Genomic DNA, 122134 nt, shown 5'->3' on the forward strand with positions numbered 1-122134 from the left:
ATATTGAGAGGTTAAACAAACTTGAACAACAGGAATTCTGCAGATGCTGGAAATTCAAGCAACATACATCAAAGTTGCTGGTGAACGCAGCAGGCCAAGCAGCATCTGTAGGAAGAGGCGCAGTCGATGTTTCAGGCCGAGACCCTTCGTCAGGACTTGGGTTGTTTTCTCTGAAGTGGCAGAGGCTGAGAGAAAATCTGATAGAGGTTTATAAGATTATGAGAGGCATAGATAGAGCGGAGAGACAGTATCTTTTTCCAAGGGTTGAAATGTCTACTATGAAAGGGCATGCATTTAAGGTGAGAGGGAGTAATTTCAAAAGAGATGTGAGGAGCAAGTCTTTTTAGAGAATGGTGGGTGCCTTGTATGTATTGTCTGGTGTGATGGTAGAGGCAAAAGCTGTTTGAATAGGCACATCAATGTGAGACGTGGAAGGATATGGAGCCTTATTCTGCATTCAGATGCCTACCACTTTTTAAAAAAGGAGGGAGAGAGAAACCGGGGAATTATAGACCGGTTAGCCTAACGTCGGTGGTGGGGAAACTGCTGGAGTCAGTTATCAAAGATGTGATAACAGCACATTTAGAAAGCGGTGAAATCATTGGACAAAGTCAGCATGGATTTGTGAAAGGAAAATCATGTCTGACGAATCTCATAGAATTTTTGAGGATGTAACTAGTACAGTGGATAGGGGAGAACCAGTGGATGTGGTATATTTGGATTTTCAAAAGGCTTTTGACAAGGTCCCACACAGGAGATTAGTGTGCAAACTTAAAGCACACGGTATTGGGGGTAAGGTATTGATGTGGATGGAGAATTGGTTAGCAGACAAGAAGCAAAGAGTGGGAATAAATGGGACCTTTTCAGCATGGCAGGCAGTGACTAGTGGGGTACCGCAAGGCTCAGTGCTGGGACCCCAGTTGTTTACAATATATATTAATGACTTGGATGAGGGAATTAAATGCAGCATCTCCAAGTTTGCGGATGACACGAAGCTGGGTGGCAGTGTTAGCTGTGAGGAGGATGCTAAGAGGATGCAGAGTGACTTGGATAGGTTGGGTGAGTTGGAAAATTCATGGCAGATGCAATTTAATGTGGATAAATGTGAAGTTATCTACTTTGGTGGCAAAAATAGGAAAACAGATTATTATCTGAATGGTGGCCGATTAGGAAAAGGAGAGGTGCAACGAGACCTGGGTGTCATTATACACCAGTCATTGAAAGTGGGCATGCAGGTACAGCAGGCGGTGAAAAAGGCGAATGGTATGCTGGCATTTATAGCGAGAGGATTCGAGTACAGGAGCAGGGAGGTACTACTGCAGTTGTACAAGGCCTTGGTGAAACCACACCTGGAGTATTGTGTGCAGTTTTGGTCCCCTAATCTGAGGAAAGACATCCTTGCCATAGAGGGAGTACAAAGAAGGTTCACCAGATTGATTCCTGGGATGGCAGGACTTTCATATGAAGAAAGACTGGATGAACTGGGCTTGTACTCGTTGGAATTTAGAAGATTGAGGGGGGATCTGATTGAAACGTATAAAATCCTAAAGGGATTGGACAGGCTAGATGCAGGAAGATTGTTCCCAATGTTGGGGAAGTCCAGAACAAGGGGTCACAGTTTGAGGATAAAGGGGAAGCCTTTTAGGACCGAGATTAGGAAAAACTTCTTCACACAGAGAGTGGTGAATGTGTGGAATTCTCTGCCACAGGGAACAGTTGAGGCCAGTTCATTGGCTATATTTAAGAGGGAGTTAGATATGGCCCTTGTGGCTACGGGGATCAGGGGGTATGGAGGGAAGGCTGGGGCGGGGTTCTGAGTTGGATGATCAGCCATGATCATAATAAATGGCGGTGCAGGCTCGAAGGGCTAATTGGCCTACTCCTGCACCTATTTTCTATGTTTCTATGTTTTTAGGACTGAGATTAGGAAAAACTTCTTCACACAGAGAGTGGTGAATCTGTGGAATTCTCTGCCACAGGAAACAGTTGAGGCCAGTTTATTGGCTATATTTAAGAGGGAGTTAGATATGGCCCTTGTGGCTAAGGGGATCACGGGGGGATGGAGGGAAGGCTGGTGCAGGGTTCTGAGTTGGATGATCAGCCATGATCATAATAAATGGCGGTGCAGGCTCGAAGGGCTGAATGGCCTACTCCTGCACCTATTTTCTATCTTTCTATGTTTACATGTCCTTCCACATTCCTCACATTCACTAACCCACCCAGCTACATTTTCTTCCAGCTCATTTACAGTGCCTATAAAAAGTATTCACCCTCCTTGGAAGTTTTCATGTTTTATTGTTTTACAACATTGAATCACTTCTTCAGCAGTTTGATCAGGGCATGACTGCGCAAGTGCATGGACGTCAGCCAGTGAGAATGGCGAGAAGAGTTTAAAAAGAAGACCGCTTTATAGAGCGAGTGAAAGAGCAGAGGGAGACAGAGTAGGAAGGCTTTGGCTCAATGGGCTTCAGTGATAACAGGTCAAGGTGAGATAGGTTACAGACAGGAAGTATGTGTGTGTGAGGCCGGTGTCCTGTGCTCAGTGTCAGATGTGGGAAATCTGCGAGACTCCCAGCCTCCCAGACGGCCACATCTGTGCCAGGTGCGTCGAGCTGCAGCTCTTTAGGGACAGGGTTAGAGAACTGGAGATGCAGCTCGATGACCTTTGTCTGATCAGGGAAAGTGAGGAGGTGATAGAGAGGAGCTATAGGCAGGTAGTCACACCAGGGCCTCGGAAGACAAATAAGTGAGTAACAGTCAGGAGAGGGAAGGACAGGAGTCAGAAGCTAGAGTGTACCCCTGTGGCTGTCCCCTTAACAATAAGTACTCCTGTTTGAGTACTGTTGCGGGGGATGGCCTACCTGGGGGAAGCAACAGTGGCCGCCCCACTGGCACAGAGTCTGGCCCTGTGGTTCAGAAGGGTAGAGAAAGGAAGAGGATGGCAGCAGTGATAGGGGACTCTATAGTTAGGGGGTCAGACAGGCAATTCAGTGGACATAGGTAAGAAACATGGGTGGTAGTTTGCCTCCCAGGTGCCAGGGTCCGCGATGTTTCTGATCACATCCACGATATCCTGAAGTAGGAAGGAGAACAGCCAGAGGTCATGGTACATATTGGTATCAATGACATAGATAGGAAAAGGGAGGAGTTCCTGAAAACAGACTACAAGGAGTTAGGAAAGAAGCTGAGAAGCAAGACCTCAAAGGTAGTAATCTCTGGATTACTGCCTGTGCCACATGACAGTGAGTATAAGAATAGAGTGAGGTGGAGGATAAATGTGTGGCTAAGGGATTGGAGCAGGGGCAGGGATGCAGAATTCTGGATCATTGGGACCCCTTTTGGGGCAGGTGTGACCTGGACAAAAAGGATGGGTTGCACTTGAATCCCAGGGGGGACCAATATCCTGGCAGGGAGTTTGCTAGGACTATTGGGAAGAGTTTAAACTAGGATTGCTGGAGGGTTGGAACCGAACTGAAGTGACGAAGGAAGAGGTGGTTGGCTCACAAATAGAGAAAGTCTGGAGACAGTGCGAGAGGGAGAGTAGACAGGTTATAGAGGAGGGACGCACTCAGACCGATGGTTTGGGATGTGTCTATTTTAATGCAAGAAGTGTTATGAACAAAGTGGATGAGCTTAGAGCGCAGATCAGTACTTGGAGCTATGATGTTGTGGCCATTACAGAGACTTGGATGGCTCGGGGGCAGGAATGGTTACTTCTAGTGCCAGGCTTTAGATGTTTCAGAAAGAACAGGGAGGGAGGCAAAAGAGGTGGGGGCATGGCACTATTGATCAGAAAATAGTGTCACGGCTGCAGAAATGGATGCAGCTCTATAAAACTCTGGTTAGGCCACACTTGGAGTACTGTGTCCAGTTCTGGTCGTCTCACTATGGGAAGGATGTGGAAGCATTGGAAAGGGTACAGAGGAGATTTACTAGGATGTGGCCTGGTTTAGAGAGTACGGGTTATGATCAGAGATTAAGGGAACTAGGGCTTTACTCTTTGGAGAGAAGGAGGAAGAGAGGAGACATGATAGAGGTATACAAGATTTTAAGAGGAGTAGATATAGTGGATAGCTAGCATCTCTTCCCCAGGGCACCACTGCTTAGTACAAGAGGGCATGGCTTTAAGGTAAGGGGTGGGAAGTTCAAGGGGGATATTAGAGGAAGGTTTTTTACTCAGAGAGTGGTTGGTGTGTGGAATGCATTGCCTGAGTCAGTGGTGGAGGCAGATAAACTAGTGAAATTTAAGAGACCAGACAGGTATATGGAGGAATTTAAGGTGGGGGGTTATATGAGAGGCAGGGTCTGAGGCTCGGCACAACATTGTGGGCTGAAGAGCCTGTACTGTGCTGTACTATTCCATGTTCTATATGTTCTAAGACATGGAGGGATTGTCTACGGAGTCTCTGTGGGTGGAATTTAGGAACAGGAAGGGATCAATAATTCTACTGAGTGTTTTTTATAGACCACCCAATGGTAACAAGGACATCAGGAGCAGATAGGGAGACAGATTCTGGAAAGGTGTAATAACAACAGGGTTCTTGAGGTGGGAGATTTTAATTTCCCAAATATCAATTGGCATGTCCCGACAGTGAGGGGTTTAGATAGGGTGGAGTTTGTTAGGTGTGTTCAAGAAGGTTTCTTGACACAATATATAGAAAAGCCTACAAGAGGAGAGGCTGTACTTGATCTGGTATTGGGAAATGAACCTGGTCAGGTGTCAGATCTCTCAGTGGGAGAGAATTTTGGAGATAGTGATCACAATTCAATCTCCTTCACCATAGCATTGGAGAGGGTTAGCAACAGACAAGTTAGGAAAGCATTTAATTGGAGTAAGGGGAAATATGAGGCTATCAGGCAAGAACTTGGAAGCATAAATTGGGAACAGATGTTCTCAGGGAAATGTATGGAAGAATTGTAGCAAATGTTCAGGGGATATTTGCGTGGAGTTCTGCACAGGTATGTTCCAATGAGATAGAGAAAGGATGGTAGGGTACAGGAACCATGGTGTACAAAGGCTGTTTGTAAGTCTAGTAAAGAAGAAAAGCTTACAAAAGGTTCAAAAAATTAGGTAATGATAGAAATCTGGAAGATTATAAGGCCATCAGGAAGGAGTTTAAGAATGAAATTAGGAGAGCCAGAAGGGGCCATGAGAAGGCCTTGGTAGACAAGGCATTCTACAAGTATGTGAAGAGCAAGAGGTGAAGGAGCAAGAGAATAGGACCAATCAAGTGTGACAGTGGAAAAGTGTGTATGGAACCAGAGGAAATAGCAGAGGTACTTAATGAGTACCTTGCTTCAGTATTCACTATGGAAAAGGATCTTGGCAAGGAATGACTTGCAGAGGACTGAAAAGCTTGAGCATGTAGATATTAAGAAAGAGGATGTGCTGGAGCTTTCGGAAAGCATCAAGTTGGATGAGTCACCGGGACTGGTTGAGATGTACCCCAGGCTACTGTGGGAGGTGAGGAAGGAGATTGCTGAGCCTCTGGCGATAATCTTTACATCATCAATGGGGACGGGAGAGGTTCCAGAGGATTGGGTAGTTGCGGATGTTGTTCCATTATTCAAGAAAGGGAATAGAGATAGCCCAGGAAATTATAGACCAGTGAGTCTTACTTCAATGGTTGGTAAGTTGATGGAGAAGATCCTGAGAGGCATAATATGATTAGGAATAGTCAGCATGGCTTTGTCAAAGGCAGGTCGTGCATTACCAGCCTGATTGAATTTTTTGAGGATGTGACTAAACACATAGATGATGGTAGAGCAGTAGATGTAGTGTGTATGGATTTCTTCAAGGCATTTGACAAGGTACCCTGTGCAGGGCTTATTAAAAAAGTAAGGAGGATGGGATCCAAGGGGACATTACTTTGTGGATCCAGAAATGGCTTGCACACAGAAGGCAAAGAGTGGTTGTAGACGGGTCATATTCTGCATGGAAGTTGGTCACCAGTGGTGTGCCTCAGGGATCTATTCTGGGACCCCTACTCTTCGTGATTTTTATAAATGACCTGGATGAGGAAGTGGAGGGATGGGTTTGTAAATTTGCTGATGACACAAAGGTTGGAGGTGTGGATAGTGCAGAGGGCTGTCAGAGGTTACAGCGGGACATTGATAGAATGCAAAACTGGGCTGAGAGGTGGCAGATGGAGTTCAGCCCAGGTAAGTGTGAGGTGGTTCATTTTGGCAGGTCAAATATGATGACAAAATATAGTATTAATGGTAAGACTCTTGGCAGTGTGGAGGATCAGAGGGATCTTGGAGTTCATAGGACATTCAAAGCTGCTATGCAGGTTGACTCTGTGGTCAAGAAAGCATATGGTGCATTGGCCTTCATCAACCATGGGATTGAGTTTAGCAGCCGAGAGGTAATGTTGCAGCTATATCGGACCCTGGTCAGACCCCACTTGGAGTATTGTGCTCAGTTCTGGTCACCTCACTATAGGAAGAATGTGGAAACCATAGAAAGGGTGCAGAGGAGATTTACAAGGATGTTGCCTGGATTAGGGAGCATGCCTTATGAGAATAGGTTGCGTGAACTCAGCCTTTTTTCCTTGGTGCGATGGAGAATGAGAGGTGACCTGATAGAGGTGTATAAGATTGATGAGAGGCATTGGTTGTGTGGATAGTCGGAGGCTTTTTCCCAGGGCTGAAATGGCTAACACGAGAGGGCACAGTTTTAAGGTGCTTGGAAGTAGGTACAGAGATGTCAGGGGTAAGTTTTTTATGCAGAGAGTGGTGAGTGCGTAGAATAGGCTGCCAGCGGTGGTGGTGGAGGCAGATACGATAGGGTCTTTTAAGAGACTCCTGGACAAGTACATGGAGCTTAGAAAAATAGAGGGCTATGGGTCGCCTAGGTAATTTCTAAGGTAAGGACATGTTTGGCACAGCTTTGTGGGTTGAAGGGCCTGTATTGTGCTGTAGGTTTTCTATGTTTCACAGTGGATTTAATTTGGCTTTTTTGACACTGATGAGCAGAAAAAAACTTGTTAGTGTCAAAGTGAAAACAAATCTCTACAAAGTGACCTAAATTAATGGCAAATATAAATCACAAAATAAGTGATTGCATATATATTCACCCCCCCCCCACCTTTAATACGACACACCAAATCATCACTGTTGCAGTCAATAGGTTTTAGAAGTCACATAATTAATTAAATGGAGACAACAGCAAACAACAGGAATTCTGCAGATGCTGGAAATTCAAGCAACACACATCAAAGTTGCTGGTGAACACAGCAGGCCAGGCAGCATCTCTAGGAAGAGGTACAGTCGATGTTTCAGGCTGAGACCTTTCTTCAGGACTAACTAAAGGAAGAGTGAGTAAGAGTAATTAAATGGAGATCTGTTTTTGGAGACCTGCATGTAGGTGTTTCAATTGATTGTAGTAAAAGTACATTTGTATCTGGTAGGTCTAACTGCTGTCAGTATTCCGGCAAAAACTACACCATGAAGACAAAAGAATACTCCATGCAACTCTGCAAAAAGGTTATTGAAAAGCACAAGTCAGGAGATGGATGCAAGAAAATTTCCAAAATCACTGAATATCCCTTGGAGTACAGTTAAGTCAATCATCAAGAAATGGAAGGAATATGGCACAGCTGTAAATCTGCCTAGAGCAGGCTGTCCTCAAAAACTGAGTGACCATGCAAGAAGTGGACTAGTGAGGGAGGCCACCAAGAGACCTGTGTCATCTCTGGAGGAGTTACAAGCTTCAGTGTCTGAGATGTGAAAGATCGTGCATACAACAACTGCTGCCCGGGTGCTTCACCGATCACAGCTTTATGGGAGACTGGCAAAGAGAAAGCTACTGTTGAAAAAACTCCTGAAATCTCAGCCAGAGTTTGCCGGAGGTATGTGGGAGACTCTGAAGTCAGCTGGAAGGTAGTTCTGCAGTCTGTTGAAATCAAAATTGAGCTTTTTGGTCATCAGACTAAATGCTATGTTTGGCATAAGCCAAAGCACTGCACATCATCAAAAACACACCAACCCTACAGTGAAGCATGGTGGTGGCTGCATCATGCTGTGAGGATGTTTCACTGCAGCAGGCCTTGGAAGGCTTGTGAAGGTAGAGGGTAAAATGAATGCAGCAAATGACAGGGAAATCCTGGAGAAAAACATGATGCAGTCTTCAAGGAACTGCGACTTGGAAGATTTGTTTTCCAGCAAGACAATGACCCCAAGCATAAAGCCAAAGCTACACAGGAATGGCTTAAAAACAACAAAGATAATGTCTGGGAGAGGCCAAGTTAGAGTCCAGACCTCAATCCAATTGAGAATTTGTAGCTGGACTTGAAAAGGGCTGTTCACTCATGATCCCCATGCAATCTGACAGAGCTTGAGCAGTTTTGTAAAGAAGAATGGAGAAACATTGCAGTGTCCAGATGTGCAAAGCTGATACAAACCCATCCACACAGACTCAAGGTTGTAATTGCTGCCAAAAGTGCATCTACTAAATTGTGACTTGAAGGGGGTGAATACTTATGCAATCAATTATTTTGTGTTTTATATTTATTATTAATTTAGATCACTTTGTAGAGATATAACCACGTTTTCACTTTGACATAAAAGACTCTTTCCCGTTGATCAGTGTCAAAAAAGCCAGATTAAATCCACTGTGATTCAGCTTTATAAAACAATAAACCATGCAAACTTCCTGGGGGGGTGGTGAATACTATTTTTATAGGCATTGTATATACATCATAAACATCAGAATTCCCAGTACAGATCCCTTTGGAACACCACAAATCACAGACCTCCAGACAGAATAAGTCCCTTTAATTACTATCCTCTGTCTTATAACCACATAACAATTACAGCACGGAAACAGGACAGCTCGGCCCTTCTAGTCCATGTCGAACTCTTACTCTCACCTAGTCTCACCGACCTGCACTCAGCCCATAACCCTCCATTCCTTTCCTGTCCATATAGCTGTCCAATTTAACTTTAGACGACAACATCGAACCTGCCTCAACCACTTCTGCTGGAAGCTTGTTCCACGCAGCTACCACTCTCTGAGTAAAGAAGTTCCCCTTCATGTTACCCCTAAACTCTTGCCCTTTAACTCTCAACTCATGTCCTCTTGTTTGAATCTCCCCTACTCTCAATGGAAAAAGCCTATCCACGTCAACTCTATCTATCCCCCTCATAATTTTAAATACCTCTATCAACTCCGCACACTACCTTCTACGTTCCAAAGAATAAAGACCCAACTTGTTCAACCTTTCTCTGTAACTTAGGTGATGAAACCCAGGTAACATTCTAGTAAATCTTCTCTGTACTCTCTCTATTTTGTTAACATCTTTCCTATAATTTGGTGACCAAAAGTGTACACAATACTCCAAATTTGGCCTCACCAATGCCTTGTACAATTTCAGCATTACATCCCAACTCCTATACTCAGTGCTCTGATTTATAAAGGCCAGCGTACCGAAAGCTTTCTTCTTCACCACCCTATTCACATGAGATTCCACCTTCAGGGAACTATGCACCATTATTCCTAGATCCCTCTGTTCTACTGCATTCTTCAATGCCCTACCATTTACCATGTATGTCCTATTTTGATTAGTCCTACCAAAATGTAGCACCTCACATTTATCAGCATTAAACTCCATCTGCCATCTTTCAGCCCACTCTTCTAACTGGCCTAAATCTCTCTGCAAGCTTTGAAAACCTACTTCATTATCCACAGCTCCACCTATCTTAGTATCATCTGCATACTTACTCATCCAATTTACCACCCTGTCATCCAGATCATTAATGTATATGACAAACAATATTGGACCCAGTACAGATCCCCGAGGCACACCACTAGTCACCGGCCTCCAATCTGACAAACAGTTATCCACCACTCCTCTCTGGCGTCTCCCACCCAGCCACTGCCGAATCCATTTTACTACTTCAATATTAATACCTAACGATTGAACCTTCCTAACCAACCTTCCGTGTGGAACCTTGTCAAAGGCCTTACTGAAGTCCATATAGACAACATCCACCGCTTTACCCTCATCAACTTTCCTAATAACCTCTTCAAAAAATTCAATAAGATTTGTCAAACATGGCCTTCCACAAACAAATCCATATTGACTATTCCTAATCAGACCCTGTCTATCCAGATAATTATATATACCATCTCTAAGAATACTTCCCATCAATTTACCCACCACTGACGTCAAACTCACAGGCTGATAATTGCTAGGTTTACTCTTAGAACCCTTTTTAAACAACGGAACAACATGAGCAATATGCCAATCCTCCGGCACCATCCCCGTTTCTAATGACATTTGAAATATTTCTGTCAGAGCCCCTATTTCCACACTAACTTCCCTCAAGGTCCTAGGGAATATCCTGTCAGGACCCGGAGACTTATCCGCTTTTACTTTATATATTCCTTAAAAGCGCCAGTACTTCCTCTTCTTTAATCATCATAGTTTCCATAACTTCCCTACCTGTTTCCCTTATCTTACACAATTCAATATCCTTCTCCTTAGTGAATACCGAAGAAAAGAAATTGTTCAGAATCTCCCCCGTCTCTTTTGACTCCACACATAGCTGTCCACTCTGATTCTCTAAGGGACCAATTTTATCCCTCACTATCCTTTTGCTATTAATATAACTGTAGAAACCCTTGGGATTTATTTTCACCTTACTTGCCAAAGCAACCTCATATCTTCTTTTGGCTTTTCTAATTTCTTTCTTAAGATTCTTTACATTCTTTATATTCCTCAAGCACCTCAGTTACTCCATGCTGCCTATATTTACTGTAGATATCTCTCTTTTTCCGAACCAAGTTTCCAATATTCCTTGAAAACCATGGCTCTCTCAAACTTTTAACCTTTCCTTTCAATCTAACAGGAACATAAAGATTCTATACCCTCAGAATTTCACCTTTAAATGACCTCCATTTCTCTATTACATCCTTCCCATAAAACAAATTGTCCCAATCCACACCTTCTAAATCCTTTTGCACCTCCTCAAAATTAGCCTTTCTCCAATCAAAAATCTCAACCCTGGGTCCAAACCTATCCTTTTCCATAATTATATTGAAACTGTGATCACTGGACCCGAAGCGCTCCCCAACACAAACCTCCATCACCTGACCTATCTCATTCCCTAACAGGAGATCCAACACTGCCCCTTCTCTAGTTGGTACCTCTATGTATTGCTGCAAAAAACTATCCTGCACACGTTTTACAAACTCCAAACCATGTAGTCCTTTTACAGTATGGGCTTCCCAGTCTATGTGTGGAAAATTAAAATCTCCCACAATCACAACCTTGTGCTTACTACAAATATCTGCTTTCTCCTTACAAATTTGCTCCTCCAATTCTTGCTCCCCATTTGATGGTCTATAATACACCCCCGTAAGTGTTACACGTTTCCCATTCCTCAATTCCACCCAAATAGCCTACCTAGATGAGCCCTCTAATCTATCCTGCCAAAGCACCACTGTAATATTTTCTCTGACAAGTAAAGCAACACCTCCCCCTTCTTGTCCCTCCGATTCTATCACACCTGGAGCAATTAAATCCGGGAATATTTAGTTGCCAATCACACCCCTCCTCCAACCATGTTTCACTAATAGCTACCACACCATACTTCCAGGTATCAATCCATGCTTTAAGCTCATCGACCTTTCTTATAATGCTCCTAGCATTAAAATAAGTGTATTTAAGAAATTTTCCACCTCTTACTCTCTGTTTATCACTAACCATGCAAACAACTTTATTATTTTCTTCTTCTTCCTTCTCCCCTACATCTGTTCCTACACTTTGTTTCTCCTCCCCCCTTGTATCTATTTTACAAACCCCATTTCCAGAAAAGTTGGGATATTTTCCAAAATGCAATAAAAACAAAAATCTGTGATATGTTAATTCACGTGAACCTTTATTTAACTGACAAAAGTACAAAGAAAAGATTTTCAATAGTTTTACTGACCAACTTAATTGTATTTTGTAAATATACACAAATTTAGAATTTGATGGCTGCAACACACTCAACAAAAGTTGGGACAGAGTTAAAATAAGATTGAAAAGTGCACAGAATATTCAAGTAACACCGGTTTGGAAGACTCCACATTAAGCAAGCTAATTGGTAGCAGGTGAGGTATCATGACTGGGTATAAAAGTAGCATCGGGAGTACTTCGGAAAACCATTGTCACTCAACACAGTCTGTTGCTGCATCCAGAAATGCAACTTGAAACTGTATTACGCAAGGAGGAAGCCATACATCAATTCTATGCAGAAACACCGGTGAGTTCTCTGGGCCCAAGCTCATCTCAGATGGACCGAAAGACTGTGGAACTGTGTGCTGTGGTCAGATGAGTCCACATTTCAGCCAGTTTTCGGAAAAAGCGGGCTTCGAGTTCTCCGTGTCAAAGATGAAAACGACCATCCAGATTGTTATCAGCGAGAGGTGCAAGGGCCAGCATCTGTGATGGTATGGGGGTGCATCAGTGCCCAAGGCATGGGTGAGTTGCATGTATGTGAAGGTACCATTGACTCTGAGGCGTATATTAGGATTTTAGAGAGACATATGTTGCCATCAAGGCGACGTCTCTTCCTGGGACGTCCATGCTTATTTCAGCAGGACAATGTCAGACCACATTCTGCACGGGCTACAACAGCGTGGCTTTGTAGACAAAGAGTGCGTGTGCTTGACTGGCCTGCTGCCAGTCCAGATCTATCTCCTATTGAAGATGTATGGCATATCCTGAAGAGGAGAATCAGACAACGGAGACCACGGACTGCTGAGCAGCTGAGGTCTTATATCAAGCAAGAATGGACAAAATTTCCAATTGCAAATGTACTACAATTAGTATCCTCAGTTCTAAAACGATTAAAAAGTGTTATTAAAAGGAAAGGTGATGTAACACAATGGTAAACATGCCTCTGTCCCAACTTTTGTTGAGCGTGTTGCAGCCATCAAATTCTAAATTTGTGTATGTTTACAAAATACAATTAAGTTGGTCAGTAAAACTATTGAAAATCTTTTCTTGCAACACACATCAAAGTTGCTGGTGAATGCAGCAGGCCAGGCAGCATCTCTAGGAAGAGGTACAGTCGACGTTTCAGCCGAGATCTTTTCTTTGTACTTTTGTCAGTTAAATAAAGGTTCATGTGAATGAACATATCACTGATTTTTGTTTTTATTGCATTTTGGAAAATATCCCAACTTTTCTGGAAATGGGGTTTGTAAATCCACTGGAGCCTCTCTAGCAAACCTACCTGCAAGAATATTTGTCCCCCTCCAGTTCGGATGTAAACCGTCCCGCCGGAATAGGTCCCACCTTCCCTGGAAAACTGCCCAACTATCTATAAATCTGAAGCCCGCCCTCCCTCCCGCACCATGTCTTCAGCCACGTGTTGATCTGCACTATCTTATACCATTTCTAATCCTGCCTGCACATGGTACTGGTAGCAATCCTGAGATTGCTATCCTGGAGGTCCTGTCCTTTAACTTGGCACCGAACTCCCTAAACTCACCTTTCAGGACCTCCTCACTCTTCCTATCCACGTCATTGGTCCCTACATGGACCACAACATCCAGCTGCTCACTCTCCCTCTTAAGAATACCGAGAACTCGATCCAAGATAGCGCAGACCTTGGTACCAGGGAGGCAACAGACCATCCAGGATTCTTGATCTCTTCCACAGAACCTCTTATCTGTCACCATTGTCTTCTGTGGGCAAGCCAGTTCTGAATCCAAATGGCCAACTCATCACCATGGATCCTATGCAATTAATCTTCTGGGTGAGCCTCCCATGAGAGACCTTGTCAAATGCTTTACTAAAATCCTAAATTTTGGATTAGCCTCCTTAGTAGAGCAGAAAAATCAGTAATAATTTCCACTACGCTAAATGATTAATGTGAGAGGACATCAACCTGATTTTGCTGTCTTCATAGTCAGATATCAATGCACAATGTTCAAATCTGAAGTGAAGAATTGCAAATTAAACAAAAGGTACTAGTGGAATCAAACTAGATATAGTCACCATTTCCAAGACTCAATGCAAGAATGTTTTAAGTAAAGCAAGCCTCTTTATTGCAACAGATAGAAAGTAAGTTGACACAATTACAAACTACACAAACATAGACAAGGCAAACTTAGCAGCATTTATTTTAAATTGTTTTGAATTCTACAATTAATTTAATGAGAAAGCATTAAACTCTATAATATGCAAACAATATTTGCTTCAATGGATGGGTTAAGAGTTAATATCAGTTTTACTTCTGGCCATTCCCCCCCCCCCTTCACTTTTAATTTCTGTATTCATAGAACAGAATTCTAAACTTCCATCACAGAAATGGCCTCAAAAGTCCACTATTCTCTCCCGAGTTTTATAATCCTATGATTATGGCAATAAATAAATACACAAATTCTAGACCCAGTATTCTGTGATTATGTAAGTAGCTGGTTCATATTTTACTAGGTCCTTGCCCAGGCCATTTCCAGTGAGGTAACCCTTTAGGATTTGGTTCAGATGAGATATACAACACTATGCAGAAGTTGGATGTGGGACAGATAATTTGATAAAATGCTATAAAACACTAGTTGGGCAGCATTTTTGATTTTAATTGAGTTTAGTATAGTTTTCTTTTACAAAATAGTTTTAAACAGTCTAAAATATAATACAACCCTCACACTTGTCAAATTTTATGGGTTTTTTTGTGGGAATCAAATGATAAACACTACTACATCTTAACTAAATCAAACCTGACACCTGCTTGGAATAATATTAGTGTATACATATTCCAAAAGACTGAGCAGAATCGTGCTTTAGGGAGTCATATCAATTCTAGTTATATGACATTTGATTTCATTCATCTTCACCTTTCTTGTTATTTGGTCAAATGTTTGTTTGGTGGTTGATGGATTGAAAATATTAATAACCAATAATCCCTAGCTTTTGTCAAGATCTAACATTAAGAGCACACAAGTTTAAAGCTGGTTAGTATCTTCTTACAGAATTGTGCAAACATGCACTATTACGAACAGGCTGCTGTAATCTAGGGTTGGATCGAGGTCCCAGGAATGTGTCCACAAGGGATTCTTTTCCAAAATGAATGTGGCACATTACTTGAGGCCAATAACCTCTTAGTTATAGCAAAATAAAACCAAAGTTCAAATATATTCACAGTTCATTAAATATTTCAAGACTGATTATAGTATCTACCTTTCTTAGAATGTATGTACAATTCAGCATCAGTTGCCAAAGTTAGTTTTAAAGAAATATATTTGAAAATTACATTTTAAAAATCTTTCTACAATTCATTGTCACACACACCAATGTCAGAAGTATACCCTATGTTCTGAGGATAGCCAAAGATTGTGGACTGTCAAAAAAACATGGGAAGCAAGTCACAAGTTACAGGAATTTACAGAGATGGCCATTCAATCTACCATTTCTACCTTGGCCAGCAATGATCCACTGCCCATCAGGTCATGCTTCAAGTGCTCTTCCAGGAAACTTCTAACAGTGGTGATGGGGGGGGCAGGGGGTGTAAGAAGTGTGCTTCCACCACCTTGTAGGCAGCAAGTTCCACACCCGCTAATTTGCCTGGAATGACATTTTCCAACATTCTCTCCCCCCGCCCCCAATTCTTTGACCACATGGTTATTTTTATCTAGATATACAGCATGGTAACAGGCCCTTCTGGCCCGAGTCCACACTGCCCAGTTAAACACGTGACCAAACCTGCTAATCAGTGTGCCTTTGGCAATGTGGGAGGAAACTGAGGCACCCAGAAGAAATACACACAGTGATGTAGAGAATGTACAAACTCCTTAGTCAGCAGTGGAATTAAACCCCAATCACTGGTGTTGTAATAGCATTATGCTAAACACTACACTACTATGTTGCCCCAGGGAATCTATGTCCTCTTGTACAGCACACTGCCAAGCAAAACAAATCCTTCTTATTCATCCTTGTTTAGGTATCTCATAACTTTGTACATCTCCCACAGATCTCTCCTGACTTTATTCCAAAGTGAGGAACTTCTCAACTATAATTCTGTAATCTGGTAAATAACTACAGACAATACCATGCTGCCAGAGCCTAACTAGAGTTTTATACAATTCTGATATAACCTCTACTTTTATATTCCATGCATCAGCTGGTAACATGCACAATATATGCCCCAAGTCAACCAACTACAGCCTTGAGCTGTCTTCCTCACCGTCAATCACAACCTTAGCCAACCTTAGCATCAATTGCAAATGTTAAATCATAATTTTTATCTTTCAATCAGCAATTATTAATGTATTATCCCAAAAAACTAAGCAAGAAAATTGTACAGAGCTCCGCAGAAATGCACGGCACACTGTTTTCCTATGGACAAAATGTTTTAACCTAACTTTCACTTTCCCACCAGATATCATAAGCTCTCAATTTCCTAACAACTTGCCACACAGGACTTTGGCAAATGACTTACTAAAAATCTATGTAGACTACATTCAAATGTTCTACCTTCATTGACCCTCCTTATCACATCTTCATAAATTATCATTCAGTTCTTCAAACATAACCCAACTCCTCTATACTAGCTGTCCTTTATTAATCTATACATTCCTAATCTGAATTATATTGGTATTTTCCAATAATTTGACAATGATTCCCTTGAATTTGCTAGACCACAAGACCCTGGAGAAGAATTAGGCCATTTGGCCCACTGAATCTGCTCCACCATTCCATCATGGCTGATTCATCATCCCCCTCAACCCAACTCTCCTGTCTTCTTTCTGTAACCTTTCACACCCTTACTAATCAAGAACCTATCAATGTCCATTTTAAATATACCCAGTGACTTGGTCTCCAAAGCCATCTGTGGCAATGAATTCCATAGATTCATCAACCTCTGGCTAAAGAAATTCCTCTTCATGCTCAGACCATCTATTTCTCCTTTAAAACCAATGCTATCACATTATCAGTCTTCCAGACATCCATCACCATGCCCAGAGCAGAGGACTGAACCAGTGCTAAAGAAATGTCCCAAAGCTGAAATGTCACTGTTTGAAAAAGCATTAAAGGAATTTCCAGAATATGCTGCTGAAAAATTTATGTGTGATTACCTTGTCAATAAACCCAGCGGGTAATTTGACCATGAGAGCATCAACCATTCCATGTACTCGTACTTTAACAGGACTTACAGAATAACAATTCCAAGTGGGAACCCTAAGCCAATTTCCTCCTTTCTAATAGATGAGCACCAAGTTCAACTTGGTTCTGCCAGAAAACTTAGAATTTAAACCTGCTCTATACAGGGCATAGAGCAATTACAGGACAAGCAATAAGGTGTCTAGTTGTCTCAAAATATTGCTTTCCCACATTCTAGGTTAAAGTCACAATTGAACCCACAAGTGAAAGCAATGCCTGCATTATATGCTCAGCAAATTCATTCCCAATATTCCCTTTGAAAGACATTTGGTCTCTTGTGAGAAGCAGGCAACATAATTTTATTATTTACTGGTGCTAACATACACACAGCTTTGGTTAATCATTATAGTTTTGCCTCTTAAAAGCTGTGATCAGAGTTGCTTGACATACAAATTAAGCTTTTAAAATGGATTTCATTAGTATTTACTCTTTAAAGTTGATGACCTTTCTGTTTTCAATTTCAGTACAGTATACTAACTTCACCTTAATTTACCAAACTGTGTTCAAATCCATTCATAATGACACGGTCAGACTTTGGTTTATTCAGATGCAAGAGAAAAAACTTGGTGTAGTATGCTGATTTATCATGAGTAAAACACAAAAGAATAGTAGATGGATCACCTAACTCAGTACTAAGACAATTTAAGTCGAAGAAGGAACTGCTGATTACCCAGGTGTAGTTCTGTCACGATATAAAAGATGAGTGGATTAAATAAGTGTATCTATTTGAATGAACTCAATCTTAATAGATATGGTGCATTACATCCATCATAGGATCTTGTCATAGTCTTTATACTTGGTTAAATACTACAATGCTTTACAGTCACCACGGACAAATGGATCTTTGCCAAGCTATTATAAAGCATTATGACAGTACTTGGTTTATATTACTATACATGCATCTCCTGCTTGCACCTCATCTTCCCTCTTCTCAGTAATCTCCTCAACTCTCTTTCACAGTCTGAGCAGCATCTAGCTCACTGATAACAAAACCATTGCAATTTCCTTTCAACAGCTTAAATATTAGAGGCAAAAGTTTAGTTATAATTTGCATTAATTAAATCTCTTTTGTTGTGTGTGGGTTTATCACCCCTTTTAAAACCATCTCTGCAGTGTTTCTGAAAACACCACCCAGCACAGGCAGTTGGGTGATGCTCTTGGGAGTTGTAACTGTTTTGATTTTTAACTTTTAAAATCTAATGCACATGCAACAACTGATAGAGGAGTCAAAAGGTTAAATTTTAAGTCACAAAAGTTTTTAAAACATTATCTGAAAGTTTTGGGATGTTTCTTGTATCTTGTAGTTTGTCAATTCTGTGTTAACTCCTTACCAATGAGCAAAGCAATTTCCTGCTGATCCTGATTCATTTGTCTGTACAGACACAAGACCTAATTCTTCACGGAAAACCCACACCCTCATGCAAAAATTTTAAATGTAAAACATACACTTGTTACATGATTTGGTCTCAAAAAGATTAATAGCTATTAATATCTTCCTAAAACACAATATCTGCCACATCTGATGAACCATATAGAAAAATATTTTTACCTTTGTTTCTCCTTATCACACATTATCTAAAAATCACAGTTTTCCAATTCATCACCAAACTAGAATTAAATAAAACTTGCTTGAAATTAAATAAAAATTCTTAATCACTTACACTTGGACAGCAAAGTACCAAAACCGCTCATTTTCTCCTGAACAACTACTTTCTATTACAAAGGTCACATTGATTTGAATAAAGTAAAATACAAAATATCAACACCACCAACATGGACATCTTGCAAATTTAATCATTTCAAGCCCAAACATTTATTTTATTGCAAGAACATTAATTCAGCTTGCCAGAGTGGGGATAATTTCACAAGCCCGATCTATTACACTGACAATTTAACCCTAATCTCCTGAGGTCAATGCAAGATGTACAGTGTACCCTTTAAACAAGGGATATCTGCTGTCACTTATTACATTAAACCACTGATGGCAGATTAAACAGGGCTTTTTGCAGTCAGTAGAATATAGTCAACACACTTACTCAAGGACTCAAATTAAATTTAGAAACAAAGTGAAAAGGCCATAAAGCAAAATGCATCATTGTCAGAAGCTTGGAATGCAATGACTATATATCCAAGTCAAAGTAACAACAAATTTAAATATATGAAAACTCTGCTTGGAACTTGAGACCGTTTCTTTTCAAGCACTTCCATCTCCAGTCCTCATTTTGCGTGCTTCAATCATTTGCTTTGTGGCTCTTTTTCGATCACTTGCCAGGCCAAGCCAACACATGAAATCAATAAAGCACGTTGTCAGGTTCAGCCGAAATCCAAACTCACTTGTTGAGTAGTCAAATGGAAATGTATGGTGATAGTTGTGGAATCCTTCCCCTGTAGGTAGGAAATACAGCAAGTTTATTATTAATCCAAAATATTCTCCATAACCACTTTCAGTGCTGTAACATGCAACAAGGGCTGATACAGTATCTGACTGGATATCCTGTTTTATGTTGTTTTATTATTCCCTATTCCCTTCACCTACCAGTACCTTCATAGCCAGTACTCCTCTCCACCATCAACCTGTCCACCCAACATATTTATCAGGCAGAATTTCTGCAATTATTGCAGACACAAGGAAATCTGCAGTCGCTGAAAATTCAAGCAACACACACAAAATGCTGGTGGAACGCAGCAGGCCAGGCAGCATCTAGAGGAAGAGGTACAGTTGACGTTTCAGGCCGGGACCCTTCGTCAGGACTAACTGAAAGAAGAGATAGTAAGAGATTTGAAAGTAGGAGGGAGAGGGGGAGATCCGAAATGACAGGAGAAGACAGGAGGGGAGGGGTGGATCTAAGAGCTGGAAAGTTGATTGGCAAAAAGGATACCAGACTGGAGAAGGGAGAGGATCATGGGATGGGAAGCCTGGGGAGAGAGAGAGAAGGGGGCCCGGAGGGTGGAGAGCAGGCAAGGAGTTGTAGTGAGAGGGACAGAGGGAGAAAAGAAAGAAAGAGAGAGAGAACGAGAGAGAGAGAGAGAGAGAGAGAGAGAGAGAGAGAGAGAGAGAGAGAGAGAGAGAGAGAGAGAGAGAGAGAGAGAGAGAGAGAGAGAGAGAGAGAGAGAGAGAGAGAGATTAAATAAATAAGGGATGAGGTGTGAAGGGGAGGAGCGGCATTAACGGAAGTTTGAGAAGTCAGTGTTCATGCCATCAGGTTGGAGGCTACCCAGACGGAATATAAGGTGTTGTTCCTCCAACCTGAGTGTGGCTTCATCTTTACAGTAGAGGAGGCCGTGGATAGACATATCAGAATGGGAATGGGATGTGGAATTAAAATGTGTGGCCACAGGGAGATCCTGCTTCCTCTGGCGGACAGAGCGTAGGTGTTCAGCAAAACGATCTCCCAGCCTGCGTCAGGTCTCGCTAATATATAGAAGGCCACATTGGGAGCACCGGACACAGTATATCACCCTAGCCGACTCACAGGTGAAGTGTTGCCTCACCTGGAAGGACTGTTTGGGGCCCTGAATGGTGGTAAGGGAGGAAGTGTAAGGGCATGTGTAGCACTTGTTCCACTTACAAGGATAAGCGCCAGGAGGGAGATCAGTGGGAAGGGATGGAGGGGACGAATGGACAAGGGAGTCACGTAGGGAGCGATCGCTGCGGAGAGCAGAAGGGGGGGAGGGAAAGATGTGCTTGGTGGTGGGATCCCGTTGGAGGTGGCAGAGGTTACGGAGAATTATATGTTGGACCCAGAGGCTGGTGGGGTGGAATCCTTTGTTTGATTAGGCCACGTTGCCCAGTTTGGCTTTTCAGAATAGATTACAATTTGCTATTTTAAAATACGAGGAACAACTTTTTTTTGTATTGTAACACTGCAGCCACCTAGAAAAACATCTCACATTATCATCCAAATGCATCTACATTAGAAGCTACTGACACAAGTAAACTGTAATGGATACAGGACATCAAGAATGTAGCACCCTTAACACAGGGAAAAGTCCCAAAGCACTCCATAGATGCATTATCTAACAAGATTTGACAATCACATGAGGGCAAATGGTGAAAGGATATGTTTTAAAGAATGTCTTAAAGGAAAAAAAAAGACAGAAAGCAATTTAGGATGGGAATTCCAGAGTAGTTTGACAGCTGAAGACACTCATATTAGTGGTGGAAGAATTAAAATCAAGAATGTGGGTCAAATGAAAATTTGAGATTTGCCAGTGTCTCAACATGGAGGAAACAATGTGCACAGGGAGTCAATGGAGGGTTTGAATCAAGTACAAGAATGCTGATTAACTAGGAGAACATATGGATCAGTAAGAAGGTGTGGGATGGATCAATGGGACTTCGGACAAGGGAGTAGATAGTTCTGGATGACCTCCAACGTGGGTAAATTAAGTGAGAATAGCCAGACAGCATTAAAAGTTTAGCAGCTTGGAAACCTAGCAAGAGCCAATATCTTTGGTCTTTGCAAATCTTCAGAGGCAATTTCTTCTAATTCAGTACTGAGATAACTGATAACAGTGCAACAATGTCCTTACACGTCTGGAGAAGGATGAAACATAGAAACAGAAAAACTACAGCACAATACAGGTCCTTCAGCCCACAATGCTGTGCTGAACAGATACTTACTTTAGAAATTACCTAGGGTTACCCATAGCCCTCTATTTTTCTAAACTCCATGTACCTATCCAGGAGTCTCTTAAAAGACCCTATTGTATCCGCCTCCACCACCGTCACCGGCAGCCCATTCCACGCACTCACCATTCTCTGTGTAAAAGACATACCCCTGACATCTCCTCTATACCTTCTTCTCTCTCTCTGTCTTGTTTTATGGCAGTTGGCACCCAACTAATGGTGCATTACTGCCACCTTCTGCTCCGGAGTGTGCAATAGACTTACATTCTAAATCCCTTCACCCAATACACTAGGACTGGTAAGCCCCGGGGCCTGACAGAATATTCCCCAGGCTGCTCCACAAAGCGAGGGAAGAAATTGCTGAGCTAGGATCTCAGCAATCCTCTGGCTAGGATCTTTATGTCCTCGTTGTCTACAGGAATGGTACCGGAGGATTGAAGGGAGGCGAATGTTGTCCCCTTGTTCAAAAAAAGGTAGTAGGGATAGTCCAGGTAATTATAGACTAGTGAGCCTAACACCTGTGGTGGGAAAGCTGTTGGAAAAGATTCTTAGAGATAGGATCTCTGGGCATTTAGAGAATCATGGTCTGATCAGGGACAGTCAGCATGGCTTTGTGAAGGCAGATCATGTCTAATAAGCCTGATAGAGTTCTTTGAGGAGGTGACCAGGCATATAGATGAGGGTAGTGCAGTGGATGTGATCTATATGGATTTTAGTAAGGTATTTGACAAGGTTCCACACAGTAGGCTTATTCAGAAAGTCAGAAGGCATGGGATCCAGGGAAGTTTGGCCAGGTGGATTCAGAATTGGCTTGCCTGCAGAAGGCAGAGGGTCGTGGTGGAGGGAGTACATTCAGATTGGAGGGTTGTGACGAGTGGTGTCCCACAAGGATCATTTCTGGGACCTCTACTTTTCGAGATTTTTATTAACGACCTGGATATGGGGGTAGAAGGGTGGGTTAGCAAGTTTGCAGATGACACAAAGGTTGGTGGTGTTGTAGATAGTGTAGAGGATTGTCAAAAATTGCAGAGAGACAGGTAGATAGGGTAGTTAAGAAAGCTTATGGGGTGTTAGCTTTCATAAGTCGAGGGATAGAGTTTGAGTCGCGAGGTAATGATGCAGCTCTATAAAACTCTGGTTAGGCCACACTTGGAGTACTGTGTCCAGTTCTGATCGCCTCACTATAGGAAGGATGTGGAAGCATTGGAAAGGGTACAGAGGAGATTTACGAGGATGCTGCCTGGTTTAGAGAGTATGGATTATGATCAGAGATTAAGGGAGCTAGGGCTTTACTCTTTGGAGAGAAGGAGGGTGAGAGGAGACATGGTAGAGGTATACAAGATATTAAGAGGAATAGATAGAGTGGATAGCCAGCGCCTCTTCCCCAGGGCACCACTGCTCGATACAAGGGGACATGGCTTTAAGGTAAGAGGTGGGAAGTTCAAGGGGGATATTAGAGTAAGTTTTTTTACTCAGAGAGTGGTTGGTGCGTGGAATGCACTGCCTGAGTCAGTGGTGGAGGCAGATACACTAGAGAAGTTTAAGGGACTACTAGACAGGTATATGGAGGAATTTAAGGTGGGGGGTTATATGGGAGGCAGGGGGTCAGCACAACAATGTGGGCCGAAGTGCCTGTACTGTGTAGTACTATTCTATGTTCTATCTCACACACACACCCTAACCTACACTTTATCCTCGCAAACAACAGGAATTCTGCAGATGCTGGAAATTCAAGCAACCACATCAAAGTTGCTGGTGAACGCAGCATCTCTAGGAAGAGGTGCAGTCCATGTTTCAGGCCAAGACCCTTCGTCAGGACAGAACTTTATCAGGACTTTATCCTCCCCTCTTTGGGCATCCTAGTACCCTATTTCTGCTTATCCGTCATATCCTATAAAAAAAAATCTGTACCCCTAACCTGTGCTCTCTTACCCATGCCCAGCAACCCTTTTAATGCAAATTCCTGCACCCCTAATTCTCATCTCTCTCTGTATCCCATGCTTCCTGCAACTCAGAACTACACGTTCTACTGACTCCTCTTCCTGACATTCCTCTCACAATCCTGTCTGGTGTTTCCCTATCATTTTCAATGTTTTGTTTAATGCACAGCACCCCAGCCTTAACCTAGTCCACAGAGTTTCCTCTCTTCTGTATCCACTACCTACCCTAGTACCTGCAACATTTTTTTTGTATTTGATATGTGTACCTACTTCCAAGCATCTTAAAACTGTGCCCTCTCGTGTTAGCCATTTCAGTCCTTGGGAAAAGCCTCTGACTATCCACACGATCAATGCCTCTCATTACCTTATACACCTCTATCAGGTCACCTCTCATCCTCCGTCGCTCCAAGGAGAAAAGGCCAAGTTCACCCAACCTATTCTCATAAGGCATGCTCCCCAATCTAGGCAACATCCTTGTAAATCTCCTCTGCACCCTTTCTACAGTTTCCTTCCTGTAGCGAGGTGACCAGAACTGAGCACAGTACTCCAAGTGGGATCTGACCAGGGTCCTATACAGCTGTAATATTACCTCTCTGCTCTTAAACTCAATCCCACGGTTGATGAAGGCCAATGCACCGTATGCTTCTTGACAACAGAGTCAACCCACACAGCAGCTTTGAGTGTTCTATGGACTCGAATCCCAAGATCCCTCTGATCCTCCACACCGCCAAGAATCTTACCATTAATACTGTATTCTGCCATCATTTGACATACAAAAATGAACCACCTCCCACTTATCTGGGTTGAACTCCATCTGTCACTTCTGAACCCAGTTTTGCATCCCATTGATGTCCCGCTGTAAGCTCTGACAGCCCTCCACAATATCCACAACACACCCAACCTTTGTGTCATCAGCAAATTTACTAACCCATCCCTCCACTTCCTCATCAAGGTCATTTATAAAAATCACGAACAGAAGGGGTCGCAGATCAGATCCCTAAGGCACACCACTGGTGACTGACCTCCATGTAGAATATGACCCCTCTACAACCACTCTTTGCCTTCTGTGGGCAAGCCAGTTCTGGATTCACAAAGCAATGTCCCCTTGGATCCCATGCCTCCTTATTTTCTCAATAAGCCTTGCATGGGGTACCTTATCAAATGCCTTGCTGAAATCCATACTCACAACATCTACTGCTCTACCTTCATCAACGTGTTTAGTCACATCCTCAAAAAATTCAATCAGGTTCGTAAGGCACGACCTGCCCTTGACAAAGCCTTGCTGACTATTCCTTATCATATTTTGCCTCTCCAAATGTTCACAAATCCTGCCTCTCAGGATCTTTTCCAACAACCTACCAACCACTGAAGTAAGACTCACTGGTCTATAATTTCCTGGGCAATCTCTACTCCCTTTCTTGAATAAGGGAACAACATCTCCAATCCTCCAATCCTCCAGAACCTCCCCTGTCTCTATTGATGATTCAAAGAACATTGTCAGAGGCTCAGCAATCTCCTCCCACACCTCCCAGGGTAGCCTGGGGTACATCTCGTCCAGTCCCGGAGACTTATCAAACTTGATGCTTTCCAAAAGCTCCAGCACATCCACTTTCTTAATTTCTATACGTTCAAGCTTTTCAATCCATTGTAAGTCATCCCTACAATCGCCAAGATCCTTTTCCGTAGCGAATACTGAAGCAAGGTAATCATTAAGTACCTCAGCTATCTCCTCCAGTTCCATACACACTTTTCCACTGTCACACTTGATTGGTCCAATTCTCTTATGTCTTATCCTCTTGCTCTTCACATACTTGTAGAATGCCTTGGGGTTTTCCTTAATCCTGTCCGCCAAAGGCTTCATATTGCCCCTTCTGGCTCTTCTAATTTCATTCTTAAGCTCCTTCCTCCTAGCCTTATAATCTTCTAGATCTCTATAATTACCTAGCTTTCTGAACCTTTCATAAGCTTTTCTTTTCTTCTTGACTAGATTTTCAACAGCCTTTGTACACCATGGTTCCTGTACCCTACCATCCTTTCCGTGATATTGGAAAGTACCTATGCAGAACACCACACAAATATCCCCTGAACATTTGCCACATTTCTGCCATACATGTCCCTGAGAACATCTGTTCCCAATTTCTGCTTCCAAGTTGCTGTCTGATAGCTTCATATTGTCCCTTACTCCGATAAATGCTTTCCTAACTTGTCTGTTCCTATCCCTCTCCAATGCTATGATAAAGGAAATAGAATTGTGATCACTATCAAAATGCTCTTCCACTGAGAGACCTGGCACCTCACTGGGTGCATTTCCCAATACCAGATCAAGTACAGCCTCTCCTCTTGTAGGCTTATCTACATTGTGTCAGGAAACCTTCCTGAACACACTTAACAAACCCCACCCCATCTAAACCCCTTGCGCTAAGGAGATGTCAATCAATATTTGCGAAATTAAAATCTCCCACTACGACAAGCCTGTTATTATTACTCCTTTCCAGAATCTGTCTCCCTGTCTGCTCCTGATGTCCCTGTTACTATTGGGTGGTCTATAAAGAAAACACCCAGCAAAGTTATTGACTCCTTCCTATTTCCAACTTCCACCCACAGAGAACTCAGTAGGCAATCACTCTGTGACTTCCTCCTTTTCTGCAGCTGTGACACTATCTCTGATCAGCAGGTGCCAAGCCCCCACCTCTTTTGCCTCCTTCCCTGTCCTTTCTAAAACATCTAAAGTTGGCATTTCTGCCCGAGCCATCCAAGTCTCTGTAATGGCCACAACATCATAGCTCCAAGAACTGATCCATGCTCTAAGCTCGTCCACTTTGTTCATGATGCTTCTTGCATTAAAATAGACACATCCCAAACCATCGGTCTGAGCGTAACCCTTCTTTGTCACCTGCCTATCTGCCCTTCTCACACCATCTCCCAGCTTTCTCTATTTGTGAGCCAACAGCCCCTTCCTCCATCTCTTCAGTTCAGTTCCCAATCCCCAGCAATTCTAGTTTAAGCTCTCCCCAATAGCCTTAGCAAACCTTCCCGCCAGGATATTGGTCCCCCTGGGATTCAAGTTCAACCCATCCTTTTTGTACAGGTCACGCCTGCCCCAAGAGGGGTCCCATGATCCAGAATTCTGCATCCCTGCCCCCTGCTCCAATCCCGCAGCCACACATTTATCCTCCACCTCACTCTATTCCTATTCTCACTGTCGCGTGGCACAGGCAGTATTCCCACGATTACTACCTTTGAGGTCCTGCTTCTCAACTTCCTTCCTAACTCCCTGTAGTCTCTTTTCAGGACCTCCTCCCTTTTCCTACCCATGTCATTGGTACCAATATGTACCATGACCTCTGGCTGTTCTCCTTCCTACTTCAGGATATCGTGGATGTGATCAGAAACATCCCGGACCCTGGCACCTGGGAGGCAAACTACCATCCGTTTTTCTTTCCTGCATCCACAGAATCGCCTGGTAACCCCTTAACTATGGAGTCCCCTATTACTGCTGCCCTCTTCCTTTCCCTACCCTTCTGAGCCACAGGGCCAGACTCTGTGCCAGTGGTGCGGCCACTGTTGTTTCACCCAGGTAGGCCATCCACCCCAACAGTACTCAAACAGGAGTACTTATTGTTAAAGGGCACAGCCACAGGGGTACACTCTAGAATCTGACTCCTGCCCTTCCCTCTCCTGTTACCCACTTATCTGTCTCCCGAGGCCTTAGTGTGACTACTTGCCTATAGCTCCTATCTATCACCTCCTCACTCTCCCTAACAAATGACCCAAAGCCTCACCACTCTGCCTCAGATCACCCCATCGATGACCACTCCACTAGGCAGTGTCTCCCTGCTATAGTATTTAACTCACGAATGGTGCTCTGGTTATAGCCGCTGATTGGCCACGTACAATGGACAATGCTCTCGAAACTCCCTTTTTAAACAGCCACTTATTAAATAATACTTATGTGAGAATGCTGTTCTTGGACTACAGTTCAGCATTCAACACCATAATTCCCTCCAGGCTCCACAGGAAGCTCAAAGACCTCTACCTTGACCCTGTCTTGTGCAGCTGATCCTGGGCTTCCTGTCAAATCGCCAGCAGGTGGTAAGAGTGGGCTCCCTCATCTCTGTCCCTCTGATGCTCAACACAGGAGCCCCTTAGGGCTGTGTACTAAATCTCCTCCTTTACTCCCTGTATACCCATGACTGTGTCGCCACCCACAGCTCCAATCTGCTAATTAAATCTGCCAACAACACTACATTGATCGGCCTAATCTCAAATGAGGTGATCTACAGGGAAGAAGTCATCTCTCTGACACAGTGGTGTCAAAAAAACCTCTTCCTCAATGTTGCAAAAACAAAGGAGCTAATTGTCGATTACAGGAGGAGTGGAGACAGGCTAACCCCTATTGACATCAATAGATCTGGGGTTGAGAGGGTAAACACCTTCAAGTTCCTCGGCATCCACATCACCAAGGACCTCACGTGGTCTGCACACACCAGCTGTGTGGTAAAAAAGGCACAACAGCGCCTCTTTCACCTCAGACGGTTGAGGAAGTTTGGCATGGGCCCCCAAATCCTAAGAGCTTTCTACAGGGGCACAGTTGAGAGCATCCTGACTGGCTGCATCACTGCTTGGTATGGGAACTGTACTTCCCTTAATTGTAGGACTCTGCAGAGAGTGGTACAGACAGCCCAGCGCATCTGTAGTTGTGAACTTTCCATGATTCAGGACATTTACAAAGACAGGTGTGGGAAAAGGGCCCATAGGATCATTGGGGACCTGAGTCACCCCAAACACAATATATTCCAGCTGCTACCATCCAGGAAACGGTACCGCAGCATAAAAGCTAGGACCAACAGGCTCCGGGACAGCTCCTTCCACCAGGCTATCAGACTGATTAACTCACGCAGATTTGAGTGTATTTCTATGTTACACTGACTGTTCTACTTATTATAAATTACTATGATTGCACATTACACATTTAGACAGAGACGTAATGTTAAGATTTTTATTCCTCATGTATGTGAAGGATGTAAGAAATAAAGTGAATTCAATTCAATTCAATGAGGGATAGAAAGAATGTGAGATAAAACTTTTTTTCTCCAGCCCATTCGTGGAAACTAACAAAGCATTTTTCCACATTACTGATGAGCAGGACAAGTTGGAGGAAGCCAAGGAAAGATCCAGTACCACGAGTTTTCAGAGGTGACTCTTTGGCTGTGACCTAAAGACAAGAATGGAAAATGCTGAATGTGGACTTTATCTGTAGACCAGTGGTGCAGAGGTACAGGAGAAGGATAGAAACATAGAAACATAGAAAATAGGTGCAGGAGTAGGCCATTCGGCCCTTCGAGCCTGCACCGCCATTTATTATGATCATGGCTGATCATCCAACTCAGAACCCAGCCTTCCCTCCATACCCCCTGACCCCTGTAGCCACAAGGGCCATATCTAACTTCCTTTTAAACATAGCTAATGAACTGGCCTCAACAGTTTGCTGTGGCAGAGAATTCCACAGATTCACCACTCTCTGTGTGAAGAAGTTTTTCCTAACCTCGGTCCTAAAAGGCTTCCCCTCTATCCTCAAACTGTGACCCCTCGTTCTAGACCTCCCCAACATCGGGAACAATCTTCCCGCATCTAGCCTGTCCAATCCCTTTAGGATCTTATACGTTTCAATCAGATCCCCCCTCAATCTTCTAAATTCCAACGAGTACAAGCCCAGTTCATCCAGTCTTTCTTCATATGAAAGACCTGCCATCCCAGGAATCAATCTGGTGAACCTTCTTTGTACTCCCTCTATGGCAAGGATGTCTTTCCTCAGATTAGGGGACCAAAACTGCACACAATACTCCAGGTGTGGTCTCACCAAGGCCTTGTACAACTGCAGTAGTACCTCCCTGCTCCTGTACTCGAATCCTCTCGCTATAAATGCCAGCATACCGTTCGCCTTTTTCACCGCCTGCTGTACCTGCATGCCCACTTTCAATGACTGGTGTATAATGACACCCAGGTCTCGTTGCACCTCCCCTTTTCCTAATCGGCCACCATTCAGATAATAATCTGTTTTCCTATTTTTGCCACCAAAGTGGATAACTTCACATTTATCCACATTAAATTGCATCTGCCATGAGTTTGCCCACTCACCCAACCTATCCAAGTCACCCTGCATCCTCTTAGCATCCTCCTCACTGCTAACACTGCCACCCAGCTTCGTGTCATCCGCAAACTTGGAGATGCTGCATTTAATTCCCTCATCCAAGTCATTAATATATATTGTAAACAACTGGGGTCCCAGCACTGAGCCTTGCGGTACCCCACTAGTCACCGCCTGCCATTCTGAAAAGGTCCCGTTTATTCCCACTCTTTGCTTCCTGTCTGCTAACCAATTCTCCACCCACACCAATACCTTACCCCCAATACCGTGTGCTTTAAGTTTGCACACTAATCTCCTGTGTGGGACCTTGTCAAAAGCCTTTTGAAAATCCAAATATACCACATCCACTGGTTCTCCCCTATCCACTCTACTAGTTACATCCTCAAAAAATTCTATGAGATTCGTCAGACATGATTTTCCTTTCACAAATCCATGCTGACTTTGTCCGATCATTTCACCGCTTTCCAAATGTGCTGTTATCACATCCTTGATAACTGACTCCAGCAGTTTCCCCACCACCGACGTTAGGCTAACTGGCCTATAATTCCCCGGTTTCTCTCTCCCTCCTTTTTTAAAAAGTGGGGTTACATTAGCCACCCTCCAATCCTCAGGAACTAGTCCAGAATCTAACGAGTTTTGAAAAATTATCACTAATGCATCCACTATTTCTTGGGCCACTTCCTTAAGCACTCTGGGATGCAGACCATCTGGCCCTGGGGATTTATCTGCCTTCAATCCCTTCAATTTACCTAACACCACTTCCCTACTAACATGTATTTCGCTCAGTTCCTCCATCTCACTGGACCCTCTGTCCCTTACTATTTCTGGAAGATTATTTATGTCCTCCTTAGTGAAGACAGAACCAAAGTAATTATTCAATTGGTCTGCCATGTCCTTGCTCCCCATAATCAATTCACCTGTTTCTGTTTGCAGGGGACCTACATTTGTCTTTATCAGTCTTTTCCTTTTTACATATCTATAAAAGCTTTTACAGTCCGTTTTTATGTTCTCTGCCAGTTTTCTCTGATAATCTTTTTTCCCCTTCCTAATTAAGCCCTTTGTCCTCCTCTGCTGAACTCTGAATTTCTCCCAGTCCTCAGGTGAGCCACTTTCTCTGGCTAATTTGTATGCTACTTCTTTGGAATTGATACTATCCCTAATTTCTCTTGTCAGCCACGGGTGCACTACCTTCCTTGATTTATTCTTTTGCCAAACTGGGATGAACAATTGTTGTAGTTCATCCATGCAACCTTTAAGTGCCTGCCATTGCATATCCACCGTCAATCCTTGAAGTGTCATTTGCCAGTCTATCTTAGCTAATTCACGTCTCATACCTTCAAAGTTACCCCTCTTTAAGTTCAGAACCTTTGTTTCTGAATTAACTACGTCACTCTCCATGTTAATGAAGAATTCCACCATATTATGGTCACTCTTACCCAAGGGGCCTCTCACGACAAGATCGCTAATTAACCCTTCCTCATTGCTCAAAACCCAGTCCAGAATAGCCTGCTCTCTAGTCGGTTCCTCGACATGTTGGTTCAAAAAACCATCCCGCATACATTCCAAGAAATCCTCTTCCTCAGCACCTTTACCAATTTGGTTCACCCAGTCTACATGTAGATTGAAGTCACCCATTATAACTGCTGTTCCTTTATTGCACACATTTCTAATTTCTAGTCAAGTGTGCCAAATACTGCAGGTAGGAGGAAATAGTGCTGGAGGAATTTTAATGAAATGCTAGAGCAATAAATCTTATGCTTGGGTACAAATAGGATTAATTATTTGCTTTATATTATTTTCTCTCTCTAAATGGTGACAATCTATTTGGGTGTGGCTAGATCGGCAATCATTATTCTTGGTTACAAAGGTGAAGTGCACTACGACTGGAAACCACATAAAAGCTAAACCTGCACATAATTTTTGTTCATTTTTTAAAGAAATGGTCCATCAAAAATGACACCCCAAACCAAAGGGTTTCTAGTTCTGGGTATCATCATTTCAAATATTGTACATAAACTGCTGAACATCAGACACGGGAAAAAGAACAGCAAACAGCTGCTTGAGCATCCGATGTGGCTCTTGGGCCTCTCAACAGGGTAGAAGCAGTGGTTGCACATCATAACACTGTTTTAGAGATTTCCACACAGTGCTCATTTTTTGAATGATATGGGCACCACAAAATGAGGAGCAGATCATAGTTGGAATACACCAAGGCACCAGATTCTATTTGGGGGGGGGGGGGAAGAAGGGACAAAATTTAAACTCTGAACATGCAGTAAAAGGTATTCTCTCTTCTGACCACCCATTACAGGAAGGATGTGGAGATTTACCAGGATGCTGCCTGAATTAGAGGGCATGAGCCATAAGGAGAGATTGGACACACTTGGGTTGTTTTCTCTGGAGCATCAGGGGCAGAGGGGAGATCTGATAGCAGTAAATAGAATTATGAGACGTGTGGATAGGGTAGATGGTGATAATCTTTTTGCTCAGAGTACATGCAGAAACCTGAAGACACACACATGTTTAATGAACAGCTCCTTCCCCTCTGCCATCAGATTTCTGAACAGACAATGAACCAAAACATGAACACTACCTCACTATTTTTGCAAAACTTATTTTTTAAATACATACAGTACCATGCAAAAGTCCTAGGCACATATCTAGGGTGCCCAAGACTTTTTCCAGAGTGCTGTAGTAAGTTTATGTATTTTACTCTACTGCTGCCTCCAAAAAAAAATTTCATGACATATGTGAGTGATGATAAACCTGATTCTGATAAGAGTCTCTATTGTGGACTGAGAGTGGGATGGGGGCAGAGAGAGGGGAATCGTGGCTGGAAAAAAAGGAACGGAGTGGGAAGCACCAGAGAGAGACATTCTGTGATGATCAATACACCAATTGTTTGGAATCAAATGACCTTGCCTGGTGTCTCAAGGCTGGGTGTGTCTGCACCTGCGCCATTGGCACTCTTTCTCTGCCACCTGTCCCACACCCCTCCTGCGGCGCTCCATCGTCACCATTCCCAACATCCTTTGCCTCCAGCAGATTTACAAGCTCACCCTCTGCTCCATGTTGACAAATACAGTGCTGTACAAAAGTCTTAGGCACCCTTGCTATACATACACTATGGGCCTAAGACTTTTGCACAGTACTGTTTTTCTTATTGTAATTTAGTTTTTTTAAAAAAAATGAATGGCACTGTACTGCTGCCACAAAACAGGGAAATATCAAATACTTGAGAACATGAATAACAGGGAAGGAGAAAACATTTAAAGGAAACGTGCCGGTAAGTTTCTTTTAAATATAGTGTTACATGACTGCAAAAGGCTGCTGGTGGTAATGATGAAAACAAATATGATAATGAGTCTAATTAAGAGGCAATTAGACACATTAATATGCAAGAAATGGACAGATAGATCACGTACAGGCTGATGAAATTTAGTTTAACTCTCTATTGTGCTTAGCACTGACATCGTAGGCTGATAAGCCTGTTCCATGTTCTAAGTAGATTTCACTAACAAAAAAAAAGTACATGCCAGCAATTTCAGGATGCTGCAGCAAGGTAAAGAGATTAGAACCCCCATTAAAGTCCAAGGTGAGGGCATATAAGTACTGTAGTAATTAATATAAAGAATGGGGAAATTAATACAGTAGGAGAAAAGCTGTGGGGATTGCAAATTATTTTACAATCAAAATGGGAAATGAAATATGTTATGCATGTATAAAGGAGGAATTATCATGGGGTGGTAAACTGGATGAGTAAGTATGCAGATGATACTAAGATAGGTGGAGTTGTGGATAATGAAGTAGGTTTTCAAAGCTTGCAGAGAGATTTAGGCCAGTTAGAAGAGTGGGCTGAAAGATGGCAGATGGAGTTTAATGCTGATAAATGTGAGGTGCTACATTTTGGTAGGACTAATCAAAATAGGACATACATGGTAAATGATAGGGCATTGAAGAATGCAGTAGAACAGAGGGATCTAGGAATAATGGTGCATAGTTCCCTGAAGGTGGAATCTCATGTGGATAGGTTGGTGAAGAAGAAAGCTTTCGGTATGCTGGCCTTTATAAATCAGAGCACTGAGTATAGGAGTTGGGATGTAATGCTGAAATTGTACAAGGCATTGGTGAGGCCAAATTTGGAGTATTGTGTACACTTTTGGTCACCGAATTATAGGAAAGATGTCAACAAAATAGAGAGAGTACAGAGAAGATTTACTAGAATGTTACCTGGGTTTCATCACCTAAGTTACAGAGAAAGGTTGAACAAGTTAGGTCTTTATTCTTTGGAACATAGAAGGTTGAGGGCAGACTTGATAGAGGTATTTAAAATTATGAGGGGGATAGATAGAGTTGACATGGATAGGCTTTTTCCATTGAGAGTGGGGGAGATTCAAGCAAGAGGACATGAGTTGAGAGTTAAAGGGCAAGAGTTTAGGGGTAACATGAGGGTGACCTTCTTTACTCAGAGTGGTAGCTGCGTGGAACAAGCTTCCAGCAGAAGTGGTTGAGGCAGGTTCAATGTTGTCATTTATAGTTAAATTGGATAGCTATATGGACAGGAAAGAAATGGAGGGTTATGGGCTGACTGCAGGTCAGTGGGACTAGGTGAGAGTAAGAGTTTGACACGGACTAGAAGGGCCGAGATGGCCTGTTTCCATGCTGTAATTGTTATATGGTTATTAGGTGGGTCCTGAAGAGGACTGTTACTTTGTAGACAATGATCCGAGAATGGTGCAGGAATTTGATAAGTATTTAAAGTTGGTCTTTACTAAAGAGAAGATATCAAGAGTTGAATCCTGAAGTGAGGGTCCTCAGACATCATTGCTAAGATACCGTTCCAAGTTACTCTCCAAGTACCAACTTGCTGGTGAGAACCCTGGAGAGATTGTGGGATCACAACTGAGCACAATGACAGATGATCATAAAAACCCAAGGAAATATTCAGTATCTATCAAGGATGATAATTTGAGTCAGCCAGTGGTGCAGTGGAATCCACACCGGACTTCGAGGTGAGTGGTCCCAGTCAAACAAGATAGGCTTCTGGCACGCTTTCCACCAAGTCGAGCTGACAACTCCGCCTTGTAAAGAAACAGCAAGGTTGCCACCCGATACGCCACATGGTTTGGAGAGGAACACAAACAGATCAAGGATGATTCCATGCTGCAGTACTGGACAACCACCATTACAATCTGCAGGTGTAAAAAAAACAACTTACTCATGATTGTACTTGATAAAAGATTTGATTCTTTTGGGAAAGCATATTTAATAATGGGCAGGCCTGATACAGGGTCTGGACCCGAAATGTCAACAATTCCACCCCTCCCCCCCCCACATATATGTTGCTCAGTCTGCTGAGTGTCTCCAACAGTGTTTCTTTTGTTTCAGATTCCAACATTTGCTGTCTCTTGTGTCTCTATAGTAGATAGAATATTCATGAATTGTAGGGAAGTCTCCTACTAGCTTACTTTTTTCACTTCTAAAATTCTGTAAATAGGATATTACTTCAAGTATAGTACGAGGAGCAGATAGTAAACTTAAAAATTGAAAAGCAACTTTTCTAGAATGAGTGATGTTAGGTCACGCTATCTTATTAAGTTCTATTGAGGCTGCATCACTACATATCAGAGACTTGGATGCAGGGGTAGAACAAATGGTGTCAAAATTTCACAATACCAAGCAGCTTTTTCATTACAAATTGTGAATTATACTTCTCAGGGCCTTAATAATGTGGCATAATGAGCCACCACAGCCAGAAGTGTCTGACATTTATAAAAGTAGCTCGCAAGGCAATGAGAATAAACAAAATAACCGAGAAGGTAGAGATTCAAATGACACCTCAGGCTGATGAGCAAGTTTTATGGCCTTTTGAATGTTATTCATATTAATATCACAATATACTTTTAATCAGCATTAAGTACCATACAGTGTTCAGTACCATAACAAACTTCAATGAATTAGCAAATGTCAGGGGAACAGAAGAACCAGGGACCCAGTGAGCAAGACACCAAACCATTGGGATCTACGAATGGCCAAGTCAGAGGTTTAGTGTAATTGCACTGAGTAGCATGTTTCGATGTTGTTTTTTTTTCTCCAGTCAGTTAGCAGATATACATGAAGAACTGCTTTGTTGCCCAGGTGTGCTTACCATCAGCCTCCATGGAAATAAACACCGTTGATGCTAATGTTGCATGCAAACTATTGTGTAGGTGTCAGCAGAGCTCCTAGACAACCTGTAAGTGAACAGGTGATGAAGATAGATCTACCATGACACATCCAATTTTGGATTATAAACAAGGTCAGGTCACTCGACAGCTTTGCATCCCCAACTGAAGTATTTGATTTTACCACCTCTGTTGGTGCAGTTCAGGCCCTACTAGCTGACTGGGACACAGTCAGCTAATAACTTCAGGAGGCATAAAGAGAAGGCAAGATGGTAACTCAATTACATCACTAAAACGATAATGCTTGCATCAAATGTGAAAGGAGTTCTACCCAGAGTTGCAGTTAACCCCCGTTGCTGTCAAATTCTTGAAAACAACCAAGTTGGTACCAACCTGGACCGGTTTTCCTACTCACCAAGTGCTCCAAAAGTAACAAATCTGTTTTCTCTAGGACTGATGTTCTTGTCATAGGGTCTGTTTCCATACATGTGGGCAGCACTATTTACCAGCCATGTGACATTCAGAGAGATGGTATATCGAAGAATGGAAGCCAGAAAGTATGAATTCCAGAGACTCTCCCCCCAGAAGTACCAGGGGATAATAGTTGGCATTAAGAAACACATGATTAAAACTGACGTCCTGTAATACCTACAAAAGAGAACAAAACTTAATTACACAGTTACCAAAACAAACCTCATGAAAAAAGCAGGACAATCTGTATGACTATCCATGGAAAACAAAATCATATGCAGTATAACATCTACACAAACAGTTTCTGTTCTGCATTAACAAGAATGTGATTTAACAGGACAATTCAGCAAACGGTTTTATGATGAACATCAGATGATTTTGTGCCACTTTGGCAACATCTGCACATATTCAAATATTATACAGAAGTACTTTAATGTTTAACAGACGTGGACTCCTGGCCCTGTGGTTCAGAAGGGTAGGGAACTGAAGAGGATGGTAGCGGTAATAGGGGGCTCTATAGTCAGGGGGACAGATAGGTGATTCTGTGGACATAAAAAGGAAACACGGATGATAGTTTGCCTCCCAGGTGCCAGGGTCTGCGATGTTTCTGGACAGGTCCACAATATCCTGAAAAGGGAGGGCTAGCAGCCAGAAATTGTGGTACATATTGGTACCAACGACATAGGAAGAAAATAGGAGGAGGTCCTGAAAATAGAATACAGGGAGTTAGGAAGGAAGCTGAGAAGCAGGATCTCAAAAGGTAGTACAGTGAGGATAGGAATAGAATGAGGTGGCAGATAAATGTGTGGCCGAAGAACTGGATCGGGGGAAGAAATTCAGATTTCTAGATAATTGGGACCTCTTCTGGTGCAGGTGGGAGCTGTACAAAGGGGATGAATCTGAATCTTGATTCATGAGGGGGAATCTGAGGGGGACCAATATCCTTGTACACTGGTTTACCAGAGCTGTTGGGAGTGGTTTAAATAAATAGCAGGGGGAAGGGAACCAGTATGATAGAGCTGAGGATGAGCCAGCAGGTTTACAAGTAGATGATGGATGTAACATGACTGGGTACAAATGTAGACCGAGCAAACAATTAAGTTGTACCACAGAGGCAAAATTCAAAAGGGCAAAGAATGCAGGACTGAAGGTGTTGTATTTAAATGCACATAGTATTCGGAATAAGGTGGATGAATTCATGGTGCAATTAGAGATTGATTGGTATGATGTTGTGGGCATCACTGAGTGGTGGCTGAAAGGAGGTCATAGTTGGAGCTTAACATCAAAGGATATACTTTGTATCAAAAGGACAGGCAGTGATGGTGTGGCTCTGTTGGTGAGAGATGAAATTACACCTTTATAAAGAGGTGACATAGGGTCAGAGAACGTTGAATCTTTGTGGGTGGAGTTAAGAAACTGCAAATGTAAAAAAAAACATTACGAGAATCATATATAGGCCTCCAGATAGTAGCAGAGATGTGGGGTTGAGATTGCAAAGGGAACCTGGAAAAGGCATGTAATAAGGGTAATGACACAATTGTAATGAGGGACTTTAGGAAAACCAGGTTGGTGTCAGATTGCAAGAGAGGGAATTTATTGAATGCCTACGAGATGGCTTTTTAGAGCAGCTTAAGAACATAACAACACAAGAAATTGGAGCAGGAGTAGGCCATCCGACCAATTGAGTCTACTCCGCCATTCAATAAGATCATGGCTGATCTGACCATGGACTCATCTCCACCTACCTGCCTTTTTCCCTTAACCCTTAATTCCCCTACTATGCAAAAATCTATCCAACCTTGTCTTAAATATATTTATTGAGGTAGCCTCCACTGCTTCATTGGCAGAGAATTCCACAGATTCACCACTCTTTGAGAAAAGCAGTGCCTCCTCATCTCCGTCCTAAATGTACTCCCCTGAATCTTGAGGCTATATCCTGTAGTTCTGATCTCACATTCCTGCCTCTACCTTATCTATCCCTTTCACAATTTTATATATTTCTGTAAGATCTCCTCTCATTCTTCTGAATTCCAGTGAGTACAGTCCCAGGTGACTCAAACTCACTTCATAGTCTAACCCTCTCATCTCAGGAATCAGCCTGGTGAACCTCCTCTGCACCACCTCCAAAGCCAGTATATCCTTCCTCAAGTAAGGAGACCAGAACTGCACGCAATACTCCAGATGTGGCCTCACCAGTACCCTGTACAGTTGCAGCATAACCCCCTTGCTCTTAAATTCAATCCCTCTAGCAATGAAGGCCAACATCCCATTTGCCTGCTGCACCTGCAAACCACCTTTTGCGATTCATGCACAAGTACCCCCAAGTCTTTCTGCACAGCAGCATGCTGCAATAATTTACCATTTAAATAATCTGATCTTCCATTTTTCCATACAAAGTGCATGACCTCACATTTACCAACATTGTATTCCATCTACCAGACCGTTGCCCAACCTATCTATATTTCTCCGCAGACTCTCCAAATTCTATGCACAATTTGCTTTTCCACTCAATTTAATGCCATCAACAAACCTAGATACACTACACCCGGCCCCCTCTTCCCGATCGTTAATGTATACCGTGAACAGTTACGGGCCCAGCACCGACCCCTGCGGCACACCATTCACCACTGATTGCCAACCAGAGTAACACCCATGTATCCCAACTCTCTGCTTTCTATTGGTTAACCAATCCTCTATCCATGCTAATACCTCATCCCCAGCTCTATGCATCCTTATCTTATGAACAAGTCTTTTATGTGGCACCTGATAGAATGCCTTCTGGAAATCCAAATAAAGAACAGCCATCTGTTTCCCTCCATCCACTCTGTTCATTACATCCTAAAAGAACTCCAGTAAGTTTGTCAAACAGGACCGGCCGGCTTTTGCTGAATCCATGCGTGCGTCTGCATGATGGATCCATTTCTTTCCGGATGCCTCACTATTTCTTCTTTAATGATAGCTTCAGGCATTTTCTCCAACTACAGATGTTAAACTGGCCTATAGTTACCTGCCTTTTGCCTACATCTTGCTGTAACCCTCGGCCAGCACGTGTTCATCTAGCCGAACTGAGAAATCTCGTTTGTGTGGATGCTGCGTGACGCGTTGCCCATTTACAAATCCACACCGCAAAATATCCGACAGTACACAATATGCGATTAAATGATAGATCTTTATCATTCTTAATTTGACTATATGGTTAGTAAAGAAACAAAAGAAAGGGCCCATTCCCATGAAACAGTCTATTGCGCATCATTGGAGCTCATTGTTCATTCATTTGTTCCCATTGATCTCCAAGCCCTCGGACCCTTGCCCCGCAGTCCACTCCATCCGGTGGTCTTCCGCCTTTCTCCATTCGCATCCTTTCTCTCCATCGCTCCCCAACAAAAAACTGCGAAAAACCCGGCTCCCAGACACACAAGAAAGAACATTTCTCCCATTGGATAGCCCCTGCATTCCAAAGCCCCGTTATCTCTAGTTATAAGCCAAACATTGCTGCCACAGAGAAACCATTACCTTAGCAGTGGAACATTACACAGAAGCCATTACATTAGCCTTAGCAGTGAAACCTTACAGCATGTTACACTCTCCCCCCACCAAACTTAGTCATGTCCTCATGACGTTGAGATAATTCACCAACCCTTCCTGCAAAACACAAAGCCCAATCCAGGTGTACAAGGCAATGACATAGCTGCCAAAAACAGTAGGGGTCACACTCTGTTCCCCTGGTGTTACATAGCCCAGCCTATCCGGTGGTCTCCTAATTGTCTGAGACCTCTGCACCCCCTCATCTAACTCAATGGGAGAAGGGGCGGGAGTCTCTCCCTCAATCAATGGGGAGTTAGCGAAAGGCAGCATGTACCACAGAACCCGAGGAACAAGTGCAGAGCGCTCACAGTCTGAGGTCTTGGCCAAGTGGTAACTGCCTCTATGTCTGCTGTCAACTTTCTCCCTTTTTCCTATAGTTTCTCCCCGGCTTGTCTCACAGGAACACTGGACATTACTGTCACTGGGAACAGGTGCACCGGGGAAACCCCTCGAGGTCTTCCGGAGCGTCCACTAAGAGTGCCTCGCCCTCAGGCACTCCGGGAAAGTTGGGGGTCCCCATCATTCTCGTTACTTCCCCGGGCCGTACCACCATTGGCTTCGACTGAGTGAACTACACAGGCCCTCATCTAAATTCAGTATCTGACCCAATGCAGCCATGCACTTTCTCAAAGGCAGCTCGAAACACTGGGTGCATGGACAATGTTCCCAGAAAGCTCTCACCAGCCTCCTCCTTGCAGGCCCCCATGAGCCTCCTCACAAGAGGGGTGTTGGTGCCCACCTGAATTTAAACGCTGCCCTTCTGGCACATGGACGGGCCATGGCCCCGCCTCACCTGGGGCACTGGTAGATGCTGGCAGTCCCAGTCAGCAGTAGTCTGAACTAAAACAAGGTCTGAGCCCACCACTTTATCAAACTCCGCGCTACAATTTCACCTTTGCCAACAGCTTTAACACTACTCAAAAATCGAACTAACAATTCACTTGGGGTACGAATATCCACCCCACTCAACATGCACACATTAGTTACCGGTAACCCCACGGAGGTGCACCAACGCTCCACCCCAACAGCATCCATACCAGCACAGATTTAAACACAATCACGCAGCATCCAACGGAATCGATCCCAAACGTAGCCCCCACAATTGTAACCCTCAGGCTCGGCCAACACATACTCATCTAGGGGAAAACAACTTCTGGCCCTGCCAAACTGAGAAATCTCATTTGTGTGGAAGCTGCGTGATGCATTGCCCGGTTACAAATCTGCACTGCAAAATATCAAACAGTACACAATATGTCGTTAAACAATAGATCTTTATCATTCTTAATTTGACTATATGGCTAGTAAAGAAACAAAATAAAAGGGCCCATTCACATGAAACAGTCTATTGTGCATCGTTGGAGCTCATTGTTTGTTCATTTGTTGCCGTCAACCTCCAAGCATAGCCGGCCCTCAGACCCTCGCTCCTCAGTCCACTCCATCCAGTGATCTTCCGACGCTCTCCATCACTTCCCAATGAAAGACCGCGAAAAATCCGGCTTCCAGACACACAAGAAAGAACAACATTTCTCCCATTGGATAGCCTCTGCATTCCAAAGCCACGGTATCTCTAGTCATAACCCAAACATTACTGCTACAGAGAAACCATAACCTTAGCAGTGGATCATTACACAGAAAAGCATTACATTAGCCTTAGCAGTGAAACCTAACAGCATGTTACACTTCTTTGAACAGGGGCGTGATAATTCACCTTTCTTCAATCTGCCGGGATCTGCCTAGAGTCCAGAAAATTTTGGTAAATTATCACCAAAGCCTCTACTATAACTTCTGCCTACTCAGGGAAAGGCTATCTTAGATTGGATGTTATGTAATAACCCAGATCTTATTAGGAAGCTTAACGTAAAAGAACCCTCAGGAGGCAGTGATCATAATATGATTGAATTCATACTGCAATTTGAGAGGGAGAAGCATAACTCGTATGTATCTGTATCATAATAGAATAAAGGGAATTACAGAGCCATGAGAGAAGGAGCCTGTCCAGAGGATCCAGAGCAGAGATGGCTGAAATTTCTGGGAATAGTTCACAAGACACTGGATAGATATGTCCCACAGAGGAAGTAGTTCTTAAAAGGAAGGGGTAGGCAACCGTGGCCGACAAAGGAAGTTAAGGACTGCATAAAAGCCAAGGAAATGGCACATAAAGGTGGCAAAAGTGAATGGGAAGTTGGATGATTGGGAAGCTTTTAAAATCCAACAAAAGGCAACTAAAAAAGATACAAGAAGGGAAAAGATAAAATATGAGGGTAGACTAGCCAATAATATAAAGCGGGATACCAAAAGTTCTCTCAGTCATTTAAGGAGTAAAAGGGAGATGAGAGTTAATATTGGACCACTGGAAAATGATGCTGGTGAGGTAGTAATGGGGGACAAAGAAATAGTAGATGAACTTAATGGGTACTTTCCATCTGTCTTCACTGTGGAAGCCACTAGCAGTGTGCCAGAGGTCCATGAGTGTCAGGGAGCAGGAGTGAGTGCCATTGCTATTACAAAGGAAAAAGTGCTAGGCAAACTCAAAAGTCTTAAGGTAGATAAGTCACCTGGACCAGATGAACTACATCCTAGAGTCCTGACAGAGGTTGCTGAAGAGATAATAGATGCATTGATCATGATCTTTCAAGAATCACTTGGTTCTGGCATAGTCCTGGAGGACTGGAAGATTGCAAATGTCACTCCACTCTAAGAAGGGAGGAAAGCAAAAGAAAAGAATTTGTAGGCCAGTTAGCCTAACCTCAGTGATCGGGGAAGTGTTGGAGTCTATTATTAAGGATGAGGTTTTGAGGTACTTGGAGTCTAATGATAAAGTCAGCATGGTTTCTGTAAAGGCAAATCTCGCCTGAAAAATCTGTTAAGAGTTCTTTGAGGCAGTAACAAGTAGGGTGAACAAAGGAGAGTTAGTGGATGTCATTTACTTGGATTTTACACATGAGGCTGCTTAACAAGATAACATCCTATGGTGTTACAGGAAAGATACTGGCACGAATAGCAGAATGGCTGACAGGCAGGGGGCAGTGAGTAGGAATAAAAGGGGCCTTTTTTGGTTGGCTGCCGCTGACTAGTGGTGTTCCTCAGGGGTTAGCATTGGGACCACTACTTTTCACATTTTGTCAATGATTTAGTTAATGGAATTGATGGCTTTGTGGCAAGTAGGTAGTGCTAAGGAAACAATGTGATTGCAGCAGGACTTAGGCAAATTGGAAGTATGGGCAAAAAAAATGGCAGATAGAATACAGCATTGGGAAATGAATGATAATGCATTTTGGTAAAAGAAATAATAGCGCGGACTATTATCTAAATGGGGAGAAATTTCAAACATCAGAGGTGCAGAGGGACTTGGGAATCCTCATGCAAGACTCCCAGAAGGTTAATTTACAGGTTGAGTCCGTGGTAAAGGAGGCAAATTTAATGTTGGCATTTATTTCAAGGGGAATAGAATATAAAAGCATGGAGACAATGCTGAGGCTTTATAAACACTAGTCAGGCTGCACTTGGAATACTGTCAACAGTTTTGGCCCCATATCTCAGAAAGGATGTGTTGTCATTGGAGAGAGTCCAGAGAAGGTTCATGAGGATTATTCTGGGAATGAAGGGGTTAACATACAAGGAGCTTTTGGCAGCTTTGGGCCTATACTGACTGCTGGAATTTAGAAGAATGTGTGTGTGAGTGGGGGAGGGGGGGAATCTCATTGAAACCTACTGAATGTTGAAAGGACTGGATAAGGTAGATGTGGAGAGGATGTTTCCCTTGGTGGGGACATCCAGAAATAGAGGGCACAGCCTCAAAATTGAGGGGGTGACCCTTCTGAAAACAGGTAAGAAGAAATTCTTTTAGCCAGAGAGAAGTAAATCTGTAGAACGCTCTGCCAGAGAATGCGGTGCAGGCCAAGTCTATGTGTAAATTAAGGCGGAAGTTGATCATTTCCTGATCAGCCAGGGCACCAAAGGATATAGCGAGAAGGCAGGTGTATGGGGTTGAGTGGGATCCGGGATCAGCCATGACTGAACGGCGGAGCAGACTCAATGGGCTGAATGGCCTAATTCTGCTCCTATGTCTTATGGACTCCAGAGTTGGAACACCCAAGTAAATAATACAGTTTAAGCAGAAATCCAAGAATCCCATAGTTTTAGAGATTGTCTGTGTAAAACAAGGTTTCTTCCAATATTCCACCAAAACTCTGAGGCTCATTGTGAGGACCCTCTAATGCAAATTCCAGACTAACTTCTTCCATAAATTGATAATGGACAAGGTACAAACAATTGATTAATGAGGTCAAACAGGAAACTCTACAGGATTCAGTAAAGAAGCACGTATATTTACGATCTGAAAGGACGAAAAAGCAATTAAGATTGAATTAACGGGGCAATTTTAAATTTGAGCAATAGTATCAAAACTGCTGTCTACTGTATATCGTTACATTTTGCCTTCTACTGCAGTGCAGAGGAAAGAGAAAAAAAAGGTGGATCCACAAGAGGAAGACTTTAGAATATCAAACATTTCATATCAATTCTTGAACTTCTATTACAGTTGAAGCTAGCAACAGTGTAAATTCATTGCCAAATGACCACTTCCTGTAACTCAAATAGGCTTTTGTTGTGTTCGTTATTGCATAGTAAAGTTAATTTTCCTATGGTTCATTTTCTGCAATCTAATCAATAGAATATCCATCATCATACTGTATGATTTTTCCCCTTCATGAACACATGCTTACACACAATAGAGAATTTTCTTGTGTATACTTTCCTTTTTTTTTCTTTATGAAAGCACTGACTTTCCTTTACAGCCCTAATGACTGCTGCGGAACACTGAATCATGCCCAGCTCCATTAACATCCAACTACTGAAGCCACAGTATGACTGTAGGACCCTGACCAATTTTGCCTGAGAGGTACTGAAATCTGACCTGAACAAATATTTTAGCATAGACAAGAATCATATTTAGAATCTTTGGAGTTTGTACATCTTTACACCATCCTATGTGACCATATCTGGGCACCAGTCAATCCCTTACCCTACCTTAAAAGTGTACAGTAAAACTTTAGCAGACAAACCCCATGAATTCTAGAAATAAATTGCACATCATTAAGGCTGCTTTTAAATTTGTTGGAGTCGGATAAAGAGCTAAATGCCAGCATATATTATTAAAGATGAAAACTATTGCGAGTGCTGGCATACTATTCATCACAGGAACCATCACATTTAAACTTGATCACATCTTTGGCAGATATCCACATTTGAATAGATGGTCATTAAATAATACTTGGCAGCTGGAATCCTGGCTGGCTGTATTTTTTTTTGTTAAGTCAAGGGCACAAAAACCAATTCTGATATTCCCAACCAAGAACAGACTGAGATTTGAAACTGCATGACTATTACCATTGCCAGGCAATGCCTTATCAAGGTCATTTTAAACCTTGAAGGTGAACTTTCAATATTTAGAGCTTCCCATCTCTGGTCTGTGGTTTCAGTTTAAAATACCAACAGTGTTACATATTTAATACCACTTTTCACAATGCAACACAATGTCAACTTGAGGATCTTTAAAAATCCAAGCTAGGAATTGTGAAAAGTAACATGCAGAAAGACAAAATGCAATGGAAGTCTTTTAATATGATTCAAGTAGAACTTGCATTCTTAAAGTAACCAACTCATTAAAAATTAACAGGAACCTTGACAGAATTTTCACTGCACATCCAAAGGAATGTCTTAGTATTTTGGAACACAGGACCATGAGCAATTTAAATAATCAATTCTTTCTTATTAATGAGTCAAGTCAGTCTCAAAAGATAAAGGGAATAAATATAAAATGTGAGGTCTGTTTATTAACGCCCTTGTGATTTTAGTTCAGATGAAATGATTCAACATCCATAATTTGAAAGACATTTGAAATTTAAAGAAATTAGAAAATAATTTGGAAGCAGATGCAACTACTCAATATTTTCTTCACTAATAACTGGCAAGATAAACACATGCTTAAATCTACATATGTAAATCCTTTAGATAGATACATATTTTTTCTCTGCAAATGGTGAGTAACAAAAAAACTACAGTACGAGTTTGACACAAGTGTAATTGATGATGAACTGGAAGCATGACTGTAAAAAGGAAGATCACAGCTGTATTTTTATTATTTCTCATAATTGGAGAAATTACAATAAGTCAGAAATAGAAAGGACAATTTTAACTCTGAGCAATGGTGTCAGATTTACTGCCCATTGTACACCAACCCCATTTTATACCAGCCTCCAACCTTATGTCATCTCTGGCAGCTACAGTTAAAACTGGTAACAGTATAAATATAGCAGTTAAATGATTGACCTCCCCCCACCCCACCTCTGCCAATGACTGATTTGATCTTTTGGATTCTCTGCACCATTGTGAGAAGTGGGCAGTGAATATTCTACCAACTACTGTGAACAATGTCACTACCAGTCAGGGTAAATTTATCTACCCATCAGACCTGTTACATGCTAAGGTCCAGCATGTGACTGGTGTTTGCTGCTCCGCCACTTAAGTTTATGTAAAAGGTACCTAATGCTTTCATGCTGGATAACTACGTTTCTAGGGGACATGTAACATCTCACATTTGTTTTCCAATCTGAATCAAGCTACTTATCCCCAACAAGGGTGCAAAAAAGCAAAATACGCCTGAATTGCCAAAGACGAACATTACTCAATATTTCATTTGAAATGTGGATATTAGATGAGGATGGAATTAGAAAAGCAAAAGAAACCTCTAGTGTTGGAAAATCTAAATAAAGACAGCATGGTGGAAATACTCAGATCAGGCAGCACCTGTAAGGAAAAAAAGAGTTAACATGTCAGTTGATGGGCAAATTAAGCCTTGTTTTGAAGTTGTCCCATCTCAGAGCCTATCAATGGTCAAAGATTACATATGAACAAGTAGGCAAGCTGTCTGGCAGGAAGGCAATGTCTCAGGACAGTCCCAATTGCAGATCATTCAACCAAGAGACAGGGCAAACAGATGAAAGGTGGTGTTTTAACGAACACATAAGAATTGGGCAATTAAAGAATGAAGAAGTCTGCTGTTGCTCCCATTAGAGATAGGGTGAAGATTGGTTCCACAGGTCTGCATTAGCACTTTGTTACATGATACCCAAAATAAAAGAAAAAAATTCCTTAATGCTAATGAGGATCATAGAGCACGCGTTTGATCACTTCCAAGCACAGGAGACGCTAGTCATGATTTTGAGCACTGCTCTGACGGGCATGTACACAATTCAGCAAACACTGCAGAGTTTCCAGAATAAATAAATAAGCATCTTTTCTCTTTTTTTTCCTAAAGGGAATAATTTAATGATCTTTTTATTGCAGAGTAATGCAAATAGCTGATTTAAATTTGTAATACTGTAGAAATAAAAGAAATCCAGTTATTCCCATGTCAGAATTGCTGACATTTTCAGCTAACATAGACAGGAAATCCGATTCTGAAATGACACAGTATGTTAAAAAAAAATTCAGCTTCATTATCACCGAGATATTTGTAAGATACAGTCACTCAGGCTCATCACTCCACATCCACAAGGAATGATACCAGTAATATTAATCAGTGCTCAATGCAGGAGATGGAACCTGAGTAAGTGTATTTATCAGTTGAGTTGTAAATAGCTCAGACTGCCCACTGTAAACTGCAAACATTGGCATGAACACTTATTTTTTTAAGAAGTTTGTAATTCAACTTACACATTGTTACTCAAATAGGAATACCAAAAACTCTACCACTAACAACATACGTTCCCCGTTTCTGAGGGAAGGAGAAAATCGCAAGTAATCATAAATGGTAAGACATTTACTCAGCTCTGCACTGAACTTTGGGACTTTCCTCTGTGGACTTCAGTTCAGAAACGCTATTTACTTGTGGTTACTGTTTGCATGATGCTATGTTTTCATTGCACGTTGGGTGTATGACTGTTTTTTTAATGGGTTATTTTATTCTTTTTTTAAAAATGGGTTCTTTTTTTTTATGGGCATGATGTGGTTTTTATTCCCTGCACATTGGGTGTTAAACAGTCTTTTTTCTCTCTCTCAAGGTTGTATAATGTACACATACTTTGATAAAAAATATACTCTGAACTTAAAAATAGTTTGAAATCTCCATAATCCCCGGACACCAGGTTACAGTTATGATTGCTTGAGTAAAATCTCTTTAAAAGGTAAAAAAAAATAATCTTCAATATTTATTATTAGCAGAGCAAGTATTACAATATATTCCCCATGTTTTCCCTCACTCCTCCAGTGCTTACTTTCTCTGGAACACAACAACAGGATCAGCAAGGAGGTCACTGACATCCAGCTTCTTTCCTTTTTCTGCCACGTCCGGGTGCTTACGAACAAACAGCCAGCCAATATGAGAAAAGAAGAACCCACGAGTGGCATTGTGAGGGTCGGCATTGGATTCCGAGTATTTGTGATGTACCCGGTGATCCCGAGACCACTCGTAGATGTCATTCTAAGGAAACACACAAAAACAAAATAAAGAAAAGACTCAGCCATTTTTTAGAGTAATTCTAAAAAAACCTTGCTTTCAGCTCACAGGAAGATTCAGCATTTCACATGATAATTATCATAAATCTGTCAGAGTGCTCATTAATAATAAAGTGATTAAATCCCCTCTGAACCAAGTATCAGGTTGGTCAGAATCATAGCTCTGCACATCAAACACTTTCGACCTTATATTAATTTAACTGGGTCACTCTGTAATTCATAGCCATAGTAATTCAGTTTTGTACCTCCGGAAAGCATAGCCAAATTAGTAGACTGGGATACTTAATTATCATTGTTCATATGTGTTCAAAAAAGGCTTGGAAAGGTATAAAGAAATATCCTTACCAAATCATCTATTGTATGGTATTCTGTTTCATTTTGTAAGTTCAAAATGTGGGTCTAACTTCATGTTTACTTTAAGTGAGGCACACCCATATCATGTGGTACATGATGACATATGCAATTCACATATTTATACATGTAACTCAATGAATTATTAAATGAAGAATTTTTTATATATACACACACACACACACACACACACAAAAGTTTGCTCAAATAATACTGAACTAAGTCTTTGGGGTACTGCAAGTCACTGTCTTTATTGCTTTGCTGCACGCTCGAGCGCTTGGTGGAAGACACCGAGGGCTCAGGTTTTTTTTAACGTGGGGGAGGGCGGGTCATTGCCTTGCTGCTGCTTCTGCGTGGGAGGGGGAGCTGGGGGGGGCTTTGGGATTCTAAAGTTTAACTGTCATTCATTCTTTGGGGCACTCCTGTTTTCATGGATGCATGCAAAGAAAAAGAATTTCAGGATGTATATTGTATACGTTTCTCTGACATTAAATGTACCTATTGAAATACACAACACTCCTCCCTGCTTAGCTATAAACTTCAAATCAATAGAGAATACATCTCAATTATATACACTGTATACTATATAATACAACTTCTATACAGCTATCCATACCCTAGTAATATCTTAAATGGTCCCATTCAAGTCTAAAGATTTAATCACGGTGGAAAATTTCTTACTGTTGTGAGATCATGCCTTTCCTGACAAGGGGGTTCACTCTGCTTGGCAGGTGACACATGGGGCTGTGAAACAATGTCAGGTTCTGGGGCCTCTTCCGTGGTGGTTGTAGGAGTAGACTCTGAGAATGCAGGAACTGGTTCTGACAGAGGTAACCACTTCTCTTTTCTAACAATTGACTCTACTCTCCCCAAATGACTGATGTGTCTGATATCATCTGGAGATGACACAATCTCCACTGTGTAGGAGAGTGATCCAGTTCTGTCCTTTATCTTTCCAAGTACCCACTTTTGATCACGTCTTCAGTCTCTTGGCAGGACTGCTTGATTAGGAGTGAAGCACTGAACCTCCTTGTTTGGGGAGCCTTCAGTTTGTCCCAGCTGTTTGTCTTGCATACCCCTTCTGAGATTGGGTTTGAGGAGATCCAAGCAGGAGTGCAAGGGACAACCCAGGAACAGCATGGCTGGTGAGTTAACAACAGGAATTCTGCAGATGCTGGAAATTCAAGCAACACACATCAAAGTTGCTGGTGAACGCAGCAGGCCAGGAAGCATCTCTAGGAAGAGATGCAGTCGACGTTTCAGGCCGAGACCCTTCGTCAGGACTAACTGAAGGAAGAGTGAGTAAAGGATTTGAAAGTTGGAGGGGGAGGGGGAGATCCAAAATGATAGGAGAAGACAGGAGGGGGAGGGATGGAGCCAAGAGCTGGACAGGTGATAGGCAAAAGGGATAAGAGAGGATCATGGGACAGGAGGTCCGGGAAGAAAGGCAAGGGCGGGTGGGGGGGGGGGACCCAGAGGATGTCAGAATGGGAATGGGATGTGGAATTAAAATGTGTGGCCACTGGGAGATCCTGCTTTCTCTGGTGGACAGAGCATAGATGTTCAGCAAAGCGGTCTCCCAGTCTGCGTCGGGTCTCGCCAATATATAAAAGGCCACATCGGGAGCACCGAACGCAGTATATCACCCCAGCCAACTCACAGGTGAAGTGTTGCCTCACCTGGAAGGACTGTTTGGGGCCCTGAATGGTGGTAAGGGAGGAAGTGTAAGGCTGGTGAGTTGTTGGTCGTGCAGTGTGCTGCATTGCGATGAACAAGGAGGAAGTTGGCGAGCTTCTGATTCATTGTCAGTGTAGTGTGTTCTGCTGACATTGATCGAAGTGTGTTTTTTATATGTTGGACAAAACTTTCTGTTAAGCCAGTTGCAACTGGGTGGCAGAGTGCAGATGTAATATGTCTTATTCCATTCATTTTTAGGAATGACTGAAACTGTTCTGCCATAAACTGTGGTCTATTATCTCTGACTAAGTGTTCTGGAACACCAGACCTTGAGAAGAGGCTTCTCAACACATCAACAGGGTGTAAGGCTGAGGTGGAGGCTATTGGGAACACTTAGGAGTCTTGACGAAGGGTCTCGGCCTGAAACGTCGACTGTACCTCTTCCTAGAGATGCTGCCTGGCCTGCTGCGTTCACCAGCAACTTTGATGTGTGTTGTTGGGAACACTTCTGGCCACTTTGTAGCTGCATCCACTACTCAAGAACTCAGTGCCCATGAATGGTCTGGCAAAATCCATATGAACCTGCTCCATCTGCTGATCTATCCCAGGCCACCAGACAAAGCTTCAAGCCAACACTTTCATTTTGACCACACCTAGATGACCAGCATGTAGCTCCTCCTACACTTTAGCTCTCAGCTTGGATGATACAACAACTCTCAATCCACGCACAAGGCAACCCCCATCAAGGGCAAGTTCATCTCAACGCTGATAAACATAGGGAAACTGGAATTATTGCTGCACATTCCAGCCATTTTGGATGGTCATGTACACCTAAGACAGTGTGGGGTCTTTCCTGGTTTCCCTTTGGATCATCTCTGCCATAATAGAGAGACTTTCAATCTGCATTAGTGAGGAGTGTCCTTTTTTGTAAATTTTTCTGGTATTTCCTTTTCCAAGGATAAACAGGACAATCTGCCATCATTTCCATGATCTTGTATTCAATCTTGCAATTGTGCCTTCCAAGAAACAGAGTCCATCTCTACATTCACACAAGTGTGATCCCAAAGAACTGTAATCTTACCATGGCCATCATTACCTGAAGGCTGCCCAATAACTGGCCCTAAAGACTGACTAATTATTACACCCTCTGGAAGCAATGACATCCCTAGAATTTTATACAAGAACTGTACATTTGTACCCAGGCACATCCCATCCCAGCATAACACAAATTCAAATCGCTCTTCCTCCTTTGTTTGCCCCACATTACACCAAGAAAAGTTCCAAGTATTGACATCACTGTTGACACATTTGTCTGCTGTAATGGCTAGAGCAAGACCGAACATAGCCACAGTCATGATTAATTCCACTGCAACAAAATACATTTTCTTCATCTCAGGTTAAATGAAATCTTGGGTTTAAAGGTTTACACTTTCATTTGGTGTTTCCAGGGCACTTAGTGCTCCCTGTTATCCCCATAGATCATGGTACCAATGGGTCATTGGGACTTTGTCAAATGGTGCAAGCTGAATCATCTGCAGCTCAACATCAGTAAGACAAAGGAGATGTTGATGGACTTTAGGAAGATTGCTCCCTGTCAATATTGATGGTGGGAACATGGATGTGGCAAGGACCTACAAGTAGCTGAGGGTGCACCTGGATGACAGACTTGAGTGGAGCACCAACACAGAGGCTGTGTACAAGAAGGAGCAGAGTCGCCTCTACTTCCTGAGGAGACTGAGGTCCTTTCCTTCACGTTCTACCAGTCTGTTGCCGCCAGTACAATCTCCTATGCAGTGGTGTGCTGAGGCAATGGCATCAACACGGGTGATGCCAAGCAGAACAAAGAACCCTACGGAAAATCCTGGCAATTTTAGACAATGTTCCTCACCCTCCGCCTGCACCTTAGCTGAATAGAGGAGCACTTTTAGTAATAGATCAAGACAACTGCCCTGCTCCAAAGAGCACAATATGAAGTCAGTCTTACCTTTGGCCATTAGGCTCTATAATGACTCAACCTATAGCTGGGGAAGTGATGACCCCCTCCTGTTAGACTGTTTGAGGCAACTTTTTTTAAAAATTCTTTCTTACTTCTCACCTAATATTTGTATATTTGATCTGTTCACTTGTAATGCTACTGTGACACTGTAATTTCTTTTGGGATCAATAAAGTACCTATTCCCCCCTTTGGAACCACAAATTTCACAAAGGACCACTCAGTCTTTAGTAAGCACTCCCTTGTGCTCTTTGTATATTTCTGACCCTGCTCCTTCTATCAGTTAGTACTTATTTATTTTTCTTCTCCCAAATCCATAACCTTAACCTGTTGCTCCTTCTGTCTTCCAACATGGCCAATCTGCAACTGCTCTGTCCATTTACAACACCTTGTTTTACATACTTGTTTGCCTTTTTATTCCTGCTTGGAATATTTTTCAGTGAGCTTTTGGGTATTCTTTCACCCTCACGTATATCCCACAGTTCGTTCTCCTCTCCTTCTGGAGAGAAACCATCTACAAGATAGAGATTTTCCTTTGTGCTTTTTACTTTATCCAATCTCTCCATCTCCTCCTTTTTGTTTTGATATAAATGGTCCCCTGGGATCATTGCTGTCATATCCTGATACCCATGTGGTTCTCTAGTACAATATACAAGGAGGCAGATACTTTAATACACTTTACGACTACATCAAGTTATTGATCAAGTTATTTTAATTTCGAGCATCCAGCAGCAGATAGACACTGTAAATGTGTGCTTTAAGATGGTGAAGGAGTTAATGCTGAACTGCTTTTTGGACCAGCCCACTATTTAAATTGAACTTTCATTTGTAGTTTACGTGACAAACATATGATTACATCAAAATTATTTTCCAAAGAAACTCAATCTCAAAATCAATGTCAGAAGTCTTGAGCAACATCTTTCATGTTCTGTAAAAAGAAAGCATTCGTGTTAGTAAAAACAACTTTTAGGATTGCGACCCAAATATTCCAATTTCCAAACGTTAATTTCAAATTCCCAATTTCCATGCCCACAATAACTAATTTCTCCAAATGCAGATTTTCATCTGAAATCCAGGCACCTCATATCCAGAATAGAGCAGCACAGATTTCCATCACCTTAACCTGGATTCCACATGACTAGTGTCTCTCTAAAACCAATTATATGGAAAACAAATAAAGAAACACAAACCAAAAACACACACAAGACGAAACAAAAATCCATGCTTGAACTTTTGCAAGTAAATTCCCACTGAGAAAAACTTTGACGCATCTTTCAAAGAACAATACATGATGATCTAGATGATGCTGAGGAAAGATTATAATGTGTTTGCACTCCATTTTGACAGAAACATAGCAACACACTGGGGGAACAAATGAGCACTTTTAGAATACAATATTGTCTGTTATGGGTAGTAACAGAGTGCACCCAATAGATGAGTAAGCAAATCTCTCCTAATTGCTTAGAACAGCTTCCTAGGAAAATCCACAGCCAGCTACGTCCTAATATCCTCAGCAATATCCCTCAACTGCTGTACCTGAATGGGGTAGTGTACGTTATATTCTGTTTTTGGTATCGTGAGCTGGCTCCTTCCTCTCTGATAGTAACTAGGGTGGCCATTCTTGCTGACAGTAGCATCAGCAGTGGATTCTCAGCAGGATGGTCCCACCGCTGTCTGTAAGGAGTTTGCATGTTCTCCCCACGACCACGTGGGTTTCCTCCGGGTGCTCCCATTTCCTCCCAGTCTAAAAGCATACCGGTAGGTACGTTAATTGGTCATTGTAAATCATCGCATGATTAGCCTAGGATTAAACTGGAGGTTGCTGGGCGGTGCAGCTCGAAGGGCTGGAAGGGTCAATTCCACGCCATATCGCAATAGATATATAAATAAATAAAATGACCGTATCTGGTTGCCTCATCTGTTACATCACTCCAATCTATAATTTCCAAATTCACCTTCCTGCCCCCATTCAGATCCAAAAGCACAATTTTTCCCTCTCAGAGCAGCAAGTTGGCTCTGCAACTTCTGTCTGCCTTAGACACATTGACCATCCGTGTTACTTTTCTTTTCATGTACTAATTTCTATATCACATTCATTGTAGTCTTTAAATCACCGCACTGTGTCCTTAATCACGCCACTTTTTTTCTTGGCTACTTGAGCTTCTTCCTCTTGTTTACTCTTTAACTACTTTCTCACACTTCAACTGAAACTGGTTCATATCCATCAAATCCATACTTCTCTGCCCATGTAAATTTGGATTAGTAACAGCTAACCACCCAGCCCCAGATCCCTCTGTACCTCACCGGTGTAGTCCATTCGAGTTCCCTGCTGACTCAACACAAAGATTTATCTTCAAGCCCACTCACAGGGACGCCAATTCTGTTACACGGATTTAGCCTCAACGATGATGATCAGTTAGGCACAGAGAGAATCTCTGTTTACCAACCAGTACCTTTATTACCTCAGTTCCCAAACACTTGAATTTACACAACTGAATACCTGTGTGCATACCGACTAGGTTTACCTGACCCTCCATAAACAACCAAAGAAGAGAAAACGTAATAACCGGGAAAAGGAGTCTACACTGGCTAGGTATACTTCTTATTCCAAATGCAATCTCAATATTTCCAAAGTGGGGCCATTCACTTCTGTGAAAGTTGGTCTCCACAGAGTTGTCACAGCCTGAGCTCCTGAAATCCTCCATTCTCATTCTTTTTCTTTTTAGATCAGTCAATAATGTTTCAAACTGACTGGCTCAGGGTCATCTGATTGACCTGTGTCTGCTTCTTATTGGATCTGGCACAAGGCTAAAAACAGTATTACCTTATGGTCCAATCCCCTAGCCTTGTTCCTTGGGTGATTTATTTTGTTCTGTCCAACTCAGACTGGTCTAAACCAATCACAAGACTCCCATTTTACATATAAACAGTTTTTTATTTCAGAATAGTCTCAGGTTTAGTAGATCATTAGCAGAAACTCCTTGTGTCCACATTCAATTGCTCTGATTAAACTATCCTTGAGCAAGAACCAGTTCAAACAATTCACAAAATGATGGCTGCAAGGACAGTCTCACAAAATTGTTGCCTTTATTACTGCAATCACATGATAAGAACAAAGACTTTTGCTTTATCTACGTCCATCGCCCTTATCTCATTCCTGTTCACAGATTTGTAGATTGTTGTGTTTTCTGGATAACAATATACTTAAGGGATTAAGTCCCCACAGGGAATATGGTCCATGTCAACTATGGTTGAGATCTTCAATGTTTAAAAAGTAATAAACCTGCAGAAAGACGATTTTAGAATTCAAGAAACTGAAGGAAAGTTGATTGAAAGTAAACCAGCAAGAGACAAAAACAGCTTGTAATTTTTTCCAGATATAAATAGAAACGATGATTGAACGTAAACATGGCTTCAATTTGAAGAGTAATTGGAACAAGAAATACGGAAGTGACAGAGGTCAGCAAATAGCTTACATCATACATTTTCACTGAAAGCATTAAAGCTATTCTGGAAATGCTGGGGAATCAGAAGAGTTAATAACACTGAGACCTTAAAGGTATCTCCTCGACCAAATAAACTACAGCCTACAATTTAACTGAGGTGCAAAATAGCAGAAGTATTGGTTTTCATTTTGCTCAATTCTCTATATTTTAGAATGACCTCTACAGATTTTAAAGTATCAAATATGATTTTTAAGGTTGAGGTACATGAGGAGCAGCATGAAAGAGAAGCAAATTAAGCCCGTAGTCTGAAAAGAAAAGAAAGTAAATGGCTAGATTCTATGAAGATTATGGCATAAAGACTTAAGTCTTGATATGATGGACAACAGGAGCAAATTAATAGGTATTGATGAAAATGAAATTGTGTTTGTAAAATCCATTAAAGGTTTATAATAGGATAGATAAGAGGAAATAAAGCATTAGGTTTAATAAGAAATTTTCAAAAAGCATTTTACTAGCTATGGCTCAATAGGTTAGGAAATAAAGAAATGGATTAGATGCACTGGCATGGATTTGAGAGTAATTTTTGGACAAAAAGTGTACTAATATACAGGATTTTTGTGGGTTGGCATATTGCAAATAGTGGAACACAGCAAGGATTAGTTAATTAAAATGTGTCAATGATTTAGATGACAGGACCAAATGCAACTTTTCCAACTGTCTTATAAAATTAAACTGAGCAGGAAACAACCTCCAGAATGATGTAGTTGGGTTAAATGAGTGATCAAGAGCATAGTATGATAGGGGATAATGTGGGCCTATATGAAGCTGCCCATGTTGGAAGGAAAATAAAAATAAAATATGTATGTTTTTCTAATTATGAGAATCCAAAGGACTCACAAGTTAATAAGCAAATATAGGAGGCAAAGCAGAAAGTTAGTGTGGTGCTAGCATTATAATATGATTGAGTTAGAGAGTAAAATTACTAAAATTATAAGACCTTGGAAAGTTCACAACTGGAATAAAATGTAAAATTTTGATCTCCTTCTCCAAGGAAGAATCTAATTGTATTGTAGGGAACTTGATAATGCACATTTATGAGAAAGGGATAGTGTGGTCTTAATTAATCATAAGAATTTTGAGCAATGGGATAAGATTGTTGCTGGAAAAGTGTTGTTGTCCTTAACTAGAACTAATTGTCAAAGACTAAGAATATTCAGGACAGAGGAGAAATTTCCTTGGTCAACTGGTTATGATTTTCTTTTGGAATACCTGCTCCCAGATGACTATATTTGGGTGTTAAGTATATTCAAAGTAAAATAGATGATAATTTCCGTGATAATCAAGAAACATAGAGAAATTGGATTAATGAATGAAGGTGGCATTCAGAGTCATAGTACTATATCATTATAGTACATTAGCAGCGGACCAATCAATTCAAAGAGAGACAGCGCTTTGCACAGGTCTGGGAGAAAAGTTTTAAAAAGGAGCGTTTCGCAGGGCTCGGCACACTAGCGGCGGATCAATCGATTCGAAAAGAGAGTGAGCTTCGCACAGATCGGGGAGAATTGCACAGACTCAGTAGCTCATCATCTTCTCAAGGACACTGAGAAAGCTCTGAAATAAAAGAGAGACACTGTCTAGCGAGCAGTAGTCCGAGTAGTGCAAGTCACAGTAACAGGGCTTTGGCGAGGGCGGGCCTAGGCAAGGTACATTACTTTTTTCCCCCCCTCCAACAAAAGTAGTGGATATGACTGCAAAGTCAGTTTTCTGTTCTGGGTGTCAGATGTGGGATGTCCAGGAGACTTCCAGCCTACCTGATGGCCACATCTGTGCCAGGTGCATTGAGCTGAAGCTCCTTAGAGACAGAATTAGGGAACTAGAGCTGCAGCTCAATGACCTTCAGCTTGTTAGGGTAAGTGAGGCGGTGATAGATAGGAGCTATAGGCAAGTAGTCACACCGGGGCCTCAGAAGACAGATAAGTGGGTAACAGTCAGGATAGGGAAGGGCAAGAGTCAGATACTAGAGAGTACCCCTGCGGCTGACCCCTTAACAATAAGTACTCCTGCTTGAGTACTGTTGGGGGAGGTGGAGACCTACCTGGGGGAAGCAGCAGTGGCTGTGCTTCTGGCACAGAGTCTGGCCTTGTGGCTCAGAAGGGTAGAGAAAGGAAGAGGATGGCAGCAGTGATAGGGAACTCTATAGTTAGGGGGTCAGACAGGCGATTCTGTGGACGCAGGAAAGAAAAACGGATGGTAGTTTGCCTCCCAGGTGCCAGGGTCCGCGATGTTTCTGATCGCGTCCACAATATCCTGAAGTGAGAAGGAGAACAGCCAGAGGTCGTGGTACATATTGGTGCCAACAACATAGGTAGGAAAAGGGAGGAGGCCCTGAAAAGACACTACAGGGAGTTAAAAAGTTGAGAAGCAAGACCTCAAAGGTAATAATCTCAGGATTACTGCCTGTGCCACATGACAGTGAGTATAGGAATAGAATGAGGTGGAGGACAAATGCATGGCTGAGGGATTGGAGCAGGGGGCAGGGATTCAGGTTTCTGGACCTCTTCTGGGACAGGTGTGACTTGTAAAAAAAAGGACGAGTTGCACTTGAATCTGAGGGGGACCAATATCCTGGCAGGGAGGTTTGCTAATGCTATTGGGGAGGGTTTAAACTAGATCTGCAGTGGGGGTGTGAACCGAAGTGAAGAGGCAGTGAATGGAGAGGTTGGAGCACAAGTAGAGACAGCTTGTAGGAAGTTTGAGGAAAGATGTACCGAGGGGATGTCAGGGGTAAGTTTTTGACACAGAGTGTGTGCAATGCACTGCCAGTGGCAGTGGTGGAAGCAGAAACAGTAGGATCTTTTAAAAGCCTCTTAGATAGATACATGGAGCTTAGAAAAACAGAGGGTTATGCACTAGGGAAATTCTAGGCAGTCTCTAGAGTAGGTTACATGGTCGGCACAACATGCGGGTTGAAGGACCTGTAATGTGCTGTAGATTTCTGTGCTCTATGTCCATAGTAACAAACCCTCTGGCCCATCTAGTCCATGCTGACCTGAGCTTCTGCCTAATTCCACCGACCTGCACAATCTCCCTAGATGAGAGGAACTTAATGTACCTATCCAAACCTCTCTTCAGTGTTACCATTGAACCTTATCTACCACTCTACTGGCAGCTTGTTCCACACTCACACCACATTCTGAGTGAAGAATTTCCCCTTCATATTCCCCTTAAATGTTTCATCTTTGATCTTAAACCAATGTTGCCGAGGGGAAAAAGCCTGTATGCATTCAGCCCATCTATATCTGCTCAATTTTGTATGCCTCCAAGTTCTCACCTCATTCTCCTGTATTCCAGGAAATAAATTCATAACATATTCAACCTTCCCCTTAAACAACTCAGATTCTCAAGTCTCAGCTACACGCTTGTAAATTTTCTCTGCACCCTTTCAAGCTTATTGTAGGCAGGTGACCAGAACTGCACGCAATACAGTACTCTATATTTTGCAACACAAACATCTTGTACAACTTCAACGTAACATCTCAACTCCTTTACTTAATGTCCTAATTTATGAAGGCCAATGTGCCAAAAGTTCTCTCTATGACCCTAACTACTTGTGATGCCACTTCAAGGAATTATGGATCTATATTCCCTAGTCCTATTGCTCTACTGCATACCCCATTCCCCTACCGTTCGATATGCATTCATTGGTTTGTCCCCCAAAGTGCAACACCTCACATTTGTCTACATTAAATTCCACCTGTTATTTCTCAGCTCATTTTCCAGCTGGTCAAGATCACACTTCAAACTATGACAGCCTTCCTCACTGTTCACTATGCCCCCAATCTTGGTGTCATCCACAAATTTGCTGATCCAGTTTATTACATTATCTAATTTAGTATAGATTATAAACAACAACAGACCAATCAATTCCAGCAGCACTTCAGTAGTCACAGGCTTCCAGTCAGAGAGACAACCATCTACTACCACTCTTGACTTCTCCTACTGAGCTAATGTTGAATCCAAATGCCTAGTTCATCCTGACAGCCAAGCAACTTAACCTTCTGGACCAGTCTTTCACGCATGACTTTGTCAGAGGTCTTGCTAAGGTCCATGTAAACATTATCCTCCATCTTTCCTTCTTCTTGGCAAACTCCTTGAAAAACTCTAAGGTACCATGCACAAAGCCATGTTGACTATCCCTAACCAGGCTCTGTCTATCCAAATACTTATACATCCTGTCCCTTAGAATACATTTCAATAATGTACTATACCCACCGGTTTGCAATTTCCTGGCTTACTCTTTCAGCCCTTCTTGAACAACAGAACAACATTAGCTATCCCCCAGCACCTCATCAGTGACTAAGGACAGCTTAAATGTCCCTGCCAGGCCCCCCACAATCGAGGTGGAAGTTCAGTCATAGCTTACATAATAGCAGAGAAGTTCAGTGGCTCAGCCAAGCTACTTCTGCTCCTAGTTAAGTTCTTGTTGAGGGAAAGCTGATTTCTTCATACAATGTTTTCAGATGCTTCATTTTTAAAGAGGCCAAGTTACATTATAGTAGCTAGAACCTAAACAATCATTTGTCAGTGGAAATGAAACAAACATTTCAAAAGGCTGTAAGAAAAGAAGAACTGCCTGTTACATTCTGTCTCAGATCTGAAGCCATTCTGGGTCAACACACACACAGACACACACACACACAAAGAGCGAGAAGTTTAAAGATACTTCGTTCCCAAGCAACAATGTCTTTCATTGTTAGAAAATCTTAGTAAGAATCAGGCCTTACTATAGAACAAAAGGCAAACCTATGCTGTTGGGATTTCTATTCTACTTTAATCATGTAAATCTCAAGAATATTTCCCTTGACTGCGTAACACTCTATAAGGTTTCACTGCTAATGTAATGGTTTCTCTGTCGCAGCAGTGTTTGGGTTATGACTAAAGATAACAGGGGCTTTGGAATGTGTGCCATCCAATGAGGGGAGCATTGTTTCTTTCTTGTGTGTCTGAGAGGAGGTATTCATGTTCTTTTGTCGGCGAGAGATGAAGAAAGAAGACGTGAGAGGAGAGAGCTGGTAGATCGCAGGGCAGAACGAACTTGGAGTGAGGGTCCGGGAGTCGATGACGATCAGAGGAAGTTGACAGAAAACCATGAGCTCCAACGTGCACAATAGACTGTTCCATTAAAATGGGCCCTTTCTCTTTTTGTTTTCTTTACTAACCCTATTGTCAAATTAAGAATTATAAAGCTCAATTGTTTAATTGCATATGGTGTACTGTCTGATATTTCATGGTACTGAGTTTTAACAGGGGAACACCTCACGCAGCATCCACACAAACGTGATTTCACCAGTTTGGTGGGGGTGGAGACAGTCTTTCCCTGGACTAATACAGCTGGCCGAACCTGGGAGTTACAATTGTGGGGGCCTATCCAGGATTGATTTTGTTAGATGCTGTGTGATTGCCCTGAACGTTGAACCAGTGGGTTGTGTGTTTAAGTCTGTGCTGGTATGGACGCTGCCAGGGTGGAGCAGTGGTGTGCCTCCATAGGGTTACCGGTAACTAATGCGTGCCTGTTGAGTACTTTTAAGTATTGTTCAAAGTTACAATTGCAGGGTGGAGGTTTGATAAAATGACAGGCAGAGACCCCATTTTACTGCAGACTAGCGCTGACGTAATGGTGGTGGAGCTGCCCAGTACTATCAGTGCTCCAGGTGAGGTGGGGCCGTGGACTGTCCATACTGTCAGGGAGGAAGACAGTGTAGCGGAGTGGGCCAAATTACAAGTCGAGTTTCCCGTAGCTGGGGGCAGAGACTTCAAAAACAGGGTTCCATCGTTTCTGAGGAGTGAAGGGAAGGAGTGGTCAGATTTGGAATGCCTAATTGGTCCCCGTCCCCAGTGAAGAGTGAGAATTCTGAGTTGGCATCAGCCCTTCCCTCTCTGGTGAATATGTGGCCCAGTGCACAGGCAGAGGGTCCCCATCGGAAGCTAAGAGTATTCTCTGGAATAACACCCACCCTCGAGGGGGAACAGGAGTATGAGACTTGGGCGAAGCTGACCTCTCAGCTGCTAGATGAGTGGCAGTGCTCTGATGACACCAGTCCACCAGTTTACTGTAGCCTGACTGCTCTGAAGACAAACCAGTTACCAGAACTGAGTTCTGGGGAAGTGGCAGCTGCTCAGCGAGATGACCTGGGTATCAGTACCATTTGGTTAGTGGTCAAAAAGGGAGACATGGCTCAGGTGGAGAAAACGAAACACGCTGTAGTGCCTCCATTACTGAGAGAGTGGCCCAGATTGGAGATGAGGAACCAGATCCTATACTGGGTCACGTCACCCCCGGCTTTCTCAGCTGTTCCTGCCCAAGAAGTATCGGAGGATTGTGTTGAAGTCACTTCATGATGATTCTGGACATTTGGGAGTTGAAAAGACCTATGGATTGCTCAGAGACCAGTTCTACTGGCCCTTAATGAAGCCAGAGGTTGAAGAATACTGAAAGTCATGCATTTGATGCATATAGAAGACGACGCTGCCAACGCAGGCAGCTCTCGTCTCACTTGCAGAGTACAGGGCCCCCGGACCTGGTGTGTCTGGATTTCCTGTCAATAGAGCCAGATCTCAGCAACATGGTGAATGTCTTAGTCATCACAAGATATGCGCAGGCTTTCCCTATCAGGGACCAGAAGGCGTCCACAATGGCCAAAGTGTTATGGAAAAGTATTTCATTTATTATGGCCTCCCCAGTTGGATACATAGTGATCAGGGACAGGATTTTGAGAGTAGGCTCATCCATGAGTTACTGAGCATGCTTGGAGTCAAGAAGTCGAGGACTACTCCCCATCATCCGCAGGGTGATCTCCAGCCCGAGAGGTTTAATTGGACCTTGTCAGACATTCTCGGAACCTTGGAGATCAGCAAGAAGAGCAAGTGGAGTCAACGTACTGGACGTCTGGTCCACTGCTACAACTATACCCGAAATGAAGCTACTGGGTACTCGCCATATTATCTGCTGTTTGGGCGCAAGGCGAGGTTGTCCATTGACCTTTGTTTTAGGACTGCCGAGGATGACCTACCACCGAAGACTCGTCTGAAGTATGTGTCTGATATGAGAAGGGAGATGAAAAAGGCTTATGAATTAGCTGAGCTCATGGCTGCCAAGCAGAATCAAGGAAATAAGAGGAGGTATGATCAAAAGGTTAGGTTCCTTACAGTCCAAACTGAGAACTTGCCACTCACTGGGAAGAATACAGTTGAAGAAAAATTATCCAGGATAGAGCACCTCAGAACTTTCATTTAGCTTAAGGTGCTGATGCAATTAAAGACACACAAGGATTTTTCTGCACTTAGGCTATCTTGTTTCAGGGCAATCTTTTGAAGTTATCTGAACAGCACCAATTTCTGCTTCCTTTTACTCAAGTAATTGCAACACTCTAGCACCAAAATCAATACATGGTTCTGAATTTAAACAGCCTTCAGCTCCAGGACAGCCCATCTTTTAACCTGTTGTCCTATTAAAGAGTGCTGGCTATTTTTGAATCTATATACTACTAAAATTCTCATGCTCTGCAAACTCCAATTAGCCCTAACGGTGCATTACAGCGGCACTTTTTTTTTTGACTAAATGAACTTAAAATGTGCTAACTTACAGAATGTATGCAAAGTTCAGGGTTATATATTCGTATAAAATTGCTCACTCGTCAATCAACAGGCCCCGCTTTCCACAACGCGAGCCAATTCCAGCTTTAATGGAAACCGCAACACAACACCACGACGCATGTGCACGGCTAGCCTCAGCAGCGCCTCACGACGCTCACAGCAGCGACACCAACTGCAGCAAAAGGGCAGGGCTATCACATCCATTTAGGAGAGCACCAACCACATCTTCAAGATAAATCAGCATCCTGGAGGCTTTGGTGTTACTGCTTCGTACCTTCTATCAAGCATTAGGGTAAAAAAAATATGGACAGCCTAATTATGCAGCGTGGAAAGAGGAGGACGACCTTATGGTCAAGAGATGATGCCAAACGTTGTCGGGAAGTGGCAAGGAGAGGGAAAGAACAAGAATCAGATGAGGTCAGAGCCACACGACTCCAGGATCAAAGAATCAGGACAAAAAAGATGAGAGAAGAAGAGACAGAGGAGGAGAGGTATGCACATCTCCAAAATGACAACAACAGGCACAGAAAGAGGAGAGAAGAAGAATCGGATCTGGCCAGGGCCACGCGACTCCAGGATCAGAGAGAAAGAACAAATGGTAGAAGAGATGGCTCCAGTAACTGGCGACTTTGCGTGTGCTCTCCCGAGCAAACTGCCCTCTCCACTATCCTATACCCAAGAAACCCTTCTAAAGCTCCAATCTAGCAAGTTCAAGATCAACAACACCCTGGCGAAGCTACTGACCCAGCTGGAGACCACCGTGCCAGAATTGCTTCTTAAACTCCGGACCGCACCTGGACCCGACCAGCGAGGCCCACCACGTTCCCGGAGACTTGCAGTCTGCTACCGTGCTGGAGCGCTTGGAGACACGGCCCATTCCGACCAGCACCTCTCTGGAGTAGATGACCACACAGAAGTGATGGCGGAAACCTCAAGGTGCCCCAGACGCTTCCCCAGAGCGACCACTGTAAAGCCTCGTTGGTAGCCATCCACAGCTGCCAGTTGGTAGCCATCCACAGTGAGGCCTCCGCCGCCGACCTCGGAAATCGAGCCCGAGGCTCAGCTGGAGCGGAGGCCTCCGCAACCGTGACTCGGCCTAAGGATTTGCTTCGCAAGGAGCCCAGCCATCCAGGATTAAGTGTCGGCTTCGGGGCCCGACCCAATTGACAGCCCGGGCCCCCGGCAGCTGGAAGTGGCAGCAGAGCCTCCTCTGTCACTCAGCCCAACCTGGAGCGCCCAACGATGCGACCAGCCGATCAATCCCCACGGGATGCGTCCACCAACCTCAAAGAGCTGACAACAACACACTGCATCGATGGAAACCTGGAAAGATGCACTACTTATCGAGGAAGCGTGGGAAAAGAGCAGGGCTGCTGGTCAGATTGAAGCTGAGGGGCTTCAGGGTCCCTATGCCCACCATCCTACTAGCTAATGTGCAAGCCATAGAGAACATGGTGGATGATCTTAATGGGAGACTCACCTACTGCAGGGAGATGCAGAACTGCTGTGTATTCTGTTTCACCGAGACCTGGCTCTACCCTGCCAACCCCAACTGTGCCATCCAACCAGAGGGATTTTCCATCCATCGGATGGACCGCACGGCGTCTTCGGGCAAGACGAGGGGAGATGGTGTCTGCCTACTGATCAACACTGCGTGGTGCTTGGACACAGTGGCACTGACAAGCTCCTGCAGCCCAGTCCTGGAACACCTGTCGGTGAAGTGTCGTCCCCACTATCTGCCATGGGAATTCACCTCGGTCATACTGACAGCGGTCTACATTCCCCCCCAGGTGGACGTGGAGTGTGCTCTGAACATACTGTATGCCAACATCAGTGAACTTGAGACCAAGTATCCGGAGGCTTTGGTCATTACAGCCGGGGACTTTTACCAGGTCAACCTCAGAAAGGCGCTGCCAAAGTTATACCAACATGTCTCCTGCCCCACTAGAGGCCCGAATATACTTGACCACTGCTACACTGCAGTCAAGGATGCCTACCATTCCGTCCCACGACCTCACTTCGGAAAATCGGACCATCAGGCCGTACTCCTCCTCCCGGCTTACAAACAGAAACTGAAACAGGAGGTCACAGTGTCAAAAGTAGTGTTGCGTTGGACGGAGGAAACGGATGAGGTCCTCCGTGACTGCTTTGAATCGGTGGACTGGTTGGTATTCAAGGACTCGGCAGCTAACCTCGATGAGTATGCCTCAGCTGTCACGGACTTTATTTGGAAATGCACGGAGGACTGTGTGTCTCGCAAGATGATCCAGGTATTCCCCAACCGGAAACTTTGGATGAATTATGAGGTCAAGTCCCTTTTAAAGGCTAGAGCTGCGGCTTTTAGGTCCAGGGATACCAGTCACTACACGGAATCCAGGCATGAACTCCAGAAAGCCATTAAGGGCGCCAAGAGGCAATATTGAGCCAAGTTGGAAGCCCAGGCTAACCAAAGGGATGCCAGTAGACTATGGCAGGGTCTAAATGAGATCACTGGGCGCAAAGAAAAGGCTGGAAATATCAATAACTGTGGTGCTTCTCTTCCTAACAAACTTAACGTATTCTACGCAAGATTCGAACAGAAGAGGAGCATTCCGCTCCCTCCGGATAAACCGGACCTGGTGGCATCGAGATTCATCATCACCGAGGAGGACGTTAGAAGGGCCTTCCTGAAGATAAATCCAAGGAAGGCAACGGGCCCAGATGGCGTCCCAGGACGGGTTCTCTGGGCCTGTGAAAGTGAGCTAGCTAGAATGTTTGCTGACATCTTCAACTGCTCCTTGCTTCAATCTAAGATCCCCTCGTGTTTTAAGAAGGCAACAATAAGCCCAGTGCTGAAGAAGAGCAAGGTGGCATGCCTGAATAACTATCAACCTGTGGCTCTGACATCAATTGCTATGAAGTGCTTTGAGCGATTGGTTATGGCACACATCAATCACAGCCTACCGGTCAACCTCAACGCTTTGCAATTCACCTACCGGAGCAACAGGTCAACAGCAGATGCCATCTCTCTGGCTCTACATTCCTCCTTAGAACATCTGGAGAATAAAGACGCATACGTAAGGCTCCCTTTCATTGACTACAGCTCTGCCTTTAATACCATCATTCCAAATAAACTGATTCCTAAGCTCCGGAACCTGGGCCTCAGCACTCAGATCTGCAGCTGGATCTTCAACTTCCTCACAGACAGGAACCAGGCTGTAAAAATAGGGGACAAGCTCTCCTCTGCAATCAATCTGAGCACCGATGCCCCACAAAGCTGTGTACTCAGCCCCCTGCTGTACTCACTGTACACCCATGATTGTGTAGCCAAGTTTCCATCAAACTCAATATGTAAGTTTGCTGATGACACAACAATTGTAGGCCATATCTCGGGTATTATGAGTTTGAGTACAGAGAGGAAATTAAGAATCTGGTGGCATGGTGCAAAGACAATAACCTATCCCTCAACGTCAGCAAGACCAAGGAATTGGTTGTTGACCTCAGAAGGAGTAGCAGACCGCATAACCCAATTTACATCAGTGGTGCGCAAGTGGAACAGGTCAAAAGCTTTAAGTTCCTCGAGGTCAATATCACAAATGACCTGACTTGGTCCAACCAAGCAGAGTTCACTGCCAAGAAGGCCCACCAGCGCCTTTACTTCCTGAGAAAACTAAAGAAATTTAGCCTGTCCCCTAAAACTCTCACTAATTTTTATAGATGCACCATAGAAAACATTCTTCTAGGGTGCATCACAACCTGGTATGGAAGTTGTCCTGTCCAAGACCGAAAGAAGCTGCAGAAGATCGTGAACACGGCACAGCATATCACACAAACCAATCTTCCGTCCTTGGACTCAGTTTACACCACACGCTGTCGGAGCAGTGCTGCCAGGATAATCAAGGACACGACCCACCCAGTCAGCACACTTTTCGTCCCTCTTCCCTCTGGGAGAAGGCTCAGGAGCTTGAAGACTCATACGGTCAGATTTGGGAACAGCTTCTTTCCAACTGTGATGAGACTGCTGAACGGATCCTGACCCAGATCTGGGCCGTACCCTCCAAATATCCGGACCTGCCTCTCGGTTTTTTTGCACTACCTTACTTTCCATTTTTCTATTTTCTATTTATGATTTATAATTTAAGTTTTTAATATTTACTAATTTTACTATTTTAAATATTTTTAATATTTAATATTTGTAATCCAGGGAGTGGGAATCGCAGAATCAAATTTCGCTGTGATGATTGTTAGTTCTAGTATCAATTGTTTGGCGACAATAAAGTATAAAGTATAAAGTATAAAGATGAAGAAACAAAAGATGAAAGAGCTACGCGTCTCCAGAATGACAACAACTGCCGATGAAGTCGCTGTCATTATACTGAACAGCACCGAACCTGAAACAAGATCATGGCATCTCATCATTTCAATGAGGAACTTGGATCCACCAAGGCTTTGCAATGGAACGCGAATGATGGTGGAAGAACTGCATGACAATCTCATCGTAGCAAAGATAAACATTGGTGCGTTCAAAAATGACATTGTCATGATCCCAAGAATTACTCTCAGTTTATCAAAAGGGGAAGATGTCCCTCTTCAGTGGAGCCAGATCCCGATACAGTCACGCTTTGCTATGACTATACATAAGGCGCAAGGCCAAACCGGTATTCCAGCATGGTCAGCTGTATCTGGCTTTAAGCCGGGGAAAAGGAAATGAAAACGTTAGAGTATTCTTGAAGGGTGGCAGATCAACCAGAAATGTTGTCATCAAAAGTGTCCTTCGTTAAACGAGGAGGAGCTATATTTGTCTTGCTATGCGCCTTTCTTCTTTAATAAACTAAGTTTTTCTTCTTTAATTTCCATAGCACATCACATCAGACTGCACTAACTTTCTCTCAAAGGGTGCCCCAACAGGTCACCGGGTTGTCTATTAATTAATTGACTGAAATCCAATACCAAACAAATCTGGTTCCAAAACAGATTTTCTTGTTTTTTTTTCCTGTTTATTCAAGCAACTCAAACCTAGTTTCCTATTTAACCAGAAAGCTGCAGCTACTATAGTGTATTGGACCAATTCAAAGCAAGGGCAAGGGAATTCCTCAATGGAGCCACAAGCCTCACCTTAAACTTGTCTCTTGTTGGGATGTCTTTACAGATTAATTTACAATTACATATTATACTCACATCAATGTTGCACATTAGATAGATTACGTCTTCTGTGTCAGAATATAATTTCAATAACACAGCTGCATAGTACTGCACCTAAAACTGTGAAGAATGTCATCTCAAATATTTCTGTACAATAAACATAAAAGGGCAATTCAGTTTTAATGTCATAAACAGTGTTAGGCCTTCAGCAGAATTAGTTTTATGAGGTTTTTCTGGTAACCATTCCAAATCAAACATTTCCTCATAATAGATCTGTGTGATTTTTAATAACAAGATTAGTTACAGTACGAAATAGGCCCTTCTGGTCCTTCGAGCTGCCCTGTCCAGCAACCCTCGACAACCCTGATTTAACCCTAACCTAACCACAGGCCATTACAATGGCCAATTAACCCATCGGTGCGTCTCTGGACTGTGGGAGAAAACCACACATTACACTGGGAGGACATACAGAGATTCCTTACAGAGGAAACATTACACTGGGAGGACGTACAGAGATTCCTTACAGAGGAAACATTACACTGGCAGGACGTAGAGATTCCTTACAGAGGAAATATTACACTGGGAGGACGTACAGAGATTCCTTACAGAGGAAACATTACACTGGCAGGACATAGAGATTCCTTACAGGGGAAACATTACACTGGGAGGACATACAGAGATTCCTTACAGAGGAAACATTACACTGGCAGGACATACAGAGATTCCTTACAGAGGAAACATTACACTGGCAGGACGTACAGAGATTCCATACAGAGGAAACATTACACTGGCAGGACGTACAGAGATTCCTTACAAAGGAAACATTACACTGGGAGGACGTAGAGATTCCTTACAGAGGAAATATTACACTGGGAGGACGTACAGAGATTCCTTACAGAGGAAACATTACACTGGCAGGACATACAGAGATTCCTTACAGAGGAAACATTACACTGGGAGGACATACAGATATTCCTTACAGAGGAAACATTACACTGGGAGGACATACAGAGATTCCTTACAGAGGACAGCAGGATTAAAGTCTGAAATCCGAAGCCCCAAGCCATAATAGTGTTGCACCAATCACTACCCTACCATGGAGCCCAACTTGTTGGTTTATTACCATGAGCTGGGTGGGAATCTGGTTGGAACAGTTGAAACCCATTACAATCAGATAAATTGGAGATTTTTTTATCTCAAGCAACTACAGAATGTGAAAAAGGATGACATAAATTGGTTTGAAAAGTTTCAGTAAAGCCAGCTTTAAATAGTGTATATAACTGCTAAAAATGTCTTGCAGTATAATATCTTGAAGGACATGGGTACATGTATGGGAATGCCATATTCTGCAGGTTCTGCTCTAAGTCACATACAATTCTGACTTGGAAATATTTTGCAGGTTCAAAATCCTGGAATCCCTAACCAAAAGCACTGTGCAAGCTCACTAGGAAGACTGCAGTAATTCAAGAAGATATTTTACCACCACTTTGTCAAGGGCAATACCCAGATCTTTAAAATGAATTATAAAGACAGATTTTTAACAATGCACATTATTCCAGCAATACACAATAGACACTATTATTACAACTTCTCAAGGTGTTCGGCTTTCCAGTTTATGAATGATATTTTTAACAATTAGGGAATTCTAAAAACTAAGAAATTTTGAACTAATTTTATTGGTGGTTCATTAAATTTCACTTCACAACCTTTCACACAAATTATGCATTTCAAATATCTCATTTTATTACAAGGTCACTGTTTATGAGAAACAGTGGACTTTTTATTAAAACAGCCAAATTATACCAAGTGCATTACCCTTCAGGGATGAAATGAATATAGTTCTATTACAAAGACCTGCTACTAAATAACACAGCATATTATTTACGAACCCTAGAATGAAACCTAGTTTGTCATAAAAAGATTGCAGTGGTACTGTGCTGCAGTTTCATTAATATAAACTTCCCTTGAGCCAGTGTTTGCCAATTTTTTTTTCTTTTTTGCAGCAGAAGTCATTAATTTCCAACTTGGGCATGTAAAAGCACCTAGTCATTGTGAAAGAGAGACACAAGAGATTGCAAATGCTGGAATCTGGAACAAAACAAATTTCTGGAGAAATTCAGGAGGTCGGACAGCATCTGTGGAAGCAGTGGAATGGTCTCTGTTTTGGGCCAAGACCATGCATCAGGGCACCGAATGCCAAAGCATTACCCCACAGTAAAGGAGCAAGAATTCAAATGACAAGTCATTCTAATTTGCTCTTTCAACTGCCAGAACCACAGAGTGTACCTCACCGACAAATGCAAATCCATTGTTTATTCAAGAAACCCCAGTTTAATTTATTTTTCACTTTTCAATAAAGTAATCCAGAAAAAAAAGACAGAATTCCTCATTTGAAGGCACAGGACCTCACCTTGATATCCTCTCGAGATGAAGTGTCTTGGAGATACGTTAGAGCTTATTTATGCCTGGATATGATCATTTCAATTGCGAACCCACTTATCACTTCACCTGGAGTCCTGCAAAAAGCTATTTCATCCAAATTCCGTCTGGGTAGCCTCCAACCTGATGGCATGAACACTGACTTCTCTAACTTCCGTTAATGCCCCACCTCCCCCTCATACCCCATCCGTTATTGCCCATCCTCTGGGCTTCCCCCTCCCCCTTTCTTTCTCCCTAGGCCTCCCCTCCCATGATCCTCTCATCCCTTTTGCCAATCACCTGTCCAGCTCTTGGTTCCACTCCTCCCCCTCCTGTCTTCTCCTATCATTTTGGATCTCCCCCTCCCACTTTCAAATCTCTTACTAGCTCTTCTTTCAGTTCGTCCTGACGAAGGGTCTCGGCCCGAAACGTCGAATGTACCTCTTCCTATGGATGCTGCCTGGCCTGCTGCGTTCACCAGCAACTTTTGTGTGTGTTGCTCATCCAAATGTAGCCATTGTTTGAGGAAGCATTCCAAAAGTTATGTCAGAGCCAAGACTCACTATAGTGGCAGAACTACTATGGAAAGTTAAGGGTAGTGCATGTTTTGTTACCTACTAGTGTGAAGGAGGCACATTGCCATGGACACGGCACCACAAGTCCCACCAATCCCTCAATCACAGCCACAGTTACTTATCAATTACACAGAAAAGGGCAGCACCTAGTAGATGAACTCAGGAAACCCACTTCACATCTATAGAGGCAAAGGAAGGACAGAGACATGTCAAGGTCTAGAGGGCAGAGAGGATTAGCCCAAAACTCACTTTAGTAAATTGAAATGCCTTATGTTATTGAATGAAATTAGTTAAACAGAAAAAAAATAGAAATACAAAATGACTGAGACATAATGAAAAAACATGTAGGTAGGAAAGGTGAAACAAATTAGCTTTACAGCACAGGAATAACAATTTGATCTAACTGGTTTATGCTCTAAAATTCAGCTTTACTTGCTATCATTTTATCCTTTAGTTTCCTCTCTCACAAACTTAGTAGTAGTAGTAGTCGTCATACTTTATTGATCCCAGGGGAAATTGGTTTTCGTTACAGTTGCACCATAAATAATAAATAGTAATAGAACCATAAATAGTTAAATAGTAATATGTAAATTATGCCAGTAAATTATGAAATAAGTCCAGGACCAGCCTATTGGCTCAGGATGTCTGACCCTCCAAGGGAGGAGTTGTAAAGTTTGATGGCCACAGGCAGGAATGACTTCCTATGACACTCTGTGTTGCATCTCAGTGGAATGAGTCTCTGGCTGAATGTACTCCTGTGCCCATCCAGTACATTATGTAGTGGACGGAAGACATTGACCAAGATGGCATGCAACTTAGACAGCATCCTCTTTTCAGACACCACCCTCAGAGAGTCCAGTTCCATCCCCACAACATCACTGGCCTTACGAATGAGTTTGGTGATTCTGTTGGTATCTGCTACCCTCAGCTTGCTGCCCCAGCACACAACAGCAAACATGATAGCACTGGCCACCACAGACTCTTAGAACATCCTCAGAATCGTCCGGCAGATGTTAAATGACCTCAGTTTCCTCAGGAAATAGAGACGGCTCTGACCCTTCTTGTAGACAGCTTCAGTGTTCTTTGACCAGTCCAGTTTATTATCAATTCGTATCCCCTGGTATTTGTAATCCTCCACCATGTCCACACTGACCCCCTGGATGGAAACAGGGGTCACCGGTACCTTAGCTCTCCTCAGGTCTACCACCAACTCCTTAGTCTTTTTCACATTAAGCTGCAGTTAATTCTGCTCACACCATGTGACAAAGTTTCCTACCATAGCCCTGTACCCAACCTCATCTCCCTTGCTGATGCATCCAACTATGGCAGAGTCATCTGAAAACTTCTGAAGATGACAAGACTCTGTGCAGTAGTTGAAGTCGGAGGTGTAAATGGTGAAGAGAAAGGGAGACAAGACAGTACCCTGTGGAGCCCCAGCATTGCAAGCACACGTACCGTGGTCTGCCAGTCAGGTAATCAAGAATTCATGATACCAGGGAAGCATCCACCAGCATCGCTGTCAGCTTCTCCCCTAGCAGAGCAGGGCGGATGGTGTTGAACGCACTGGAGAAGTCAAAAAACATGACCGTCACAGTGCTCGCTGGCTTGTCCAGGTGGGCGTAGACACGGTTCAGCAGGTAGACGATGGCATCCTCAACTCCTAGTCGGCGCTGGTAGGCAAACTGGAGGGGATCTAAGTGTGGCCTGACCATAGGCCGGAGCAACTCCAGAACAAGTCTCTCCGGGGTCTTCATGATGTGGGAGATCAATGCCATCAGTCTGTAGTCATTGAGGCCGCTGGGGCACAGCGTCTTCGGCACAGGGACGAGGCAGGACGTCTTCCACAGCTCAGGAACCCTCCGGAGCCTCAGGCTCATGTTGAATACATGGCGAAGTACTCCACATAGCTGAGGGACACAGGCTTTGAGCACTCTGGTACTGACACCATCCGGTCCTGCAGCCTTGCTTGGGTTGAGACGTTTCAGCTGTCTTCTCACTTGTTCAGCCGTGAAGCACACCATGGTGGTTTCGTGTGGGGGAGGGGTATAGTCATGAGAGCGTGGGGGGGGGGGACTGTGAGGAGGGGTAGGAGGGGAGAGTGGAATATGTGTTGGTTGGGGGCCGACAACAGATGGCTCATGTGGGGAATGGGCAGGGGTCACAATGTCAAATCTGTTAAAGAACAGGTTAAGTTCATTGGTCCTGTCCACATTGCCTTCAGCTCCTCTGTTGCTAGTTTGCCGAAACCCAGTGATGGTCCTCATCCCCCTCCAGACCTCACTCATGTTGTTCTGCTGGAGTTTCCACTCAAGCTTCCTCCTGTCTCCCTAAATATACCAAAGCCTCAACTATTTTTGGTTCAGCATGCTCATCTTGGGCAAGGAAGTTTCTCCTGAATGCCCCACTTGATTGATAATCACCATTTATAACTGAACTTATTTTGGAGAAATCGTCAAATTAGAATAAATGGGTATGAAAGACAGAATGACAGATCCATCAAAACAACTAATTTCACATAAGTAAAAAGACAATATAAATGCAATACACCTTAAAAAGATCGTATTCAGTAAATGACATATTCAAATATGCTCCATCATATCTTGACTTATTTAAAAATAAACTACTGCCACAATTGTCATTAAAAAGAAACAGTCAAGAAAGCTTAAAAACATTCGCATAGTTTTCCTAATAAAACCAACCCTAAAATTTCAGAAAGCATGGAAGTGGAATTACTGATAACCCATTTATGATTTACTGGACTACTTCCAAAATTCAGGCTATTTTAAACATTAGGAGTAGGCATTCTTGACACATGTAGGGCAATTAATTTACAGGATAGCGTAGAGAACAAAGTTCACTGCAGTACTTTACTGCAGGATCTAGAGGATCTCCCAAACCATCATGAATGATGATTTACAAACAAAAATGCTATTATACTACTGATTTTTCTTTTGGAAAAACTGGCCTTTACCTGCACAAGTAATCAAAATACAAGAAATAGGTCAACTGTCTTCTCATAACTGCTCCGCCATTAATAGGGTAATGGCCAAACTAAACACAGCCAACATTATTTTCCACCTTCTCTCCCCCACACTCATAACTGTGAGCCTCCACCTGCAATACATTCAATAAATTCACCTCCACACTTTTCTTAGTTAAGCATCAGCTCCCTGGAGAAGACAATCCTCTTCATCTTAAAGGACAACCCTAAAAAAAAATGACCCCTCCCAGTTCTAAATAGCCTTGTTAGGAAAAAAAAACAAGATCACCATCAATTCTCCTCAGAATCTTACCATTTCAAAATGGCCATTTCTGAATTCTCTATACTTTCTTGAGCACTGGCCCAATCTGCTCAATGTTTCTTCACAGCAACTTCTCATCATAGGAATTAGCCTCCTGTGTTGCCTACAATGCAATAATAGCCTTCCTTTTATTATGTATTGTATTGTACTGCTGCCACGAAACAAATTTCACAACATATGTCTGTGACCTTAAACCCGATTCTGACTGTGAAAATGCTCTACAGTTATTACCATGCTGATCTGAGCTATTTCGGTTCTTCAGATTTTCTTTAAGAATACCACGCAGTGATAAACAGCAGCACAGGTCACAAGAATATGAGGACAGCACCAGTCAGCACACTTGCCTGCTTCATTAAACAATATGATCATACCTGAGCCACTTTCCTTCATTACCCAACAGGGAAAGCAATTCATGAGTGACCAACAAGAAAAATTAAAAGCAACAGTAAATCCAGCAGTGGTTTGTAGAAGCTGCCAGAAATAGCAGCAGGTGCGAGGATTGGGTGCACTATTTATTTATGATATAGTGCAGAGTAGGCCCTTTTGGCCTTTCAAGCCACACCCCCAAAAACCCCATAATCCTGATTAACCCGAACCAAATCATCAGACAATTTACAATGACCAAATAACCTAGGGGTACATCTTTGGACTTTTTTAAAAACTGAAATGCCCGCTATACCGCTGGTGTCTAGGGCAGCAACGAAGGTCCTCCATTTCTGGCAGTGTTGCGGCTTCCTTCAATCATGTCAGTAGCTTCCTCTCTCGGATTTTACTGTCAGTCATGCAAGTCCAGGATACAGATTCCGGAACATCGTCACACTCAGATGTAAGAGGATTCGTCTTTGCTGTTTCCACAAATATTTTGTTTTACCAATCAGGGTTGTCAGCTCTAAGCTGAACCCCCAAATGTGGAGGACTAGTGGACCACTCTTAGTCTGTCTTCTACCCTTTGACCTGTTTGACCCTACCAACAGCCAAAGCATAAAGCCCTGACTCCAGCCAGCATACTCTCTGGGTCATTGAGGCACGCAAGCCTCCAAACCATGATAAGGTTGTGATCCTCTTTGAGGCTGGACTTTAGAGTTCAGTAGTTGAAGATCAGGAAAACTAGCAGTTTCTTTCTGTCGTACCTTATAGGTGCTTATATTAGAGAACTAAGGACCCAATGAGAATGAAGAATAGAGGAAACCAAGTATTGGTCAAGTTGATGAGCTTTGAAGTTAATAAATGCCAAGGAATGATATTCTGTACATTCCAGGGTTTTGGAAGAAGCGCCTCCGGGAGAGTCTAGCTATCATCTTTCAAAGTTGTACAGACTCCAGAATTGTTCCTGTAGATTGCAGAGTGATCCCACTAATTCAGAAGAAACACAAATTTGGTAACTACAGACCTGTTAAATTAACATTAGTGGTAGAAAATCTATAATGAAATACTGTATGTAATAAAACATTACAGAAGTAACAGAACTGAGCAAAGCCACTGTGGATTTATAAAAGGAATCTCATGTTTGATTGTTCAAATGGAGTTCTTAGAGGACGCGGAGTAGAATAACAGGGGAAACCAGTGGATGTGGTGTATCTAGATTTGATAAAATTCTATGAAAGAAGTTGTTTAACAATGGTTAGAGCACATGGAAATAGAGGCAATGATTTGGAATGAGAACTGGTAATAAGATTGACGGATTGTTCGCAGTGGGATAGTGAAGGAAATCAGTGCTTTTACCCCAGCTTTTCACAGACCAATCAAATTCGCCAAGGGGACCAAATATTTCAAAGTAAAATAGGAGGAATTCTGCATATACAGGAGGATGTAAAGTAGCCTAAATGGCATATAGACAAGCATGTGGACAAAAAAATGGCAGATGGAATTCAATGTGAAAATTGCGAAGTTACCACTTTCGTGCGACAACAGAAAACAGCATTTATTAAATGTGAAAAATTGGGTTGGGTTGATGCTTAAAGAGAAAAATGCATTGGTACATAAATCATTGAAGACAAGCAGGTAATTAAAAAAGCAAGTAATTTTCTGTTGTGTTATCGATTATCACAAGTGAATCTGAAGGCAGGTATAAAATAGCCTACCGCAGTTGTATTAAGTGTCATTATGATCACTGTCTAATTACAATGCATGTTCTTGGCCTCCTTACCTATGAAAAGATGTACTTAGTATAGAAGATTCATCAGACTTGCTCTGGGTCTGATGGGTTTAATCATAAAGTGAGACAATATTTTCTAGAATTTAGAGGAATAAGAGGACAGTCCGGAGGCCCAGTCAGCAGCGGGAACAGAGCACGGTGACGAGGTTTCTCACAGGTCGGCGACGCTTGTTTAAAAGGAGACCTTCACAGTCTTTCGGAATTCCGGAGGCCCAATCAGCAATGGAAACAGAACACAGCGATGAGGTTTCTCGCAAGTCAGTGACGCTTGTTTAAAAGGAGAGCTTTGCAGGCTTTTGGAATTTCGGAGGCCCAATCAGCAATGGAAACAGAGCACGGTAACGAGGTTCCTCGCAGGTCGGCGACGCTTGTTTAAAAGGAGAGCTTCGCAGGCTTTCAGGATTCCGGGAGCCCGGTCAGCGGTGGGAGCAAAGCACAGTGAACTAAATAAAAGTACTAAAAGGGACAAGCGGGACAGCCATAGTTGGGAGTAGGCTAATTGTGAGAGTAGGAGCATCAGGCTTTGGTTCAAAAGGGGCTTCGGCTCGGAGGCAGTGGTGGCTCTACGTAGGTTTTTGTAATGTTCCCTTTTTTACCTCTTGGCGTACCTAATTAGTAAATGGCTATTGTGTGTTCTTCGTGCCGATGTTGGGAGTCCTGAGAGAACCGGAGTCTCCCAGAGAACTACATCTGCATGAAGTGCATCTGGCTGCTTGAAGACCGTGTTAGGGATCTGAAGCAGCAGCTGGATGACTTTCAGCTTGTACGGAAGAGTGAGGAGATAATCAATCAGTTACAGGGAAATAGTCACCCTGAAGTTCCAGAAGATGAGTAGCTGAGTGACTGACAGGACAAATGGAAATGTGAATAATCAGTTAGCACAGAGCACCCCTATGGCTATTCCCCTCAAAAATAAGTATACCACTTTGGATACTGTTGTAGGGAATGGGCTCCAAGGGGAATGCTATGGAGACCGGGTTACTGGCGCTGAATATAGTTCCTTGGTGCAGAAGGGAAGGAGGGAGAAGAGGGGAGTGGTAGTGATAGGGGACTCAATAGTCAGGGAAGCAGACAGGAGACTCTGTGGATGTGAAAGACACCCGGGTGGTACCTTGTCTCTCAGGTGCCAGTGTCAGGGACATCTCAGATCGCGTCCACAACATTTTGGACAGGGAGGGAGAGCAGCCAGATGTCTTGGTACATATTGGTACCAATAACAAAGGAAGGAAAAGCAAACAGGTCCTGAAAGGAGAATTTAGAACTAGGTAGAAAGCTGAGAAGCAGGACTTCCAAGGTAGTGACTTCTGGATTGCTGCCTATACCAGCCGCCAGTGAGGGTAGAAACAGGATGATTTGGCAGATTTATGCATGGCTGAGAAACTGGTGCAGGAGGCAGGACTTCAGGTTCTTAGATCATTGGGATCTCTTCTGGGGCAGACATGACCTGTACAAAAGGGACAGGTTGCACCTGAACCCAAGGGGGACCAATATTCTCGTGGGCAGGTTTGTTAAAGCAGTTGGTGAGGGTTTAAACTAATTTGGCGGGGGGTGGGGACCGGAAGGAAGAGACTCAGGATAGGACGGTTGGCAAAAAAAAAGCAAAGATAGCATGCAGGCAGATGATAGGACAAAATTGCAGCCAGCAGGGCGATTTTCAGTGCATTAGGGATGCAAGATCAAAAAGGGCAGCAAATAACAGTACTCAAAGTGTTATATCTCAATACACAGAGTATAAGAAATAAGGTGGATGATCTTGCTGCACTATTACAGATTTTCAGGTATGATGTTGTGCCCATCACCAAATCATCGCTGAAGGGTGGTTGTAGTGGGGAGCTGAATGTCCAAGGTAACACTTTGTATCAGAGGGATAGGAAGGTAGGCAGAGGGGGAGGAGTGGTTGTGCTGGTAAAAAAAAAATGATATCCAATCAGTAGAATGATGTGACAAAGTATGTTTGAGTTGAGTTAAGAAACTGCAAGGGTAAAAGGACCCTGATGGCAGTTATATACAGGCTTCCCAACAGTCGCTGGATGTAGACCACAGATTACAACAGGAAATAGAAAAGGTCGATTGGGAAAATCAGGCTGGTAATGGATCTCAAGACAGTGAGTTTGTTGAATGCCTACAAGATGGCTCTTTAGAGCAGTTTGTCGTTCAGCCTACCAGGAGATCAGCTATACTAGATTGGGTGTTATTTAATGAACTGGTGGCCATTAGGCAGCTTAAGGTAATAGAACCCTTAGGAGCCAGTGATCACAATATGATTCCAGTTCAACTTGAAATTTGATAGGAAGAAAGTAAAGTCTGATGTAGTAGTATTTCAGTGGAGTAAAGGAAATTATAGTGGTATGACAGAGGAGTTGGCCAAATTAAATTGGAAGGAGATGCTGACAGGAATGACAGCAGAGCAGCAATGGTGTGACTTTCTGGGAAAAATGAGGAAGATGCAGGACAGACGTATTCCCAAAATGAAGAAATACTCAAATGGCAAAATAGTATAATTGTGGCTGATAAGGGAAGTCAAAGCTAATGTAAAAACAAAAGAGAAGGCATACAAAGCAAAAATTAGCAGTTAGAGCATTGAGAAGCTTTTAAAAAACTAAAGAGAGCAACTAAAAGAATTATTAGAAGGGAAAAGATGAAATATGAAAGCAAGCTAGCTCTTTAAGAAAGGAGGAAGGCAGCAGAAAGAAAATTATAGACCAGTTAGCCTGACCTCAGTGGTTGGGAAGATACTGGAATCAGTTGTTAAGAATGAAGTTAGACAGGTGTCCCCCGCTTTTCGAACGTTCGCTTTACGAAACCTCACTGTTACGAAAGACCTACATTAGTACCCTATTTTCGCTTTCAGAAGGTGTTTTCACTGTTACGAAAAAAAATTCAGTGCGCGATAAAAGGCAGCACGCCCCGAGCAGCCGCTCTGCCCCAGATTCCCGCCGGCATTGCTTAAACACGAGCTTGTGAGCAGCCATTTGCAAGATGAGTTCTATGGTATTGGAAAAACCTGAAAGAGCTCGTAAGAGTGTTACACTTACGGTAAAACTAGACATAATTAAGCGTTCTGATCGTGGTGAACGAAGTAAGGACAACATGAGTCTGGCTTGTGGAAGTTGACGAAGAAGATGTTGAAGAGGTTTTGGCATCCCATCACCAAGAACTGACAGATGAAGAGCTGATGCAATTGGAAGAAAAAAGGATAACAATTGAAACCGAATAAGTGATGATAAAGTATGACTTTAATTTTGAAAGGGTACGTCGGTTTAGGGGATATTTGCAGGATGGTTTGAGTCCTTTTTAAAGAACTGTGTGATAGAAAAATACGCAAGGCTCAGCAGTCAAGCAAGCCTTCCACATCAGCCACAGCAGATGACGAACCTCGACCTTCGACATCGAGGCGGGCAGTTATAGGAGAGGATGAGCTGCCTGCTCTAATGGAAACAGGCGACGAGATGACACCACAGTGTCCCACCACCCCAACCCCCAGGCCACAGACAGATACCAATTCGCGGAGAATGCAAAGGTAGCCGGGAGGCACACAGCGCATCTTTAAGAAAAAAGCCGAAATAAACATGCTAATTAATTAAGTGCCGCCGACACGTAATTGTCGGCCCAGATCAGAGACGACGCAATCGGAAATCGGCACTGATCTGGGCCGACAATTACGGGCGGCACCTAATTAATTAGCATGTTTGTTTCAGCTTTTTTTTCTTAAAGATGTGCCCCCGGCTACCGCTGGACCCCTGCTTTCTTCACAGCAATGTATCGCTCAGCGGCCTGGAGGGTGGGAGGCCACTGCACCACCCAAACTCTTACGACTCAGTCTAACACACCATCATCAGTGTGCTCGGCACTGTCCCGATTCCCGTAAGTGATACTACATTGTACATACAGTATTTCTACTTTATATCGGCTGTGTATTTTTACGTGTTATTTGGTATGATTTGGCAGCTTCATAGCTTAAAGGTTACTGGAGAGCACTTGCGCGTGTTTTTGCCAACAGCACTTGCGTGAGATGTTCTGCCGACGGCGCTTGCGTGAGATTTTCGCTCCAGAGAACAGTTCAGTAATGATTGTGGACAAGTATTTCTACTTTATATAGGCTGTCACATCATTCCTGCTTTTACTATATGTTACTGTTATTTTAGGTTTTATGTGTTATTTGGCATGATTTGGTAGGTTATTTTTGGGTCTGCGAATGCTCACAAAATTTTCCCATATAAATAAATGGTAATTGCTTCTTCGCTTTACGACATTTCGGTTTCTGAACCGTTTCATAGGAACGCTCTACCTTCGGATGGTGGGGGAAACCTGTAGAGTACTTGGTGACACGGGACAAGATAGGACAAAGTTAGCATGGGAAAATCTTGCCTGACAAACCTGTTGGAATCCTTTGAGCAGATTACTAGTTAGGTACCCAAATGGGATGCAGTGGATGTTGTATATTTGGATTTTCAGAATGCCTTTGACAAGGTGTCGCATGAGGCTGCTTACCAAGTTAAGAGCCCATGGTATAACAGGAAAGTTACTAACTTCTTGTGGGAGTTGGCAAAGCTGCATCTGCCCCAAAACATACTGGTGCAATTCTACACTGCCATCATAAAGAGCATCCTAACATCAACCATTGCTATCTGGTTTGGTGCAACAACCTCTCACAATATACAAAAACCACAGTGAACTAACTCGATAGCAGAAAAGGTCATTGGTTGCAGTCTACCATTACAGTAAGAATTGTATGTGTCCAGGACAAAGCAGAAGTCAGGAAAAAATCATTGTGAACATCACCCACCCAGCAAATTGTCTTTACCAATGCTCTCCTCTAGAAACCACAATAAGGCTATTAAAACAAAAACTTTATACTTTATAGTCGCCAAACAATTGATACTAGAATGTACAATCATCACAGCGATACTTGATTCTGTGCTTCCCACTCCCTGGAGTACAAATCGATAGTAAGTATTAAAAATTTAAATTATAAATAGAAAATAGAAAATGGAAAATAAGGTAGTGCAAAAAAACCAAGAGGCAGGTCCGGATATTTGGAGGGTATGGCCCACATCCAGGTCAGGATCCGTTCAGCAGTCTTATCACAGTTGGAAAGAAGCTGTTCCCAAATCTGGCCGTATGAGTCTTCAAGCTCCTGAGCCTTCTCCCGGAAGGAAGAGGGACAAAAAGTGTGTTAGCTGGGTGGGTCGTGTCCTTGATTATCCTGGCAGCACTGCTCCGACAGCGTGCGGTATAAAGTGAGTCAAAGGACAGAAGATTGGTTTGTGTGATATGCTGTGCCGTGTTCACCATCTTCTGCAGCTTCTTTCAGTCTTGGACAGGACAACTTCCATATCAGGTTGTGATGCACCCTAGAAGAATGCTTTCTACAGTACATCTATAAAAATTAGTGAGGGTTTTAGGGGACAGGCCATATTTCTTTAGTTTTCTCAGGCAGTAAAGGCGCTGGTGGGCCTTCCTGGTAGTGGACTCTGCTTGGTTGGTCCAAGTCAGGTCATATTGACTCCGAGGAACTTAAAGCTTTTGACCTGTTCCACTTGCGCACCACTGATGTAAACTGGGTCATACAGTCCGCTATTCCTTCTGAAGTCAACAACCAATTCCTTCGTCTTGCTGACATTGAGGGATAGGTTATTGTCTTCACACCATGCCACCAGGTTCTTAATTTCCTCTCTGTACTCAAACTCATCATTACCCAAGATACGGCCTACAATTGTTGTGTCATCAGCAAACTTATATATTGAGCTTGATGGAAACTTGACACCATCTTAAAAGTTTCTTCCCCAAGGCAGTTAATCTGATCAACCATTCTACCACCCTCTATTACCTCAGTCACTCCACCATAAACATTATAAAATGCTCTTTATAATGCTGTTTAAATATACGCTGGTATATTGTATTTCAGCACATTTTATTCCATATCTGGTCTTCTGACTTATTTTATAAAATTCTTTATAATTGCTGAATGCTATCATTTTGTTCCGTGTGGTGCCAACACACCACAGCAATTTCCTAATACATGTGAATATCTGTACCAAATAAAGCTGATCCCTTAAGATACAGATTGTGGTTATTTGGTTCAGCAGGTTCTCGCCAGCCCCCCCCCCCCAAGTAGAAATTTCACTTGTCCTATTGCATCCTTCCACATTTCTTCACACACATGCTTATCAACTCCACGTTGATCTTTATGCCATTGACTACACCTAGCAGTAAATTAGTCAGAAAATGTGCAGCTCGGGTGGTTGATAGTTGGTTTGAGTCGTTCTCCGATCTTGGCAATTCGTTTTGCAAATGTTTTATCACCATACGACGAGACACCATCAGCACGCTGTTAATTTGTCCCTACATCACAAATGAGTTTCCGTAATGATGACCAATCAGCTGATTGATAAGTATATAAAGGCCAAGCATTCAGAGGACACACCACAAATTAATAACTCAACCCAACCAGTAATAGTCATTTGGTAACATCTGAGCTTTTGGAACCGTAAAAGGAAACCAGAGCACTTGAAGGTATGGGGAGAATGCACAAACTGCAGAGAGGAGCAGAGGCCTAGATCAATCCACAACGCTCTTATGTTCTTAACATTCAGAGTTATATCAATTTCTATTTTTAATGCATTCAGTGATGGTCTTCACTGACCTCCAAGCTAGAAAATTGCAAAAGATTAACTACATCTTGAATGAGTAAACCTTTTTGTATCAATCCAGCATGGCTAACCCTTTATTTTGAGTCTGTGTCCTGGTTCTGGACACCCCATTTAAGAGGATATCGTTGCTGCATCTACCATATTAAACCATGCAAGAACACTTCAGTTAGAGCACCTATTAAACTATAGAAATGATATGGTCAGTTACTTCTATGTTACTTCTATGTTACATGTTAGTAGGGAAGTGGTGTTAGGTAAATTGAAGGGATTGAAGGCAGATAAATCCCCAGGGCCAGATGGTCTGCATCCCAGAGTGCTTAAGGAAGTAGCCCAAGAAATAGTGGATGCATTAGTGATAATTTTTCAAAACTCGTTAGATTCTGGACTAGTTCCTGAGAATTGGAAGGTGGCTAATGTAACCCCACCTTTTAAAAAAGGAGGGAGAGAGAAACCGGGGAATTATAGGCTGGTTAGCCTAACGTCGGTGGTGGGGAAACTGCTGGAGTCAGTTATCAAGGATGTGATAACAGCACATTTGGAAAGCGGTGAAATGATCGGACAAAGTCAGCATGGATTTGTGAAAGGAAAATCATGTCTGACGAATCTCATAGAATTTTTTGAGGATGTAACTAGTAGAGTGGATAGGGGAGAACCAGTGGATGTGGTATATTTGGATTTTCAAAAGGCTTTTGACAAGGTCCCACACAGGAGATTAGTGTGCAAACTTAAAGCACACTGTATTGGGGGTAAGGTATTGGTGTGGGTGGAGAATTGGTTAGCAGACAGGAAGCAAAGAGTGGGAATAAACGGGACCTTTTCAGAATGGCAGGCGGTGACTAGTGGGGTACCGCAAGGCTCAGTGCTGGGACCCCAGTTGTTTACAATATATATTAATGACTTGGATAAGGGAATTAAATGCAGCATCTCTAAGTTTGCGGATGACACGAAGCTGGGTGGCAGTGTTAGCAGTGAGGAGGATGCTAAGAGGATGCAGGGTGACTTGGATAGGTTGGGTGAGTGGGCAAACTCATGGCAGATGCAATTTAATGTGGATAAATGTGAAGTTATCCACTTTGGTGGCAAAAATAGGAAAACAGATTATTATCGGTTACAACAGGAATTCTGCAGATGCTGGAAATTCAAGCAACATACATCAAAGTTGCTGGTGAACGCAGCAGGCCAGGCAGCATCTATAGGAAGAGGCGCAGTCGACGTTTCAGGCCGAGACCCTTCGTCCCGACGAAGGGTCTCGGCCTGAAACGTCGACTGCGCCTCTTCCTATAGATGCTGCCTGGCCTGCTGCGTTCACCAGCAACTTTGATGTATGTTGTTAATATCGGTTAGGTGGCCGATTAGAAAAAGGGGAGGTGCAACGAGACCTGGGTGTCATTATACACCAGTCATTGAAAGTGGGCATGCAGGTACAGCAGGCGGTGAAAAAGGCGAACGGTATGCTGGCATTTATAGCGAGAGGATTCGAGTACAGGAGCAGGGAGGTACTACTGCAGTTGTACAAGGCCTTGGTGAGACCACACCTGGAGTATTGTGTGCAGTTTTGGTCCCCTAATCTGAGGAAAGACATCTTTGCCATAGAGGGAGTACAAAGAAGGTTCACCAGATTGATTCCTGGGATGGCAGGTCTTTCATATGAAGAAAGACTGGATGAACTGGGCTTGTACTCGTTGGAATTTAGAAGATTGAGGGGGGATCTGATTGAAACGTATAAGATCCTAAAGGGATTGGACAGGCTAGATGCGGGAAGATTGTTCCCGATGTTGGGGAGGTCCAGAACGAGGGATCACAGTTTGAGGATAGAGGGGAAGCCTTTTAGGACCGAGATTAGGAAAAACTTCTTCACACAGAGAGTGGTGAATCTGTGGAATTCTCTGCCACAGCAAACTGTTGAGGCCAGTTCATTGGCTATGTTTAAGAGGGAGTTAGATATGGCCCTTGTGGCTACAGGGGTCAGGGGGTATGGAGGGAAGGCTGGGTTCTGAGTTGGATGATCAGCCATGATCATAATGAATGGCGGTGCAGGCTCGAAGGGCCGAATGGCCTACTCCTGCACCTATTTTCTATGTTTCTATGTTTCTATATTGATTCCCAGGGATATTTGCAGCTCTCTCCATCTGAAGGACATTCCTCCTTAGATAAGAGAAAGAAACCTGCACGCAACATACAATGTACATGAGATTGGCTGGTTGAGTAGTGTCAAAACAACTACCTTGCACTCAATGTTAGCAAGGCTAAGGAACTGACTGTAGACTTCAGGAAGGAGAAGTCAAGAGAACACTCCACCAATCTTCATTGAGGAGTCTGTGCTGGAAAGAGAGAAGAACTTCCAGTTCCTGGGCATCAACATCTCAGATCCATTCTGGGCCCAACATATTGATGCAATGTCAAAGGAGCCAAGCCAGCAGCTACAGTGATGAGTTTGAGGAAATTTGGTATGTCACCAAATACTCTAGTAAATTGCTACAGATGTATGTTGGAGAGCATTGTGACTAATTACATCACCGTCTGGTACAGAGGCTCTAAAGCACAACATCAAAAAAGCTGCAGCGAGATACAGACACAGCCAATTTCATCATGGGCACAACCCTCTCCATCACTGAAGACATCTTCAAAATACAGTGCCTGAAGATGGCATCCATCATTAAAGACCCTTACCACTGGGGAGAAGGTACAGAAACCTAAAGACCCACACTCAATATTTTAGGAACAAATTCTTCCCTTTTAACATCAGATTTCTGAATGGTCCATGAACCCATGAATACTATTTTTCTATTCCTTTTTCTCACTGTTATTTCTATTTAGTTTCTGCCACTTACAGTACTTTTTTGTCTTGCAGTGTACTGTTGCCACACAAATATCATGATGTACATTAGTGGTATTACACCTGATTCTGATACCACGTTCAATCTAGACAGGGCCATTTCTGTCAGTGCCTTGAAAAAGTAATCAGCCCCAAACTATTATCACTTTTTACTGTTTCATTTTTCTAAATTTAAAATATACTGAAGTAGGATTTTTGAGCTAATCTACAAAACATTGTTCACCGTGTCAAATAAAAAGAAAAATTTCAAAACCTGTTAACAACTTACTAAAAATTAAAAATTTAAAACCAAAATTGAGGTTGAGAAAGTATTCATTCCCTTTGTAATTAGTACGCTAACATCCCTCAGGTGCAAGGCATTACCTTACCAACTCACCCAGTGGAAGATCACCTGCTTTCAATGAATTCATAAGAATAGCCCTTCTCTAAGGTCCAACAGTACGGTAGAGTTTCAACAGACCAAACCAAAATGAAGACAAAAAAGCATTCAAGATAGGTCAGGAAAATGATAACAGAGAAGCACAAATCTGGGGAAGGGTACTAGACCATCTCAAAGGCACTTGAACATACTTCAGAGCTCAATGGAGTTCATCATGAAAAAGCCACACTGCCTAGGTCAGGCTGCTCCTCTAAACCTAGTCACTGGAGAAGAATAGCACTTGTTAAGAGAGGCTACTGTGATGCCAACAGTCACTCTGAGTGAGCTGTAGAACTCAGTGGTTGCAATTGCAGATGAAGTTCATGGCTCCACAATCTTGATGTCCTTGCAAAAAAAAAGATATTTATGGAAGTAGTCTTGGGTTTTAAAAAAGGCATACTTTGCCGGTAAAGACTTTACAAAGTATCACTTAGAACAGGGGTCCCCAACCTTTTTTGCACCGCGGACCAGTTTAATATTGACAATATTCTTGCGGACTGGCCGACGGGGGGGGGGGGGCGTAGCGTTGCCAACGGACAAGAGTAGCAGTCAAATATGTTGCATTTATGACCATGAAGCCTTGCGCGGGCACCTGTGTGCGCATGCGTGACGTGCGCATGCATGTACCTGCCGATTTTTTTTCTACAAATCGTTTTTGGCAATTCTGTTCATTGAAACTACACTACATACATTATTTCTACTTTATATAGGCTGTGTATTTATCATATCATTCCTACTTTTACTATATGTTAATGTTATTTTAGGTTTTATGTAACAGCACATAAATATAGTGATAAGTCAATTACAAGTCACTTACAAGTCAATAGCATCATAACATTTTAAGTAACGTTTGGATATTAAACACACAGCACATATTTTCCTCGTATGAACTTATAAAATCATTGCAACACACCAATATCACTGAATCAGAGGGAGCCCTGGGCTTGTTTCCCTGCAACAAGACGGTGCCATCGAGGGGTGATTGGAGACAGCGATACTCGAAGGGGGTTCCTTATGTCCAGTCTATTCCGCAATTTAGTTTTCATTGCATTCGTTGCAGAAAACTCCGCTTCGCAGCGATATGATATTGGAAATGGAAGCAACGTTTTCAGTGCTTTCGTGGCTATCTCAGGATATTTAGCCTTGACTTTGATCCGGAATGCCGGCAGAGATGTTATGTCAGACATACTTTTCAACCCACCGTCATCTGCAAGCTCGAGGAGTTGATCTTCTTCCCGTGCTGACATGGATGACGCGTGGGTAATGACCTCGCGTGCGTTCAAGCTCGACAGTGGGCGTGACACGGAATGAGGAAAGGTGTAGCTGACCCATATTGCCAAATCATATCGTTTCCTTGTGGCCCAGTAGCACATGCTTTGCGGCCCAGTACTGGTCCGCGGCCCGGTGGTTGGGGACCGCTGACTTGGAAGATACTGTAAAATGTGGAAGTAGGTCTTATGGATAAGACCATAGATATAGGAGCAGAATTGGGCAATTTGGCCCATTGAGTCTTCTCAACTATTTCATCACAGCTGATCCATTTTTCCCCTCAGCCCCAATCTCCTGCTTTCACACCCCATAACCCTTCGTGCCCTGAACAATCATGAATCGATCAATCTCTGCCTTAAATATAAAGACCTGGCCTCCGCCACTGCCTATAGCAACAAATTCCACAGATTACCACTGTCTGGCTAAAGAAATTCTTCCTCATCTCTGCTCTAAAAGGACACTACTCTATTCTGAGGTTGTGTCCTCTGGTCTTAAGACTCTCCAACCGTAGGAAACATTCTCTCCACATCCACTCTATCAAGGCCATTCACCATTTGATAGGTTTCAATGAGGTCACCTATTTCTGAATTCTAGCAAATACAGGTCCAGAGCTATCAAAAGCTCTTCATATGACAAGCCATTCAATCCTGGAATTATTTTTGTGAGCTTCCTTTGAACCCTCTCCAGTTTCAGCACATCCTTTCAAAGATAAGGGGCCCAAAACTGTTCACAATACTCCAAGTGAGGCCTCACCAGTGTTTTATAAAGTCTCAACAATACATCCTGGCTTTTATATTCTAGTCCTCTTGAAATGAATAACATTGCATTTGCCATCCTCACTACAGGCACAACCATTTAGATGGATGAGACTAAAGTGGAACTTTCTAGCTTCAACACTACGTGTGGCATAAATTTAATACTGTGCATCAGCCAGGTAACACCATTGCTACCGTATAGTGGAAGTAGCATCATGCTATGGGGATGCTTTTCAGCAGCAAGGACTGGAAATCTGGTCAGAATTGATAGGAAGATGAATGCTGCCAAATTTAGAGATCCTGGATAAAAGCCTGCTAGCCTCTGCCAGAAGTTTAAGCTAGGAAGGAAGAACTGGCAGAAGAAAATTATGCCAGCGAACAACTTGACCAAAGGCGACGTCCTTCTGACAGTTCATGAAACAACTACTTCTACTTCTTTCAAATAGGATTCTGCTCCTATTGGAACCTGTGATTTACATGTTGATGGTGTGTTTTTGGGCCAAACGAGTGATCTGGTGGTTTGCTGTCTCTGAGGGAGTTCCATGAGGTTTGAAAGTCAATGTGTGGCCTGGAGACCAAGAAGCTGCGAGACTATGATCAGCCCCGTTTCTTGCAATGATCAACTCTGATTAAAGCAGAGAACCAGACTGATATCAACGAGAATGAGAGCAGAAGGTGAGCGGGTGTTCAGCGCCATCTCTCTCTCCCCTTTTCGCTCGATACTGTTGGAGAATGGTGCATGCATCTAACCAGTCACTCTCTCTCTTGCTCAATGCTGTTGGAGAACGGTGCCAGAGTTTAGGGTCTTGGGCAAGGTTTGTGGACTGGACTCTGTAATTCATGTTATGATGTGTTTCTGGTTACTCCTTTAATTTTAAATTGTTATTTTGATCAGGGCGAACTGGCTTTGCAGCCTGCAGTCAACGAATGACACAGCGCTAAATTGAACTGAATTAAACTTTATGAACATTCCTAGACAGTTTTATATTCTGTGTCTTACACTTGTTTTTCTTTTGCTGTTTGTGTGATTTGTTCATTTTATGTGCACGTTGGATGCTTGATGTTTTCTGTGAATGGGTTCTATGGTGTTTCTTTGTTTTATGGCTGTCTGTGAGAAGATGAATTTCAAGGTTGTATACCACATACATATTTTGAAGTTTGGATCATTGTCCTGCAGAAAGACAAAGCACACTTCCAGAGCAAGCATGGAGTGGCTTCAAATCAAGAAAATTTATATCCTTGAGTGGCCCAATCTGAGTCCTGACCTTAACCCGATCAAACATCTCTGGCAAGACCTCAGGTTTGCTGTCCACTGTCACTCCGCAGCTAACCTGGCACAGCTAGAGCAATTTTGCAAGGAGAAATGGGCAAATCGTGCTCCATCATGTTGTGCAAAGCAAATAGAGACTTATCCAAAACAACTATTGGCTGTAATAGCTGCGAGAGGTGGTTCAACTAAGTACTGAGCAAAGCGGGATGAACACTTCTCAATTGCTGACATATCAGTTTTCGAATTTTCAGTTTTTATGCTTTACAACTTACCATGGTTTTTTTGGGCTCTACTTGGGGGGAAAAGGAACATGCGATTCATAAATAAAAATTCTCAGTTAAATTGACCAAAATCCTCGGTTGTAATTCACATTTATGTGAACAAAGGTTTGGGGGTTGAGGCACTGTATATTCTTTAATTCAAATCTTATTGCAATGAATGCCAAAATACTGTTTGCCCTCTTAAATACAGGTCGACCTTCACTAATTCAACTACTTGTAATCCAATTCCTTCGATAATCCGGCACTGATTATGCTTAATGTGATCCTTCTGTAATTCAGCATTTTCACTAATCTGACACTCCTCAAATCCCAATGGTGCCGGATTAGCGAAGGTCAACCTATATCTACTTTTGCCTCCATGTAAACTTTTAGTAATTTGTGTACTAAAACACCCAGGTCCTTCTGAACACCAGCACTTTAAATCCTGTACCATTCAAAAAGTGCCCTGATATCTACTTATTGACTAAAGTGGATGATCTTATATTTTACCACAATATAATTCACCTGCATGTCCTTGTCTACCGTTAGACTGTCTACATCTCCTTGAACCCTCACTGCGCATTCTTCACAAAACATTCTGCCAATAACACAACAAAACAAACTTCCATGCTCCAAGGAGTTTGATAAAGTTCCTATAATTCTATTTATCTGCTTAATGCTGATTGTAAACTTATTAACTATTATACAAGGTGTATTCATTACCTTCAACTTTAAATCAGGAGGATGGCATTTGATGCCGAGTGGGTTTCAGGCTGCTGAACAATGAGAGGCCAGTACAACTTAGAGCACATTTGATTCATGGCTGCCATCATGTGCCATGAATCTAATGCCTCAGAACAGTCTGCAGGCCCTGTACCACCAAAAGCTGGTCCATCTGAACACATGCAAATGAAAATAAAAACTAAAGATGCTGGAAAACTAAAATAAAAAGACAATGAAAATATTCATCAGGTCAATGAATATCCGCAAGAAGTAAATCAGAGTCAACTCTTCAGGTCCAGAACGTGGTTCACTCAGTACAGGTGTACAGCAGCAATAATAACCTTAAGGCATTCTGTTTAAAATCAACCTGAAGCCTGAATTCTGCAAGAAAGACCAGCATGAAACATATTTTAGTCTTTAAAAACACACCATGTTTTCATAACACATTATATTACAGCTAATATAGAAGTGGCTGTAAAAATACATTAACTCAATTCAAGTCACTATGGTCGGTCTACAAGAATATATTGACCATCATTGTACACCGAGTCCCAAGTTTTTAATTAGGTACATCTATGTGATTAATGACTCCATGTGTACGCTTTCTGTACGTCTGCAGACAGCTGTTGTTTGGGGAACCAGTCTTTCAAATGCTAAACTACAAGGGGTAACTGATAAGTTCATGGCCTAAGGTAGAAGGAGTCAATTTCAGAAAACCTAGCACATTTATTTTTCAACATAGTCCCCTCCTACATGTACACACTTAGTCCAGCGGTTATGGAGCATACAGATCCTTTCTTTGTAGAAGTGGTCCACAGCAGGGGTAATTGATAAGTTTGTGGCCTAAGGTAGAAGGAGATGAGTTATTAACTTCAAACTTCCTGCATTTTCAGTCAAAGGGTTGAACGAGAGCGTCAGGGACCTCCAGGTAGCCACAGCAGGGGTTATTGACAAGTTCGTGGCCTAAGGTAGAAGGAGATGAGTTACACAGCTCTTGTTACCAAGCACGTGCAGTTCAACTCTTGGGAGTGAAAGCGCAGAAAGTTTGAAGTTAATAACTCATCTCCTTCTACCTTAGGCCACAAACTTATCAATCACCTCTGCTGTGGACCACTTTCTGGAGGTCCAAGACGCCAGCCTCTACAAAGAAGGGATCCGTATGCTCCACGACCGCTGGACTAAGTGTGTAAATGTAGGAAAAATAAATGTGCTAGGTTTTCTAAAATTGACTCCTACCTTAGGCCACGAACTTGTCAATCACCCCTCGTAAGTAAGCCAAAATGTTTAAGTAGATTTGGCACCAAATCTTGCCCAGTAGTAAGGTCTTATAAATAAAGCTCACCTGCTATTATGCACAAATTCTGGAAGGGAGCTTCCATGACATAACGGCCTTTTACCCTTTTAGTTGTAGATACAAGGAAGCCTTTCTCAATTAAGACCGTTCTGTGTCCAAGTTTCTAACTGTAAAGTCTAATCTCCCAAATCAATGCCCATCATAATTTTATATTGTTCTAGCCACTAAAATTTACAACCTAACATGCTGGATACAGAACGTTTAATTCTTAGCAAAGAGGGAACTTGAGCTCGATTCTCTTCAAACATTAATCAATTTCTCAAGGTAATTGAGCAGTATAGTGCGTTGATGTTTCAGCAACCATGGCGACAAAGGACAGATAGTTCACTGGTTCGGGAAGCTGCTGACCAGTTTCAATGACACATTTCTGAAAATTCACTCTATGGAAAATCCCCACTATTGCACAAACAAATGTTACAATAGAAAATTAAAAATATAAAACATGCCTCAAAACTAAAAGAAAACAATGACAGCTGAAAACAAATTATAAAGATGATGCTGTAGACACTTCAAAACATGGTAATTTTACTATTTCTACTCTGCAGAAATTTTGGAAAAATCTTCATTAAAGAATAAAAAAATCCTTGTATTTCTCTTCAAAGTATGAAAGGGAAGAAGGATGTAGTCTTGGAGTGTACACGTGCAGCTAACATCAGAAGATTACACATTGGTACTTGTCCATTTGACCAAAAATCCATGATTTTATAAAAGAGCAAAGCAGCTAGTACCATTCCTCTCAGCCCTGTCAATATTTACCTATCAGTTACCCAGCTCACTTTTGAATACTACAGCTGAATTTGCCTCGTCATTACCCAAAGCTGTATAATCTCAAAAGGCAATAGCTCTAAATTAAAACAAAACTTTTGCTCTTGCCATTTTTGTTTCTTCATACTGGATCCCTTGTTTCTGACTTTTGTACCAATAGAAAGTGTTTCTCGCCATCCACTTTTAAACATCTCAGACCCTCTCAGAACTTCCTCCAATCTGAAATGGAGAATTACAACTTATCCAATTCATCTACACAAATTAAATCACGTTAGTCAATTTCTTCTGTACACTCTTTACATTCATCTTAGATTATGGCTCCCAAAATTGGGCTAAGTACTTTAGTTGTTTCTGAGCCATATTTGAAAGAAATTTGTCACAACTTCCTTGACCTTACATTCTTTTCCTCCATTTACAAAGCACAGGAGCCCATGATCTAGGTTATGTTTTCGACGTCCCCAACCCTGGGAAAAAGACTGTGCACACTGACCTGATCTATGACTCTCAGTTTTATAATCCTCCCTCATACTCCTATATTCCAATACATCCCAACTTAAAGTCGTAGAGCTCTGCAGCTCAGACACGGCCCTTTGGCCCACCTAAGTCTATGCTGAACTATTATTCTGCCTAGTCCCATTGACCTACACCTGGACCATAGCCTTACATACACCTCCACTCTCCTCTCCCATCAGATTCTTTCTTCTCTAGCCCTTGACTTTTCCCACCAATCTGGCTTTACCCATCACCTTCCAGCTAGCCTCTTTCCGCTCCCCTCACTTTTTTTTAAACTCAGGCAGCTTCCCCTTTCCTTCTCAGTCCTGAAGAAGGGTCAAGGCCTGAAATGCCAACTGTTTATCCATTTCCATAGGTGCTGCCTGACCTGCTGAGTTTCTTCAGCATTTTGTGTGTGTTGCTTTGGATTTCCAGCATCTACAGACTTATTCATGTTTTTGGTTGACACCTCCCATTCTGTACTTATCCAGATGTTGAAATCAAACCTGGATCTACCACATCCACTGGCAGCTTGTTACACTTTCTCACCACCATCTGCATGAAGGAGTTCCTCCTCTAGTTCCCCTTAAATGTTTCACCATTCACACTTAACCTATGTCCTCTAGTTTCAGTCTCACCCAACATCAGTGGGAAAAGCCTGTTTGCATTTACCCAATCTATACCCCTCATCATTTTCTACACCTCTATCTCATTCTCCTAAACACTCCTCATTCTCAGTTCTAACCTATTCAACCTTTCCTTATAACTCAGTTCCTCAAAACCTGGCGACTTCCTTGCATATTTTCTCTGTACTCTTTCAATCTTCTTGTGATCTTTCCTGTAGGTAGGTGCACATACAATACTTCAAATTAGGCCTCAACAACATCGTGTACAACCGCAACAAAACATCCCAACTTCTGTACTCAGTAATTTGATTTATGAAGACCAATGTGCCAAAAACTCTTTACAACCTTATCTGCCTCTGATGCTACTTTCAAGGAATTATGGATTTGTATTCTCAGATCCCTTTGTTCTACCACAGTCCTCAGTACCAGGATAACAGGGTGTGTTAAACAAGGGTTAATAACAGTCTAACAGGAGGGATTCATCACTTCCCCGGCTATAGGTTGACTTGACTCAATATAGAGCCTAATGGCTGAGGGCAAGAATGACCTCATATAGCACTCTCTGGAGCAGCGCAGTTGTTTTAGTCTATTACTGAAAGCATTTCTCTGTTCAACCGAGGTGGCATGCAGAGGGTGAGGAACATTGTCCAGAATTTCCAGGATTTTCTGGAGGGTCCTTTGTTCTACCACAGCCTCCAGTGTGTCCAGTTTGACTCTGTAACAGAGCCAGCCTTTCTAATCAGTTTATTGAGCTTACTGGCATCACCTGTGTTGATACCATTGCCCAGCACACCACTACATTGAAGATGGTACCAGCAGCAATAGACTGTTAGAACTTTGTCTTCCCAGGATGCAACACCTCACAACTGTTTGCATTACATTCCATTCGCCGTTTTTCAGCCCATTTTTCCAGCTGGTTTAGAACCTGCTGCAAGCTTTAATAACCTTCCTCACTGTCCAACACCCCCAATCTCGGTGTGATCCATAAACTTGCTGAACCAGTTTAACACATCATCATCCAAATTACTGATATAGATGATAAATAACATCTGACCCAGCACTAACCCCTACGGCACACCAACAGGTTTAGGTCTCCAGAGAAGCACAAAACCAATGTCTAGTCCAATTAACTACCTCATCTTGAATGCTGAGCCACTGAACCTTCTGGACCAGCCTCCCATGTGAGACCTTGTCAAAGTCCTTACTAAAGTCCATATAGACAATATCCACTGCCTTTGTTTCATCAACTTTCCTGTTAATTTCCTTGAAAACTATTAGATTGGTTAGACCTGACCTAACACGCACAAAGCCATGTTAACTATCCCTAATCATTCCCTGTCCATCCAAATTCTTATATATCCTGACCCTTGGAATACCTTACAATAATTTATCCACTACTGACGTCAGGCTCACCAGCCTAAAATTTCTCTGCTTATTCTTAGAGTCTTCCTTAAACAGTCAAACAATATTAGCTGTCCTCCTATCCTCTGGCACCTCACCATGGCCAAGGACTTAAGTATCTCTGCTTGGGGCCCTACAATTGCTGCACTAGCCTCCCACAAAGTCTGAGTAGACATCCTGTCAAGCCTCAAGGATTTATCCACCCTGATTTGCCTCAAGACAGCAAGTATCTCCTCCTGTAATCAGTGTGCAGCCCATGGCCTCACTGCTGCTTTGCCTCACTTCTATTGCCTGTGTTTGACTCCTGAGAAAATACAGATGTAAAAAAAATCTATTTAAGTTCTCCCTCCATCACTTTTGACCTCAATCATCGATGACCACACTGATTGTCAAGAGAACCAATTTTGTCCCTTGCTCTTAATATATCTGTAGACATCCTTGAGATTGTCCTTCACCTTGTCAGCAAAAGCAACCTCGTGCCTTCTTTTAGCACCCCTGGTTTCTATTGTTACGTGCCTCTAGGAGATCTGTGATATTTTTTCATGAGAATGATGTAATGGTCTTTTGGAGGTCACCTGATGTAATTTTCCCGCCGATGTGAGGTCACGTGATGACATGTGCACCACGGGTATACAAGGGAAGACCTCAGATGACGCAGTTGGTTTTTAGTTTTTAGTCTTCCAGCTAGAATGTTACTGTGTCTCCGTTTCTGTTGCGTATTTGTTTTTATGACGCAGTCTCAATTTTAAAATGGTTGTTACGTTCTGTTGCAAGGTACAATAGTGCTGGACTGGAAATTTTTGCTAGATGTGTTGATGTACCTTATTCCAGCAGTAGTATGGACAGTGAAGACTTTATCGAAGAACAGGACCCGAAGGATTGAGAGGAGTCGGTATCATTCAGCAGTTTAACAAAGGATCGACCTTATTGAGTCTTCGTTGAAGGAATAGTGACATGCATCGAAGATAACTCTTGCCAAAAGAGAAAAGAATTCATGCAAGGTGCTCTCTAGAATTTAAGGTCAGTTGTTTTAAACTGTTTATTTCCTACATTGTGAATCCTTTGGACAGAACCAGCAGGAAAGTCGTGTCTATGAAAAAATCCTTCTCCAGAGAAGCCTCTCCCAATTTTACGTATAAATCTGTTGGACTTTCAAACTTATCATTATAAGAACTATATCTGACTTTACCGCTTTAAGAACCGTTTTCACATCTAACGTTTTAAGAACCAGTGCCGAGTGACAAGTTGTTGAACGGCTGCATAGCGGTTAACTTCCAGTTAAGGTTTTCGTTTGTTTTTTTTTATTGTTTATCCATGCTTAATAAATGTTTGGTTGTTTTTATATAACCTGTCTCAATTGATGTTCATTGTTGCCGGTTACATTACACCATCTTAAGCATTCTCTTGCATTCCTTATACTCAAGTACTTTATTTGTTCCTTGCTGACTATATCTGCTATGCATCAACATCTTCTTAGCCAGGGCCACAATAACTCTCGAAAACCTAGGTCCCCTAAACATGTTAGCCTTGCCATTTACTGCCGGCAGGAACATACAAACCTTGTACACTCAAAATTGCACTTTTGAAGACCTCCCATTTATTAAGCATCTCTTTGCTAGAAAACAACCCATCCCAGTTTATATTTGCCAGATCTTTTCTGATAGCATCAAAATTGGCCTTTCTCCAATTCAGAATCTCAACATGAGGACCAGACCTATCCTGCTCCATAATTATCTTGAAATTAATGGAATTATGACCACCAGATCCAAAGTGTTCCCCTACACGCACTTCTATCCTCTGCCTGGTCTCATTCCCTAACAGAATATACAGTATCTCACTCTCTGCTTGGGATCTCTATGCGAGCACATTTGACAAACTCTATCCCATCCAACCCTTCTACAGTGTGGGAATCCCAGTCAGTATGTGGAAAGATAAATCACCCATTATCACAAATTTATTTTTCTCACAACAGTCTGCAATCGCTCTAGAAATTTGCTCCTCTAAATCCTGCTGACTATTGGGTGGTCTATAATATAATCTGATTAACACAGTCATCCCTTTCTTTTCTCATTTCAATGCATATAGCCTCAATAGACGAGCTCTCCAGTCTGGCCTGTTTGAGCATATTTCCCCAGACTAGTAATGGCACCTTTGTCCTTTAATCTCTCCTGCTATTTCACATCTAAAACACCGAATCCCAGAACTTTGAGCTGCCAGTCCTGCAACCAAGTCTCACTAATGATTACAACGTCATAATTCCATGCTCTAAGCTCATCCACCTTTCCTACAATACTCCCTGCAGTGAAAAATACATAACTCAGAACATTAGTACCACCATGCTTGACCATTTGATTTCTATCTTTGTATGTAGACTTAACAACAATTTTTCCCTTATCCACTCCACTATCCACCCGGGCACTCAGGTTCCCATTCCCCTGCAATTTGTTTGAACTCTCTCCATAACTCAGTCTGAGTCCCAGCAAAACCCTCAAATCCTCTCTACACTCTTTCCATCTTAATTACCTTGTCAGGGGATCCTGGAGTGCCCCTATTAACTGCTTGGAGAGATAGAGATAGAGATAGAGATAGAGATAGAGATAGAGATAGAGATAGAGATAGAGATAGAGATAGAGATAGAGATAGAGATAGAGATAGAGATAGAGATAGAGATAGAGATAGAGATAGAGATAGAGATAGAGATAGAGATAGAGATAGAGATAGAGAGATAGAGAGATAGAGAGATAGAGAGATAGAGAGATAGAGAGATAGAGAGATAGAGAGATAGAGAGATAGAGAGAGAGAGAGAGAGAGAGAGAGCGCGCGCGCGTTATTTATCACCAATGGTTTGTTTTGAAGAGAGAGACCAAGATTAACAGTTGGACTGTCCCGTTAGGGCACGGGAGGTAACTTTGGATTTCTACTTTGGAGATAAAACCGAGCAGCTCGAAGGTTGCTATGGTGACTGACAGCACATTATTGATGTTACTTTCAAGGACAGCTCTGCTTGTTTGCATTCCTTCACAGACCAAGGAAGGAGGGACTCTTTGAATGACAGGTGATGCTCAGCACGGTAAGATAAATAGGAGGTCAGATGATACAGACCTCAGACACATGATCTGGACACTGAATGAGCATTGTTGTGCCCGCAGAGAAAGTGGGCCTTGGCGGATCGATCCAATTGCTCTACCAGTGAAGGAGAAGGGGTTGACTGGTGGGGAGTTGTCTATGTGTCCACCCTTGCCGGGGTGATAGCTCCACCACAGGAAAACTGGTCCCCCTGGTTAAAGTCACAGTCGGTGACTTGTGAAGGATTTCGGAGGACGACGAGAAGATCAACGGCAACAGCTCACCTGAAGACTCGACTCGACTCAACTCACTCTCTCTCTCTCTCCCCCCATCACTACTCAACTAAATACCACGAACTGAACTGAACTTTACTCATCATCGTAAGACTGTATCTTTTTATCCCTAGACTTAAAGAAGCTTGGTTTTTCATATACATATATTTCCACACTTACTGATATACTTACTTGTAACATATATTATCACTGCTAACCTGTTTGATTTACTTACATTTATATTACTGTATTGCATAGTCACTGATAAATATTATTAGTTTATAGCAATACTGGACTCCAAAGTGTTTTCCATCTCTGCTGGTTCTTTATTCCCGTCACGGGGTACGTGACAAAATTGGGGCCTGCATCCGCAATGTGAACAAATTGGTCAGGAGGCTGGTTTGAATTGATTGGGAAAAATTCCTTGTGATCTAGTTGTGTGGAATATCAGCAGAAATGGAATTTGAAGTTAATAAGTTTATGGCAGAACCAACTCCTGAGGCGTTGGAGGATGCTAAGAGGGATTTGCTGTGGGGAATTGCTCAAAAGTTAAAACTGAAGGTGACCACTAAAATGAGGAAAATTCAGATGCAGATGATAATAGCCCAGCATTATGTAGCTAAGGGAACGTTTAAGGAGGAGGCGTTAGAGTTATTTGCTGAAAGTAAGGTACATGCTGAGGGTGAAGCTCAGTTGAAACTGAAATTGGAATTACTACAGCTCGCGGCTGAGGCCGCAGAAAAACAGAGGATCCATGAGGCTAGAAAGGCAGAGAGCAGAGGCAGAAAGGCAGAGACAGTTTAAAAGAGAGAGGTTGCAGCAAAGAGGTTTAGAGTCGGACCCTGATGATTTTTACAGCTCGGAAGGGCTAGTTTTGTGTGATGAATTTAAAAGTTGTGTTTCTGATGAGGTAGGGGCATACCCAGTTGCAGAGGATGCCGCTACCCTGTGGGGGTCTGATAAGAAAGCAGACAAAGAAGTTTTAACTCACGAGGTTGAGTTTACTCCAGATAAGAGTTTGCCAGAGAAAAGCTGGGAGGTTTGAGATGACCTTGAATTTGAAACTGGGACAAGTGATGACAGCCCATAAGAGGCAGTTGTTCCCAATGAATGTGTTCAGGTTGTTCAGTACCTGTGAGTTCACAGGATTCTGAACCTTATGTTGAGACTCAGTTAAAGTCTGAGGTGCCTGGCTTAGTTGGAAAAGAATGCAGTTTTTGTGTGTCAGATGATCTTGGTTCAGTGAATAAGGAGTTAACTTTGGTACCAGTGGAATGGGAGGATTCTCAGTCATTTGTATTAAACCATGTTTTAAAAGTTGGTGAAGAGGTGGACACTGATGGTCAGTGTTGCTGGAAATAATGGGGAAAGTGCTGTTCCTGGAATTTTGGGTAAAGTGCTGGGGAAGGTTGAATTGGTTGTGCGACTCTTGACCCTGCTTGCAGGACAAAGACCTGCTGAGGGAAGATGTATGGCTCTGTTGAATTTTGTCTGGACATTTGAGCACCTGCAAGGTCATAATGTTAGGCAGTGTAATGTTATGGAGAAGGAAGAAAATTGTTATGGTTTTGGAGTGGAAGCTGCTATGGAAGCAAGTCGTAGTGAAGGTCGGAGAAAGCTGATAAAGAAATTGTTTAGCCTCTTTCATAATGTTTACGTAATTCTCATCAGCCTGATGATGATACAGAATTTGGTAAACAATGGAAGCATGTTGACAGTTCTCCAAGATAAGAGTGTTTCAGAAATTCAGCTAATGAGCAAAGTTGCTGTTGAAGCCTATGGCAGAACCAGAGGTTTAAACTATGATGTGTCACAGACTTTTCTACCTTCCAGATTTCAGCAGGACTTAAGAGGGTAGTACAGCTGTTAAGGGTAAGGTGTATAAGAGAGGTTTGTCTTTATTGAGGAAGGAATGTACAGAGGAACAGAAGCGAGAGTCTGGAATGGTGGCTTTAAGGGAGATAGCTCTCCTAGGAGAGGAGGTTCAGAGAGAGTCAGTGGGACATTACCTTAAAGATGGGATGTTGATGAGGAAGTGGAGACCAGCCACAGTGCCTGCCAGTCATGTGGTGGTTCTGAAAGGTTATGGGGCTGAAATTTTAAACATGGCTTACAGTATGCCTTTAGGTGGATATCATGGAGTGAGAGAGACAGTGAATAGGATTGTGAAGGAATTTTACTAGCCTAGTTTAAGGAAGGATGCAATGAATTGTGTGGGCCCATTGCGAAAGACTGCAGCTGGTTATCAGTATGTGTTAACAATTGTGTGTGCTGTGTCTCGGTCCCCTGAAACAATGTCTTTTGAAAATACGGAGGCAGTGGTAACAGCATTCAGTAAGCTTTACACACTGGCAGGTCTGCCCAGAGAAATTCAATTTGACCAGGGCAGTAACTTTACTTCGAGAACATTCCAGGGGAAAGAGAATTGGAAGCTAAGCACATGGTGCCATCTACATATCACACAGAGTCCAAGGGAGGCTTGGAACAGTTCAACTCAACTCTTAAGACCATGATTAAAGCACATTGTGTGAGAAATGGGAAAAATTGGGATGAGGGGGTTCCCCTCCTCTTATTTATTGTTGGAGATTCGATTCAGAAGGCAGTGAAGGGTAATTTGTTGGAACCTGTGTTCAGTTACAGGCCAAAAGAACCTTTGACCCTACTCAGAGAACTCTGGAAGGGATTTAGTAGGCTTTGAGACTTTGCCAAGGAAAGTTTACGAAATGGGCAAGTCAAAATAAGACACTTGTTTGCTAGAATTGCAGCTGGGAGAATTGTTATGGAACAAAATGGAGTCATGAAATCTGATAATGGAATGGAAAGACATGTTTACCCATTGAATCTAGACTCACCCAAATGTCAGAATTCCATTGTTGTGAAAAATATTACTGATAAGGTCCATCAGTTGGACCCAAAACCAAAAAAAACAAGTAAAAGGACTAATTGGCGTTTTGAAATGGTGCACAGGTGCAGTGCATCACGTCATTATGAATTCAGCCCAGCCTATGAAAAGGCAACACAGAGTGAACTTGGAGAAAAATAAAATAGTTGAAGAAAGTAGAAACAAGAAAGAACGAAGAAAGAGAAGGGATGACTGTATTGATAGAGTGGGTAAGGCTAAATACCTTATTAAGATTGACGGGTTAAAAGGATACCGGGGTGTTCCTTTAACAGAGAGGGCTAAAGAGACATCAGTATTTGTGACACTGTCTAGACTGTATGAATACAATGTTTTACACTTCGGGATGAAAAATGCACCAGGGACATTTCAAAGAATGATCAATTCAGTGATTAAAGGTTTAGAAAACACAGGGGCTTATATTGATGACTTAGTGGTCTGGAGTGACACGTGGGAAGAGCATGTTGCAGCGGTAGAAAAACTATCTGACAGACTTTCTAAGGCCAATCTTACTGTGAACCTCGCTAAAAGTGAATTTGGCCATGCCACAGTTACATATCTGGGTTATGTGGTGGGCCAAGGCCAACTGGCTCCTGTACAGGCCAAGGTTCAAGCTATTGCGGAAGTCCCTGTTCCAACTGGTAAGAAAGCTTTAAGAAGGTTTTTAGGAATGGTTGGGTATTACAGAAAATTTTGTAAGAACTTTGCTGACATCGCTCTCTCCCTAACAAAACTCCAAGGAAAGAGTGAAAGATTTGCATGGAATGACCTTTGCCAGGAGGCATTTGAATGCTTGAAAACCATCCTGTGTTATCATCCTGTGCTCAAAGCACCGGATTTTTCAAAACCATTCTCGATAGCAACAGACGCTAGTGATGAAGCTGCTGGGGCAGTACGGTTACAGAAGGGTGCAGATGATATTGAACACCCCGTAGCTTATTTCTCAAAGGAATTTAATGTGAACCAGAATAATTATTCAACTGTTGAAAAGGAGTTATTGGAACTTATTCTGGCCTTACAACATTTTGAGGTTTATACTTGTCCTGCTCAAAGACCTCTTGTGATTTATACGGATCATAATCCGTTGGTGTTTTTAAATAAAATGAAGGATAAGAATAGAAGGCTGTTAAATTGGAGTCTAATATTGCAAGAATTTGATTTGACAATCAAACATGTAAAAGGTACTGATAATATTATAACTGATTGCTTATCCAGATGTTAAGTTGGAAACTGTAAACATTTTTTTCTCTGTCATCTGATGATTTTTTTATCCCTCTATTGTTTCAAACTCTGTGATGTACATTTAGACAAAAAAAATCGTCTTCGACAATTTTTTTTCTTTGAGGAAGGGGAGTGTGAGGGGATCCTGGAGTGCCCCTATTAACTGTTTGAAGAGGGAGAGAGTTATTTATCACCGATGGTTTGTTTTGAAGAGAGAGAGAGAGAGACCAAGATTAACGGTTGGACTGTCCCGTTAGGGCACGGGAGGTAACTTTGGATTTCTACTTTGGAGATAACACCGAGCAGCTCGAAGGTTGCTATGGTGACTGACAGCACATTATTGATGTTACTTTCAAGGACAGCGCTGCTTGTTTGCATTCCCTCACAGACCAAGGAAGGAGGGACTCTTTGAATGACAGGTGATGCTCAGCACGGTGAGATAAATAGGAGGTCAGATGATACAGACCTCAGACACATGATCTGGACACTGAATGAGCATTGTTGTGCCCGCAGAGAAAGTGGGTTTTGGAGGATCGATCAGGCGGATCAATCCAATTGCTCTACCAGTGAAGGAGAAGGGGTTGACTGGTGGGGAGTTGTCTATGTGTCCACCCTGCCGGGGTGATAGCTCCACCACAGGAAAACTGGTCCCCTGGTTAAAGTCACAGTCGGTGACTTGTGAAGGATTTTGGAGGACGACAAGAAGATCGACGGCAACAGCTCACCTGAAGACTCGACTCAACGCTCTCTCTCTCTCCCCCCATCACTACTCAACTAAATACTACGAACTGAACTGAACTTTACTCATCATCGTAAGACTGTATCTTTTTACCTCTAGACTTAAAGAAGCTTGGTTTTTCATATACATCTATCTCCACACTTACTGATATATATATATATATATATATATATATATATATATATATATATATATATATATAAATAAAAAATCACTGCTAACCTGTTTGATTTATTTACATTCATATTACTGTATTGTGTAGTCACTAATAAATATTATCAGTTTATAGCAATACCGGACTCCAAAGTGTTTTCCATCTCTGCTGGTTCTTATCCCCCATCACGGGGTACGTGACAACCTCATTGAATCAACTTTTTTTTTAAGTCAGTCACGTGCTATTTTAATAATGTTGTTTTCCCAACTTTGTTCTGTAAGTAATCTTTGGCAATTGCATTGATAGTTTTATACTGCAGTTAGATGTCATCAGAAATAAGTGTCAATATCTCTTACAACATCCAACTGGAACTTTTAGTAACATTTGCTGAAAATTTAGATACCCAATTTTAGATATCATATTCCACTTTCTATCATCAGATAATGAGGGGAAAGGCACCAGCCTCAGCTCAATGTAGGGCAGAAGAATATAACTAATTGCAAATAAACAGACTTACTGCTTGCAAGAGGGCAAAAAAAAACAAACTTCCTCAAAGTGCTAGCCTGACCAAAATCACACTCCATTTTTCAGTTGTTTTCTCAATTAACGAATTACAAGTCATCTGCCATATTGTGAAAGCAAAATATTAGAAGTTACATTCAAGCCACTGTATAAAAATATGAGGCTTCAAAAATCGAAAGCAATTTCTGACCATAATTTATGAGTAGCCTTTCTTGACAATCTGCTGTTTTTGAGGGCTTCTGCCAAGTTTTCACCATTTTTGTGACTGTGTGAAACATTTGTCTGTAGGAACACAACTACTGCTCTATAAAACAAAGCACACCACAAGCTGCCCTGCTGGCAAATTCAAAGTATACGCAATCATATATGCCCTCAAAAGACCTGTCAGCAAGAGACTTTACAGAAGAATGAGACTGCCATACAAAATTCTTCACTTCTATATGATGCTTTATTACCTCAAAATTACAACACTTTAGGTCAGCATCACTATTACAAACTGCTCAAGTGGACAGCCATATTAAAAGATTCTAAAATGATTAGATGATTACTTAAAAATACCACTCACTCATCCATTCAGTTAGTGTCAATATGGCTATAGGAGTATCTTAATATCAGAGTGTCTTAATAAAATTTCAGTAGAAATCCTGGATGTCAGTGGATATTTGATCAATATGCCTGTCAGTGCACATCAAACAGGGAAGGATTGAGAGACCTTTAGTGGATGTGGACAAATTTCTAAGCCTCTGCCTTTTATTTTTAGAACAATTGTTTAATAAAGGAATTTTAACAGAGAGAAACCAACTCTGGTTCAGAATTCTTATTCAGCTTTTTGATATAGAAATCAACTAAGGCAAAAGAGATATTAGTTAAAACTAAGCATTAAATGGATTGGGGTTTCTTCAGAAAAGCAACTGGTTTAAAAAATCTGGGCAAAATGTTTAGTTTGTAAGTAAATTACTAAACAAGAGAATACAAATACCTAAGGTGTCATTATGTTCACCCCTTAAACCAGACTTTCATGTCTCACCCTACGAAAACGTCATTTGATAATATTTCACATCGTGTTCCAAGGTATGTCCATACAGTCATACTTCATTACAAATTGCAGTCAGTATCAACAAATTACAGTTATTGACGCCAGTAAAAGTCAATTCACACAGCAACACAGTTCACTTGACGGCAGCACTTGTCTTGAAGTTATATTCATTTGAATTCTTCAACTCAAGTGTAGCATAAATAAAGTCTGTAATTAATTGCCATGTTATTTAACTTGAATCCCACTCAGTACTAATTGTGACTCCCTAGCTATTAAGTCTAGTCTCTTGCAGAATATAAACTGTTGTTGTTACACATCTTATTCCATCATGATTAACACAATGAAGACTATTAAGATCTGGCTGGAGGGTGCTGACTCTGCTCTTCAGCACCAATTCCAGCACACAGACTGGAGCACGTTTGCAGCACATGCCACCACAGATTCTCAGATTAACATTGATTTATATACCAACTCTGTCCTTGAAGAGAGCACATCAACAAGTGTGTAGGTAGAGCAACATCACAAATCAGAAACCATGGATGAACAGAGAAGTTCACCTCCTGCTCAAAGCCAGAGATTCAGCCTTCAGGTCTGGAGACTAGGAGGTTTACAGCTCAGCCAGGACCAACCTGAGGAGGGGAATTTCTCAGGTTAAACACATGCACAAACAGAGAATCCAGGAGCATTTCAACTCCTCGGAGCCCCGGCTCATGTGGCATGGCATACAGGTCATTACAGACTTCAAACCACCTAGTACTGTGCCCCCTTCCAGCTCTGCTTCCCTCCCTGATGAGCTCAATTACTTCTACGCTCGCTTTGACCGAGAGAACAAGGAGATCACCCTCAAAGTGGATCTCCCACCTGGTGAACTGCCTCTCTCACTTTCCACCTCCGATGTTTGCGCCACCCTGAGAAGGGTGAATGTATGGAAGGCAGCTGGTCCAGATGGAATACCTGGTCGTGTGCTCAGAGTCTGTGCAGGGCAGTTGACCAGGGTCTTCACGGACATTTTTAATCTGTCCCTGGCCCAGGCAGTTGTCCCCACAAGCTTCAAGATCGCCACCATCGTGCCAGTGCCAAAGCATTCCACTGCCACAGGCCTGAATGACTTCCGTCCAGTTGCACTCACCCCCATCATTGCAAAGTGCTTTGAGAGACTGGTTCTATCACATCTGAAATCCTGTCTGCGCTCTACCCTGGACCCCCATCAATTTGCCTATCGCACCAACAGGTCAACAGAGGCCGCCATCTCCACAGCACTTCACTCTGCCCTGACCCACCTGGACAGCCCCAACCCTTACGTCAGAATGCTGCTCAAGACTTTAATTTGGCATTCAATACTGTGATCTCCTCCAAGATGATCGCCAAACTTCGCCAGCTTGGTATCAGCTCATCCCCCTGCAATTGGACCTTGGACTTTCTGACTTACAGACCCCAATCAGTTAAGTTAGACAACCTCTCCTCCTTCATTCTCACCCTGAACACTGGCGTGCCTCAAGGCTGTGTGCTGAGCCCTCCTCTGTACTCCCTTTTCACCTATGACTGCGTTCCTGTACATGGTTCTAACTCCATAATCAAGTTCGCAGACGACACCACTGTGGACGGCCTGATCGGAGGGGATTAACGAAATGGCCTACAGGGACCTGGCCGTGTGGTGTGCCGACAACAACCTGACCCTTAACACCCAGAAGACCAAGGAGATCATTGTGGACTTCAGGCATGCTAGGAGCCACACTCACGTCCCCATCTACATCAACGGAGCTGTAGTGAGCATGTATCAAGCTTCAAATTCCTTGGTGTCCACATTTCCGAGGATCTCACCTGGTCCCTGATCATCACTCCTCCATCCTGATCAAAAAGGCGCAACAGTGCCTTTATTTCCTGTGGAGCATCAAGAAAGTTCACCTCTGTCCCAGGATATGGACGGACTTTTACCGTTGTACCATTGAGAGCATACTCACCAACTGCATCTCAGTGTGGTATGGCAATTGTCCCGTATCAGACCGCAAAGCACTCCAGCGGGTGGTGAAAACTGCCCAGCGGATTATCGGCACCCAATTGCCCGCCATTGAGTACATCTACCACAAACGCCTTGGCAAGGTGAAAAGCATTATCAAGGATGCATCTCACTCTAACCATGGGCTTTTTACTCTCCTCCCACCTAGTAGGCGCTACAGGAGCCTCCGCTCCTGCACCAGCAGGCACAGGAAGAACTTCTTCCCTGTGGCTGTGACCCTGTTGAACCTCACATCATAGCGCTAAGCAGTATTGCACCCATATTGTACTGTCTCAGTAGTTTTATACTTGTGTGCTGTAGCACTTTTTATTCGCAGTTATTTTGTAAATAACACTATTCTTTGCATTTCTGGTCAGATGCTAACTGCATTTCATCGGCTTTGTATCTGTACTCGGCACAATGACAATAAAGTTGAATCTAATATTAATATGTTACAGATTCATTGCCTATGGGCATGCATTATCACATCCTAGATGGATTAAAGTTTACTTTTTAATTGCATACTACAAAGAATACTTCATATCACTGATATTAAACTCTCTACTGATCCAATAAAATACAAAAGACAATGAAATGGGTAACAGAATGTTTGCGTGGAGCTGAACTGTTCAAATTCAGTGATTTTTTTTAAATGCATGTCAAACTCAAATAAAACATGTAGAATATTTCATATTAAATAAAAATTAGAACAAGATTTATTTTTAGACTGTTTGATTTCAATTCATTTCTACATAATAAATGTAAGTATATCCACAATTTAATGACCAAGATATCAGTGCTAGATCGAAAACATTTTTCAGTCAGAAGAGTCACCTGAAAAGCCATGGAGTTGGCAGCAGCCAAGAACATCCGTAGTGGCAGTTTTGCCTTGTAAGACCGATGGCTCCATAATCGGTGTGCACCAGCTGTCACTCCAAGGGCCGTTAATAGAAAACAAATATAAGCTGTAGAGCAGAAAAGTGGGATTAATATCATGGCACTTTTTATTCCTAAACTCATGACTACTGGGACATTCAGTAAAACAATGTGAGTCATGCAAGTGATTTCCATGCATTTACTGTCATTCATCTCTCTAGTGAAATAATTGCTTCTTCACTCCTTAACCTCGAGCAGATAGATGCATGCCTAACCCAAGGGATAATTTCCATATTATATCACAAGTATGAAATATTTGAGCAAAGTGTGCACAATACTAAAAAAAAACAGGGAAATACACAGCATGTAATGTAGCACCCATTAAAAAAACAAACACACACACACAATGCTGGAGGAACTCAGCAGGCTAGGCAGCATCCACTGAAGTGGACAGTTGATGTTTCAGGTCAAGGATTTTCTTCAAGACCGAAACATCGACTGTTTGTTCATTTCCATGCCTGACCCACTGAGTTCTTCCAGCAGTTTGTCTGTGTTGCTTTGGATTTCCAGCAGTGGCAGAATTTGTTGTGCTTAGAAACATGACTGATTTGTCACCGCTTAATGAAGGCAGATATTGTTGATGAAATTCATCATCACCATGTCAGCAAAGACTCTGGCTACCCAAAGAAAAGCTCTCAAACCTGGCACCAAGCTCATGGCCTTCTTTGCCCTCCTACATACTTCCGGGACATGGACTCCTACAACAGGGCTCATTGGTGATTCAACATGCCTGACCATTGCTAATCGACAATTATCCAAACCCAATGGCTGGGCAAGTGATCAGCATCTTCTTCCACAGCAATGTTTCTGTCCCAAGTTACATTTAATCGGCTCAGATGAGGAATTCATGCTCTATGCTATACTTCCAAAACAGATAATCTTTTCAGAGCTCTGTCACAGCAAGAGACAAAGTTAGAGAGAGGAAAAGATTCACCTCCTTAGAAAAATGGCAATAGCGGTACTGATTCTTGGGAATCCCTGTGCAACGACTACTCAAAGTGATGACACCAAGACTTCAGCATACAAACACACAATAAATGGCAGGAGGAAAACCCTGCTTTCTAAACCACCCATCCCAGTATGTACCACTTGAGGCACAGTTCGCTATTTCTATTTTGGCTTCATCCACCACCTCAGAACTCACAAAACTAGAGCAGACACAACTTACTAAACACTTGAAACACTAAGAAGGGGTTAATGCTCCAGGTGATTTTGCCTAATAGGGATACCTGAAATGTTTGTTTTTTTATAAAGCACGTTTTCCTTTAGATTTCCAATGTTTGCATTCCCTTTCATCCCAACCTAATTAAAATAAATAAGTGTTTTGGGCTAGAAAACAGAACATAGAACAGTACAGTACAGGAACAAGCCCTTTGGCCCACAATGCTGTGCCAAACCAGTTAAATTAGTAATCAAATGGCCAACAAGTAATCAAATAGGTAATCAAATGGTCAAACTAGTCTCTTCTGCCTACACAATGTCCATGTCCTTCCATTTTCCTCACATTCATGTGCCCATCTAAACATCTCTTAGAAGTCTCTAATGTTTCTGTCTCTACCATCACCCCAGGCAGCTCATTCCAGGAACCCAATACTTAGTTGAAAAAAACTTACCCCTCATATCTCCTCTGAAAAATACCCCTCTCACCTTAATTGCATGCCCATGGTATTAGATATTTCAACCCTTGGAAAAATTTTGATACTCTGTCTACCTCTTATAATCTTATAAACCTCCATCAGATCTTGCCTCAGCCTCCACTGCTCCAGAGAAAACAACCTAAGTTTGTCCAACCTCTCATGATAGCACATGTCCTCTAATCCAGGCAACATCCTCTTGAACCTTTTCTGCACCTTCTCCAAAGCCTTGACATCCTTCCTATAATGGGGTGACCAGAACTGTACACAAACTACAGACACGGACTGGAACAACCTATCTTTTAAAATCACGTGATATAACACAGGGTAATTTTTTAAAATACCGGTAGTGAGGCAAGGTGGGGGGTGGTGGAGATATTGCTATAAATTTGTCTTGGGCATTTCTGCAAAAAAAAGGCAACATAAAAGTGACACTTCCTCATTTTATTTCCTGTTGACTTCACAGATAAAGAAAATTAGTGTAAAACAGGTTGCAAATTCAATAAGAAATTTTACTTTGCTCCAATAAAGCTGAACTTCACTCTCCTCAATATGTCCGAAAATAGGAAGCATAATCCAGGAGCTAACCGGTTAAGAAATAGTTTTAATGTTATATGTTGAGAATATTAATTTTCCTTCTTTTCCTAAAGTTCATTTTTCCACATTGTTTTAAAGGTGCAAAAGCAACCCATTATTCTCTTTATTCCCTAAAATTTGAAAAGATGTGAAAAAGTGATGGATGATATATACACCTTTAATTAGAAACCTTAGGCACATTGGAGAGAAATCTGAACACTGAGAGATTCACATCCAAAAGATTTATCTGATATTACCGACAGATTAATGTTGCAGCAAGCTTAGCAGGTAGAGTAAATTGAGAGAAGTAATAATCCTAATGTGGCTGAAACTCAATGCACTCTTATTCTTAAAATGTGTAATATAAAAAGTTACATAGGAAAAATGATGCAGAACTAAATGTACTGTTTTCGTTGATTAAAGTATGTTACTTGTTATGAGCTAAACAATGAACATTGGCTCCTAGATACCACCTATATTTTCATAACAGAACTTTACTGAATTACTTTGTACATAAATAAAATGGAATCTTTTCACTCTAATTTCCCCGTAGGCACAAAACCATATCACACTCTTAACATTAAAGCAGAGGGATTATGTAACTGCTGTACAGAAGACTATCTTTAAACTCATCTCATCTGTATTAGCAAGCCCCCCATTTCCTGCTCCTGACACTGTGATCCAGTAATGGAATTTTATGGCAAGTCACTGTACTTGTATGTGCTAAATGTGCCTTCTTCTGTGTGTGACTGCTGGGACTGTGTTTTGCAACTTGGCCCCAGTGTAATCAACACTGTGTCGTTTGACTGTATCATGGTTGAACAACAATTAAACCTGAATTTGAACTAGAAGTTTACATACCCACTGTGACTGACAAAGTTAACAACAAGTGCAAAATAAAGTCATTAACCTAACTCATGCTTTGAACAACTCTAAAACTTTGCATAAAGGGAATGAAAGTGGTATGCATAGGTTGTGCACAAGAAGTTAAGATTTACACAAAGTTTGAACAACAAGACATACTGTGCTCTGGTTTAAATGTGAAAATCATTTTTCTTACTTATGGTGGCCACACTTTAGACAACATGGCCTCATCTGAAATTCTTGCTAAACCTCTACCTCTCATCCTGCTGTTCCCAAAAATCTGTCAAACTTTTTAGTCATCCAATTTTTCATAGCTAGTTGCCTTTGACAACTACAATTTAATACTCAGCTATTAAGGACAATTTTTTCTGTCATGGCAGAGTGAATCACTGTGATAATGTTTTCAAGTTTATGGATTATGGGTTGATTCATGATCTGTTTTATTTGCTCTCTTTTTGTACTAAATATATATTTATTATAATTTATAGTTTTTATTTTGTATTGCAATGTACTGCTGCTGCTGCAAAACAACCAATTTAATGACATCTGCTAGTGTTATTAAACCTGATTCTAATCACTACTGTAACTTATTGGAGAAGTTAATTTCTGTTTGTGTTAGTTATCTACACCTGTTATGACTTACCTAAAGCAATTTGGAGATAACAATAACTTCTGTGGATATCAAAGACAAGATCACCCTGTGGTTGTAGTCACCTCTGCTAATATCTTCTTGTATGTCCTGTCAAATTGTGTTTGTTGATACTCTTGTAAACTGCCTTGGGATATTTTGAGTTATAAAAACATGCTCCATAAATGCAACTTACTGTTTTTCATAAAATAAAGATTACTGCCATCACATCCATTTTGAATAAGGCTAGTTTTCAAAATAAATCTACAGAAAATTCTTGAAAAGAAACTGAATATCTTACATTTTAATTTAAGTCATATTTCCTTCATTACAGCTGTTCCTGAGTATACAGTCAATTGTTTATAAACTTGCTGACGTTTTCAATATTTTTTTTAAATCAACAGTATTTTATATGGCAAAAAAAGGTGACCAAGCTCATCGAATTATCTTTAAAATTGTACTGGATAACTATTTCAATATGTTTTAAAAACTTTAAATAGTGGATTTGTAAGGGTTAGTTTTCGGCTTACCACTTACATTGCTTTGAATCAATGCATGTCCTGATGACTTTCTGTAAGTGAATGCATACCTACAGTCACTTAAGAGGCACAACAATTAAAGTTTGAATATCAGACAATTCAGGTTTCAAACCCAAAATTCAAGACCAGCAGATAAGAACAGCAAATTCTCACAACTTCCTTTTAGTTAAGGATAGTTTTATTTGGCTTTTAAGTTAACATTAAACAATTTGCTAAATTTTCATTAAACAGTTCATGCTAATTTAATCAACTTTAAGATTACCTAATAATTTATATCTTTAGACAAAGCCTGCACTTGCTGAAGCTTATGTAAAACATAAATTATTCAATATTAATTCTGCAATAAAAATGGCTGCAAATCTGTTCAGCTAAAGAAACACTGAATTCCTACATGTTATAGGAAGTTATTATGTTATTTACCCAGACCGGGAATTCTGTCAGTCATAAGTCTATGACTGACTCTATTTTGACTCCCTTGACAGATTAAGACAAGATTACCTCAATGGAATTAAATTTATAGCATTTCTTGACATCGGTATTTGCAGATTGAAATTAACCTGAATAGGGTAGCACCTTTCTCTGTCACTAATTATTTTCTATCTCTTTAAAAATGCTGCTAGCTAGACCATTAATCACCTTTAATATCCTGTGCTCTACCTCAAGTTTTGTTGGATAACACTCCTGTAAAATGCCGTGGGAGCATTTACGGTCCTGCATTAAGAAAGTGTGAAATAAACCTGAGTTGTTTAAAGAGGGTCACAAACATTCAACATGCACTTTAAGCAGATAACCATTTAAAATCGAATTAACAATGTTTAATTATTCACATGATATCAGATTAAGCACTAATGCATTCCCTTTTCCCTGACCAGACATTGATACTTATGGAAATCAAATCTGATGTGTCATTCTGTGAATGCAATTTCCCTGAACCACTGCAGACTTTTACAGCAGGCACCGTAGCACAAATCATCAGTGTGATTAAAACCAACGTGTGTTATCATCATCACTGGTATCCAAATGCATGAAAATTCTTTAACCGTGGTCAATAATTAGTCATTGTTATACGTGTGCATTCACCGTTGCAGCTCCGCGCTCTCAGCAGCAGCAGGTCGAGTGTTTTTTTTTTGAGAATCCAGGCTGCGGGGGGATAAAATAAACGGGGCTGAAGGAGAATAAAGAACCCAGTTGGAACATCATGGGGCACGACTGCAAAGGGCCGAGTGGGGTCAGAAATGTCCGGGGCTGAGGAGGCGAAGGTGATTGAGATACTGAGAGGACAGGCTGGGGGGGGGGTGAGGGACGAGTGTGAAATGGGGAAGGGGGATGTGGGGCAAAGACAGCAGAGTTGAGGTCGGTACTGAGTGGCGGATGGGGGTCGCCGGCGGTACGGGTACCCGTGTCTCGCCTTTCAGGGTATTAAGGGCGCCCGCCCGACCCGCAATTCCCCCAGTACCACAGCAAGCATTCGTTTCAGGGCGGCGTGGACATTTTACCCCAGCGGGCAAGTTTCACCGGCAGGGGTCTGGGCGCCAGGCCGCCAAGCCAACGCCACTCGCACGGCAAGGAGGGAGGCTGCGCCATCGGGGCGACTTCCAGCGGCCGGCCGCTCACTCACTCACCCCAGAGCCAGGTCAGCGGCTGGGCATACGGGACGAGGCTCAGCGAGTACACGGCGCCCAGGTGCAACAAACTCATCAGCACGACGTTCCTCCAGACGATCCTGTGCGCGGCCCGGCGCCCCGGCCACCCACCGCCCATCTTCTCCTCACGCTCCATGCTGGCAGACACGGCCGGTGTGCCCGCCGTCTCGTCTCGGCTCGCCTCAGCCCGGCCCCAGCACGCTCAGGCGGACGGACCGACGCGCGACGGCAGCACAGGCATCTCGCGCCAGTGAGCGGAGCTCGAGACCCGGGACCCGGCACCCGGCCGCCTTCTGGCAGCGCGCAGCCAATCAGAGCCGGGCATCAGCGCGGCTCCACCTGTAGCGCCGACTGCAGCAACACCTAACCAGAGCGGGGAGGGGGGAGTGCACCCGGACCGACCGACACCGGAGCCGGGGGAAGGGGGGGCGTGCACCCGGACCGACCGACACCGGAGCCGGGGGAAGGGGGGGCGTGCACCCGGACCGACCGACACCGGAGCCGGGGGAAGGGGGGGCGTGAACCCGCACCGACAGACACCGGAGCCGGGGGAAGGGGGGGCGTGAACCCGGACCGACAGACACCGGAGCCGGGGGAAGGGGGGGCGTGCACCCGGACCGACAGACACCGGAGCCGGGGGAAGGGGGGGCGTGTACCCGGACCGACAGACACCGGAGCCGGGGGAAGGGGGGGCGTGCACCCGGACCGACAGATACCGGAGCCGGGGGGCGGTGCACCCGGACCGACAGACACCGGAGCCGGGGGAGGGGGGGCGTGCACCCGTACCGACAGACACCGGAGCCGGGGGAGGGGGGCGTGCACCCGGACCGACAGACACCGGAGCCGGGGGAGCGTGCACCCGGACCAACAGACACCGGGGCAGGGGGGGCGTGCACCCGGACCGACAGACACCGGGGCAGGGGGGCGTGCACCCGGACCGACAGACACCGGAGCCGGGGGAAGTGGGGGCGTGCACCCGGACCGACAGACACCGGAGCCGGGGGAAGTGGGGGCGTGCACCCGGACCGACAGACACCGGAGCCGGGGGAAGGGGGGGCGTGCACCCGGACCGACAGACACCGGAGCCGGGGGAGGGGGGGCGTGCACCCGGACCGATAGACTCCGGAGCCGGGGGAGGGGGGGCGTGCACCCGGACCGATAGACACCGGAGCCGGGGGAGGGGGGCGTGCACCCGGACCGATAGACACCGGAGCCGGGGGAGGGGGGGCGTGCACCCGGACCGACAGACACCGGAGCCGGGGGAGGGGGGCGTGCACCTGGACCGACAGACACCGAAGCCTGGGGGACGTGCACCCGGACATACAGACACCGGAGCATTGGGGGAGGGAGCGTGCACCCGAACCGACAGACACCGGAGCCTGGGGGGCGTGTACGTGGAATTACCGACACCGGAGCCTGGGGGCGTGCACCCGGACGTACAGACACTGAAGTCTGGGGGGCGTGCACCTTGACATACAGACACCGGAGTCTGGGGGCGTGCACCCGGACCGACAGACACCGGAGCCGGGGGAGGGGGGGGGGTCGTGCACCGGACTGACAGAGAACGGAGCAACCGGAATGAACAATCAGACTGACAGAATGGAGACTGGAGCGTGCACAGAAAGTGATCGGGGGTGTGCATCCGGAGTAACGGAGACAGAAGCCGAGCCAGAGAGCCCGGGGCTTATAGACGCTTGGGGCCGGACAACAGATACTTGAGACAGCAATTATCGGAAAGAGAGAGCCATCGAAGTGCTGTACTACCAAAACGGGCAATGATTGGTCCGCACAGCTGTTTAAAAACTATTAGAGGGGACGTTGAAGCCATCAAAATATATTGCCCAAAACACACGAATTTGGAGAGCCTTCTCTTGAATACTGAGGGATAAGTGGCTTGGGGAAGGAGGGTAAGCCCCATTTGTTACGTTCTCTCGCGTTTTAGAAACGCCTGGACAGCAGCATTTAACATACACCCAGCAAACAGAGATTATCCTGCAGGAGATGTGCGTCTGCATTCAACACGAGAGGAACCATTTCGCAGATGGGTTTCAGCAGCTGAGTAACAACAGGGAATTTAAAACAGTCACTCGCCATTAGATTCCCCCAGAACCAGAATTCACCAAGCCTGCAGTAAGGCCACGGCCTTGGCATTACTTCAGGGGGACAGAGACATAGTTAGGAGTTCTTGTGATAACTACATTTACTTTTTTTTTCGGGGGGGCCTGTATATGTGGACTTGGGTACTACTGACCAGGCTGTTATTATTGTCCTCTTCAATTAGACCATAGGAGTAGAATTAGGCCATTCAGCCCATCAAGTCTGCTCTGCCATTCCATCATGGCTGATCCCAGATCCCACTCAACCCCATGCACCTGCTTTCTCACCATATCTTTCGATGCCCTGACCGATCAGGAAACGACCATCTTCTGCCTTAAATATACCCATGGACTTGGTCTCCACCACAGTCTGCGGCAGAGCATTCCGCAGGTTCCCTACTGTAAGGGGTAGTGGTGAGACGCCTTCTGCTGTGCCTCGGTGAAGGTACTCCCTCAATGTTGTCGAGCAGGGAGTCCTAGGATTTAAATTTGTAGGGGGAGAAGAGTCCAGATGCTTCTTGGTCTGAAAGATCAACTGTTTTTTTCTCTCTACAGATGCTGCCTGACATGTGACTGGACTTGAGGCACTACCGTGGGGAACTTCTCCAGAAACATCTTGGGTCTTGTATGGTTGACATCGAGCAACCACTGTCATCTTCTTCCACGTGACGTAGGAGTCCAACTATTGGAAGGATTTTCCCTTAATACCCTTTACCTTCGGTTTTACCAGAGCTGCTCGATACAACACATAATCATCGGATGTCTACGACTCCTTGATGTGACCAACAGGACTGTGTCAAACATTCCTCTGTCAGTTCAAGGATTCGAAGTGGAATTCCTCCGTTCTTCCAAAAGAGAGTTCTGCTGCCAGGCACGGAATCATAAATATGATTCCCCTTCCCCAATACCCTGTCACAACTAGTGCTCCCCTGATACACCTGTCCAAATTAGAATTTACCACTTGGATGACCCTAACTGATTTTAAACTGAGTATGCAATGCAGAAGTGTTGATCCTGATTTCACAACCACTGCCCCCCCCCATAAATTTTCCATTTGGATGAGTTAGTTTTTTTTGGCATAATTTACCTGTAATGTGTGAAAGATTTCAGAATTTCAAGAAGGAACTGAAAGTCTGCAATTTTTTGTAGATAGAAACAACAACCATGTAAAGATGGTCCAAGCCACAAAATATACTGGTCTCGCATATTGAATGAATCATCGTTGGGAGTTTGTGTTCATGGCATTTGTTTGCTGATCTGGAGGAGGGACTAAACGTTAGGCTGCCCTTTTGAGTGGAATAACATGGGTCTGGCTCTAAATCTTTGCAATGTAATACTTAAAGTTAAAATATTACTCCAAAAATGGTTACTGTATCATAATACCATTAAGGATCATTTGCTAAAGTAATTTTAAGTTAAATTTATGTTTAAATTCTTCACATAAATGACTGATGCCATATTTAAAAAGAGGTGTTTGTGAAAATAAAATATTTTGTCAGCAATATAATCAAGTAGCACCATTATCATTCTTAAGGGAATGTTTCTGAAAGCAATATGTTTTAACCTTTGATAACAGCAAGGGAAGCTACTAAATATCAAAAGAAAAACTAAATACAGCATTTTCAACTTCCTTGAAGATAAATTTCTGAAAAAATTCAGGAGGGAGTTTACAGAACAATTTAAGTGAAGTTTTATAATACAATATTTCAAAGGGATACTATTATTTTGCTAATGTATTCTAAATGCTTACAATAGCAGGTTTTTAAATTATGCTTTAATGAGCATAGAAAAGTAATTGTTCGTATTAAGAAGGCTCAAGTTCTGGCGGCATAATGCCTTTGTGCAAGTTTAGATACTTCTCAGGGTTGCTCTTCCTAATGACACAGAATAACTGAATTCATGGAATGCTGCCTGGGTTCCGGAGAAAGCACAGCTAAACTAATGTGGCAACGGAACACACTATCCCACCTAGGCATGTATGCAGTAACCCAACAATCTTAGTTTGATAGCCTGGATAATTTTTTTCCCTATATATCATCTGGAACAAATGACATTTATAATTTGAGAGGCCCATAGATCTTAGTCAAGAAGTTTCCTCAGTAAATGGAAATGAGGTTTTCTTTCCCTCAAAGCTCTTCCGCAACACAGCGGGTCAGAAGCCTACTCAATTGGAGTCTCGATAATGAGGTTGGATTTTACTGCCGAATAAATCTTCCTCATCCAAACTCTGCAGTTAGGCTTGGCCCATCAACTATGAGTTGTGCCTGTCTTGGCTGCTACCCTGTTCATGCTAAGTGTCTGCCGAGCTTTTCCTGCATATTTCAGAGACCACCATGTAACCATGGAGGCCTGAAAAGTGGAGCAGGAGGTTTGTGAGAATAAGGCGTGAAAAAAGTAAGCTGAAATATGAAACACCAGAGAGACAAAAGCAACAATGAAGAGAAATGGAAGAGAGTGGAGAGAGATGTGGAAATATAGCAGGAAAATGGAAAGTTCTGATTGGACGAGAGAGAGAAAGACAATGCGCTGAAGCTGTTTCAATATCACAAGCTTTTTACAACAGTGAGAGAGAGAGAGAGATGAAAATCAGAGAGATATTTATGGAATATCACTCTTCACTGATGAATCAGATGACACCGATAAAAAATATTGTCAAGGGAGAAGCTGTTGTTGAAGTTGCAAATGAAGATCATTATATATGATCAGAACAAAATATCTTGTTTTCAGTGTTAGCTCCCCCACTCCTGGCTGATTTCATTAGACATTCAGTCTACATTTGAACAGTGCCTCTCTTCTTCCTTCGGCTCTGAACCAGCCTTTACAGTGGGACTTCTGCTTTCATCAACACCGTTATCAACAGAAAAACTCAGATGGTTCCTTCTGGGAAGAAAAGCTGCTTTCCTGGTGTCATGTACGTGACTTTAGTTCTAATTAGTTGTGGTTGATGCTCAATTACCCCAAACAGGGCCCACAAGATGATATAGAAGAGAAACAAAGCATGGACATTAACTGGCCATTTTGACCTCAGATAACATCCACTGACATCTTTCACTAGCAACACATTTGTCTCAAGGGCTGTCTCGAGCCTGTAACCAATATGTATTGAGGATTATCTAGAATGTGACTTTAGCCAGACTCCACAATCTCAAAGATCACTTCCATCTGGACTCAGGGTCCTCAAAGATCTGTGCCCATCCTGTCCCGAGTACTCTCTCTGGTCTGTTCGGACTGTTTCCAATTTCCTAAGAGGGTTTCAGGTACGTCTTCAGTCTATTCCCAAAGTATTTCAAAGCTCGTCTCCATTCTATTCAGTCTGATGAAGAATCTTTGATTTGAAACATTGAATCGGTCTTTACTTTCTTCTCACAACTGGACCTAGTTGCACAAATCGTGCAACTGGATCTTCAACTTCCTCACATGCTGATCCCAGTCAGTACAGTTTGGCACATCTCCTCTACAATCAACATCAGCACAGGTGCACCAGGTCCCAGTTTAATTATCATCCAACTGTACATGAATACAGCCAAGTGAAACGGCGTTACTGCAGGGCCAAGGTGCAAAGCACAGTACATATAATCATCCAGAACACAAAGCGCATATAAGTCAGCAGTAAACACAGGGTCAAACAAACAATATATATTGTTTGTAGGGTTGCTTGCCGGGCCTGGGGGTGAGGTTGCAAAAGTTTTGCCGCCATTCAGGGTGACGTCATCAGTGCCAAACTGGGTGTTGTTTCCGCCTGGTGCTCATGTTTATGTATATGGGTCCGACTCAGTGCTCTGGTTGCTTGGCTGGTCACACTGGCCACCAGTCTTGGCTGGGTCCTGGCCAACCGGATAGCTGAGAGATCTCCGCTGGCCTACGTTCCTGGTTATTGGTGTATACGAGCATTGGTTCCTCAGGTGTCCCTTGGCCCCGATCCCACAGATACATAGGTTCGGAAATGGCATCCAGTTCGATATGCTTGTCTTCCGTTGAGAACCAAGCCTCTGAGAGTTCTCTTGATTTCTTGTCAGGAGTCTGGGAAACTACGAAATTCATGGCAGAAGCACAAAACTAGAAATCTCCTGGACTGCTGCAACAGGCAAGCCCACGGCTCGAGGCTTAGTCCTCACAGCCCCTCTGCCTCCTGTCTCACCGATGAACAAGAAGACAGACTCACATTGTTTTACGTTATCCAATGGAGTCCTGTGATCACGGGAGAATTGTCCAAGTCAATCATTCGCTGCTAGACCGCACACCGCCTTCACACACCAACCTTTCTGTAGCAAGCAGTAACACGGTCCACGCCAAGGCCAGCTCCTGCACCAACGAGCAGGTCACTGCGGGGGTAAACCTGCAGTTCTTAATGTCCAGCATTGTCTTACCATTGTAATAAAGATGTTTTAAAAAGACCTAGCACAAGGTTGTGTGCTTAGCCCTCTTATATTTAGGATTGAGAGACTATGTTTAATGCCATAATTCATCTATTTATTATTTGTTTGTATTTGCAGTTTCTCTTCTTTTGCACCCTGGTTGTTAATCTTTGTGTGTTGCTTTTCATTGATTTTATTGTATTTCTTTGTTCTTTTGTGAATGCCAGCAAGAAAATAAATCTCAAGAGACATACATGTACAGTGCTTTCGTAATAAATTTACTTTGAACAGAATCTATGTGATTTACTGTTTCCAGCATTTTGAAAGATGGCCTATAGTCTGTCTACAATCCGACTCCAGTGCTTCCTCAATATATTCCATTCTCTGAGGTGAGGCTGCAGCCTCTTCTGGACTGGAAATATTCACAGAGTGACAGAACATGGAAATATTCACAGAGTGACAGAACATGGAAATACTCACAGAGTCACAGAACACTACAGCACAGAAACAGGCTGTTTGATTCACCTCACCTGTGCCAAACCATTAACCTGATTCATCCCATTGACATGCCCCCAGACCACACCCCTCCCATCCATGTACCTATGTTGACATCAAACCTGCATGCACCACTTGCACTGGCAGTTCATTCCACACCACCCTAAATGAAGTTCCCTCTCTGTACCCCTTAAAAAATTTCACCTTTCACCCTTAACCCATGATCACTAGTTGTATCATCTATCTCGGTTGAAAGAACCTGTTTGCATTTGCCGTGCCTAACCCCTCATAATTTTGTTCACCTCTATCAAATCTCTCCTCAATCTTCTACTCTCC

General features: G+C 42.8%; 1 protein-coding gene across 2 annotated transcripts; it reads right to left on the reverse strand.

Moving 5' to 3' along the window:
- Nucleotides 1-14224: 14224 nt before the first annotated feature.
- Nucleotides 14225-115337, reverse strand: LOC134344139 (stearoyl-CoA desaturase 5-like). Of its 2 annotated transcripts, XM_063043451.1 has the most exons (6): nucleotides 114832-115337; nucleotides 108867-108997; nucleotides 48371-48576; nucleotides 36454-36686; nucleotides 34876-35066; nucleotides 14225-19541 (listed from the first exon to the last, which is right to left on the reverse strand). In XM_063043451.1, exons 1-6 carry the CDS (start codon nucleotides 114986-114988, stop codon nucleotides 19470-19472), a joined length of 990 nt encoding a protein of 329 aa, XP_062899521.1. In that variant the 5' UTR covers nucleotides 114989-115337; the 3' UTR covers nucleotides 14225-19469. The 2 variants fall into 2 exon arrangements, with proteins under 2 accessions (XP_062899521.1, XP_062899522.1); XM_063043452.1 differs by lacking the exon at nucleotides 34876-35066 and having other exon boundaries at nucleotides 114832-115312.
- Between the last annotated feature and the right edge of the window lie 6797 nt (nucleotides 115338-122134).

The sequence above is a fragment of the Mobula hypostoma genome, chromosome 3, assembly GCF_963921235.1.
Source record: "Mobula hypostoma chromosome 3, sMobHyp1.1, whole genome shotgun sequence".
NCBI classification, from domain to species: Eukaryota; Metazoa; Chordata; class Chondrichthyes; order Myliobatiformes; family Myliobatidae; genus Mobula; species Mobula hypostoma.

Bases quoted from the DNA above. Each gene is read 5' to 3' on its own strand.
- LOC134344139 (XM_063043451.1), bottom strand. From the start codon at position 114,988: ATGGAGCGTGAGGAGAAGATGGGCGGTGGGTGGCCGGGGCGCCGGGCC. The intron at 48,577-108,866 runs GTGACTCTTCTG...GTGTTTCCTTAG, and splicing joins CCAACTCCATGGCTTTTCAG to AATGACATCTACGAGTGGTC. The intron at 36,687-48,370 runs GTAAGCACTGGA...TCTCTTTTGTAG, and splicing joins GTTGTTGTGTTCCAGAGAAA to GTATTACAGGACGTCAGTTT.